General features: G+C 49.6%; 7 protein-coding genes across 8 annotated transcripts; 3 read left to right on the top strand and 4 right to left on the bottom strand.

Annotated features, from left to right (window-relative positions):
• Positions 1–278: 278 nt before the first annotated feature.
• Positions 279–2,240, bottom strand: MICOS13 (mitochondrial contact site and cristae organizing system subunit 13). The gene is made up of 4 exons (XM_036240703.1): positions 2,039–2,240; positions 1,146–1,323; positions 916–967; positions 279–509 (listed from the first exon to the last, which is right to left on the bottom strand). Exons 1-4 carry the CDS (start codon positions 2,065–2,067, stop codon positions 412–414), a joined length of 357 nt encoding a protein of 118 aa, XP_036096596.1. The 5' UTR covers positions 2,068–2,240; the 3' UTR covers positions 279–411.
• Positions 2,241–2,757: 517 nt separating this feature from the next.
• On the top strand, positions 2,758–7,236 carry HSD11B1L (hydroxysteroid 11-beta dehydrogenase 1 like). The gene is given in 11 exon segments (XM_036282299.1): positions 2,758–2,836; positions 4,594–4,680; positions 4,764–4,893; positions 5,180–5,196; positions 5,435–5,437; positions 5,500–5,592; positions 5,943–6,034; positions 6,420–6,444; positions 6,447–6,512; positions 6,641–6,806; positions 6,891–7,236. Coding segments are annotated over 10 exon segments (861 nt in total). The 5' UTR covers positions 2,758–2,836; positions 4,594–4,607; the 3' UTR covers positions 7,087–7,236.
• A 1,154-nt stretch (positions 7,237–8,390) lies between these two features.
• Positions 8,391–10,386, top strand: RPL36 (ribosomal protein L36). Its single transcript, XM_036282300.1, has 4 exons — positions 8,391–8,471; positions 8,619–8,713; positions 9,975–10,109; positions 10,260–10,386. The coding sequence occupies exons 2-4, from the start codon at positions 8,621–8,623 to the stop codon at positions 10,347–10,349; spliced, it is 318 nt and encodes a 105-aa protein (XP_036138193.1). The 5' UTR covers positions 8,391–8,471; positions 8,619–8,620; the 3' UTR covers positions 10,350–10,386.
• A 104-nt stretch (positions 10,387–10,490) lies between these two features.
• Positions 10,491–32,405, bottom strand: LONP1 (lon peptidase 1, mitochondrial). Its single transcript, XM_036282298.1, has 18 exons — positions 31,963–32,405; positions 28,802–28,890; positions 27,751–27,870; positions 25,479–25,710; positions 23,025–23,086; positions 22,369–22,498; positions 21,803–21,886; positions 20,081–20,301; positions 18,762–18,900; positions 17,863–18,041; positions 15,887–15,974; positions 15,360–15,482; positions 15,151–15,267; positions 13,553–13,693; positions 12,766–12,931; positions 11,885–12,096; positions 11,643–11,807; positions 10,491–10,855 (listed from the first exon to the last, which is right to left on the bottom strand). Exons 1-18 carry the CDS (start codon positions 32,395–32,397, stop codon positions 10,679–10,681), a joined length of 2,880 nt encoding a protein of 959 aa, XP_036138191.1. The 5' UTR covers positions 32,398–32,405; the 3' UTR covers positions 10,491–10,678.
• Positions 32,406–33,089: 684 nt separating this feature from the next.
• Positions 33,090–91,836, top strand: CATSPERD (cation channel sperm associated auxiliary subunit delta). The gene is made up of 22 exons (XM_036282237.1): positions 33,090–33,157; positions 37,236–37,290; positions 39,924–40,000; positions 48,326–48,398; positions 49,703–49,817; positions 54,738–54,805; positions 55,927–56,040; positions 58,573–58,656; positions 61,463–61,613; positions 62,508–62,600; positions 64,775–64,857; positions 66,049–66,225; positions 73,185–73,298; positions 73,997–74,086; positions 74,854–74,912; positions 76,337–76,415; positions 81,046–81,098; positions 84,270–84,344; positions 85,298–85,426; positions 86,922–87,105; positions 90,441–90,598; positions 91,599–91,836. Exons 1-22 carry the CDS (start codon positions 33,090–33,092, stop codon positions 91,834–91,836), a joined length of 2,337 nt encoding a protein of 778 aa, XP_036138130.1.
• A 3,177-nt stretch (positions 91,837–95,013) lies between these two features.
• PRR22 (proline rich 22) lies at positions 95,014–96,779 on the bottom strand. Its single transcript, XM_036241780.1, is given in 4 exon segments — positions 95,014–95,049; positions 95,051–96,120; positions 96,441–96,503; positions 96,590–96,779. Coding segments are annotated over 4 exon segments (1,296 nt in total). The 5' UTR covers positions 96,717–96,779.
• Positions 96,780–97,299: 520 nt separating this feature from the next.
• On the bottom strand, positions 97,300–104,422 carry DUS3L (dihydrouridine synthase 3 like). 2 transcript variants are annotated; one of them, XM_036241777.1, is made up of 13 exons: positions 104,284–104,422; positions 101,142–101,439; positions 100,409–100,897; positions 100,010–100,051; positions 99,690–99,842; positions 99,305–99,421; positions 99,030–99,095; positions 98,850–98,960; positions 98,516–98,612; positions 98,257–98,332; positions 97,743–97,931; positions 97,537–97,665; positions 97,302–97,438 (listed from the first exon to the last, which is right to left on the bottom strand). In XM_036241777.1, the coding sequence occupies exons 1-13, from the start codon at positions 104,379–104,381 to the stop codon at positions 97,366–97,368; spliced, it is 1,938 nt and encodes a 645-aa protein (XP_036097670.1). In that variant the 5' UTR covers positions 104,382–104,422; the 3' UTR covers positions 97,302–97,365. The 2 variants fall into 2 exon arrangements, with proteins under 2 accessions (XP_036097671.1, XP_036097670.1); XM_036241778.1 differs by lacking the exon at positions 100,409–100,897 and having other exon boundaries at positions 97,300–97,438.
• Between the last annotated feature and the right edge of the window lie 7,659 nt (positions 104,423–112,081).

Below are 112,081 nucleotides of genomic sequence, written 5' to 3'. Positions count from 1 at the left end.
ATCCTGAGCTCAGCCCTCTAAGAACCTAGACTCTCCCCCTAGCCCAGACTGGCCTTCAGCACTTTCCCAACCCTTTCCAGGGATCCTGAGCACTGGGGCCAACTGTCTGCTCCCATTTTCCATACAGGGTGAGAGACCCAGTGGTCAGGGACCAGACGGAAAAGGTGTGTACTAAGATCAGGCCCTGAGGAGTTCCCAGGAGCCAAAAGCCCAGTGCCATACACTCTGAGAGCCAGCTGGGCCACCCATGCCCCTGGGGCAAGCACATGGATCGGGGAACACTTCCGAAGTCCTTTATTGGGCCAGCAAGGCCAGGAGCTGCCCTTGGATTGGGGTCCCACTCTGGAGGCTTGAGGTCCAGGGCACTCATGCCCCTGTTCCCGACCAGGGAAGGCAGCCTCCTCTGACAGGCTACTTGATTCGCTCCTTCAGGTATTCCCAGCCCTCCTTGGTGTATTCACAGGCCTTGGAAGGGGCCACCGACAAGGCTGACATCACCGTAATGATGCCTGTGGGGAGGGAAGAAGGGCCCAGTGTCTGGTGAGGCTCCCCACCTACAGCCAAGGGGTTTATTTAGTCCAACCCCCTGGGACACCCAGCTTGGCCATGCTTTTAGAGGTGCCACTTCCAGCTCAGTCAATTCCACACAGGGAAACTGAGGCAGAGGAGGAGCAGGGCCTCACCTTCTCTGAGGCAACCTGACTCTGATGTGCTCTGATGTGGCTCAAGCTCCCAAAAAGAGGCTCCATCTTGCTCCCACTTCCCTGGAACCTCCATCCCTTCTCTCTTAGATGTGGGAGAGGCACACACAGCAGTAAGAGGAGTGATGGAAAGGCATGACCAGGAAGCAGAATTGGTGGTGCTGGACTGGGGCAGCTCCTCCCCTCTCCCTGAAGCAGAGGGGCCAGGGCCTACCTGAATTCCAGGACTCACGGATGTGAAAGTTAAACTTTGGAGGCGCTGGGAGCTGGGAAGAGACAGGGGAGAAGGGGCTGGTGAAAGGGGAAGGGCCTAGCAACCCCAATCCCCTCCAGAGGCAGAGAGAGCAGCCCACACCCCAGTGTGAAGGACACCATGCAGGGCTGGAGGGACCAGCGACTAAGGCCATCCCATCAAGCCTCAGCCTCACTCCCAGCACGAGGTACCTGGGGCATCTTCAGGCCCATCTGCTCACACACGTACTGGCTGAACTGGTACATGGCAGGGGGGACCACCTCCTCCGCCTTCCGAAGGACCGCCTGGCTCTTGTCGCTGGGCCCCAGCAGCTCCTGGTCGTACACCAAGTAGACCACTCCCCCAGCCACACTCCCCTTGATGAGAAACCTGCATGCAGGGAAGGGTACACAGCAGCTCAGGGAACACTACTGGCCACCCTGGGGTAGGAGGGGGCAGGTAGGTCCATGGGAGAAGGAGTTAGACCCCTTAGGGAGCCCCACAATCCAAAGAGAGACTTGAAGCCAGGTAGCTAAGAAGGAAATGACAAGGCACCTTGCTAGCCCAGAGGCATGCCTGACCCCAACTAGGCACAACACTCCATTTACAGTACGTAAAGCTGGAGTACTCTGCCTCATTCATTCAACTGGTAAACTGAGGCCCGCAGAGGGACAGTGGGTCACTAATGATTCCGCAGAAAGCAGGGAATAGTGAAGAAAGTCCCCTGACTTTCTGCCTTCTGGCCCGAGGAGGGACCATCCGCGAGCAAACCGCGAGGGTTTTCCAAGTGTCTGGTCGCTTCCTGTATGTCCTTCGCCGCTCTGGACGCGCATTCACCTACCAGTAAAAGGCGTGCGGCATTCCCACTTTACAGAGAAGGCAACTGAGGCTCGGAGAGCTCTCGTATTCCAGGAATCGGAAGGCAAGGGCTCGCGCGACCTCGGGAATCACCTCTCCGCTTGAAACTCAGTTTCCCCATGTGGGCCATGGGGCACCTGACACTACAGGAAACGAAGAGCAGGTCGCGAGCAAACCAGAAGGGGGTGTCCGCAGGAGGGAGGGGACTCTCTCGGGGACTCGGGACCCGCCCGGCAGCCACACGCACCTCATCATCGACCACACTCGGGACACCATAGTCGCTCGACTCCCGAGAGCAAGGACACTCGGCTCGCCCGCCGCTTCCCGTCGCGGCGCCGCAGAGGCTTCTGGGAGGAGGAGTTTCCCTTGTTAGCCGAAAAGGCCTCCGGGAGTCGGAGTCTCGTTACCGCTCAGAAATACCGGAGGTTGCGGTCCCACCGCGAAAGGGACGCGTAATTAATCCTATGGGCTGGGTCGCCGCAAAGCGGTGTGGGAATTGTAGTCGGCACTGTCCCGTGAAGCGCCGGACAGCTCGCCTTGTCGCCAAGGCTCTTGGGTAATGTAGTCCGGTCTCAGCGGAGTGACTGGAAAGAGGGATAGGGTGTCTGGAGTGAGGCCTGACGGTGACCCAAGAAGATGTCGAAGCCAGGGAGATCCACCCACGCCCGCGCGGGGGACTCAGGGAACGGGCCTAAGAAGAGTGTGCATAGAAGCCAGTCGTCACGGCAACGCGAGGCGGAATTGTTCGAGAGAGGTTGGTCTAGGTCACGTGAGCGGTTTCGAAGGCTGGAGGGTGTTTTCCTTCAGAAGTCGCAGCCAGGGGTTCGGCGGGGAGCGGAAGAGCCAGCAGGGAGGCCGTTGCCCGGCAACGCTCGGACGCAGAGTCCTCGCGGCCCGGCCCCTCCTCGTCCAGAGGCCGGCTCTTGGTCACGTGACTCGTGCCCTAAGGGAGGGGGCGCCGTCCGGGGCCGGACTGGCGTGCGCGTGGTCCCGGGCGGGGACCCCCCGCCCCAGTGGATGGTGGATGACACTGAGGCTTGAGTGGGTAAGTGAGCGGTTGGTTGCGCGGAGCGGGTCGCACGCCCTTTTTGTCCAGCGGGAAAACCGAGGCCCGGCGGTGTCAGAGGGCAGGTGTATTGTGCGAGGATCGCCGATTCCTTCCCCATCTCAGCCCGGCCCCTTCAGCCATCCACCCATCTATCCACCCATCTACCCATCCTTCCATCCTCTGCATCCTTCCATCCTTCCTCCCACCCACTCACCCATCTATCCATCCATCCAACTCCGCCACTCCTTGTGGAGCTGCTGTGATCAAGGACGGGGGTGGGAAGAGGGTTGAGCTGAGGGGCTTCATGCGCTTTCCCTGAAAGTGAAGGAGGTGGGAGCGCGTTCCCTGCTGAGAGAATTGCTGGTGTGACTGGGGAAGGGCAAAAAGCTTTTTCTGAGAACTGACTCATGGACAGGAGTTGGGGAAGATGGGAAGGGACAGGTGGGCAGAGGCCTTGTGGGCTGTGAGGAGCCTGGTCTCCATCTTGGGCAGTGGAGAGCCCTTGGGAGGGTTTGCAGCAGGAAGAGGGACGCCAGATTTCTTTTGACAAAGATCCCTTTGTCTGCATGGATAGAACAGGGTGAGGGGAAGAGAGTGTGAAGATGGAGTAGTCCGGAAGGAGGCAGCTGGAACTTTGTTGTGGCGGCAAAGGACCAAGGGCTGGATCTAGAGATTGTGGTATTGGAACGCTCCAGTCACACCACCTCAGCCTCCTGGGTCCTAGAAGTCCCCCTTTCCTATTTGTCCCACTGAGTCCAGGGGATAGAAACCCCATGATGTGATGGGCCTGTGCCCATTTCAGGGGAGACCTTTGAATCCCCAAACTTTAAGCACCCGACCTGTTTCTCTCTTTAGCCTTCTCCCTGGAACAAGTAAATTGCTCCCACAGCTGAAGTCATATCTTAATTCTCATGATATGGACACCTTCCAATTTCTCCTAGGTATCTCCAGAGTGGTCTTTCTAGGCTCCCCCATCTCTTGCCTCCCACATACCTGTGTCAATCTAGTATCTATTGAGCACCTGCTGCGTCCCTGATACCGTTTGGGGCACTAAAGACCTAACAGTGAAAAAAAACAGAAGTAGGTTTCTGGTTCTTTTCTCCCCTCATGGGGCTGACAGTCTAGGGGAAGTGAGGGACAGTGAACATGAAACACACCATCAAAGTAATTTTAGGTGATGTTAAGTGGTGAGAAGGAGGTAAAAGTTCTAGAGGTATGGGAGAGGAAGGGACCAGGAAGGGAGATGCTTTAGAAAAAGAGGCCAAGGAAGTGCTCCAGAAGGGAGAAATTTTTGTGCTGATACTTGAAAGAAGTAAGAGCAAGCCATTGGATTATATGTGCAAAGATCGTTTTGGGCAGAGGGAACAGGCAGTGCAAAGGCCCTGAGGTAGATAGTGACTGGTTGGTTCTCAGGAACAGTAAAGAGGCTGGCATGGCAAAAAGCAGAGTGAGCAAGAGAGGCTGCTCCATGGAGGGCTTTTTTGGCCATCAGGGAGTGTGGCTTTCGTCCTAAATGAATCAGGGAGAATTTTCAACATTAGGAGGCAAGATCTGATTGTGCTGTTGCATGGAGGAAGAAAGCCCAGAAGATTGGTATAGTGGTTCAGGTGACCTGGACCAGATGGTAGCTGTTGCGACAGAGAAGAGGAGCAGGTCTAGGGGCCAGGAGGATCTTCTTTGAACAAAGGTGCAGTAGGGGAAACAGGTGTAGCTGTGGGCCAGGACTGTGCTGGCCATCGTCTCTCTCACAGCAGACCCAGGGAGGGCCATGAAGGTGCTGCTCTTCACTGGGCTGGGAGCCCTATTCTTCACCTATTATTGGGCTGACAACTTCGACCCAGGTGAGTGCCTGGGGTGGGACAGGGAGGAATCTGGCCAGCTGTTCTATGCAGTCCCTAGGCTGACCACCCCTGCTCACTGCCAGCTAGCCTCCATGGAGCCTGTGTGCGGCTGACAAGGGCCAGTGCAGGCGTTGGGAAAGAGCTGGCATATCACTATGCCCGTCTGGGCTCTCACTTGGTGCTCACTGCCTACACTGAGGCTCTCCTGCAGAAGTTGAGACACTCATTTCAAGTTTAATGGTGGGGACAAGAGTGGGGTGGAAAAATGGGACCTGGGTTTGAATCCCTGCAAAGAAGATCCCAGGCTTCCCATGGACCTCACTAAACCTTAATTTCCTCATTTACAAAATGGAAACAATAAAAGTACCTTCTTGTGGGCTATGGTATTGGGTGGATGCAGTAAGACAGTGAGTGTAAAGTAGTAAGTGTTCCTCAATAAATGGCAGTATTGGTAGTGTCCAAAGCCTGTGACGACGGCCAGGGTTCTCAAACTGAAAAGGGTGGTGGGTGGATTTAGCAACAGAATGTTCCAAGGAAATGCACAGCTCTTGGAGACAAACCTTCCAGAATTTCAAGAGGGGCCAGAAACCTTGAGATTTATTTGGTATCTCCTAAGTTTTAAAATTTGATGATTGAGCAAAGGAAATAACTGCCAGTTTACAACCCCAGTGGTAAAGCTTTGGGGACTGAACAGGAGGCCCAGAGTAGGGGAGGGGGCTTCAGGCTGGGGCCCCAGTGCGCCTGGCAGGTGGAGGGAGTCATCTGGGGTGGAGGGGCCCACGGGCAGCTCTGGCCCCCCAGGTGTTAGGGAACTGCCAGAGCTGGGTGCTCCCAAGGTCTTCTACATCGCTGCGGACATGGCCTCCCATGAAGTGCCTGAGCACAGGGTGCAGTTTGCGCTGGACAAGCTGGGTGAGGGGTGGGGCCTGAAGTCTGGGACCTTGGTCTAAACTTTAGGGGCAGGACTGGAATTGGCGTGGGGGGTATGGTAGTAATAGTGTCTGTGGGAGGAAATTTATAAGGTTCTGGGGCGTAACGAGGGGTGGAGCCTTGTTGCATCCAGGGGGCCCCATTGGATTAGAGACGAAGCCTAGCAGGATCTAGGGAGTAGGGCAGGGTCTCCTTAATCTGGGGGGAGAAGGGCACTACCTTGGGTCAGTGCTCTAGGCGGAGTCTGCAAGTTTCAGAGGTGAGGCTCAGGAGGGGCACAGCGGGTGGAGCCTTAAGGACTAGCTCCTAGCTGATGGTTCTATCCTGGACAGGCGGGCTGGACTACCTCGTGCTGAACCACCTTGGTGCTGCCCCAGCAGGCACATGGACCCGCAGTGTCCACAGGACTAGCTGGCTCATGCAGGTGCTCCGCCACTCCTCGGCCCTGCCTCCCAGCCTCCAGGGTGGGTGCTCCATCCCTATCCCCACGTTTTGCCCCCTTTCGATTTTGGCTCCTCACACTGCTAGCACCCCAGCTCTCCCTTCCCAGACTCTCCCCTCTCCCCTCTCCCCCATTCCTCTTTGGGTCCCTGCCCCTGTCTACCCCCCCACCCCAGTCTCTACCCTTTCTAAACCTTGGCTCCGCCCCTGGGCTTGAACCCCAACTCCTCCATCCAGGACTCCTCCCTGATCCTAGTTCCTGCCCATCCCTAACTAGCCCCGCCCCCAGCTTTGTAAGTCCCGCCCCTACCCCTACCTTCTGGGCTTGGGTTCTTCCTCTGTTGCTTGACTCCAGTCACCACCTCCAGGTGAACTTCCTGAGTTACATGCAACTGATTCCTTGGCTCTGCCCAGTCTGATGGACAGCAAGGGCTCTCTGGTGGTGGTATCCTCACTGCCCAGTGTGTGTACGCAGGGTGGGGAGTGGGGAGGCCCCAGGTCTGATGCAGGAGAGCCTGGATGGGGCAGGAAGATTACCTCGAGGAGGGGGAGCGCGTGGCAGCTCAGCCACCACCTTCTGCACCCGCAGGCCGCGTGCCCACGTCCTTCTCCAACCCTTACTCGGCAGCCAAATTCACACTGGATAGTTTCTTTGGCTCCCTGCAGCGGGAGCTGGATGTGCAGAATGTGAATGTGGCCATCACCATGTGCATCCTGGGCCTCAGAGATCACGCCTCAGCTGCTGAGGGAGTCAGGTAAGGCCAGGGGCGCGAGCCGGAGCTTGTAGGGGGCCACCTAGCCCCAGCCACAGTCCCCACCATGCTACCCCCTGTCCCTAGGGATGTCACAAGGGTCAAGGCAACCCTGGGGCCCAAGGCAGCCCTGGTTGTGATTTGTGGCGGTGCCACGCGTGTCTTCCATGTCTTCTGCCCGTGGCGCTTCCACATGCTCTGCCTTCTTCAGACCTGGTTGCCTCACTCAAAGGCCTGGTTCATTCACCAGGAGCTCAGTGTCACTGCCACTGCTGCTGCCTGAGCTCCTGGGGTGGAGCCCCTTCATCTTCTGGAGGGGAACCCTTCTTCTTGCCTTCCCGAAGGCAGGACACAAACAGAGGCATCTCTAAGAGGGTGGCCACAACCCAAGATAGTGTCATCAACACAGGAAAAGAAAACTGAGACAAACTACTAGCACCTGGAAACAATGAAATCTCTGGGTGTGAGAGCAGCTTCTGTGTGCCAGTCAGTACCTTGTCAGGGATGCAGAAGGCATTACCTCGGTTTTCTCCGTCATCATTGTTGTGATTGCTGCTTCCATTTTACAGACAGGAAAACTAAGGCCCAGAGAGGTGATGTGGCAAGTCAGCCCTAGGGCCCTGGCCACGTCAAACAGGTCACACTGACCGCTGACGCACCCTAGGAACCTTCTCTGTCTCCCACCTGGAACAACCTGATTTTTTCTTTCCACTCAGTCTCAGAGCATCGCTCAACCCTTGCCCTAAGCAAGGGAGAGCCACAAAGTTATCCCACCTATCCCAGTGATAGGATCCCAGGAGGGGGAGGAGGGAAAGAACATGTTCTGCACTGTACCCAGCCTTCCTTTTCTTAATAAAAATCCTTTGCACATCTGTTCAAATTTCTTGGTCCTTGCAATTTGCTGGCAAGAGGCAGGGAAGAGGGGATGTGTGTACCAGAGCTCTCAACAGGCTGGCGGAGAGGTGGAGTCACCCAGGAAGTCTGGGGCAGAAGGAAGAGTGCTGATTGTAGACCAAAGGCATTATTTGCCACACAAAGTACGTGGTTTGTGCACCAGTAGTGATAACGTGTATCAGGCACTACACACTTAACATTAGGATTGAAAGATAAAAAACAGAAAAAATTATTTTGTATTGTTTTCATCGTGCCTCTCCCATCTCTGTACCACCTAAAATTAAATCAAACTACATCAAATGCCACCAGCAGGCACTATACCACATCGCTTTACTCAGCTCTAACTCAGAGCTTGGCCTCATATGAAATAACCTCTGTTTATGGAAGTTTTATTTTGTGTCAGGTACCATAATACCGTGTTCAAACAGTTTGGAATATGTCCTATTCTTGCCATCATTCTACAAAAATGGAGAAAGTCAGGTATTGGGAAGTGAAGTCCCTGGCGCCAGCTAGCGGCTGAGGTGGGATTCGAACTTCTTACCCCCGGGAATAGGGAGGCACCACAGCCACAGGCAGCTCACCAATTCCGACCGTTTGCTAGGGCCCGTTGGGGTAAACACGCATGCTCAGGGAGACCGCAGGGAACCCTCCAGCCACCAGGGGGAGCTTGCAGCGTCCTTGCCTCTCTGGCCCGCGCAACCCGCGAGGAATAGATATCCCAGAGTTCCGCGCCGTGCCAGCCCTTCCGCAGCCGCAGCCATTGAGGAACAACAGGTTAGTTGGTTCCTACAGTGGGGGTATCCGCTGCCATCCGTACCCCTGGGCCTCCGGTGCACTTAGGGGAATGGCTGGGTGCAGTGAGTAACTACTGGGGGTCCGGGACGCGAGGCAGGACTCACCTCTCCCCAACCCTGTCCACAGCCATGGCTCTGCGCTACCCGATGGCCGTGGGCCTCAACAAGGGCCACAAGGTGACGAAGAACGTGAGCAAGCCAAGGCACAGCCGCCGCCGCGGGGTGAGTTCCGGAGGCGCGCGCTCGGGTTGCTTCTGGTAGGGAGATGGGAAGGGTCTTCCGGGTGGAGGGCACGGCCAGGGCACAGGCTCCAGGCTACCGAGGGCAGTGGGAAGCCCTGAGGTGGGCTGAGCGGAAGAAAGGGGGCGTCGGGTTGGCCAGACCGGTAAGTGAAATGTCCTGATACGGCTGCGCGGCTAACGCTCGCCTGGGCCGTACACCAGGACCCTCCGCCGGTGGGATGGAATCGGGCAGGTGGAGCGAGTTTGGGAGCTTGTTGTGACAACAAGCAGGAGTTTGCTCAGTAGAACCGGAGTTAGGTGGAGGTGGGAATGTAGAAGGGAACGCTGATTCTTTTGAGTTGAGGAATTTCAGGCTGATCAGTATTTATGGGTTCCTTCTGCCAGGTTTCGTCCAAACCTGTGGAGAATTTTCATGAGCTTATTTGAGCTAAACTGACAATTGCCCGGAAGCAAGATCTAACATTTTCCCGTAGACTAACAGTTTTGCAGTTTCTTTTATGCATTTGAAGTTAAGGAGGGAATTTAAGGAAGAAAGCAAGGTGGGGACTGGATTACAGGATAGTTAAGATAACGTCACACCTTCAAGGGGTATTAGGCATTTGAAAGATGTGTTAACCTAGATACACAAGCACAGTGGACAGGGTTTGCTTAAAAACCTTTCACCAAAGAAGTTACAGGCCTAGAGTGTGACTACCCATAATGAGTTGCCCAATAAGTAAGTTGATTTGTTACGTTGTCCCTTTTTTGTCCACACTTTATTAAGGTAGCCTCGACTCTGAAGTGGCAGCCTTTGTCCAATGGGAAAGGATTCCTGGCCCAGGAACAGCCTGTACAAAGGGCCAGGCATGACATGCCATTTTGATGACATTGGGGGAATGGGGAGGACTCCCCCTTCCATTGTACCAGTCAGAATGCTTCAGCTGGCCTTGGCTGGTGTGGTTCAGTGGTTAGAGCGTTGGCCTGCACACCAAAAGGGGTCGAGGGTTTGATTCTCAGTCAAGGGTACATTGTACTTTGGCTGCAGGTTCGATCCCACCCTGGTCAGAGTGTGCATGGGAGGCAACTAAATGATGTCATGTCCCCCTCCACCACCCCCCACTCACTAAAAATCAATGGGAAAAATATCCTCAGGTGAGGATTAACAAAATAATACTCCAGCCGAAGGCCCAGGTGTGACCCTACATGCTCTGGCCTTGAGGTGCTGTATTCTGATGGCATCTCTCCCCCCCACCCCCCACCAGCGCCTCACGAAGCACACCAAGTTCGTGCGGGACATGATCCGAGAGGTGTGTGGCTTTGCCCCCTATGAGCGGCGTGCCATGGAGCTGCTCAAGGTCTCTAAGGACAAGCGGGCCCTGAAATTCATCAAGAAAAGGGTAGGTGGGCAGTTGGTAGTGGGTGGGATTGGGCAGAAGCATTTGGCCTTTTGCCAGGCAGGTAAAAACCTTTGTTCCAAGGACGACAGGATGGTGGTAGGGGCAAGGGTGGAATTGGGGCCCAGGCTGATGGCCCCCATTGCTTGGCAGGTGGGGACACACATCCGTGCCAAGAGGAAGAGAGAGGAGCTGAGCAATGTCCTTGCAGCCATGAGGAAGGCAGCAGCCAAGAAGGACTAAACCCCATCACATGTAATAAAATCTGTTCAGAAACCTGGGGCTCCTGTGGTGGCATTGCATGTGGTCTGTTATCTGCTTGAAATCTCCTGTGACGTAAAGCATGGTGGTAGGCATAGAAAGAAGCAACAGATGTGTGTTACTGGAAATGGTCTTTAATCATAATTAAATAGTTCATATGCGTCTGATTCCATGATTAAGCCATAATTGAGGTCCTTGGGTTCCAGGCCACTTGCTGAGTCTCCTGGTGGCTCAACTGCCCCGAGCCCCTCCCCTCAGTGCAGTTTCAGCTCATGGTGGGTCTATCAGCACCAGCACTGCCTAGGCCACCATCACCGCTCCACAGCTAGGGCCTCTGCCTGCTCCTTGGGGAAGGCGATATCAAAGATCTCACAGTAGTGCTCCACAAAATGGACCTCCAGGCCTTCTGTGATGAAAGCAGCTAGGTCATAGAAGTCCTTCTTGTTTTCTGCTGGCAGGATGATGCATGTCACTCCAGCACGCTTGGCCTGGGATGCAGGGGACCATAGGTTAGTAAAGGAAGGCTGCAGGAGCCCAGTGTGCTCTAGGAGGGAGAGGGCCTGTTCCCAGTGGTCCTGAGCCAGGCACTGAGGCCCAAGGCCAAAGCACTGGATTCTACTAAAGCCTGGAGCTCTTGGAGTATAGCCCCCTCAGAGCCCACCCCATGCTTGGCTCTGCCCCACCCTGTGTCTAAATCAATCACAGCACTACTGCATTACCTTTAGAGTTGGGCCTCTGAAAATGTAGCTAACACTTTAAAATTCTAGAGTCTTACTGATCATCCTACCCAATCTGTCCTATATTCAGAGGCAGTGGAAGCTCAGGAGACAGTGCAGCTCTGGCAGGAGCTAGATGTGGGGGATGAAGGGCAGGTATCCTATACATTTGCCATAGCCCTCTAACCTACACAGCAGCCTGTGAGGCCAGAGAGGCTTTTCTGTACCCATGGTTCTCAGTGCCAGGCCAAGGGGGCAATGAAGCTGAAGGCCCCACTCCTACTGTCTAGGAGCCCACAAAGCCCCACTGAGGCGCTCAGATGGGCGCTCTTTCTATAGAGAAGCCTAGAACATTACCCCAACCACTGTGGAGGGAGGCATCTGGGACAGTCAGTTTGACACAGGCTCAGACCACCTAGCTCTGGGTCCAAATCCCATGCCCACTCTAAAATGGGCCATTGCTGTGGTCTGATGTGAAGGGTGACATCTGTCAGATGACTGTGGCAGTCTGGGGCTCTATACAGCAGGGAGCCCTGGTGGGGAGGTGCATAGTACTCACCGCAATGGTCTTCTCTTTGATGCCGCCCACTGGCAGGATCTTGCCTGTGAGGGAGACCTCACCTGTCATGGCCAGATTCTGCCGCACTGGCCTGTCCATAGCCAGTGACAGCAGGGCTGTGACGATGGTGCAGCCAGCACTCGGACCATCCTTGGGGGTGGCGCCCTGGTGGAGAGAGGCAGGTGGTGGGCAGGCCCCATGCAAGGCTGAGGACTGGGGGAGGTGGGGGTGCTGCAGCTCACCTCTGGCACATGCAGGTGGATGTGTGAAGTCACCAGGTACTCATTGGTGGGGTCATGCCTCATGAGGAAGGCCCTGGCAAAGGTGTAGGCGATGCGGGCACTCTCCTTCATCACCTCCCCCAGCTGGCCTGTCACCTCCAGGCTCCCATCCTTCTCTGCCTTGCTGTTCGGTGGGCGCCTTGGGGATGTCTCAACAAACAGTGTGGAGCCTCCTGGAAGACACCAGTATGTAGGGCCTATGAGCTCTGGGGGGCAGTTCAGATTCCTGGGATAGTCACGCCCCTCAATGCAGGGCCACCTCAGAGTCCCCCTGTGACCCCTATCTGCAACACTTCCTTGCCCAACTCTCCTCAGCTTAGTACCTTCTCATCCTTCATATGACAGCACCCATGCCACCTAAGGGAACCAAAGATGGCCACAGTGCATTGGCCATACATCATGTACCTCCGCACAGCCTGCCAGCACTAGACACAAAAGCTTTGAATATAGCCCAAATAAGCAAATTTATAGTCATCCAGAGCCTGCTTCCTTTACAAACCCTATAAAACTGCACCCAACCCCTGCCAGCCACTGACAGAACAATCCCTAGCCTATAAAACTGAACCCCAGGCTGAGCAATGTCTCCTCTCACCCCTTCCTCTGTGGGTGGTGTCCCAGGGTCTCATGCTGTGAAGGACTGTCCCACATGCAAACTGTCAAAGCATCACATAAATAGAACTCATGGAGTACACCTACCTTGTGGCACCACCTCTTCAACAGCCCCAATTCCCTTGGCCTCACTGTACCCCACCAGGTCAGCCAGAGGGCATTCAGAACAACCAGCTAAAGGCTCAGTAAAAACCTTGTCCCAGAGGACAAAGGAAGGGATGTATAGCACTCACCCATGGCGGTCCAGGCCAACCCCATGACCACGCCAGGCGGTGTCACTTCGTACATGCGCTCCACAGTGAACACCGGCTTCCCCACAAAGTCCTGCAGATTCTCAGGTGTTACCTCCACCGACTCGGTCTCACCACTGACAATCTTGTAGGCGGACTTCCTTAAGACCTGCGGTGGGTGCAGCAGGGTGATGGGTAGCCTGGTAGCCCAGCCACAGGCCCCCACTCACCACCTCTGTCTGCTCTTTTTGCTTTAATTTCTCAATTGTGTAAAGGGCACGTCACATGAAAAAATGTACTGCTGTAACCATTTCTAAGAGTGCAGCTCAGGGGCTAAGTACATTCACACTGTTGTGCAGCCATTTCCAGAACTTTCTCATCTTCCCAAACTGAAACTGTCCTCGTTAAAACTCTTAACGCCCTGGGTGGGATGGGTGAAAAAGGTGAAGTGATTTAGAAGTACAGTCACAGGGATGTAAGTACAGCACAGGAAATGGAGTCAGTACTACTGGATTAACTGTATGGTGTCAGATAGGCACTACATTTATCAAGGTGATCACTTTGTAAGTTATATAAATGTCTAATCATGGGATTGTGCACCTGAAACTAATATAGTATTGGACACCAACTGTAATTTAAAAATTAAAGATAAATAAAAACACTAACTCCCTAGCCCCTGGCACCCACCATTCTACATTTATGTCGGAGTCTCACTCCTGGGGACCGCACATGCGTGGGGTCACACAGCACCTGTCCTATGTCTGGCTCACATCATGCCCTCTAGGCTTACCTTCTCCACCTGCTTCTGCAGGTTGCGCACACCGCTCTCCCGGCAGTACTGTTTGATGAGGAGGGTCAACACATCCGAGGACAGCTTGGCCTTGCTTTCATCCAGGCCGCACAGGGCACGGGCTTGAGGCACCAGGTACCGCTGGCAGGGAGGAGAGCTCTGTCAGGACCCTCCAGGGACCCCCTCACTAATCATGGGATTGGGTCTCAGAGTCCAGGGCTCACCACCCATCCACAGATCCCTGGCAGGTAAAGACAGGAGGTGAGCACCAAGGGCCTGCCTTCATGGAGCTCTGGTCCCTGGGGGAGCTGGGGACATCCAACGTATACAGGGTGTCAGGGCAGGCTAAAGGGTGTCACCTGATGGGTGAGAAGAGCTAGCAAGGTGTGGAGGGATGATAGCAGAGTACCTGGGCAGAGCTCAATGGGTGCCAAGACCCTGAACAGTGAATAGGCCTACCACCCAGACCCTCCAGCTGGCCGGCCTGCTCCTGCTACGTCCTCTGCCCAGATCCAATTTCTGTACTCCCTCCAGATGTCATCTTAGATACCACTTCCTCCGGGAAGGCCTCTCTGATCCCTGAGCTCACCCCACATACAGACCAAAGGCCTGTGTGTCAGGTTATGTAGCTGCTGCCCTGAGTAGACAGGGAGCAGTCAGTATCCATGGTCACCCACAGCCCAGCACAACTGCTATATAGCAATTACTGGACAGATAGTCCTGAGCACTAAGGACTGATACTGCAGTAGGCCTTGGGGCCCCCAGGAGTCCTTGTGTTCCTTCTGTCACCCCTCCTGAGTTTGAAGAAAGCCTCACCCAGACCCGATCAAGCCCATCCTACACCTGATCAAGTCCTGTGGACAAGGACATCACCTCCACTCCAAGCTCCTCGTCCCCTTCCTCGCCCTAAGTCCTGAAGTCTGGGACTCAGTGCCCGTCTCAGGGCTGCAAAGACATCGAGGAGGAGAAACCCCTTTCCAGAAAGAAAACATTGTGACAAATACAAGACTCGCCTCTGTGCCTTGTCCTGTGTTTCTCTTTTTGGGCTGTTCTCAAGGTGTATCCTATATAATAAGCCAGCAAACTAACTGAACTGTTTTCCTGAGTTCTGTAAGCTGTTCTAGTAAACTATCAAACCCGAGAAGGAGGTTTTAAACCTCAGTTTATAGCTGGTCGGTCAGAGGAGAGGCTGGGACTTGTGAGTGGCCTCTGAAGCTGGGGCAGTTCTGTGAGATGAGCCCTGAACCTGTAACGGTCTGCCGCCAACCCTGGGGAATGTTACTGAACTGCTGGACACCCAATCGGAAAACTGGCTGGTGTGGGGAAACACACCACACTTGGTGGCAGAGGTGTGACATTATACAGTTTACAAGAGGCCTTGTGTTTCTTTTTGTCACACCTCAAACTACATACACTACACGGGGGATCATGTGTTTATCCTGTCTCCTGGAATGGGAGCTCCAAGAGCAGGATCACTGTGGACTGTACCCCCAACTCTAAGTGCCCAGTACTTAGTGTGCACTGAGATGTTCCTTGAGCCTGAGCCGCAGTGGGGCACCCCTTCCCAGGGTGTGGCCAGATGGGATGCCTGGCCTCACCTCGGCAATGGCAAGCTTCTCCTGGGCCACATAGCCCGACACGTTGATCATCTCCATCCGGTCCCTCAGTGGCTCCGGGATGGTCTCAGTGATGTTGGCCGTGCAAATGAACAGCACCTGGGGAGGCAGTGGTGAGGTGCTGAAGGGCTGGCTGCCCTGCCTCTCCCTGCCTCTCCCTGCCAGGGCCAGCCCCTAGGCAGAACATGTACCTTGGATAAGTCCACAGGCACATCCAGGTAATGGTCCAGGAAGTTGGCATTCTGCTCAGGATCCAGCAACTCGAGCAGTGCTGATGAGGGGTCCCCCTGGTAACCCCGACCGATCTTATCCACCTGGGAAGGGCATCAGAAGGCAGATGTTGGCACCTTGTCCTGCCCCTTGCACCTGCTCTCTAGACAGAGGGGCCAGGTGAGTCCAGACCCTGCCTGTACTGGGAGCCAGGACTGGGGAAGCCCTGAGCAAGGACAGGAGGGATGGCCTCACAGCATGGCTGTGGGCAGACATGGGGTGCTCTGGGGTAGGAGAGGGGCCAGTGTCATTTGATGGCCTTGCTGTAGTGAGGCCACCCACAGTGACTCAGGGACCATCAAAACCACAGGGGCCATGGGTTTTGTTTTGAAACACAGACTCTGCCTGGTCAGGGCTGCCAGGAGCTCTGGGCTAGGAGAGCCCAGGGGACAGGGTCTGACCTCAGGAAAGCTTAGCCACAATTCAGCCCTCCCAGGCACACACACACCTCATCTATCAGGATCAGGGGATTCTCCGTCTTGGTCTTCTTCAAGCACTGGATGATCTTTCCCGGCATGGCGCCCACGTATGTCCGCCTGGGGAAAAGGGCTCAGCTGGGGGGTCAGTGCCTCACCTACCAGGGGCCACATGAGCACTCCCAGGTCCAGCTCCCTTGGAGATCCAGGACCTCAGTGTGCCATGTGCCCTCTGGGGAAAAAGGCTGGCTGCTTCTGGCCATGCCAATCTGCAGAGCACTGTCAACCCAACCTCCTCCCCTAGCTCAGATTCAGGGCAAGGGACACAGATTCACAGCCAGGTCTCACTCAGATCCATCCCCCCAGTTGGCACCTCACATCCAGTGAAACCCAATAGAATAAGAGGGGCTGGGAGCAGCCAGGCACTGGCAATAGGCACCAGGAACATCCCCGACGCCTGGGCCCATCAGGCCCAGCTGGCACTTTCTTTCAGGAAGGTTTCCTGATACCCCATTTGCTCTGCTCCAGCTCAGCCACAGATACCTGGCACTTGCACAGAGCAAACCACACACAAGTCCTGTGTTTCTGAGCTAAGGCCCAACAGGGCAGATAGACCATAAACCAGATAGAGGCGGAAATCAAGAGGTTAGAAAAAAGCAGGAATGAGGAATCTGGAAAGCTATTTGGGGCATTATATTAAGTGAGGATAAGGAATGTCTTAGGGAGAGGACCTGAGCAAAGTAGGTAAGGAGGCAAGCTGTGTGCATATTTGGAAAAAGATGATTTTCCGAGTTGGGGGAACAGCCCATGGAAAGGTCCTGGGGCAGCTGAATGAACACTGAGGAGGCCTGTGTGAGTGAGGGCTGAGAGAGAAAGAAAGTGAGGGCAGCAAGGGACAGGTAGGTCGTGCAGGGCCATGTGGGCCACATTGGGCTTGGCAGTTTTCAATATGATAATAGTGATCAGTTAGTCCCCGTCCTTGTCCAGAATCCCAGACCAGCATCAGCACAGAGCGCCTGCCTGCCTGTCCTTCCGGGGACCTCTCCCCAACAATTGCCTCAATGTCACAGACCATCTGCACTTGTTCAGAAACTCAGCCAATGCCTCTTTTCACCCTGGGGGGTGGTCCTTCCCTGAGTTCCTGGGCAGTCCCCAAATTTTAGAGACAAAAAGAAACATAACTTTTAACATGGACTCAAATCTTCCTTGAACACTAGTTTGCCAGGGTTTTGGGGGCAGGTGGAAGGTCATGTGGCCAGGTATGAGGGATGCCAGGAAAACCTGTGGGTGGTCCATGGATATCACATGTCTATCAGTCATTAGGCAGAAGCACCAATAACAGCATATGACAGCATCACCTTCTCCCCATCCCACCTCCCCACCCCACCTTTAGACACTGTGGCAAACTGAGAACACATAACTTATTACACTTGTGTCTCAAGGAGTTTACACTTTACAAAAAAAACACCCTCTGTGGAGGCCAGCGTGCCAGGAAGCCCCAGGAAAACATATTATCCTGACTGCCCCATGGAAGGGTGCCAGGCACAGGGCCAGGTAGCTTTAAGATCCTGGACACAGAAGATACCAGCCTCTGCTCTGGGTCTGATGAGGGAGAAAAGAAACAAGATAGGTGCTCAGGCCTCACAGGTGTAGGCTGACCTGTTCTCACTGGGGAGACCACCTTGCCCCTCACTCTAGTTCAGTCACTAGTCCGATAACCCAGGTAGAACAGCAATCGCCAGCCCTGGAACTCTGGAAGGAGTGTGAGGAGTGGATAATGGGACATAAGCTGGAACTGCTGACAGGCATTCCCTAAAAGGTCAAGATTTTGAGCCAACGTTGTTTGCACACCTGGATTCAGCCAGACCTGAAGTTAGAACAATACCTGAACTTTTCAGTTATTCACTCCAGTGTGAGTGAAGTTTACTTGCCACCAAAGTCACTCTAACAAAGGCAGGAGCAGACCTAGGAGGCTGGGGCGAGCCAGGTGGGGAGAGGCCGGCCCTACCTGTGCCCCTTTATCTCAGCCACATCCGTCATGCCTCCAACACTGAAGCGGAAGTACTCGCGATTCAGGGCGCGAGCGATTGAGCGGGCAATGCTGGTCTTGCCCACACCAGGGGGTCCGTAGAAGCAGAGGATCTTGCCCTGGGTCGAGCCTCGGAGCTGGCTGACGGCGATGAACTCCTACAGGCAAAAGTGAGCACCCATGAGACAATTCAATCACTTGCTGCCTTTGGGCAGAACAAAACTGTGCCTGACATGAGCCTGGCCAACTTCTTGTACCTTCTAGGTTTCTGGGGGCTGGGAGAAGGAATGCCTGTCCTGGAGGGGCCAAGCTGACTACAGGTGTCATTTGCCACAGGAAGGGATAGCCTGTGGCACCAATGGGACAAATAGGGACCTGGAGAACATAGGTGACTGACAATCAACTATATGTGACCATGATACCGGCCCATCCGGCAGCTCCCCCACTTAATAGGTCCTTTACTTTCATGTCATGGATCACAATGGCCTCCTCTTTCTCTGTCAGTCTGGACATGCCCCAGTGCCCTCAGCCAGGCCCATTTTCTCCCCTTTGTAAATCTTTGAGCTACTGGAGCAGGGCAGGCCAGCTCAGGCGTCCCCTGACAATCCAACACCTCTGGCCAGGGCCTTCCGCACCTTCTTCCCTCAGCCAGCTCTGGACCTCCAGACCCCACATTCACCAGGGGGCTCCTCTGAGTCTCTCCCACAGTACTGGGGGTGGGGGGATTCCACATGCAAATCCAGGCCATTCCTCTCAGCACCCACCCTAGGTGCAAAGACCAAATGCCTGGGATGTGGGGGAGTGGGGCCCAGCAGAGGGTTAGGCCAGCCTGTGCCCGGGACCCCGGGACCCATGGGACAGGGTACAGGCAGCCTCACCAGGATGCGTTTCTTGACGTCCTCCATCCCATAGTGATCCTCCTCCAGGACTGCCTGGGCCCGGGTCAGATCCAAGTTCTCATCACTGTACTTGCCCCATGGGATGGACGTCAGCCAGTCCAGGTAGTTGCGAGTGACACTGCCACAAGACAGACCAGAGTGGTGAGTGGGGCTTAGCCAGGCACCTGACCCCTGCCGTTGCAAATCCATGTGGCTGGTGCCCACTGGGCCCAAAGCATGAACTACACCAAGTGCACCTTGGCTGGTAGGCTGTCACCACTATGGAAAGCCATCTCAGCGTGGGTCACACCTTGGGAAGTGGCCTGGTTCCTGGCACAAGTGCCAGGCGCATCTCCCAGGCCAGAGACAAGGCAAACATGCGGACTGCTCAGGGTCCAATACCATGGGAGGGGCGGTGGTTAGAAAGGGGGAGATAGCCCAATCCAGGGCACGCAGGGAGACCGAAGCCTGGATGGCAGCAGATCAGTACTTCCAAGGGAAACCCTGGGCTGGGGGCTGTACATCAGGGACAGCAGGAAGGACCATAAGATTAGTTCATGTTGTTTTAAGGCTCTAGTTTATGAACACCTGTGACAGCAGCATGGAAAGCTCACTAGCTGCCTAAGGAAGAAAAGCCAGGGTGTCTCTGGCATCTCCCAGGGTCCTTGTGGAAAGAGCCCAGCCCAGCAGGAACTCAGGGCCTGGCGCTCAGGTTGTCCTTTCAGAGGAGCTGTTTCAGGACCTGGCCAGCCCACAAACTGCCCAGGAGCAACGCTCAGTCCCTGGGATCTGATACAAAAGGCACAGTCAGAAGAATCCCACAAGTCTCCCACGTCTCCTGGCCCAAACTCCAGGCAGCCATCCTGACTCACAGCCAGCATGCGAGGGACAAGGACAGCCAGGCAAGGCCAAGTCCCCAATAAGACATGCTCACTTCCTGGCTGACTCTCAAAGCAACAAGAGAGAGGCCAGGGGACAGAAGCCAGGGGACGAGGGTGGCCTTGAAATGATGGCTCAGGGACTCCTGATTCCAGCTGAAGCACTGGCTTAGAGCCATTTGTCCTGGGTTCAAATCCCTGTCCCCATCTACCAGCTCAAAGGCCCCAAGCCCTGATTTCATCTGTGAAATGGTGGTGACAAAGGCAGGTCCCGCACAAGGTGGTATGACAGGACTGACACTTGTCAAGTGCTATTTAATACAGTAAGTGCCCATGCCCTCTTGGCTTTCAGGGTCAATGTCCCAGACCCTGTCAGGTCACAAGCTTTTCTGAGGACTGGATATGACAAAGACACCAGCACCCTCACCCCTAGGCACTCACTTGAACTCTGAGGAGTGGTTGTCTAGCAGGCCCAGCTTGCTCAGCTCCTCATCCACAACTTCCATGACGTGCTTGGGGACCACGAGCTCCTTCAGCCGCTCACGGAACTTCTCCTCAATGGCATCCTTGTCCTCCTTCTCCAGGCCTAGCTCCTTCTTAATGATCTTCAGCTGCTCTTGCAGGAGGTACTTTCGATGTGTCTGCTTGATTTTCTCCTCCACCTGCAAGGCCGAGAAGCTGCCATGAGACCAGAGGGTACACAGGATGTCCACAGGCTAATGAGGGCGGGTGGGACTCCTGCTTCCCCAGGACTCAGAAAAAGAAACCCAGTGACTGCAGCCTCCAATTCCTTTCATCCTTAACCAAAGTCTCCCCAAGTATGGGTCTTACAATAAACAACGATAATAAAAGAATTTGCTTTTCCATCCTGAATGAGGGGAGCTCGGTGTGACGCCCATGTCTCCCACACTTCTGACAGGGCAGCACGACACAGCCTGAGCCCTACTTCAGCACCAGCACCTACCTAGTGTCCCCTGTATTTACTTTGCAAGCTGCCATCTATTAATAACCAAGTATTACAGGCTTTCCGAGTAAAGATGTGATGTGTGCTGGCGGGTGACTCAGTTGACAGAAGTATCGTCCCTTACACCAAAATGGTTGCAGGTTTGATTCTCGGTCAGGGAACATACCTAGGCTGCAGGTTCAATCCCCAGTCGAGGTGTGTACGAGGCAACCAAATGATGTTTCTCTCCTCTCTCATACTGAAGTGTCTGTCTCTATCTCTACCCCTTCCGCTCTCTCTAAAATCAATAAACATATCCTCAGGTGATGATTAAAATAAAAAGTGCAATGTGAAATATTTTTCTAACATAAAACCTAACTGAAAAATTGAGTCATATCTAGAAAACAACAGAACTTTTTTTGTTTTTGTTAATCCTCACCCGAGGATATTATCAATAAACATATCCTCAGGTGATGATTAAAATAAAAGATGCAATGTGAAATATTTTTCTAACATAAAACCTAACTGAAAAATTGAATCATATCTAGAAAACGACAGAAATTTTTTTGTTTTTGTTAATCGTCACCCGAGGATATTATTCCCATTGGTTTTTAGAGAGAGTGGAAGGGGGGGAAGGAGAAAGAGGGGGGAGAGAAAGAGAAGGTGGAAGAGACAGAGAGGAAGAGAGAGAGGGAGAGGGAGAGAAGGGAGGGAGGGGGGAGAAGAGAGGGGGAAAGAGAGAGAGAGAGACACATTGGTTGCCTCCCGCATGCACCCCAATCGGGGCCTGGGATCAAACCTGCAACCCAGGTGTGTGCCCTTGACCAAGAATTGAACCCTTGACCCTTCAGTCCAAGGGTTGACACTAACCACTGAGAAAAATTGTCCAGGGCAAAACTGACATGACTTTTAAGTAACTGACAATCCAGGAGGTCCGTGGATTTGCCCCAAATTGGGAAATTGAACTTTAGTCGAGTCTTGGAAAACAGCTTCGCAAACTTTCCCAGTCTGGTTCCCAATTTCAAGCATTTTCCCCAGTACTCTGAAGAAATAGAACTCCTCCCCCTTGAAGGAGGATGGTCAGATGGAGACCTCTCTCTCTGGGTTCAGCTGCTGGGATCAGTTGCAAGTTTGAAACTAATGAATTTCACAGCCTAAGTGCATGCAACCTTTGGAGCACAGGTGCCTCATCAGCACAGGGTTGTCCCCACCTCACTCACCTCGCGCCCAAGGCGCTGCTGCAGCTTGCTCAGCTCAAACTCCTTCTTGAGGAGGGATAAGGCCTTATACAACCGCTTGGGAATCTGCCAAAAAAAGAAAAGATGTGAGAGGACAATCAGAAGTCGGTGTCCATCTGTGTGGGGATGTGGGGATGTGGGGAACGGGCACTCTGCAAGCTGTTGGTGAAGGGAGCCCAAACTGGGATAGATTGCTAGTCACTCCTTAACAAAAAGAGGCATGCAACCCTGTTCCAACAAGCCCAGTTCTAGAAACACCTTCTACAGATAAACTCCAGCAGGTCTATAAGCTGTATGGACCAGGATGTTTGTACAGGCGTTATCTGTAATAACAAAAGACTGGCAACAACCCAAGTATGCCACCCACTAAATGATGAACACAACCCGATGGACTATTATACAGCCATTAAAAAGAACGAGGAAGCTGGATGTGGACTAAGGACGTGTTGATGTGAAACCATCTCAAAAATGGAGCTGAGGATGCCGGCCAGACTGGGAAGCAGCCCAGCGTGGACCAGCACAGTGCATGTGTGGATGGCTGCACTCACATTGGTCTCCTCTAGGACATCCTGCAGCTCGTGGGACTCCGCTCCAGTCAGCGCGGCACCCATGTCACTCAGGTAGATGGGGTTGTCCACCACCCTCTGGCCCGCCTGCATCATCTGCAGCACAGATTCTCTGAAAGGGACAGAGGGACACTGTCATGGGGCACAAGGACCATGGCAGCAGCTGGGACTTCACTCCTGCTGGACCTCAGTCTCCTTGTCTGAGAGCCAGCTCTGTGTCTGGGCCTCACCAGCTTCAGGACTGGTGGGGGTGGGACCTCATGTCCTAGAGTCATGAGACTACTGCCCAGAGCCCAGATGGAAGTCTCCTCCAACAGCCATGTGTAACCACTCATGAGATTCCCCCTTCACCCCAACTGACAACAAAGGCTTCCAGCCAAATCCAGACCCTTGTTAGCAGGAAGAAGGCAAAGAACCTGGGCCAGGTAAGCTGTCCCCACCCCAGTGTGTCCCTGTGAGAAGGGAAGAGGCTCCATTGCACAGGACTGAGCCCTGGGTCTCAAAATATTGCCTTCAAGAGGTTCTCTACCAGGACACTTTTGAGAAAAATTTCTGTCAACCCAGGTGCCACAGAGCCGATACTGACCCCAGGAAGGGCTAGCCACACCCTCAGGTTAGGGAGGGCACAGGATACTAACCTGTAGAGTGGGTTCAAGGCGATGATGTCCCGGATGGTCTTCACGATCTCAGCTGTTAGGGCCTGGCAAGCGAGAAGGCTGCCATGGGTCACTGTGACCCTGGGGAGCCCCTCCGTCCTGGTCCTAGCCAAGGACAACATCAGTGGCCCAGGAGCAGAGCCCAAATTCACCAGTCACAGGGACAGAGAACCAAGTAAGCAAATAGTAAAACCCAATCCTGTCTCCTTGAAGTGCTCTGATATTAATGAGGTGTTTTGGGGCAAAAGAAGTGGTTTCATTTTATTTTTCTTTCTTTTTTTTTTTTTAATCCTCACCTGAGGACACCTTTCCATTTTTTGTTCAGATAGAGTGGGAGAGAGAGGAAGAGAGAGGGGAAACATCGACGTGAAAGGGACACATCGAGTGGCTGCCTCCCGCACGACCCAACCAGGGCCGGGGACAAACTGCAACCGAGGTACGTGCCCTTAGCAGGAACCGAACCCAGGTCTCTCTGGACCACAGGTCGACAACTCTAACCGCTGAGCCAAACCGGCCAGGGTTTTCTTTTTATTCTCGACACTATTACAGATGGGGGGAGGTTCTACATTCTTTAGGCGTTACCCTCACAACCGACACTCTTTCTCAACCTCAGCCGCCAAACACCCAGCCTGTGACTTCTCCTTTGTCTGGGACCTGCCTGTGAGTCACTAGGGCTCTCAGCCTGTTCCCTCCTGGAACCACAGGTCCCTTTAGAGATGGGGGCCCTATGCTATGGAGGCCATGGGTACTGCTTTCCTTCTTGCCTTCGTTCCCTGCCACAGTGAAGCTGGTTTTGCTCCTGGCAGGACTACCAGGTAGTTTATGACACACAAATCCACACCTTATTTGTTTCCAAAAGGCTACGGTTCTTAGCATATTGTATTCCAGTGAGGGCACTAGTGGGCACAAAACAAGTGGCCACAATAGCTGGGGTTTCCCAGTGTAATCTCCTGGTTTCTAGTTATTGGGCTTGTCCCTGAATTGCCTGAGCTGAACTTTGTGGAAGGAACCAGAATAGCTAGCTGGAGGTTCACCGAACTTGTGTGAACAAGAATGAGTGTGCTGGCTCTCTGAGGCCCTCAATTCTTTTCATCTTTCCCCACAAGATCCTCACAGGAAACTAAAGCTGTGCTGTTTATGACATGCAAATCCACACCTCAGTTTGACAGCTACTAGCCACTAGTTGCTGTTCACATTAAAAAAATTTTTTTCTTTATTGATTTTATAGAGAGAGGAAGGGAGAGCTAGAAACATCATGAGAGAGAACATCAATTGGCCACCTCCTGCATGCCCCTCACTAGGGATTGGGCCTACAACCTGGGCATGTGCCCTGACCAGGAAGCAAACCAGCAGCCTCTTGGTGCATAGATCAATGCTCAACCACTGGACCACACCGGCCGGGTAGCTATGCACATTTAAATAAAATAGATTTTCTGTTCCTTAGTCACACCAGCCATAGGTAAAGTGCTTAATAGCCACAGGTGGCTAATGGTGCAGAATTACAGAGTATTTCACCACTGTGGAAGATTCTCCCAAACAGCGCTGCTCTCAAGTGCCCCATGTGGCCCTGTGGACTGCTGGTACAGGCTAGTGGCAAATGCATCCAAGCCCCTTCCAGCACCCAAGGCAGACATCACCAATCAATCATAAGTGTAATAACAAATCAATCTTACTCTCTCTCCCCTCTCTCTAAAAATCAATGTTAAAAAAAGAAAAACCAAAGTGCCTCAGGATCAGACCAAATCTATTAGCTATACTCCTACCCATCAGAAGCAGGTCACCTGTCTAGAACCTGCACTAGAAGAACTAGTGAAAGGACACTCCCACTACCACCTTGACAGCTGGCTTACTGGAAGAAAGGCAGGTAAGCCTAGGTCTGGGGGACAACATGGTCAAGAAGGCTGTTTCTGCCCAGCTGGTGTGGCTCAGTGGTTGAGTGTCGACCCATGCACCAAGAGGTTGTCAGTTCAATTCCCAGTCAGGGCACATGCCCAGGTTGTGGGCCAAATCTCCAGTGGGGGGCATGCAGGAGGTGATCAATTGATGTTCTCTCTCATCAATGTTTCTCTCTCTCTCTCTCCCTCTCTCCCTTCCTCTCTAAAAATCAGTAAAGGGGGAAAAAATTTTAAAACAAAGAAGGCTGTTTCCTTCCTGTCTCAGAGCCCGGGTTCCCAGTGAATGTGCCCTGCTATCCCTCCCCCATGCTCCAGGTTTGGGGGGGAGGGCTGGAGGCACCTGTCCAGAGATCCCAGGCTGGGGCTGGACCTGAGTTCAAACCCTGCCTCCTCCAAGAGTAGATAAGGACCCCAGTGGATTTCCTTTACCTTTCTCGTCCCAGTTTCTCCCAAGGACTTTTGGAAGGAAAAGTATGCTTTGTATGCTAAAGCAATTGGAGTGTGCAACAGGCTAGACCCTTCCTTAGGAATATTGACTTACTTTCACTTCTTCCGTGACCTGGAAGTCCTCATGGACGACATTCTCGACTTCCACCATGAGCACCTCACTGGGGGTGCCTGAGTTGGGCTCCACCACCATCTCCATGTGGCGCCTGGCACCCAGATCCTCCTCCGCCTCCTTTTTGCTCCGCTTGGGCTTCCGGCGGGGCTTCTGCTTGTTCTCAGCCTCGGCCTCCTCCGGCTCCACCTCCAGCTGTCTGCTGATGTGAATCCTGAAGCCAGGAGCAAGGCAAAGGTGAAGGCACTGAGGCTGGGAGAGGCCCTGCCCTGACAAGGCCCCCAAGTGCTGACAAGTAAGGGTCCTGCTGGGCCCAGGTCCCCGGGCCAGGGCAACTACAAGCTCTGGAGCTGGAGACTGAGCTACTTCCTCAGAACCCAAGACCAATGTACCCCTCTGCCCTTGGACTCCAGCAGACCTATACATTGCATTTCCCACACTAATGCCCGGCTGTCCTCCACAAACTGACGGATAGGCCAATGGTAACAGTTCTGGGACCCTAAGTGCCTCTCCCTCACCCTGGAGCTCACTCCTTCATGTTGTTCAGGTCTCAATTCAAGGGCACCTCCTCAAAAAGGCCAGATCCTGACCACACACATAACCCATCACCCTGTCCACTTTTCTCCCAAAGTACCCACCACCATCTGATATCAGCTTGTGACCTGTTTTCATGCCCGTGGTGTCCTGCCCACTAGGGTGTGCTCCCTAAGGCAGCCCCTCACCTGTCTCTCTACTCACACCCGAGGGCCTGGTGGACATCAGCCTCCAGGTGTTAAAAATGATGTGTTCCTCCTCCCCTTTGTCACATAGGTAACTAACAATGGTGGCTTCCTCAGAAAGAGGGCCTGAAAGCCACCACAGATGTGGACTCAGTGCCCAGCTGTCATCAGCAAGGTGCACAGAGATAAGGAGGTTAGGCTTTGGGAAGTCCTGGGTAGGCCTGGCCTCAGGAGTTAGCAGGGCTTTCTATAAGGTACCTCAGGACTTTCTATAAGGTACCTCGTAGGCCTGCAGGGCAGTTAGTAGCCAACCACAGTTTTTATTAATTCTGATTACATCTTATTCTGTGCCCTCTGGCCCATAAGTCCTTCCAGGACACAGAGGAGCAGCCTCTTTCCTAAAACAGACTCTAGCAGGAACAGGTGAAGGGGTGTGATGGCTCAATGCAAGGTACTGACACCAGGACTTCCACAGAATCAGGGCCCAGCATACACCCCTTCCCCAGAGTGTGTTCTGGGGGGGGGGGGGTGCTACGCAGCAGACACAAGAAAAAGGTTCTGTAAAAAAAAAAAGATGGAAGACTCTAGGTTCAATAAATGCTATTGAGCATCTCCAATGAGGGGCTTTTCAAACATTCACTACATCTTCACTACACATTAACAGCTTGTACTCTGACATGCTTCTCCTGTGTATTTGGTCATAGGACTCTTGTGAAACATCTCAGAAGATCAATGTTCCTTGGAACACATTTGAAAAGCTGATTAGATTCTCTATTAAGAGCTTCAACCCTAAGCTGATCTGGTAGATTTTTCTTTATTAATCATGACAGTAAGCCCTGGCCAGTCTGGCTTAGCGGTTAGAGCATTGGCCTATGGACCAGAGAGGGCCAGGTTTGGTTCCTACTAAGGGCACGTACCTCGGTTGCAGTTTGTCCTCTACCCCGGTAGGGGTTGTGTGGGTGGGAACCACTCGATGTGTCTCTCTCAAATTGATGTTTTTCTCTCTCTCTCTTACCCCCTTCTCTCCCCCGACTCTATCTCAAGATAAATGCAAAAATGTCCTTGGGTGAGGATAAACAAAAAATCATGACAGTAAAAGGGCTTAAACTGGGCTTACAAACTTACGCAACCCTTTGACAGATTTTTATCAGAGATAAAAATTCCATGGACTGACCCAGAAATGTGTCTGAGTTAAAAACTACAAAGTACTAAGAGTGACAATACAGCATTATCTGCAGGAAGACACAGACACAAGCACTTGGAAGAAAGGCAAGCCCAATTATGAACAGCAGACACATGGACATGAGATATGAGGCAACTTGCTACTTCCTGTTTTTGTCATGCTTTTTTGAATAATGTCCATTAAAGAAACAACTTTTCACTGACCACCTATACTGCCACTTTAACAAGGGCACTCTGAGAAGAAAGATTCTAGAGATGGTATGTCTTAGCCCCCATTTCCAGCTTTGGCCGGGTCACTCTGGGGGACTCAGAACCACCCCCCACTAGTGACCCACATGCTCAGGCCCACAAACCTTCTATGTCCCATGACGATCATGCGCAGCTTGTCCCCAAGGTCCTGCATCTCATGGATTTGGACAAATGTCCCTGTGTGGTACACCTCGTCCAAGCTCTCGACCACATCGGACTCGTTACTGAGGAAGAAAGACACAAAGGAACATCGGCACAGGCGCTGTGATTCCCATGGAGTGTCTCAGGCTAGGAGGAAGGAGGGAGAGATGAAAAACTCAACTGACCTGAACTGAAAACCAAAAGCAACCTCCTTGCTCCCAAAGGGGCTCTGGAGTCCAGTAAAGTACCTGCCAGCTAAGGAACACCAGTGGTAACTGTGCAGAGGTGAGTAGTTCCTGACTGAGTTGGCCATGAGGCATCCCAGATGGAATTTTGATTCCATTCCCATGACGGCCTGCTCAGGACGCCCTAGACTTCTAACTCCAAAGTGGAACTAATTTCTACCTAGAGTTAAGGTAGACATATCCAAAACTGTGATATCTGCCCACTTACTCTGTGCTGAAGTGGCAATGCAGGTATGCATTTTAAACCCAAGGGTCTTTACCCAGCCGGTTTGGCTCAGTGGACTGAGTGTTGTTCCACTCAGTGGACTGAGAGGTCCCTGTTTGATACCCGGTTGGGGCACATGACCGGGTGTGAGCTTGATCCCTAGTGAGGGGTGTGCAAGAGGCAGCCCTCTTGCACAGCCCTCAATGTTTCTCTCTCACATTGGTGTTTTTAGCTCTCCCTTCCTCTCACTCTAAAAAATCAATAGAAACATATTAAAAACTGTATACATTAAAAAAAAATTAAGAACGAAAAATAAATCCAAGGGTCCTCGAGGTTAATAGCCCCACCCCCATCTTAACAATGTATGAAACCCAGTGCTGCAAGCTGAACCTTCAGTCCAGTCTATAAAAAGTTGCTCAGCTCTTGGCTGAGTCCCCTGCAGGTTTTCCATGGTTTCTTTCAGGTCAAGGGGCAGAGGTCCAGGCTACTCTAAGGAACAGGATTGGTGGTGAGCTACAGTCCAGGGCAACTTCTATAAAAGAGCGAAGGAAAAATTATACTTACGTGTCATCTCTCTTTAGAAAGACACCGGCATATGGCTGGGCAAGACGGACTTTCCTTCTTAGCAGCTCAACCAACTTCTTATTTTTAACCTAGCATGACAATGACCCCAAAGTTAAATGCAGGGTAGGTTTTCTAGCTGACATTTTGACAGCAACTCTAACATTTTCTGTATTATTCTCTGGAGACATACTAAGCTGATCCAGAACACTAACCAACCTGGTCCAGGAACCCCTGAACCAAAAACAAACAAAAGACAGATATATGCTGTAAAAAAAGAAGAATCTATTACCTTTTGAGCCAGCACGTAGGGACCTGGAGAGTATTATGCTAAGCAAAATAAGCTAGTTAGAGAAAGACAAATATCACATGATCTTACTTATATATGGAAACTAGTGAACAAAATAAACTGATGAATAAAACAGAAACTAAGGCATCGGACAAACTGATGAATCTCAGAGGGAAGGGGGAGCAGATTAACCAAAAAACTTATACATATATGTATTATCCATGGGCACAGACTATAGGGTGGTGAAGGTCTGGGGTGGGATGGGAACTGGGAGAAGGGGGACAATGGGGGAAATAAACGGGGGAAATCTGTAACACTCTCAACAAGAAAGTAAAAAAAACAAAGATACATGAAAGGAGTGGCACAGGGTTGACCTCAGTGGTTTCCCCCCTTTCCTAAAGAAAACTCAAAGTAGACAAATAGCCAGAACCAAGAAAATGATTTAAGGTTCAATGTCAAGAACTGTTTCAGTGGCAAAATGTATAGCCTTGGAAATCTAAACTCTTCTGATTTCATCAATGTCAGAAGAACTACACTAAATGTGCGTAATTCAAATGTGCCCTACTGGACAGGCCGGTAACTTCCTCTCATTTTCACTGGAAGTATTTCCCAATCACATCTTTACCCCATTTACTGATTATTGAAACTCCCAAGAATAGCATATTCTCTTGATGTCATTTCAGTGGCAGGTAGACAGCTAATAATGTCTCCTAGAAAACAGTGGTGGGGGGCTGTACACAGATGTCTTTTAGGGCTCAAATGATTTCTTTCAAGCCTGTGTTAAGTCCCAGACCAGACTGACTAAATTTAACAGCTCTTAACTTTGGTATGCATCAGAATTACCTGGAAGGAATTGTTGAAACAGATGGCAGGGCTCCATCCCAGTAGTTTCTGATACAGGAAATCTAAAGAGGGCCTGAGAATCTGCATTCCAAACTAGCTCCCAGGTGATGTTGCTAGTCCAAGCACCAAAATTTGAGAACCACTTTTCATTATTTATAAGGTAACAACAATAAAAATATGAGTACCATGTGCCAGTCTCATGCTATCCACAGCAATTCATTTAACCCTCCCGGCTAGCTCAAAGTGAGCAGACAGAATCTCTTAGAAAAATCATTATCCCTGCTTAGGCACTGGGGACAAGGAGCATTTGCCTCCTTGCTGGGCTGAGGAGACCACACCTGGTGAACAGTTCTAGCTCCAGAGACCTGTTAGGGTGGAGAGGACTGCTGAGGGTGGGTCAAAGATGGGAAAGAGGTCTCCAAGGCAGGCTTTTGAAATGTCTGAACAGCCCCACATAAGAATCAACAGATAGTTGTTTACTATTGAGGCATATTATGCACCAGGCACCATTTTAAATTCTTTACATTTATCTCCCACAACAGCTCTAAGACAGGAGGTACTATTAGTAGGTTCATTTCACAGATGAGAAGATGAAGGCCCAGAGGAATAGCTTGCTCAAGGTTAGAGCTAAGATAGTGGAGCCAGCCACAGAGTATTATCCTGGGGCCTCCAAATAACCACTACTCAACCTCAAGGGAGGCCCTTGGAAGGCTAACTCAGATAACCATAATCAGCAGTCCAAAACAGGAGGTAGAGGGGGCCTCTTCTGTCCCCTCCCCACTGGCTGGCTGCTGCCCCTCTGTATTGTTCCTTTCCAAGGCATCCCTGAGATAGAAAGATATTTATTTATGTATGTATGTATGTACATGTATGTATGTATGTACATGCCCCTAGTGGGAACTGAACCCGGGACTCTCTGGTCCACAGGCCGATGCTCCAACCACTGAGCCAAACCAGCCAGGGCTATCCCTGAGATTTATTTAGTAAGAAACTGGAGTGAGGGATTGAGGCTGGAAGGTGAATGCAGAGGTTGACTCATTGTATGACCTTGCTTAGCCAGTTAAAAGATAACCTTGCTCCTCCATGGACTCCTTTCCACATCATCAAAAGGGGGGGGGGGGGGGGGGGAATGGGTGTGCACTTGGGTTTTTCCTATTCTAAAAACTCAAGTTCCTTGCACTCAGGATGTTTTCTCTCTATTACATCAGCATAGTTCCCCACCCACATCTCCCTTTAGGGCTCTTAGTCTGAAACGATCTTGTTTCCTGCTTCTTTCCATTAGAACATAAGTTCCTTAGGCACAGGGACTATGTTTAACTTTGTTGTTGCATCCTTAGTGCTTGTCACATGGTAGGAGGTAGAACACTGCTAAATGGGGAGGGGAAAAACCCCCATAGCTGCACCTCTGAGAACATTCTTCTCCCACCTTCCTCCTCAGTCTCTGGTACATCCCTTGCTCTATTATTCCCTGTAGTACTTACTGCCTACCAGAACATACTTTACTTACTAATCTTGTTTATTACTTCTCACATCCCACTAAAATGTGACCTCCAAAGGCAGGAATTTTTGTCTGTCTTGTTCACTGCAGTATCCCTAACAGCTAGAACAGAACTTGGCACAGGGAAAGTGGTCAAGAAATATTTAAGGAATGAATCCTGATCCCAAAGGGTCTCGAAAGCAGAAAGGTGCCCATCCTGTGGAGACAGAGTTACAAAACATTTACCAACACCTGCAGAAAAGTAACTGAGCCACAAGACTGTTCTGGTTGGTCTCAGAGCCGGACTTCTATGATTAGGACTCTAAGTGGACATTCCTAAGCACTGGGTTCAACTCCCTTTAGGAGATTCTAAAGGAGAAGTAATTGGGCTCCAGTTCACCAAGCTAGTGAGGAGCACACAAGAATGCCAACTCCTGCCATTGAGAAACTTCGTGTCTGAAAAACTTTCGAGGACTGAGGATGTTAAACGATCGCTCGGTCCAACCCACCGCTTGCTGAGATGGGGAAACAGGCCAACGCGAGAGATGTCATTACCTCGATAATCTTGATAAAGCGCGGGAACACCGGGTTGCGGGTGACAGCGATGAGTGGCAGTTGCGGGAACACGTCTGGGATGGTCATCGGTGTCAACGCCGTTACGACCGGGCCTTCCCCGCCGCCCGCGCCGCCCCCCGCGCCCGCGGCGCCATCCTCCACGCCGCCCTCAGGGGCATCCTCGCCGCCCGAGAATGAGCCGCCGCCAGCGTCGCGGCTGTTCGCCTCCCAAAGCCCCCGCCATTGGCCGGTTGCCGCGGGTCCACGGCCCCACAGCGCCCAAGGAGGAGAAGTGTCGCAGGCCCGCAGGCCTCTGGGCAACCACTCTCCAGCCGCAGTTCGGACCCGCCCCCCGGCGACAGCCAGCAGCGGCCGCCGCAGCGCCCAACTCCGCGCAGCGCCCCACAGCCGCACGTAGCCTGTGCCCGTCGCCATGGCCCGGCCATCCTGGCGGCGCGCAGGGATCGCGTCATTTCCGCTCACAGGACTGGAGTGCACGTGACGTGGAGAGCGAACCGGGGTGCCTGCGGGGGCGTGGCGCGGAAAGAATTGCGGGGGGTAGGGCTTGGAAGAAAATGGAGGCGGGATCTACAGAGAGCACAGGAGGCTGGGTTTGAGTACCCTGGTCGCCAACCAGCTAGCGCGTCCAAGGCCCCTTCGGGTCACGTGGAGATCTGTGCGCCCGCGCCAACACCCCTAGTGTTGTTGAAAGTGAAACTTCGAGAACGTGTAGATAGCCTCCCGCACACACAGGCGCTTAGGGCATGAGAGTAACATGCGCATGCTCAAGCTCTGGGGCACGTCCTGGTTGGTGAATTCGAACTTCCCCGGGAGACGCTGTGCACATGCTTAAACTGTAAACAGCGCATGGCAACCATTTATTTGCTCAGGCCCAAGTTCTAAGGGCCGGTTCGGGAGACGAGGAGCGCATGCTCAGACTCCAGCGAGAGCGCGCGCGTGTCTGTATGCGCATGTCCAGGCGCTGTAAGGGGGAGTGTTTAGGTGGGTGGAATCGGGCTTCCGGAGGGACGAGGTGACGCGGCTCAGGCTCTTGTCTGCGCATGCCCAGACTGTGAAGCGCCTCCCGCGGCAGTTGAGGCAGTTGTGGCGGCGGCACTTCTAACCAGATGTTGGTGTTGATGCTAGTAGCGACCTTGCAACTCTGCTCGATGGCCAGAGCTCAGCCGCTGTGCCGGTGGGGCCGCCCTCCCGGGCTTGGGGTGCTGCTAGGGGTCGGGGACCGGCTCTTTTGAGTGGAGGCCTGGGTGGAATCCCGTTAGTACGCTTCGCTCCCCAATCTCATTGAGGTTTCCCAGTTTACAATTCTAGGAATCAAACTTGATACCTCCCTTTCTCTCATCCTATCCCAACCTCTCCGGTCCATCACCAAGTCCTTCGGTGGCCACTTCAAAACTTCGGCCCAGTTCCGAACCCTTCAAGCTCTTTCCACTGCCACCACCCTAGGTTGTGCTTTCCTGTCCACCCATCACCCTGGCAGCCAGAGGAATTATTGATGAATTTGATCTCGTCATTTCCTATCTGTGATTCTCTGCGGCATCCAGAATGAAACCCTAGTTCCTTGAGCAGCCTGCATTTCCTCGCAGAATCTGGCCCAGGGTTTCTCAACAGCAGTGGTGCCGACATTTAGGGCTTGATCATTCTCTGGGGTGGGGCCGTCCTGTGCACAGTTGAATGTTGAACAGCATCCCTGGCCTCCATCTACTAGATGCCAGTAGTACCTACTTTCCCAGGCTTAACTATCAAAAATGTCTCTGGAGCCCTGGCCAGTGTTACTCAGTGGTTAGAACCTCTGCCTGAGGGGTCCTGGGTTGGATTGCCGGTCACCGGTCAAGGGCACATGTCTGGGTTGCAGGTTCTGTCTCTGGCCCCAGTCGTCCCTTGAATACCCCATACTCGGTCCAGCTTTGGGAATGGAAGAGACTTGGCACATGCTATTTCCTCTGATGGCACGCCTTGCTTTCAGATTTTTCCAAGGTATTTTCCTCATCAGTCAGATCTGATCCCGACCTCAATAGCACATATCCTATTTAAGCCCCCCTCCCCCTTCCCCGTCCAGTATCTACTTTTTACTATCAATCACTAACTTGTTATTCTTTTCTTTTGACAATTTTTTATCTGTTGATGTCACTAGAAATAATAGCCTCATGAGTGTGTGGAGCTCATTTTATTCACTCAATACCTAGAACATTATTAGATTTCAGTAAATATTATACTGTATTAGTGTAAACTATGCGAGGTGCTATAGGAGCTAGACAGAGGCTATAAAGCCCAGTTCCTCAGGGAACTCTTGCCTGAAGTGAGCTGTCACATTTAGCAGGGCCCTGTTTGCTGATGAGATAGTGAATGTGTTCTTTGGTGCATGGCCTCATTTCATCTTTACAACAAGGTTCGTGAAGTGGTGATTCCTTAACTTTGTTTTATGGTTGTGAAAACAGACCCCGCACAATTAAAGACACACTTGCCTACAGACACATAGCTTGTCAGTGGGGAGTAGTTTTCCAGTTAAGATTTACTAGGAGGATTTGTCTCAAAGTCTGAAAAAATTTATATCTATCTCTCCCATATCCCCACACGGATTCCCAAAATGTGGTTCTGGATCAGCAGGTAAAGCATAACCCGGGAATTTGTTACAATTGCAATTCCCTGATGCTAAGGGTGGGGCCCAGACATCTACAGTTTATCAAATCCTTCAGGTGCCTCTGGCACATGTCCAAGATTGAGAACCTCTGCTGTTAACTATACCAACATTCTCCCACCCACCAACAACTCCCCTCCCCCGCCAACAAGAAAAAGAAAACCTTGAGGTATGAATTATTTATTTATTTATTTATTTGATATTCAATTTTGTCTGACCAGGCTCCTTTATTCTTTTTTTTCTTTTTCTTTTTTTAAATCTTTATCGTTGAATGTATTACAGATGTTCCTCATTTTTCCTCCTCCCCACTCCCGCCCCCCTCCCGCCTTTCCCCCCACTATTGTCTGTGTCCATTGGTTATGCATATAAGTTCTTTGGTTTATTTCTTCCCACCCCCAACCCCTTTCCCTTTGAGGTTTGTCAGTCTAGCAACCAATTTGTACTTCTTAATCCCTTCTCCTTTTTCACCCATTCCCCCAACCCCCCTCCCATCTGGCAACCAACAAAATGTTCTCTGTATCTATGAGAATGTTTCTGTTCTGCTTGTTCATTTTGTTTGTAGATTCAATTGTCAATAGATATGTATTCATTGCTATTTTGTTTGTTCATATTTTTTATCTTTTTCTTCAAGAAGACCCTTCAACATTTCATATAATAATGGTTTGGTGGTGATGAACTCTTTTAGCTTTTCCTTGTCTGGGAAACTCTTTACATGGCCATCGATTCTAAATGACAGCTTTGCAGGATAGAGTAATCTTGTTGTAGGTTCTTGCTTTTCATCACTCTGAATATTTCTTGCCACTCCCTTCTGGCCTGCATAGTTTCTTTTGAGAAATCAGCTGACAGCCTTATGGGAACTCCCTTGTAGGTAACTAGCTGCTTTTTCTCTTGCTGCTTTTAAGATTCTCTCTTTGTCTTGAACCTTTTGCATTTTGATGATGATGTGTCTTGGTGTGGGCCTCTTGGGGTTCATCTTGTTTGGGACTGTCTGTGCTTCCTGGACTTGTATGTCTGTTTCCTTCACCAAGTTAGGAAAGTTTTCTGCCATTATTGTTTCAAACAGGTTTTCAATTTCTTGTTCTCTCTCTTTTCCTTCTGGCACCCCCAAGATGCGAATGTTGGCACGCTTGAAGTTGTCCCAGAGGCTCCTTACACTATCCTCATTTTTTTGTATTCTTTTTTCTTTTTGCTGTTCTGATTGGGCGTTTTTTGCTTCCTTATATTCCAAATCCATGGTTTGCTTCTTGGATTTATGTACTCTACAATTGAATCTGTGTAAATTATTCTTTATTTCAGTTAATGCCTTCTTAATTTCTGACAGTGCATCCATCATTTCTGACTGGTCCTTTTTTATGCTCTTGAGGCCCTCACTAAGTTCATTGAGCATCCTTATAAGCAGTATTTTGAACTCAGCATCTGTTAGGTTGCTTATCTCCATTTCGCTTAGTTCTTTTCTTGGGGTTTTGTTCTGTTCTTTCCTTTGGGACCTGTATCTTTGTCTCCTCATTTTGGCTGCCTCCCTGTGTTTGTTTCTGTGTATTACTTAACGAGAGGTATGGGGCTAGCTGAGACCAGATGCTGCTTGTTTGAAAGAATTTAGGAAAACCTGAAGCAGGATCCAAGACAGGCCAATCCTATGGTCAAGCAACTGGCAACATCTTGGGTGGGCCTGAAAGTTGGGTGGGGCGGGGCCTCAGGGAATCACCAGGGCGGGGCTACCAGTGTGAGCCAGGTTGCTGGAGTCCCAGATATGGCTTCTGTCTGCTGACCCAGGGAAGGGCTCACCAAAGGAACAAAGGCCTCTGACAGGACGTCTGTACTGGAGAAAGCCCCCTCTCCAGCCCTCGCTTCAGTGCCAAACAGCTCAGTTCTTCCCTGTATGTATCTGGCGCCTCTCGAGCTGCCTCCCATCTAAGTTTAGAGGGAGTGAGTCGGATAAGTCTGTGCGCCCTTTAAGAGGAGCTGCCTGGGGCTCCAGCCGCATCAGCTTCCCTGAGCCTCAGTTCCCGCTGGTTTTTCCAGCCAGAAGTTATGGGGACTTGTCTTCCTGGCACTGGAATCCTGAGCAGGGCATCTGGTGTAGGACGGGGACCCCTCAGTCCTCAAGGAGCGCCTTTTCAGCCAAGGTGTCCTCCTGATTTTTATCCGCCACACGTGGGTGTGGGACCAGCCCGTCAGCCTCCGCCCCTCCTACCAGTCTCAATGTAGCTGCTGCTTTAACTTCATAGTTGTAGGACTTCCATTCAGCTCGATTTTAGGCGGTTTTGAATGATGGTTGTTCTGTAGTTTAGTTGTAACTTTGATGTGGTTGTGGGAGTTCACGATACCGCATTTACCTACACTGCCATCTTGACCCGAGGTAGGAATTCTTAATCTTCCTAATCTGGGGTATGCAAATAAGCCTTTATGGGCTCTTGAAAATATCTTCATTTTTGCATACCCATGTGTCTGTGGGAGAGGAGGACCCCCTGTTTCATTAGATTCTTCAGGGGGGCTCCCATAACCTGAAAAGCATCAAGAACAGGTACTTCAGAGTTAACCCAAAGACAGCTTGGTAGGAGTCATGGTAATAGTCAATAAACATTGACAGATGGTCTCTCTTGTCACTTACCTCTAGTATTCACACAGTGAGGACAGGAAAGACGTTTGGTGTTGGACAGCAAGCTCAAGGGGTATGTGGCTCCATATTTAACATTTATTCTTCATTTTTATCTAAGCACTGGATCAGAATATTCCCCAGTATTTTTATGGTGCCATTGTTGTGTTAGGCATACAATGTTATCTAATCTTTACCATTGCCCTTTAAAATAAGGGATTTATCTTTCCCATTTCACTAAAAAAGTAGAGAGAGATCAAGTAACCTAGACAAGGCCTGGAGATAGAAGTGAGTTTAGAACTCAGATTACTAGTGTTTTTGGATAGGATATTTTTAAATCTGCAATAACATGGGAAGCAAACTGTTATTTGTTTACATGACATAGTATGACAAGAAACTTCCTTTCCCCCCACGTGTACCTAAAGTGCATGAAGAAATTGGGGTGGTGAACCCATAATACAATATACAGATGATGCAGTATAGAATTATACATCCAAAACCTATATAATTTTATTAACCAATGTCACCCCAATAAATTCAATTTAAAAAAGAAAATGGCCCTGGCCAGTTTGGCTCAGCACTTAGAGTGTCGGCCTGTGGTCCAGAGAGACCCGGGTTCGGTTCCCACTAAGGGCACCGTACCTCGGTTACAGTTCGTCCCCGGCCCTGGTTGGTTGTGTGGGTGGCAACTATTCGATGTGTTCCTTTCATGTTGATGTTTCTCTCTCTCTCTCTCTGAACAAAAAATGGAAAAATGTCCTCAGATGAGGATAAAAAATACATATTTCACCTGTTAAAATAAGTTGCCTAGCCTGGCTGGTGTGGCTTAATGGATTGAGTGTTATCCCATGGACTGAGAGGTCTGGCTTTGATTCCCGGTCAGGGCACATGCCTGGGTTTCGGGCTCCATCACTGGTATTAATGTTTCTCACATTGATGTTCCTATATCTCTCTCTCTCAAAAATCAATTAAAAAATAAATAAATCGCTCTACCCAGTTTGGCTCAGCGGTTAGAGTGTCGGCCTGCGGTCCAGAGAGACCCGGGTTGAGTTCCCACTAAGGGCATGTACCTCGGTTGCAGTTTGTCCCCAGCCCTGGTTGGTTGTGCGGGTGGCAGCCACTCAGTGTGTCCCTTTTACGTTGATGTCTCTCTCTCTCTCTCCCCTTCCCACTCTATCTGAACAAAAAATGGAAGAATGTCCTCGGGTGAGGATTAAAAAATAATAATAAATAAATAAATAAATAAATAAATAAATAAATAAATAAATAGCCCTGGCTGGTTTGGCTCAGCAGTTAGAGCATCAGCCTGCATACCAAAGAATTGCAGGTTCAATTCCAGTCAAGGGCACGTACCTTGGTTGTGGCTTGGTCCCAGCCGTGGTCAGGGTCGTATGGGAGGCAACCAGTCGATAAGTCTTTCTCATATCATGTTTCTTTCTCTCTCTCTCCTTCCCACTCTATCTGAAGATAAATGGAAAAATATCCTCAGGTGAGGATTTAAAAATGAATAAATAAATAAAATAAGTTGCCTTGACATGGCATCATTTCAGGAGAGGTGTCAGCATTTCTAAATAATCTCAAAGTGGTTGCTTTCTAACCTGTTAGCTTTACAATTGTTTGTCCTCTCACCTCTTTCTAATAACTAATAATCTGGAAATAAACAATAACATGTGGAATGAGATGTGATATGAATTAGCCTGTGAATTCTTTTCTATTCTTTATTTTGAATTGATAGATTCATAGCAAGTTGAAGAAATAGTTTGGAGACGTCCCAGGCACCTTTTGCCCAGTGGTAACATCTGACATAACCAGAGTATAGTATCAAAATAGGAAAATGATATTGATAGCACGCACCTGCTTAATTCAGATTTCACCTTTACATTTTCTTTCTTTCTTTTTTTTTAATCTTCACCCAAGGACATTTTTTGATATTTTGTTCAGATAGAGTGGGAGGGAGAGAGAGAGAGAGAAACATCGACATGAAAGGGACACATCGAGTGGTAACCACCCGCACAACCCAACCAGGGCCGGGGACAAACTGCAACCGAGGTGCGTGCCCTTAGCGGGAACCAAACCTGGGTCTCTCGGGACCGCAGGCCGATGACCTAACCACTGAGCCAAACTGGCCAGGGCTCTTTCTTTTTTAAAAAAACAATTTTCTTTATTGATATTAGAGAGAGAGAGGAAGGGAGGGGGAGAGGGAGATTGAAACATCAATGAGAGAGAACATCGATTGGCCACCTCTTACATGCCCCCCACTGGGGATTGGGCCCACAACCTGGGCATGTGCTATGACCTGGAATTGAACCAGCAACCTCTTGGTGCGTGGGTTGACACTCAAGCACTGAGCCACACTGGCCAGGCCACTTTTACATTTTCTTTTTTTTTTTTTCTCACCGGGGACATTTTTCCATTTTTTGTTCAGATAGAGTGGGAGGGGGGAGAGAGAGAGAGAGAAACATTGACGTGAAAGGGACACATTGAGTGGCTGCCACCCGCACGACCCAACCAGAGCCAGGGACAAACCGCAACCGAGGTATGTGCCTTTAGTGGGAACTGAACCCAGGTCTCCCCGTACCGCAGGCTGACACTCTAACTGCTGAGCCAAACCAGCCAGGGACCATCTTTACATTTTCAATGTTGCATATTAGGACAATGTTTTAAGTGTTTATTATTATTGATATTAAGATTTTGTGATTATCTGTCTAGGACCTCCTGTATTTTTCATTTATGACAACACGCTTGATTAAACATCCTTGTAAGAAAAACATAGCCTTGTATCTAGGGTAAGTAAATTTTTTATGAATTGTTACCTTCTTTTTTATTAAAATGTTAGATTTTCCCTCATTGATTCATTCAGCAAACATTTAAGAAGATGGCTCTGCCCTGGTCAGTTTTTCTCAGTGGTTAGAGCGTTGGCCCACGAACCAAGGAGGCTTGTGTTTGATTCTGGCCAGGGACACATGCCTCGGTTATGGTTCGTCCCAGCCCTTGTCAGAGTCATGTGGAAGGTGACCAGTCTATGTGTCTCTCTCACATCGATGTTTCTCTCTCTCTCTTTCTCTCTCCCTCCCTCCCTCCCTCCCCTCCACTCTATCTAAAGATAAATGGAAAGAAATGTCCTCTGAGGAGGATTAAAAAAGACAGAAGATGGTCTGTCCTGTGTTCCTAGTTACTAGCCAGCAGGGAGTCCACATTTGGGGATGGGAGATGGAAGAGGGATGAAGAGACTAGAAAGTACTTAATTCCAGTATACTGTGGTACTACCTATCACAGATGCTAGAGATAAGCACTCTTGGGGGGCCCAAGGAGAAAATGCCTAGGTAGTTTCAACTGGGGAATTGATGCCCCTACTGGGTTTTGAAGGTTGAATAGGAGTTCACTGTGCGGGGAGGAAGACTGAAATATGAATGGGCTTGGAGCAGAGCATTAAAAGGAATGGACTATACCCAGCATGCACTTGGAGTTATCAGAATGCAAGGTTAGAAAACCAGATATGTACACCATACCATGATGTTCACCCATCATTCTAAAGGCAGTGGAGCATTTGGAGCCACATAATTTGTGTTTAGGAGGATTCCCAAAAAGCCCAAAGAAAATAAAACAACACAACATGAAAAGACCTAAGTAGAAAGAAAGGTCACATATAGAAGAAGGAGGCAGAGTCAGCAGGACTTGTCCACTGTGGAACAAAGGCAAGCAGGTGGTTGAAGATGGTCCCCAAGTTTCTAGTGGAAAGATCAGGGAGAGGGGTGGTAGTTTAGGATGTCATGCTGCTTGTGGGACATTGAGGACACATAAGGCCAGAGGTGGAAACAGCAGGTCAAGTACATGTGAGTGGTGGTTCTGGCTGCAGACACGGGTGCAATCACCCAGGTGTCACGTGTTCAATGGTCGGAACAGGTGGGAGAAAAGAAAGAAACAATGGAGAACAGGAGACCTAGAAGGGTGCAGAGGTCAAGGAGGAGGGCTGTCATAGAGAAGCCAGGGCATAGGGGCAGATAAGCGCCCCTGGAGGCAGTGGGGCAGAGAGAAAGACAGGACGTGGAGGTCCAAAGTTTATGTTACTGTCTCCAACAAACAGACAACAGAAGAGAGAAGAGAGGTTACTATAGAGAACTCAGCAGAAAGAGATGCAGGATCTGGAAGAGGTTCCTGATGATAGGAAGGGCCTGGAGTGAGGGGATTACCACACAGACAGGTCTCCCAGGGAGGGGTTGGGGAGCAGGGGCTGGCACTGGGCAGGGTGAGGACTCAGCTGCTCCTCCCATAGCAGAAGCATCTCAAGTGCTAAGATGTAAATTCTGTCATTCCTTTAGAGCTAAGCTGCCATGGAGTAACCACTAGCCACATGTGGCTATTTGTATTTACATTTTCTATCAACTGATGTGTAGATAAATCAAATGTGGTCCATCTATACCATGGCATATTATTCAGCCTTAAAAAGAAAGGACATTCTGACACACACTACAACAAGGGTGAACCGTGAGGCCTTTATTCTCAGTGAAGTAAGCCAGGCACAGAAGGACAAACATTGATCCCACTCATAGGAGGTCGCTAGAGGAGATAGATCCAAACAGACAGAAAGTAGATGGTGGGTGTCCGGGGCTGGGAGGGGGGTGGGAGTTAGTGTTTAATGAGGACAGAGTTTAAGCTTGGGAAGATGAGAAAGTTTGGAGACAGATGGTGGTGATGGTTATACAACCATGTGAATATACTTACTGCCACTGAGCTGTACACTTAGAAATGGTTAAAATGGTAAATTTATCTCATGTATATGCTATCACAATTAAAATAAATTGTGAAATGTAAATCTTATGTTGTGTATTTTATCACAATTTAAAAAATTAAACAAAAACTTTAATTAACTAAAATTAAATATAGTGAAAAGTACACACAAACTAACCACATTTCAAGCATTCGATGTGACTAGCGCTACCCTGTTGGACAGCTCAGAAATAGAACATTCCTATCAGATCCAGTCCACCATCTCATTTTGTATGGGCTGGTGAGCTAATAATGGTCTTTACATCTTTATATGCTTGAAAAAAATTAAAACAATAATATTTCACTCAGCAATAAAAAAAATGAAATCTTTCCCTAGCTGGTTGGGCTCAGTGTTTGGAGCATCAGCCCGTGGACCAATGAGTCACGGGTTTGATTCCAGTCAAGGGTACGTATCTCAGTTGCGGTTCATCCTCAAACCTGGTCAGGGTCGTGTGGGAGGCAATCAGTCGATGTGTCTCTTTCACATCATGTTTCTCTCTCTCTCTCTCTCTCTCTCTCTCTCTCTCTCTCTCTCTCTCCCTCTCTCCCTCTCTCCCTCTCTCTCCCTCTCTCTCCTCCCTCCCACTCTATCTGAAGATAAATAGAAAAATATCCTCGGGTGAGGATTAAAAAAAAAAACAGAAATCTTGCCATTTGCAACAACATGGATGGACCTAGAGAGTATTTATTATGCTAAGCAAAATAAGTCATACAGAGAAAGACAAGTATCATATGATTTCACTTAAGTGTGGAGTCTAAAAAAAACTACACAAGTGAACAAATAAAACAGAAGTAGACTCATAGAAACAGAGACCAAAGGGATGGTTGCCAGAAGGAATAGGGAGGGGGGAGGGGGAAGATGGTGAAGGGGGGAATAAGAGGTACAGACTTCCAGTTATAAAATCAGTAAGCAGGAAATACAGTCAATAATATCGCAATAACTTTGCACAATGATAGATTTTAATAGACATATGGTGATCATGTCATAAGGTATATAAAAGTCAAATCACTACGTTGTACACCTGAAACTAATATAATATTGTATTCCAACTCTAATAAAAATTTTTAAATAGTAAAAAAATAATATTTGTGACACATGAAAATGATGGGAAATTCAAATGTCAGTGTCCGTAAATAAAGTTTTATTGGCACACAGCCACATCCATTTATTTACATATTGTTTTGTTTTGTTTTTTAATCCTCACCTGAGGACATTTTTCTATTTTTTGTTCAGGTAGAGTGGGAGGGGGAGAGAGGAAGAGAGAGAGAAACATCGACGTGAAAGGGACACATCGAGTGGCTGCCACCCGCACGACCAACCAGGGCCGGGGACAAACTGCAACCGAGGTACATGCCCTTAGCGGGAACCGAACCCGGGTCTCTCGGGACCGCAGGCTGACGCTCTAACCGCTGAGCCAAACCAGCCAGGGCCATATTGTTGTTTTTTTAATTTTATTTTTGTTACACATGTTTCCCCTTTTTTACCCTATTGACACCCTCCTCCCCATCCCCCTCGCCCCATCCCTGGCTTTGTTGTCCATGTCTATTGGTTATGCATACATGCATATAAGTTCTGTGGTTTATCTCTTCCCACCCCCCCACTACCCCCTCTTCTGAGGGTTGCCAGTCTGTACCCTACTTCTGTGTTTCTGGGTCTACCCTATTCCTCAGACTGTTAATATTCATTATATTCCATATATAAGTGAGATCATGTGGTATTTGTCTTTTTCTGTTTGGCTTGTTTCATTTAGGATAATACTTTCCAGTTCCCTCCATGTTGTCTCAAAGGATAAGAGATCTTTCTTTCTTACAGCTGCATAGTATTCTATGGGATCTTTGCCCCTTCTTTTAGGTTAATTTTTATGGGTTACATGTTAACTGCCCTACCTGAGGTTCTGTTGGCCCAAATGACTCAGTCGACCTGCTCGTAAATCTTGGGTGGAAAGAGTTCACCTTCAGGTCCTTCCAGGCAAGTCGGGAGCACCTGGAGCTGGAGAGCATGTTCCAGAGGACTTCTAAACATAATTGCTGCTTCTCAGGGGGAAAAGTTATTTGTGCATGCAATTTACAGAGTAAATCTTGGCCCAACAATGGAATGAGGCAGTCTGGCATATAGAGAAAACTATGTGTTTGTTTCTTATCCCTAAGTTCGCATTTTAGAGGTTGAAGGAATGCCTGTTTTTATAATTGTCTGGTCACTCAAGTAATCGACACCGCAGATGAACTTTTCTTGGTTAATTTTGTATTCAACACTCAGTATGTGGCTCCCATACCTATGAGGACATCAATTAGCTGTTCCCCACTGTTAGTGGTACCCAGAGATCCTGTGGGGAAGTAGTAATAGGTCAGGAGGTGTCTGGGGGAGCCCCTGGGCCTCTTCATTCATCATCAGATTCGTCATTTTTTTTTTTTTTCCAATCCTCACCTAAGGATATTTTTCTGTTTATCTTCAGATAGAGTGGGAGGGAGGGAGAGGGAAAGAAAGGGGGAGAGAGAAAAACATTGCCATGAGAGGGAAACGTCGACTGGTTGCCTCCCGCACAACCCTGACCAGGGCTAGAGAGGAACTGAGGTATTTACCCTTGGCCAGAATTTAACCCGCGACTCATTGGTCTGTGGGCCGACGCTCTACCGCTGAGCCAAACCGTCCCGGGCAGATTCATCATTCCTTTCTAACATTTATCGGCTTTCTATCCTATTTATTTTTCTTTTTGAGTTCCAGGCAGTCCTTTCGCCATTGGCCTTCCTTTTTGCAATGTGTGCATTGATTGGTACCTAGTGGGTCTTTCCCTTTCCTTTCGGGTCTTGCCTCTCCTTCTGGTTTCCCCACACTATTTCTAAGAAAACAGTGGCCTGCGTTAGTTTCCTTGTTCTCTGGGCATGGTAAACTTTAAAGGCTAAGTCCACCAGCTGAAAGGTATTTATTCCCAATGGCCCATATAAACGTAGGAGGTTTCTTCTGATATCTGGGGCACTTTGCCGAATAAAAATCATGTTTACTACCCAGGTATTTTCTGGTGCCTGTGGGTCAGCATTAGTGTGCTTTTTTTTTATCCTCACCCGAGGACATTTTTCCATTTTTTGTTCAGATAGAGCGGGAGGGAAAGAGAGGAAGAGAGAGAGAGAGAAACATCGATGTGAAGGGACACATCAAGTGGCTGCCACACATCGAGTGGCTGCCACACGCACGACCAACCAGGGCCGGGGACAAACTGCAACCGAGGTACGTGCCCTTAGCGGGAACTGAACCCGGGTCTCTCTGTACCGCAGGCCGACGCTCCAACCACTGAGCCAAACCGGCCAGGGCAGCATTAGTGTGCTTTTGATCAGCCTGATAGCCTGATAGATCCTTTCTAAAAATTCAGAAGGATCTTTGTTTGGTTTCTGTTGAACAGCCTGTATCATATTCAGGCTCTTTTGTTTAGGCACCCCTTTCTTAAGCCCTTCCAGTATGCACTTTTTGTAATGTTCTAGGAAGGCTAGGTCCCTGCCATTTGGGTCCCAGTTGGGCTCTGTTAAGGGAATCACCCTGGCTGGGTTGGTGGGTCCTATTGGGTTTCTCCTGTTGGAGTCCTTGAGCCTCCTCATTAGCATCATCTATAACTAGTTGCTTTTCATCTGCTGCTGGCAGGATGTGGAGAGCCTGTGTGTCTGTCCAGTTTGGATGGGGAGTGGAAAAAATGGAGGTGATATGATCTGCCATTTTCTCAGGACCCTCCATATATGAGGGGTTGGAATTCTTCAAATTCAGTAAATCTGAAGTGAAAAATGGAGTATGAGCCCAGTAGTGGCCAGTGGGTTGGCTTTCCCAGTTTACTTCACTTATAGGATATTGCCTCAAAGGGAATAGTCCTGTTCTGCATAGGGATGCTCCCTGGCCAAATAGGGTGCCCTGCCGGATCTTCATGGGAGAGACCACTCCTTCATCATACAGGGGTGGGGCTACTGCCCCTCTGGACCATATTTCAGGGTTATCTAGCAGTGGGGGTGAGGGTGGGGAAAATCTTCCTGCTGGTACTGCTAGGTCCCCCAGGTTCAGGGCATTAAAAAGACTCATCTTTTTTTTTTTTTTTTATTCAAACAGAGTGGGAGGGAGAGAGAGGAAGAGAGAGAGAGAGAAACATCGACGTGAAAGGGACACATCGAGTGGTTGCCACCCGCACGACCAACCAGGGCCGGGGACAAACTGCAACTGAGGTACGTGCCCTTAGTGGGAACCAAACCCGAGTCTCTCTGGATCGCAGGCTGACGCTCCAACCGCTGAGCCAAACCAGCCAGGGCAAAAAGACTCATCTTTTTATTTTATTTTATTTTAAAATCCAGCTAGCTAGTTAGTTATTATTAATTAATTAATTTATTTATTTATTTATTTTTATCCTCACCCAAGGATATTTTTCTACTTCTCTTCAAGCAGAGAGAGAGGAGAGAAAGGGAGAGAGAAAGAAACATCGATGTGAAAGGGACACATCAACTGGTTGCCTCCTGCATGACCCCGACCAGGGCCAGGGACAAACCGCAAATGAGGTACATGCCCTTAGCTGAAATTGAACCCGGGATTCATTGGTCCAGGGCCAACGCTCTACCGCTGAGCCAAACTGGCTAGGGCAGACTCATCTCTTTATTTTCCTTTTCTTTCTGTGTCTTACTGTCAGGGAAGGGTTTTGAAGCCAGTTCCCTTCTCTGCATCATTACTTTGTTCCCTTTCTTTGCTGAATCCTCATTGCATAACGACACAAATTTCTGGACATAAGGGATTTCATCTCATTTCCCTGTTGGCAAAATAATTCCAGCTGTATGATGGTGTAGTAATTCATAGAACCATTTAAGGGCCATTTTCTCCTGTAGTCTAAAGTACACATAGGCCAAGCAGTGTTACAATAGAAAACCAGTTCCTTCTTATTCATTGATCATAGCTGTACATGGACCAATATGCTAAAAGTTGGTCCAGTGGATTCCCGTCAGGAGTCAAAATAGAATAAACCCTGATGGCATGAAAATACATACCCACAACCATAACCAGAGAAAGACCCCAGACAAAGCGGGAACATATGAATAAAACTTCAATCCATAATTCCATTAGTCCAAACGAGTGCTCACAATCAAGTCCTAGCATCTTATCTCCTGCCAACCAATACCACAAGAGTTCCTGACTGGACCCAAGTGGCACAAAGCCCAAATGGCACAAAGTCCAAGTGGCAGGGATAGAGGCTTCCCCAGTGTGGAGTCTGTCTGTTCCCAGAAAGCTATTTCCTTTCACTAGCCAAGCATTTCAGGTGGCTGAGAAGGAGGGCAGGGAAATTCCCAGAGAAAAGCTCTTAGCAACTTCTGGGAAGTTTCCACAGTCCTGCTCCCAGGGTTGCCCTTCCATGGGCAGCAGGGACCCTAGCCTGGGCCCTCTAGGACTTACCAAGGTTCATGCTGTCCCATCTGGGTTGCTAAAAACTGTAACCAAAAAGCATGTTCAGCTGCCTGCCACAGTGAAAGCCAAACTCATAAGACAGGTGCTGGTGCAAAAGGAAAGAGGTTTATTCAGGCACTGCAAACTGGGAGAATGGTAGACTGCCACCTCAAAAACAATCCCTCCTTTTTGATCAAGCCTGTGGTTTTTGTAGGGATAGGGGATACATTTTTTTCTATCTAATTATCTTTCTAGATTTTGGCACACTTAGGCCTTATTCATTCATCTTTATAGATTTGGCTGCACTAAGTATAAGAACCTCCCCTTGCGCCATCTTGACCAATGGGGGAGACTCCCCGGTACTCCTTGACTGTCTATGGTATCAGGGTCAGTGGAGAGTGGGGGAGATGAGGCTGCAAGACCTGCTGTCAGGCCCACCTCCTGACACTGGACACAGCATCCACACATCAGGGATATCTGGTTGGAGTTTGTGGGACACCTCTGGATGCTGGCATGCCAGCGTTCTCTGCGCAGCCCTCACACAGCCCACCCCTCCAAATTGGCCAGGCAGCCCATACTCACCCTGCCACCAGCTGCCCACACTTTGACTGACTGTCTATGATAACAAGGTGGTCACATATTTAAAATAATGTTATTTCAAGAAGTCAATTTTTCAGGCTATAGAAATTTACTCATGCAAAAAAAAAAAATCTCTCTCTATATATATACACATATATACATATACATATATGTATGTATATGATAGGTGATAGATGATAGATAGATAGATAGATAGATAGATAGATAGATAGATAGATAGATAGATACAGAACCTAAATGGTTCCTTATTTTAAAGGAAATTTTGTTTGGGTGGAGCATTTTTAGAGTGCCTGCCATTTTCTTATATGAAATTCTTCTAATTTAACTCTTGTGTTGTTTATTTCAGACGACAACTTTTTTTCACAACAAATAACTTTGAGAGTAGTCTCCTTCCATTTGCCATCCCTACGTCAATGCAGGTAGCTATTGTATAGAACAGTCTGAAGGATGCTTGAAATATGTACTACTCGGGGTAAAGGTATAATTTGGAAATTTTACATTAGTCTACTTTTATTAGTTTGGGGTTTATTTTTACAATAATAAAAATTATTATTTTTAATAAGCCAAAAAGATGGTTGATTCTATTCTGCCCTTACTACCAAAATGGCACTTTTATTCCCCCTGAAAAAGGAAGCAGAATTATTGCCAGTGCTCCCTACAGTTGGTTGTGTGTTGGAAATAGATTACATGCACTAATTTCAAGACCTCCTTAAATTGTCCTAAATCAAAACAGAAAAACCTTTACCCTCTCAATAACTATCTTGAGAAATTCTACCATTAGCACCAATGCTAAAGAAGTTTAGCCATTTATTAAGATACCAAAGTTTCTCTTAGAAGCAACAGTTATGCTCCTCATTCATCATTTCTCTTTAGGCTTTATCAGAAAAGGATTTTTTTTATTGATTTTTTTTTATCCTCACCCGAGGACATTTTTTATTTTTTGTTCAGATAGAGTGGGAGGGAGAGAGGAAGAGAGAGAGAGAGAGAAACCTCGACGTGACAGGCTGCCACCCGCACGACCAACCAGGGCTGGGGACAAACTGCAACCGAGGTACATGCCCTTAGCGGGAACCGAACCTGGGTCTCTCTGGACCGCAGGCTGACGCTCTAACTGCTGAGCCAAACTGGCCAGGGCTATCAGAAAAGGTTTTTTGTTTTTGTTTTCTGAGAGAGAATGATTTGTTGTTACACTTATTTATACATCCATTGGTCAATTCTTGTATGTGCCCTGACCATGGATTGAACCCATAACCTTGGCATATTAGGACAATGCTCTAAACAACTGAGCTATCTGGCCAGGGCCTTCTCAGAGAAGGTTTTGATGAGGGAGTAGATGGAGTGAATTTAGGTGTCTGAGGGCACCAAACACCAATTTTAACTTCTCAGTTTTGGTTCCAGCTGACCCTAGGATACATAGTCCCCAGTACAGTTGTCCCTTACCACTTCGTGCTTCAACTTTTGTGATAGAGTGAAGCTGCGAAAGTCAAAGTGCAAAGTGGCAAAGGACGACTGTATAAATAAAGAATCCTACTTCACAGAAATTCGTTTAGCGCGGTAGAGTCTGGAACTGATTAACTGCGATAAACGAGGGTCAACTGTATCTAGGAACCGAACAACTCCTGCTGGCAGAAATGTTTCTTGGATGCATGTCTAGAAATATTGCTGTCCAAATTGAGATCTGAAAGCTTGTGCTTATTGATGTCATATATGTCATTATTTGTAGGTTGGCATACCAGAAGTAACATCGGCACATTTTGCTGGTTCGGTATTGCTCTTAGTAGTGAATCAAAAAGTCTATATTTATGATTATGAAGCCAGTTCCTGGAGTGCATCTACAGGTATGTGTGTGTGTGTTTTATTAATTTGAGAGAGGGAGGAGAGGAGAGAAGGAGAGAGAGAGGGAAACATCAATGTAAGAGAGAAACATTGATTTGTTGCCTCTGCATGCACCCCGACCAAGAATCAAACCTGCAACCTGGGTATGTGCCCTGACCAGGAATCGAACCTACCACCTCTTAGTGTATGGGATAATGCTCCAACCGAGCCACACTGGCCTGGGCTTTGTCTTTTTAATTTTGTTTGAATTCAGCCAACGTCAGAGAAGTGGTTATTAATTTCAGAAGAACAAACCATACTGCTACTTGAATGTCTGCCCCTGGATGTTACCTTGTCCTTTAAAATTCAAATGGAAGTTGTTCTGAACCCCCATCCCATAGGGTGGGAACCTAGTATTTCCCCTTTGGATTGTAGTTACAAGCCATAAAATCCTTCTCTGTGCAAGAATGACTCCTAGATGCTTGATACAAGGCTGGATAAAGGGATATTAAGTCCCATGTACTTCATATTAGGGACAGAGAACAGTAGAGAAGGCTAGTTCAATGAAGAGAGAGAAAGAAGACAACTCTGAGGTAGGAGGCACAGAGATTGGGTCAAGAATAAAGATAGGAGCCCTGGCTAGGGTCCCTCAGTTGGATGAGCATCAACCTGTACACCAAAAGGTCACTGGTTCTATTCCCAGTCAGGGATGGTGTCCAGGTTGTGGGTTAGGTTCCCGGTTAGGGGTTGGGGTGTGTGCGGGAAGCAACTGATATCTCTCTCTCTCTCTCTCTCTCTCTCTCTCTCTCTCTCTCTCTCCCCCTTCCTCTTTCTAAAATAAATAAAAACATAAATATTTTTAAAAGAATAAAGATGGGAGAAGTTATTCTTTAGAAAAGAAGAGGGATATCCTGGCTAGTTTGCCTCAGCGGCCCGTGGACCAGAGAGTCTCAGGTTTGTTTCCCGCTAAGGGCACGTACCTCGGTTGTAGTTTGGCCTCGGCCCCAGTTAGGGTCATGTGGGTGGCAACCAGTTGATGTGTCTCTCTTACATTGATGTCTCTCTCTCTCTCTCTTTCTCTTCCCTCCTCTCTCCCTCCTGCTCTATCTGAAGATAAATGTAAAAATGTCCTCAGGTGAGGATAAAAAAATGAAAAAGAAGAGGGATGACCTCTTTTTTCAGAAAAAGAGAAGGCAAATAGAGAGCACAGGTACTCATGATGGTGAGGAAAGTCAGTACAAGGTCTCTCTGCTTTGGCACTCCTGACATCTAGGGGTGGATCATTCTCTGTGGGGAGCTGTCCTGGGCACTGCGGGGTGCTGAGCAGCATCCCTGGCTTCCATCCACTCCACGCCATGAGCACTCCTCAAGTCCTCACAACAGAAACACCTCCAGACAACACTCAGTGTCCCTGGAAGGTCAAACCCCTCAGTGGAGAACCCATGAGTAGGTTGATCACCGCCTGACAATTTGTTATTCTTTTGTTTCACTTCTATTAGTTTGGGAGAAAGATTGTGGACCCCCAAAGATAGAGCCCTGCCCCAGTCCATGAGGCATCCACCAGGTGCTCCCTAAACACTGGCTGGCAAACTGATCTCAGCCCTCTGAGAGAGACGAGGAAGCACAGCAGAAGGGTCACACCTTGACTCAGCCTCTGTCTTACTGTTGTTGTATTGTTAATCCTCACTCGAGGATAAATTTTTAATTGATTTTTAGAAAGAGTGGAAGGGAGTGAGGGAGAGAGAGAGAGAAACATCAGTATGAGAGAGACACATCAATTGGTTGCCTCCCACATGCACCCTGACCAGGACCAGGGTCAAACTGCAATCCAGGTAGGTGCCCGACCAGGAATTGAACCTGCAACCCTTCAGTGTGCAGGTTGACGCTCCAACCACTGAGCCATACTGGCCAGGGCCTGTCTTACTTTTTTCATTAGTGTTCCAGTTTGACTATCAGCAAGGTGATTGGGTGAATTTTAGTAAATCAACACCTGAAATGTTCCAAGCTGCTTGATGGAGGTGTGGACACTGTAAATAAATGAGCCCCTAGAGAATGTACATAACCCAAGTAAAGCTGAGCTGCATGGGGGCCAGTTTGGGGACCATCTCATCAATCTGTCACATCTGAATGCAACACACATCTTTCTTCAAAACATCAGTTGACCGCCTTGGCCGGTTTGGCTCAGCGGTTAGAGCGTCGGCCTGCGGTCCTGAGAGACCCGAGTTCGGTCCCCGCTAAGGGCACGTACCTCGGTTGCAGTTTGTCCCCGGCCCTGGTCGTGCGGGTGGCAGCCATTCGATGTGTTCCTTTCACATCGATGTTTCTCTCTCTTTCTCTGTTCCTCTCTCTCCCTCCCACTCTACCTGAACAAAAAATGAAAAACTGTCCTCGGGTGAGGATAAAAAAAAAATCAGTTGACCAAAAGGTTACAGAACTTCCCATTCACAGCCAAACTTCCTCACAGTCCTCTGCTCTTCCGTCTCTCCTTATCCTCTCAAACACTACTCCTGACCTTCCAGTTCTTTTCTTTTTTATTCATTGAGAGAGATAGAGAGAGAGAGAGAGACATCTATTTGTTCTTTCACTTATTTATGCATTTTTGGTTGATTCTTGTGTGTGCCCTGACCAGAGATCGAACCCGCAACCTTGGCGTATCAGGATGACACTCTAGCCAACTGAGCTACCCAGCAGGGCCCCAGTTCAGTTATTTTGTCTCTCACAATTCATGGCTCTTTCTCTCTTTTTTTGGTGGAAGAGCATAAAATTCATACAAAACTAATCATTTTAAAGTGTACAATTCAGTGTCATTTGGTACATTGACAATGTTGTGCATCCATCACCACTATCAAGTTCCAGAACATTCTCATCATCCCAGAAAGAAACCCAGTACCCATTAAGCAGTCACATGTCATCTCCCTCCCCGAGCCCCTGACAACAATTAATAGAGTTTTTCTCTCTATGGATTTGCCTGTTCTGACATTTCACATGAAAGAATTGTACAGCGTGTGGCCTTTCATGCCTGGCTTCTTTCACTCCGTGTAATGTTTTCGAAACTCGTCCATGTTGTAGTGGGTGTCAATGCTTCACTCCTTTTATGGCTGAATAACATTTCAGTGTGTGGATGGACCACGTTTGTCTGTTCACTCATCAGCTGGTAGACGTTGGGACTGTTTCCTCCTTTTGGCCATTGTGAATAGTGCTGCTATGAACATTGGCGTGTGAGTGGATGTGTGTTTTCATTTCTCTTGTGTAGAAACCAGGAGTGGAATTGCTGGGTCAGATGGAACTCCTTATTGAACTTACTGAGGAACCAGTACGATCTCTTGTAATGTAAATCAATCTAGTCTCCGTCCTTCCTCTTCTCTCCAACAGTTTCCTTAATGGCATCCAAAAAGTTAGCTGCCCCCCCCCCCATTCCCCCAGACCCTGGTAACCGCCATTCTGCTTCCTGACTGTGGATTTGACTTCTCCAGGAACCTCCTGTAAATAGAATCATACACTACTTGTCTTTTTGTGTCTGGTTTATTTCACTGAACATAATGCCCTCAAGGTTCATCCAGATTGTAGCAGGTATCGGAGTTTCCTTCCTTTTTAAGGCTCAATGACATTCCATGGTATGGATGGACCACATTTTGTTTGTACAGTCATCTGCTGATGGACACTTGGGTTGCCTCTGTGTTTTAGCTATTGTGAATAATACTGTTTGAACATGGGTGTACAAACATCTTCCTGAGTCCCTGCTTTTAATTTTTAATTTCTTTTTGGTATATACCCAGAAGTGGAACTGAGTGGGCTCTGACTCCTGGCAACCCTCTGAATGAGCGACATCCACAGTGTCCTGTCCTCAGCTGCCCTGCTCAGCTCCTGTGGACTCATGTCTGTGGCTTCTTTTACGAATCAGTCCATCTCATATTTTGTCTTCCTCTTTTCCTGCTGTCTTTTCTTTTTCCCAGCATTATATTCTTTCCAAAGAGCCCTGTCTTCTTGTGTTGTGCCCAAAGTAGGACAACTTCAGTTTTGTCATTTTTGCCTCTGATGTTTCAGGTTAGTTTGCACTAGGACCCACCTGTTTGTCTTCCTGGCAGTTCAGGGTGTCTGCAGGGCTCTCCTCCAGCACCATATTTCTAATGAATCGATATTTGCCCATCAGCCTTCTTCACTGTCCAGCTTTCACATCCGTACGCAGTCGTTGGGAATATGAGGGTGTGGTTGGTCTTAGAGACCTTGGTCTCTAATGACACAGTTTGCTCTTGGTGACCTTTTCTAATTTTCCAATGCTGCCCTTCCACAGCCTTCTCCTGATTTCTCAGCTGCAATCTCCATTTGACTTGGTGACTTAACCTAAGTCAGCAAAATCTTTAACAATACCCATGTCTTTCTTCACTGTCTCTGTTAAAGTTGAGTATTTCTTCTGTAGTCACGATATGGTCATTCTGTTTGCTGTTCTTTGAGGACCCTCCATGCTATTTGCCACACCTGCACCATTTCCATTCCCAGCAGGGCACACAGGTTCCACTTTCTTCACATTCTCACCGACACTGCTTGATTTCTGTTTTCTTTCAAGCCAACGTTGCTGCATTTAAAATAGAATCAAAGAACACCTCAGTAAGAGAGGGAGTTGTTCCTACAATTTTGGTGTAGTCCTAAAAGAGTGTCTAAAAAACCAGTGCTTCTCAACTGGGGCCTCGTCTCTGGGGAGAGTTCTGCCCCCGGAAGACACTTGGCAATGTGGGGAGGTATTTTTGGTTGTCAAGACTGGAGGAGGGTGCTATTGGCAAGTCATTAGAGTCAGGGTTTTACAAAACATCCCAGTGCACAGGACGACCCCACAACCAGGAACCATCTGGCCCCAAATGTCAATAGCAGGTTGACAAACCCTGCCCTAACCTTTTCTCTGAAATTCAGGGAACTCATATAATTTTCAAATGATCTTTTTCTTTCAGGTATAAAACACCCTGTCTCACATATTTCTGGTGACAATTGTTGCTATAGTGAACATCCCTTTTGCTTGGTGAGTACAGTGTGTCATTTTTTACTCTGCTTTGAGCACAGATGGAAATAAGGACAGGCTAAGCCTTGAGGGCTGGGCCCATGGACTTCAGCAGTGTTATTTTTCCAGGGCTCAAAAATCAACCTGAGACACGAGAGGAACTCTGGAACTACTTTCAGAACAACTGGCTAGCACACTACGAATATACCCATCTACCTTCCTTTTTTTTTAAACTTGTTATTTTGAAGTATTATAGACCCTACAAAAAGTTGGAAAAATCATACAGAATCCCATGTACCCTTTCCCCAGCTTCTCCCAGTGGTTATATCTTACATAACTATAGTATCATCCTAAAACCAGTACTGACATGGATACAATATCACATTGTCACATCATAGAAACACTACTGCCATTGAAATACCAGACTGTCTATTCCATCACCCAAAGCTCCATACCTTCTTGCCCCCATCCCACTACAACCAACTAACCCCCAACAACCACTAATCTGTTCTCCATATCTATAATTTTATCACTTCAAGGTTATATAAACAGAATTGTACAATATGGAACCTTTGAGGATTAGCTTTTCTCATCTAACTTCTCTGGAGACTCATCCAATTTGTTGTAGTCTGTTCCTTTTCATTGCCAAGTAGTATTCCATGGTCTGAATATAACAGGATTTGGTTGCCTCCACTTTTGGCTATTGTTTTAAAAAAAAAGCTGCTATGACCACTTATGTATAGATTTTTGTGTGGACTTAAGTTTCATTTTTCTGGGATAAATGCCCAGGAGTTTAACCCTTGGCATAGATCTACCTTTCTTATTGAAATACAATTGACATAACATTGTGTAAACTGAAGGTGTACAATGTGATGATTTGATACGTGTATATATTGCAATATGATGACTGCTGTAGGGTTACCTCCATCATGGCACATCATTACCATTTCTTTTTTTGTGCTGAGAACATTTAAGATCTAGTCTCTTAGCAACTTTGAAGTTTACAATACAGTATTGTTGTCTGTAATCACTCTGTAGGAGTTATTTATCTACTTGTTGCAACTTTGTGACCTTCAACAGCATGTCACCAAACCCACACCCCAAATCTCCTTTTAAAGAGACTGTTCTGTGTGTTCTTCCAGGAAATAAGTAATTCCATTTTTGCTTATGTGCATGGAGATCAGATATCTCAGGCCAACATATATTTCTCAAAGTCCTGGGGATACAGATTTCAGAAGTATGCCCATGAAGGACAGGTATGTTCATTTGGGTAAGAACGTGAACAAAAAAAGATATATGTCTCACGTGTGGTTGGAGTAATTAGCACTCATTGGGTAAACCAGGGCTTTTCTCTCTTGGGAGGGTAGGGAAAATCCCAGGTCAAAGGAGCTGGCTGGGGAGATTAGGAAGTTAGGAAAGGGGACAAATGGTTTTGGATGATAGCACATTTAGGGGGTTCTTATGGAAACTGACATCATAGTAAAGGCTGCACATTAAGTATGATACTTAACCCCATGCCCACCTGAAGATCTGTACCATCATGACCCCCGTTTTACAGAAAAACGGTACTGGGTTGAATATGTGCCCCCCACCACCACCATGAATGTCCACCCAGAACCTCAGAATGTAATCTTACTTGGAATAGGGTCTTTGGAGATGTAATTTGTGAATCAAGATGGCATCCTACTGGATTAGGTTGGGTCCTAAATCCAATGACTGGTGTCCTTATAAGAAGAGGAGAGGACAGAGAGAGAGGCTCACAGGAAAGGAGGCTGTGTTGAGGACGGAGGCTGACCCTGAGACAGAGGCAACTGCAGACCAGGGAGCACTGAGGGCTGCTGGCAGCCACCACAGGCAGAAGCAAGGTCTGGCATGGGCCTTCCTCAGAGCCTCGGAAGGAACCAACCCTACCAACACTCGGATTTCAGACTCTGGCTTCCAGAACTGGGACATTAAATTTCTGTTATTTTAAGTCCCCCAGTATGTGGTATTTTTTCAATGTAGGAAACTAATACAGGAATGAAGGCTCAGAGAAGCTCAGGGCCTTTGCCAAGACCACACAGCCTGGCAGAGCTGGGACTCCAACAGCTGAAGTGGATGGGATGTTTGGGTAGCCAAGAGAATGAGGACATTTTATTCCGGCTCAGAGAATGGCTTTACCTCTAAACATTTAGGAAGTATGTCCAAAGGAAGGCCACATTCAAGTTCTGATCAAGTCTCAGATCTGGTTTCTCAGCCCTGCCCAGGATGCCCAACAAAGCCTAGAACCTAACCCACCACATGTTTTCATTCAAAATTAGACCTAGAAGAACCCAGGGGCTGCTGGTGTAAGTCTCAGAATCCAAAGGCTGGAAAACCAGGCTCTCTCATGTCCGAGAGCAGGAGAAGATGGACATCTCAGATCAAAAAGAGAGTGGATTCATCCTTCCTCCACCTTTTTTTTCTATTTGGGCTACCAGTGGATTGGATGATGACCACCCACACTGATGAGAGTATACTCTCCTTTACTCACCTACTGAATCAAATGCTGATCTCTTCCAGAAACACCTTCGTGGACATACCCAGAAATAATGTTTTACCAGCTCTCTTGGCATCTCTTAGTCCCACCAAGTGGACACACAGAATTAACCATCACAAGACCACACTTGTCAATTTGATAGCCATACACATCTCCTTCAACCTGAATCTCTGCCCAACCATATTATGTACAACAAAAAATGCACTAACTCCTCTCCAGGAGAGGAGGTAAAGTCCCAGAACAATGTTTAACCTCCTTGACATCCAGTCACTTCAATACCAATTATTGATTGATTGATTGATTGATTGATTGATTTTAGAGAGAGAGGAGGGGTGAGGGAAAGAGATAGAAACATCAATGAGAAAAAACATCAATTGGCTGCCTCCTGCATGCCCCCCACTGGGGATTTGACCCATAACCTGGGCATGTGCCCTGACTGGGAATCAAACCGGAGACCTCTTGGTACGTGGGTCAATGCTCAACTACTGAGCCACACCAGCCGGGCTCAATACCAATTATTAATACAAAAGTCTTTTTGCTCTGTGTGTGTGTGGTTATTGGTGGTGGTGGGACCTTTGGGAGGTGCTTAGGTCATAAGGGTAGAACCTTTATGAATGAAATTTGTCCCCTTACAAAAGAGGCCCCAGAGAGCTTGCTAGCTCCCTTCCGCTTTGTGAGGACACAGCGAGAGATCTGTGACCCAGAAGAAGGCCCTCACTTGACCATGCTGGCATCTTGATCTCAGACTTCCAGCCTCCAGAACTGTGAGAAATAAATTTATATTGTTTAAAAGCCACCCAGTCATAGCAGCCTGAATGGACTAAAACAGCGGGTTAGGGCTTTGACCTATGAATTGGGGGGGAGCACAATTCAGAACCCCCCCAAAACAAAACAAAACAGAGGCTTATTTAAGATAGTAGTCTCTCTCTCTTACCTGAAAGATGTCAGCTTGGCTTCGTGTCCCACCTCGGTTGCAGGACACTCTGCTGACCAGCCGAAAATCAGGAATGAGAAGCTTGGCAGCAGTGAAGGATCTGGGCATGCTTCTAGCAGTCTGGGTCACACCGCCTTCTCCAACACCCCTAAACAAAGCCGTCTTCATTCAAGGTTTTGCCCTAGATGCTACATTTTCATAGAGGATAATTAAATCATAATAAGAAGAGGGTTTTCCTTCATTTCAGCTTATTGGGTAATCTAAAGTTTAGATTACATTTAGAATTAAACATGTTCACAATGTATTCATATGCAACTTCTTTTGTTTGTTTCACAGGCAGAACTAGTCGGGTCTTTGGGTGGGATCTTCTACTTTCACTCCTTGTCCCAGGTTGGCCTGCTTCTCATCGACCAGGGGAGGGTGAGTCACTTAGATAAATGACTTGAAAGACCTCTGCAAAAGCCAGGGTTTTATTAGAACTCACACACTTGGATTTTTATAGCTGAAATCCATCTAGCTTGTCATTCACCCATCCATCCACATATCGATCCACCTAACCATCCATCCATCCACTCACTCATTCAGCCACTCATCCATCCACATATCCATCATCCATCATCCATCCATCCATCCACCTACCTACCTTTCATCCAGATACCTATTCACCCCCACCCCCATTTATTTGCTCATTCCGCAGTGCACGTGGCAGTGTTTGAGTAGTGTCTAGGAGGAACTAAGCACCACGCTGAGCACCAGGGGCAATCTAAAAGATGTGGTGCCTGTGTCACTGAGGGTGCACAAGATCATTTCTTTAAAGTTTTGATTTATTGACAAAATCATTGAAAATACCTCATGTGGCCCTGGCCCGTTTGCTCAGTGGTTAGAGTGTCGGCCTGCGGTCCTGAGAGACCCGGGTTCGGTCCCCGCTAAGGGCGCGTACCTCGGTTGCAGTTTGTCCCCGGCCCTGGTCGGTTGTGAGGGTGGCAGCCACTCTATGTGTCCCTTTCACATCAATGTTTCTCTCTCTCTCTCTGTTCCTCTCTCCCCCCCCCCCCCCCCCGCCCCTCCACTCTACCTGAACAAAAGATGGAAGGATGTCCTCGGGTGAGGATTAAAAAAAAGAAAATACCTCATGTGAAACTTTTTTTTTTTTTTTTTTGGTTAATCCTCACCAGAGAATATTCTTCCATTGATTTTTTAGATAGAGTGGAAGGAAGGGAGGGAGGGAGAGGGAGAAAAACATCCATGTGAGAGAGTTGGTTGCCTCCCTCACGACCCCAGCGGGGGCCTGGGTTTGAACCTGCAACCCAGGTACATGCCCCTGACTAGGAATCAAACTGTGACCCTTCGGTCCACAGGCCATTGCTCCAACCACTAAGCCAAACTGGCCAGGGCACATCAAACTTTTTTAAACAATTATTTGCATGTCTATTCAGAAAATCAGCACATAAAACCTGTGCCCTCGCAGATAAGACTAGGATAAGACTATATTAAGAAAAGGAGTCAGTCCACTTAAACTGCATTAGAAGATAAAATATTAAATTGGAAAGAGATTAAGTACAGTCAGGACCTGGTGTTCAAACATTATGAGCAGGGTGTGCAGCTCTTAAGTTCAGGGGAGACCCACTATCAGAAAGCCTCCCAGAGCTTGGGCTGTTATCCAGTGGCTTAAAGCCCCACCCTCTACTAATACACGATCGGTCCAGCTCTGTCGCCCTGAATTACAGAGACATCCCTGGAAATCCCAAGAATTTAGTGGCTGAGAAGTCCAGCTCCTGGTTGCCGTCTACGTGTGGTTTCTCAGCCTGACCACAGGCAATCAGGAAGGCTTCACCTGGCAGGCGTCCAGGGGATGCTGCCCTCCCCAGCCGAGTTTGAGAAGGACAAGTCAAGGTGCTCTGCAGGCTCTAAAGGACTTGCAGTTGTCCCAGGCCACATGGGCGGCCTTCATCCGTAGGTCTTTCAGGAGGGAGGAGGAGAAAACCTGGCTGACACTTTCCCCACCCGACTCAGGACCTTTCCAGCTCCCAGCTCTAGGCCCTCCCTCTACCCCTGCCTCTGCCCCCCCTCCCCTGCACCCGCAGAAGACTGCAAGAGCCTTTTGTGTGGCTCCCTTCACTGTGAGAGGAGCCCCTCCCCCTCACAGGGACGTGCCCTTGGGGAACAGGACGGAGGGCACGCTGTGTCCTCTGGCCTGCTCTCTGGTTGACCCCACCGCAGTAAGCAGCTGAAGGCTAAACTGTCCCATTTGCCTTGTTGCCTTAATTGGCTGTGGCTACACCGGCATCTCGGCTGAGCAATTCTGAGATCTGGGGACAAGGCCAGCCAGTTCACAACACAATGGGATGAATAGGGGGATGGGAACCCACTCACTGTCCCTTAGGTGCCTAGTGCCGGTGTCCACAGCGGGGGGCAGGCCGGTCAAGTCCAGCAGCCTGGCACAGTCCATATTCACCTGAGTGCTTAGTTCTCTCCCGGGGTCGGGGGGGGGGGGGCACTTGGAAAGCAGCCGGTGGTCTCTCCCTCCTTTCCATCGTGCATCTTCTGGGAAGGGGACGAAGCTGTCAATTTGACACATAAGTGGGACTCACTTAGGAACCAGTGACAGTGTTTTTTAAATTCGATCTTTGCACAGTGCTGTCAGGAATCTTTCATAAAGAGCAAAGAAGAGAACTTTGACAACCATGCCAAACAATTTAGACTTGACCCTGGAGCAGGCCCTTAAAGGTCACGAGGTGTGAGTGGCTTGATGGAAGAGGTCGTTAGGAAAAGAAGCTGTAGTGTGCACACAGGTGGGTTGGAGGAGAGAGATCAACCTGAATAACTCAGGAGCAAGTGTACCAACACTGGCCTGGCAGAAAACAAAGGGGAGCAGGGCACCTCTGTCTTGGCACTGTGGACATTTCCGGTGCATAGTTCTTTATCATGAGAACCAGTCCTGGGCACTGTGGGCTGTTGAGCAGTATTGCTGGCTCCCACTCACTAAGCCAGGAGCACCCCCAGGTTGACATCCACAGATATCCCCAGACTGCCTGGTGTCCCCTGGAGGCAGAATCATCTCAAGCTGAGAGAGCTGCTGGAACAGATAATAAGAAAGTTTGAAGAACAAAGCACGTGGGCCTGTACCTGTCTGCCTCTCTCTAATCACTGACTTGGTGATTCAGGTGATTTATCCCTTGAGATTCAGTGGTCTCTCTCTCTCTCTCTCTCTCTCTCTCTCTGTCAGGCCAAGTTCTGGTACTTGGACCACCCCCTGAACTACAGTTTTGGGCTGCCCTTTGACTACAATGGTACTCTTGACATCCTCATCACCCCGGGCCAGAAAGGCATTCTGATCTTCTGGTTCGAGAAAAGCCTGTTAATTTCCAAAAATGCAGGTGAGTGAGGCCAGGCTCCGGGCTGCCACTCAGTGTGCTTCCCCCTTCAGGGAGGCAAGCACACACTATTATGTTTTCTCTCCCTGACTTGAGTGGACAACAGGAACCCATTCTCACTTTGCAGTCCTAACTGCATCTCTACACCACACCTTACCCCCACCCCACCCCATCATTCCCTGCCTTGTGGAACCTTCAAGAACACCACAGGCAGGTTCTGAAAGTCATCAGATGCCGAGGATAAAGGGTCCAGGTCTTTGGTCCAGGAACTGCAGACCTTGTTTTGGGGCTGAGGTTAGGGATTCTGGGAGATGGTCAGCGCCACTCACATGAGCTTCCCCTAGGCAAAAGAAAAATCCGAAAGTAGCACAGCACCGACAAGTGGCCTAGCTGGGGAATCCTGGAGGTGCCCAGGCTACATGAGCTCACCAGCTGGCATGAGCAGAGGAGCAAAAGGCAGCCCTCCCTGGAAGAGGTGCTGTCAGGAACCTCTGGACACAGGTGTGGTTGCAAGAGCACCCACAATCACAGCCAGCTACCCAGCACCAGTCAGGTTACCTGAACACTGTGTTCCCTGCAGTGCAAGAAAAGGGCTCAGAGCTGACCTGCCTATTTTGAGAGCCCATTTCAGAAAGAAAGCTCTGTCTTATTCCTTATACATGTTACCTGTATGGTAAAAGGCATTGGTGGTGTTTAAGCCTCTGGGTAGTGAAAAGCTTCTTTAACCTAAATGTATTCCAAAGGATGTTTTGCAACATTGCATCTCAGTGTTATATTTTTCTTGAATCTTTAACACTTGAGTCACAAACCAAGGGGTGGGTTGGGCAGCATTTCACTAGTGGACACCCCCTCCCAACACGTGTCCAGGTCTCATGATTCTGCCCTGTTGTCTCATAGGTCAGCTCGTCAACCCTGTCCGTGTGCGAGAGGGACGGCGCACCTTGCATTCCATTTTTGAAGCCAACATCACCATCTACAACGTGGCTGCCAGTGCGTGCCCAACCTGAGGGTAGCTTCCTAGCTGAACTGTCTCTTTAGGTCCTTGGCCCATTGTTTAATTGGGCTGTTTGTCTTTTTATTGTTGAGTTGTAAGTGTTCTTTATACATTCTAGATGCAAATCCCTTATCAGATACAGGCTCTACAGATATTTTCTCCCGGTCAATGGCTTATCTTCCCACTCTTTTTTTTTTTTTAACCATTGAATACACATTTCCCATGTCTGGAATCTTTAATGTTTTCTTACTTTCTAAAGAATAATGTTCAGCCCTGGCCGGTGTGGTTCAATTAGTTGAGCGTTGTCCCAAGCACCAAGAGGTGACTGATTCAATTTCTAGTCAGGGCACATGCCCAGGTTGTGGGCTCGATCCCAAATAGGGGACATGCTCGCTCTCTCTCTCTCTCTCTCTCTTCCCCCCCCCCACATTCTCTCTCTCTAATCAATAAAAACATTTATTTTTTATCCTCACTCGAGAACAATTTTCTGGTTCAGATGGAGTGGGAGGGAGAGAGAGGAAGAGAGAGAAACACCGACGTGAATGGGACATATCGAGTGGCTGCCACCTGCACGACCAACCAGGGCTGGGGACAAACTGCAACTAAGGCACGCGCCCCTAGTGGGAACCAAACCCGGGTCTCTCCAGACCACAGGCCGACGCTCTAACCGCTGAGCCAAACTGGCCAGGGCAATAAAAACATTTTTAAAAAGAATAATGTTCACATTTGCAAGAATGACCTTCAGGTCCATGTATCTTGTCTCTCATCTGACTGCCCACCACTGCCCTGAGTGATCTCTTTTGTCCACTTAACCCCATGGCTCTCAACCTGGGAACACTGGACAATGTATGGAGACATTTGTGGTTGTCACCACTGTGGGGTGCTGCCCAACATCATACCAGGCATAGGACAGTGCCAAGCCCACCACGAAAGCCATCTAGCCCCTAATGTTAAGTGGAACCCAGATTGAGAAACCCTCAGCAACATGAGTCTGGTCCTTGCCCTCAAACACACCTCACTTTTCTACATCAGAAGGTTTTTTCAAGGCTCAGCTGAAGCCTCATCTCTTCTGAAAACTTAGGTTGCTGTTTTAAAAAAAGAATAAAAATATGCATTGGATCTTGTTTCCCCCTTTCATAAAATTTTTGAATGGTGTTCTGTGTTTCCTTGGAAGTTTGTATGTGCAGAACATCAGAAGCAACCTCAGTGTCCATCAGTGAAAGACTGGTTAAACCAGTTACAGTTCATTTGAACACCAGAACATTGACTAGCCAACTACATCCGTGTAGCTGGAAAGGAAAGGAAGGAATGAAGTTACAAAGCAGCTTGAAGGGTTTCAGAATATGATCCTGCATATGTAAAACTATCAGAAAAGATGTTTACTAAAATGTTAACAGTGGTTACCTATGTCAGGGTTCAGTAACCCCTGGCCCATGGGCCAAATCTGGACTACAGCTTGTTTTTGTAAATAAAGTTTTATTGGAACAGTCATGCCCATTCATTTACAAGTTATCCAGAGTTGCTTTCATGGAGTTGAATACTTTTTTTTAACCCAAGGATATATTTATTGATTTTTTAAAAATATGTTTTTATCGATTATTTTTTAGGGAGAAAGAGATAGAAACATTGATGTGAGACACATCCAACAGCTGCCTCCTGCACGTTCCCTACTGGGGATCGAGCCCACAACCCGGGTATGTGCCCTGATGGGGAATTGAACTGGGACCTCTCCGTCCATGGACAATGCTCAATCCACTGAGCCGCACCAGCAGGGCTGTTTATTGATTTTTTGAGAGAGAAAGGAAAGGGGAAAGAGAGGAAGGGGGAGAAAGAGAGAGAGAGAGACATCATTGTGAAAGAGGAAAATCATTGATTGGTTGTCTCCCATATGCACCCAATGGGAGATCGAACCCACAATCTTTCAGTGTACGGGACAATGCTCCAACCAACTGAGCCACCCAGCTAAGGCAGAGTTTAATACTTTTAACAGACATCACATGGCCAGCAAACTAGAACATATTTGCCACCTGGTCCTTTACAGAAGAAGTTTGCTGATCCCGAATCTAGATGATGGGTGATTTTTGTAAAAAAATGTTTATATTTTTAATATTTTTGTCCATTGAAACAAGCCTCATTTCAATTTTTGTTGTCTTGTTTGCTTGTTTTCTAGATGAAAATGAACTGGCAGTTTTAACTCAGGAGAGTAATTTGTATTATGGCAGCCTGGGAATCCTGACAAGTTTTCTAATCAAAGTAGGTAAAAATCAAAGTTAGGGTTATTGTCAGGTTTGTAAGAAATACCGTCTTTTTGTTTGTTTGTTTATTTATTTATTTATTTATTTTTAAAATAATTACTGTTAATTTTTTTTCTTTTTTTTCTTTTCATTATTGATTTTAGAGAGAGAGGAAGAAGAGGGAGAGAGAGATAGAAACATCGATGAGAGAGAACATCGACTGGCTGCCTCCCACATGTCTCCAACTGGGGATTAGGCCCACAACCTGGGCATGTGCCCTGACCAGGAATCAAACCAGTGACCTCTTGGTGCATGGATGGACGCTCAACCACTGAGCCACACCGGCTGGGCCCGTCTTTTTTTTTAACTCTTTATTGAAAGTTTGCAGATATCCCCCCTTAGGAATAGTCTTGTTCTCAAACTGCCAATACTGTTTCTGAAGGCTAAAATAGCTTTAATTATTATCAAAGTAACAATATTTTAATAGCAGTAGTAATAACAATAATTTTAATTAATATTAAATGATTAATATTAATAATTTTAATAGTAATAGTAATTTTAATAGTTATTAAAATAACAGCAATGACAGCTAAAACTACTTAGAATATGGCAGGTGCTGGTCTAACCACATTCTTACTGTTACCTCATTTAACCCTGACCATTGCCTTAAGAAGTAGATCCTTGTATTGTCCCCATTGGACAGAGGGACAAACTGAGGCACAGAGAGTTAAGTCATTTGTCCAAAATTACAAAGGTATGGAGTGGTGATGGTGGCCAACTGCTACCTCTGTGTTTTTCCTGTTAGATCTACATCCACCAAGTTTCCTGAAAGTTTCCCGACAATGGAACTGGGACAGTATCACTGGTGTGGGGCATTAGCATGAGAAGCATCTCTTTGAAGCCTTAACCCTGACATTTTGATGTTTGGTGTTTTCTGGGGAGAGATTCTGTAGCTTTTCCAACTCTTCAAAGAGGTCCATGACCTATAAAGAAATTTCCTGGGTATCTTCTATGATAGGAAACACAGTTTCCATTATTAATTTAAATACCAAGAGAGGAAGAAACTCAAGAATAGGTGTCTCAACAAAGTGTACCTATGACTTTGCTGTTTGTTTGGTCTACCTTCTTTAAACCTGAATCCTAAGATAAAATTTAAATCCTCAAAAAAGAATTGGAATGACCTGATTTCAGAAATCACTTTTCTTTTCAGTTTGCACACCAAAACATCTGGTCCCAAGAGGCAGCCCTGATGTTCACTAACCCGGGGATGCTTGAAATCCTGACCCCACTTCCTGATTCAGTTTTTCCAGCTTTTGATTTCCAGAAGTGCCCCGTGAACATTCAGGCAATTCTCATGGACCCCCAACTCCAAGTTGACGTCTGCAAAGTATGTGATTGTAACTGTTCAGCTCCATGTTCAAGACACTTTTTTAAAAAAGGACAAATCCACCCTAGCCGGTTTGGCTCAGCGGTTAGAGCTTTGGCCTGCGGACCAAAGAGTCTCTGGTTTGATTCTGGCCAAGGGCACATATCTTGGTTGTGGTTTGTCTCCGGCCCTGGTCAGGTCATGCGAGAGAGAACCAGTCGACGTGTCTCTCCATCAATGTTTCTCTCTCTCCCTCTCCCTCCCTCCCTCCCTCCCACTCTGTCTTATGATAAATATAAAAATATCCCCAGGTGAGGATTAAAAACAAAAAGTTAAAAAAAGACAAATCCCAGAGACACAGCTGAGCATCTGTGGCCAGCAGCCACATGTAGAGCTCCAGTAGGGTTGGGTGCCTGATAAAATACAGGATGCCCAGTTTAATTTGAACTTCACATAAACAACTAAATCTCACAACTAGCCACCACTGCCCTAAAGGCTGGCACCCACATCTTGTACAATTTCCTGTCCATTCTGTCAAATAGAAACATATTTCACTTTTAGTATATGCTGTTTGCAACAAGGGACATCAACCAACGCTCAAATTGTTCAGAAGAGAAAAAAGTAAGTGATATGGTTATCAGGACACAAGCAGTCAAATGAACAGTCATGGCTCCACAAAAACTTGCCTGGACATGAACAATGGACATGGACAACAAAGCTGGGGACAAGGCGGGGAGGGAGGGAGAGGGGGAATCAGTGGGAGGGAAAAGGAGAAACATCTGTAACAAAAATAAATTAATTAATTAAAAAAAACTTACCTGGAGAGTCCTCAGAGAGGAAGATTAATTTGGACTCAAGCTATCCACCGAGCCATGGGGATCAGCCTTGACCCTGTAGACTTGGCCAAGTTGACTGATTAAAGTGGGGGGGAATCACAGAAATATAGAAATATGCATGTATCAATTTGGATTCATTATTCTGCAAGTGACGGAAAATCCAAATCAAATGGGCTCAAACCAGAAAGGTAATTGCTGACTCTAAGACCAAAAAGTCCAAAGAGGGAAGACTTCAGGTGAGGCTTGATCTAGTATCTGAAATCATGCCACCAAGAGCCGGCTTCTTCCCATCTCTCTACTCTGCCTGCCAGGGTGTTTCATGCTTCATCCTGAAGCTCCATCTGGATGCCTCTGGGAAGCCTCAGGCTCTCATATCATGGCAGCAAACTGGCAGCTGACCCTGAAGACCTGGTATCCTTACCCTGTATACCAGGCAAGAGAGGTCTCATCAGAGCCCAGCAGAAGCCAAATGTCTCCTACATCTCATTGGCTCATAGAGGATGACACGCCCATTCCTGAACCAATCACATGGCTGAGGTGAGCCAATCAGAACCCACTGCTGGAGACAGTGTTACAATCAGTTCACCCATCAGGCCACATGTCCAAGGATGTGTAAAAGGGTGATTTGCCAAAGGAAACTTGGGATATTCCCAAAGAAACTGGGGATATCCTTAAGAATGGGATGAAGCGCTGGACAGAAATAGTAAACTGTCTTCTCTAAGTTCCTCCAGAATCCATCTCCCCCAGTCCCTGGCAATCACATGTTCGGAAGTACAGGAAAGTTTTTCCTAACTTTATTTTTATTTTTAAAAGTTTTCCCTCCAGTTTTAAATACACACACACACACACGCACATATGTATATATATTTATATTTATATTTATATATATATTTATATTTATATTTATTCCTCACCAGAGGATATTTTTGTATTTATTATCAGATAGAGTGGGAGGAAGGGAGAGAGAGAGACAGAAACATCAATGTGACAGAGCTACATTGACTGGTTGCCTTCCCCACAACCGGATCAGGGCCGGGGATGAACTGCAACCAAAGTACGTGCCCTTGACTGGAATCGAACCCACGACCCTAACCCTAACCACTGAGCAAACTGGCCTGGGCAATAATATATTATTTTCTACATTTTTATTTATTTATTTTTTATCCTCACCCGAGGACACTTTTCCATTTGTTATTCAGATAGAGTGAGAGGAAGGGGGAGAGAGAGAAACATTGATGTGAAAGGGACACATCGAGTGGTTGCCACCTGCACGACCCAACCAGGACTGCAGACAAACTGCAACCGAGGCACATGCCCTTAGCGGGAACTGAACCCAGGTCTCTCCGGACCGCAGGCCAACACTACAACCGCTGAGCCAAACTGGCCAGGGCCATTTTTATTTATTGATTTGAGAGCGAGGAAGGGAGAGGAGAGGCAGAGGGGGAGAGAGAGAGAGAGAGAGAGAGAGAGAGAGAGAGACATCAATTTGTTGTTTCACTTAGTTATTCATTCACTGGTTGCTCCTTGTATGTGCCCTGACCAGGTATCGACCTGCAATCTTGAGGTATCAGGACAATGCTCTAACCTACTGAGCTACCCGGTCAGGGCCAATGAGATATTGACATATAACACTGTATTAGTTTCAAGTCCACAAAATAATAATTTGATATATGTTTATACTGTAAAATGCTCACCACAATAAGTTTAGTGAACATCCATCACCATACATAGTTAAAATTTTTTTTCTTGTGATGAGAATTTTTTTTTTTTTTTTAATCCTCACCTGAGGACATTTTTCCATTTTTTGTACAGATAGAGTGGGAGGGAGAAAGAGAGAGAGAGAAACATCGATGTGAAAGGGACACATCGAGTGGCTGCCACCCGCACGACCAACCAGGGCCGGGGACAAACTGCAACCGAAGTAAGTGCCCCTAGCGGGAACCGAACCCGGGTCTCTCCGGACCGCAGGCCGACGCTCTAACTGCTGAGCCAAACCGGCCAGGGCTGATGAGAATTTTTAAGATCTACTCTTAGCCCTCTGGCTCGTTTGGCTCAGTGATTAGAGAGTCAGCCCATGGACCAATGAGTCACAGATTTGGTTCCGGTCAAGGGCATGTACCTCGGTTGCGGTTGGGTTCCTGGCCCTTGTCAGGATTGTGAGGGAGGTGACCAGTCAACGTGTCTCTCTCACTTCAGTGTTTTTCTCTCTCCCTCCCTCCCTCCCTTCCTCCCTCCCACTCTGTCGGAAAATAAATAGAAAAATGTCCTCAGGTGAAGATTTTTAAAAAATCTCTTAGCAACTTTTAAATATGCAATAACTGGTCACCATGCTGTACATTACATCCCTAGCATTTTATAGTATCTTATAACTGTAAGTTTGTACCTTTTAACCCCATTCACCTATTTCGTCCATCCCCCAGCCCCTGCCTCTGGCAAACACCAATCTGTTCTCTGGTTCTATGAGTTCAGCTTTTTTATTTTTACTTTTGAATATGTTTATTATTATTATTATTATTTTAGAGAAAGAGGAAGAGAGAGAGAAAGAAACATTGATGTGAGAGAGAAACATCAGTCGGCTGCCTCCCGCACCTGGGCATGTACCCTGACCAGGAATCAGACTTACAGCCTCTTGGTGCACAGGATGACGCTCAACCAACTGAGCCACACCTGCCAGGGCAAGTTGGCTTTTTTAGATTCTACATGTAAGTAAGGTCATACAGTGTTTGTCTTTCTCTGATTTATTTCACTCAGCATAATACCCTTAAGGTCTATCCATGTTGTCAAAAATGGCTGCATTTCCTTCTTTTTAAGGCTGAATAATATTTCATTTTGGACATAGATATAGATGATATTTCACTGTGGACATAAATATAGATACATACCACATCTTCTTTATCCCTTTATTCACTGATGGACACAGATTGCTTCCATGTCTTGGCTATTGGGAATAGTGCTGTAATGAATATGGGGGTGCATATATCCCTTCAAGATAGTGATTTCATTTCCTTCGAATAAATACCCAGAAGTGGAATTTCCAAGCCATATGGTAGTTAGATGTTTAATTTTTTTTCAGGGCCCTCCATGCTGTTTTTCACAGTGGCTGCACCAATTTACATTCCCAAGGAAATGCCATCTGTGAGCCTGTCTCGTCCAGCAGCCTCTTCCCCATCTTTCAATGCTCTAAAATCCAGAGTCTGTTTAGGACGGTGCTCGGCAGAGACCAGGCTGCCTCGGTGTCACCGATCTGTGGGGCCACTCCCCCTCTGAGAGGCTAAAGATTGTAGAGTGTCTGCTTCTAAATGGCCTTGAAATACATGGCATTGAATTACGTGAGAAAAACATGAAAGCAACTGTGCCGTATATCGAGTTTATAGATTTATTAAAATATCCTTTCATGAGACCATGGTGCTAATGGATGGTAGTAGTTTTTTCTGTACTTGCCACAGTAAAATATCACTCCCTAGCCATTGTGATTTTCTTGTGGGTCCTTGAAATCACATATCTGAAATTTTCTGGCCTTATGCACAAGTGGAAGGTGGAGAGAGAGAGAGAGAGAAATAGTAAGGCTTTCATGCAAATGTTTGGCCCCTTCAACTGTTCTGAGGCAGATGGCTGTAGCATTAGCAAATACTTTTCCAAAATCCCACCAAAAAGATATAGCACCACAAAAACCCATGGATGAAAGCTGGAACAACTTGAGCAGCAAAAATAAACAACACAATATTGGATAATAAGGCAAAGGATAAAATATATACACACAAGTCCGCATGGATGTAAATAAATGGAAGAATGAATAAAGGGAGAGGAGACACATTCCCTTCCAGAAGAATTCCAAATAATCTAGCTATTTCCTCCCCTCTCTGTGAGGTGGGGCTTAACACCCCCCCCACCCCCACCCCAGTGTGGTCTGGCCTTAGTGACTTGCCAATGAAAAACAGTCTGGAAAGGGAAATTGCAGCTTGAGAGTGCAGAAAGCTGGTACACATGGTTTTAACTAGGTCAGGATTGACATCGACAGTGACCAGTCATGTGGCTATGACGAGATGTTGCAGCGTCTCTTGTCCGTTGCTCCGCCCCAGACCTGGAATCTGCCACTTCTCCAGGAAGCCACTTACTGGTCACCTTCTCGACATGGTCGCAACCAATCCACTGTCTTGAAAACCGGGGAACTAAAAGCCAGACGCCTTTTCTTCATGCCGTTCGACTGGGCCAGGAAATAGAGAAGGGAAACAGTCTCCTGATAAAATTATTCTGGTGAATGTATGAAAACAAAATGCTAGGAGAGTGTCACGTAGCAACCCCAGCAAATATTTTTTTCTTGTACAAAATTGTTTATTCACCATTTCTTTGTTTGTAACTTATCTGTAAAAGGTTTCCCCTACTGTAAAATAAAATAAAATAAAATAAAAAATGCACGTATAGTCCAGCCAGTGGATTGAGCATCGCCCCATGGACTGAGAGGTACCGGTTCTATTCCAGGTCAGGGCACATGCCTAGGTTTCAGCTCGATCCCCAGTGGGGGATGTGCAGGAAGCAGCTGATCAATGTTTGTCTCTCACATCAATGTTTCTATCTCTCCCTTCCTCTCTCTCTAAAAAGTCAATAAAAACATATATTTTTAAAATGCATGTATAGTAATTAGAACCTTATTGTTCCATGTTTTTTTCCTTTCTCTTACCATCACTGCCCTAAAGTCTTATTTTAGAAAATTGATCAAGTAAAGTGTTGCATGTGACTCCCCCTGGATACATCTAAGCCCTTTGGCACATCTAAACTCAGATGGAACTGGTCAAATGAAGGAGCATCGGGGTTATGTCTTTTTTTAAAGTAGTTTCTTCAGGAACTGTCAGCATGTTGTTGAAGTGTGGAGCTGTGACTTTGTGTGGACTATGGACTGTCAACAATAGGTACTGAAAAGTTGCACTATTGCAAAACAGGTGTATTATCCAGGTATTTGTACACTGTTGTTTTGTACTGCTAGTCCTGTACACAAACCCAGCAAATTAGTGGATGTGGGCTTGGAGCATCAGTGGCCACCAACGTCCAAAAGAAGACAGCCATGAAGTGCCATCGATGTGAGATCAGTCACCTGGCGAGTCTTGCCAACACATCCCAACCCAAACTTGATGGGTCCAGCTGCCAGTCTGCCGAAAATGCAGAGCGAGAGGAATGTGCCCAACGGTGCCAGGAAAATCCAGGCTGTGGGAAGCCTATAAATCCAACGGCTGGGGCTGGAGGGGGAAGCTGTGGACAGAAAGACTTAAAAGACATAACATTAGCCCTGGCCGGTTTGGCTCAGCGGTTAGAGCATTAGCCTGCAGTCCAGAGAGACCCGGGTTCGGTTCCCGCTAAGGGCATGTACCTCGGTTGCAGTTTATCCCCAGCCCTGGTTGGTCGTGCGGGTGGCAGCCACTCTATGTGTCCCTTTCACGTCGATGTTTCTCTCTCTCTCTCTCTCTCTCTCTCTCTCTCTCTCTCTCTCTCTCTCTTCCTCTCCCTCCCTCCCACTCTATCTGAACAAAAAATGGAAAAATGTCCTCAGGTGAGGATAAAAAAAAAAAAAGACATAACATTGGCCTGGCCGGTTTGGCTCAGCGGTTAGAGTGTCGGCCTGCGACCCAGAGAGACCTGGGTTTGGTTCCCGCTAAGGGCACGTACCTCGGTTGCAGTTTGTCCCCGGCCCTGGTTGGGTTGTGCGGGTGGCAGCCACTCGATGTGTCCCTTTCACGTCGATGTTTCTCTCTCTCTCTCCCTCTCTCTCCCTCTCGCTCAATCTGAACAAAAAGTGAAAAAATGTCCTTGGGTGAGGATAAAAAAAAAGACATAACACTGTTTGAAAACGGGGAAGACCAAGATATATCATCCAGGGGTGCACAGTTGGTGATAACTCTAGAAAGAACAAGGAAAAAGGCAGTTACCACAAAGGTCAGGCCGGAGGTACTTGTGAAGAGAGGAGGGGAACTCGAAGGCCTCCTGAGGGTGCCTTCCCCAGTGGGGAAGAGGTGGGAGTGCAAGCCCAGGCTGGGGTACCCAAACCTGGAAGGTTCCATCCCTGGGCGGGGGCCACTGACCACCTGTTTGCCCTTTTCTCTTTTGGGAATAGAGACTTGATTTAATTAAAACATTTTTTGCCTTTCTAACTAGGTAGAAATTCTGCAAGGAGATTTTGATAACAAAATGTACATCATTGATATGAACAGCGAATTGGAGTTGACCGCCCTGATGATACCCAGGCCAGGCACGTCACCCGTCCCACTCGTAAGGACATCTTATCTGTTGGACGCGTGTTCTGATACTGATGTTCCCAGCGTCCTTGGTGTCACGCCCTGTGCCCATTGCTCCCAGACTCTGGAAACTCCCTGGTGTTCTCCCGTGGAGAGCACTCACTCATGATACCCACAGAAACGGTCTTCTCCTCAACCGGCTTCTCCGTGTCTGGGCAGATGCCGGCCTCCTCCATGCGTTCTCTGCGCTTCATTCCCTACCCTTCTGAGCTGCGCCCTGAGCTTTCCACAAGTGCCTTTTCTTCTTAGCAGAGCCTTGACTCACAGCCTTCCCTCATGCAGCGGGGGTCCTGGGCCTGGAACCCAAATGTCCAAGCCTGGAAATGGGGGGGGCAGATTAGTGTAAGAATATGGGGAGAGTCCAGCCAGCCAGGGCCAGGATCAGGGCCAGTGAGGACATGCCAGGCTGGCTCTGGCTCTCATTCAGAGCTCCCTCATCTCAGCCTCCCTCTGCAGAGCAGGCCTCTGGGCCCCACGGGTCTGGGCCCTGCGGCTCCACAGCTCCAGGCTGTCTGCAGAACCAGGCATAGAGGCAGCCGCTGGGGGGACATTGGGGAGGGCCTGGCAGCTGCATCTGCAGAGCAAGGGTGGTTCCTGCTCTGAAGGTGCCTGGCAGTCACCTGAAGGCATCACCCCAGTGGCAGCCTGATGCCCCTCCTGTACCCACCCCAGGCAACGGTGAGCAATCCCCACTCTTTGGGGCTTCAGGCCATCATCTACGAAGACGGCTACACCTACGAAGGGAACACCAAGTACAGGCTGGTGAGCCACCCCCATGCCCTAAACCAGGTGAAGGGCACAGCCTTGACTATTCTGGCCAAGTCCAGCACTCATGGTCATTCCCGGGGCATAACCCTCCTTCCTCCTCCTCTCTCCCTGCATGTACCTGCATTCAGGGCTGCAGGATTTGGAGGAAACACATCCCCAGCTTTTCCCCAACCCAGGCAGGCAGCAATCACCTAAATAAGTGATGCCATTAAGGTGACACATGGGGAGGCACAGAGGACATGACAGGAAACCTCGCCCAGCCCCAGGGCAGGCAGGAGATCTGTATTAGCTGGTAAACTGAGGTGTTAGAATGGGGGAGCCAGGAGGGCCGGGAGGGACTTGAATATATGGGTGTGGGGAATCCGCAGGTCTGAGCCGGACCTCGTGGTCACAGCACAGAATTTGGACTTGAGCCCAGAAGCCCAGGACTGGGTTGTGTGGCTCCTGCAGGACAAGGCATGAGTGGGCTGCAGCACCCTTTGGATCAGTCCTTCTCACTTCCTGGAGAAGTAGAAGGGAACACAGTTGCACTTCACACTGGGTTCAGGACAAAGGCAGCAAGGATATGAAGGCCCTTGGGGTGACCATTTCTATGAACTTCCAGAAGCCTTTCGTAGGTGGTGGAATTAGAACCAGGAGAGTCCTGGAGAGTTTCCGGGCTCCTCCTCCCAGAGCCCCCATCCTCCCCCATCTCTCCCTGACCCCATTCTGGGGCTGCCCTGGGCTGCCCGCTGTGCAGCTGGTTTCTCTCTCATCCCCAGAACATTTCCCTGAGGCAGCAGCACCTCTGGGGCAGGACTGACCCCAACTTCACCTCCAGGTATGTCATTATTCAGACTGTGGCGAGTGGCCCCAGGATGTCCATTGGGTTCCCTTAGCAGAAGCCGAGAAAACAAGTTCAAGGACCCCTCCCTACCCCCGGCCGCTTCCATGGAGAATTGTAAGGCAAGAATGATTAAAAATAGGAGGGATGCCCTGGCTGGTTTGGTTCAGTGGTTAGAGCGTCGGCCCATGGATTAAAGGGTCACGAGTTCGATTTCTGATCAAGGGCACATACCTGGGTTGCAGGTCCGATCCCTGGTCCTGGTCAGGGTTGTATGGAAGGCAACCAATTGATGTGTCTCTCACACATCAATGTTTCTCTCTTTCTCTCTCTCTCTCTCTCTCTCTCTCTCTCTCTCTCTCTCTCTCTCTCTCTCCCCCCCTCTCCCTTCCTTCCTTCCTCCCTCCCTTTCACTCTAAAAATCAATGGAAAAATATTTTAGGATGAGGATTAACAAAATCAAAACAAACATTTTACAAATGGCAGCTCCACAAAAATTTAATATAGATGCCTGGCTGGTATGACTCAGTGGATTGAACACTGTCCCATGGACTGAGAGGTCCCAGTTTGATTCCCTGTCAGGGCACATGCCTGAGTTGCGGGTTCGATACCCAGTAGGGGGCATGCAGGAGACAGCCAATTGATGTGTCTGTCTCTCTCACATTGATGTTTCTCTCTCTCTCCCACACCCCCCTCCCTTCCACTCTCTCTAAAAAAAAAATCAATAGAAAAAAATATTCTTGCCCTGGCCGGTTTGGCTCAGTGTTTAGAGTATCAGCCTGCAGAACAAGGAGTTGCAGGTTTGATATCGGCCAAGGGCATGTACCTCGGTTGCGGTTCAGAAGTCCCTGGCCCTGGTCAGGTTGGGCAGGAGGCAACCAGTTAATGTGTCTCTCACATGGATGTTCCTCTCTCCCTTTCTCTCCCTCCTTCCCACTCTATCTGAAGATAAATGGAAAAAAATGTATGTCCTCGGGTGAGGATTAAAATATATATACATATCTCCCCTTGGGTGAGGATTAACAAAAAGAAATAAAAAGAAAACAATGAAAAAAGTATGAATGAGGAAGCTACTCAAAAAATAGTGAGAAAATTATATGCAGCTAGATGATGATAAAATTGAATGTCAGATGTTTTTTCCAATAAGTTATTATATATAAATGAACAAAACTGATTCAAGAAGGGCCACCATATGTGAGTAGAGGTTTTCGGTCAATATTCTGGTGTTCCAGAATGGCTGGACAAATGGACAGAGGACGGACGGACGGACGGACGGACGGACGGACGAACGGATGGATGATAGATAGATAGATAGATAGATAGATAGATAGATAGATAGATAGACAAAAGGATGGATGAGTTGGCAGTGATTTCAACTGCAATGCCCATGTGCAATAACCAACACTCCCTTTGCCTTATAGCATAAAGAGACCCACAATCTCCACCATCACTGTGGACATTGCCAACAAGGAAATTTCGTGCGTGGACCTCAAGCCCCTGGTACGTCCCAAACTTTTGCTGCCCCATATTCTCTGTCATTGGTGTTAAGAATAATGGCAGCAGGCCTCAGTTGACTGAGGGACTGGCCAAGCCCACATTTAGGATACAGAAATGCAACCTCAGTCTTGAGTTCTGGCTAAGAGAAGAGCCCAATTATAAGAGAAAGTTTATTTATAAAGTCACAGAGGTAGAAGTGAGCCATGGAAGAAATGGGTTCAGGAAACAAGTTACAGCAAAAGAAGAGCCCTTGGAGTTTGGGGGGGTGGGGGAGATACCCATCTTGAGAGCTCCAGCATGCTGGTGGGGAGGGGCACGCCCCAGGGAAAGAATAGGGTGGGGAGAGGCATGGGCCTGCTCCACAGTGAGAGCCACACAGGTCCTCCATCCTGAGGGCTTTTATCTGAGGCTCAGGGGAGGATCCCAATAGACTACTCATCAGCTTTCCGGGTGTGTTTCCTCAGGGTCTCAGTCTCCAGCGATTGGTCTGCACCAGGGGAGGGATCACTAGTCATTACAGCTGGTTCTAGTGTTAGCCACGGTGTTGCTCTGCCTGGTTTTGCTGCTTCTCTGGACCTGGAGCTGAAACACAGCTGAGGCCTGGATGTCATCCCCAGGGGTTAACGCTTAAGGGAGTGGTTGGCAAGCACTTGTACTTTTGTCCTTTGCTAGGCACCTGGGGCTCTCCGCCCCGTGACCCTCTAGTTGCCCATAGTTCCTGCTCTGCTCCTGCTTATTTAACTGCCTGCTACAGAGGGAGGAAGCATCCTTGGTTTTGGTCTGAATCCTGTAAGTCAGCAATTCCCAGCTGCTCCAGGAAGGTATCCCTGAGGGCAGAGGAAGTGAGGGACCATCCTGAGAGGGTTTGGAGGGTGGGAGGAGTCAGCAAGCAGGACTTTTCTTTGAAGATTCCTGGCTGCTTTGAAAAATTGATATGGACACATGTTACTTTGTGCATGAACCCTGAGGACTTTATGCTCAGTTTAATAGACAAGACACAGAAGGACAAGTACTGTGCAATTTTATTCATAGGAGGGCCCTACAGGAGTCAGATCCATAGAGACAGGAGGTGGATGGTGGGGCCAGGGGCTGGGGGAGGGGAATGAAAATTTTAATGGGGACAGAGTTTCAGTTTGGGAAGATGAGAAAGTTCTGTGAATGGATGGTGGGGATGGTTGCACAGCATGGAGAATGTACTTAATGCCATTGAGCTGCATATATACTTTAAAATGGTTAAGATGCAGACTTCTGGTCCAGATGGCAGTGTAGGTAAACACATTATCGCGTCCTCCCACAACCACATCAAAGTTACAACTAAACTACAGAACAACCATCATTCAAGGCTGCTTGAAATCAAGCTGAATGGAAGTCCTACAACTACGAAATTAAAGAAGCCGCATCGAGAATGGTAGGAGGGGCGGAGGCACGATGGGCTGGTCCCACACCCACGTGTGGCGGATAAAAATCAGGAGGACACCTTGGCTGGGAAGGTCCTTCCTGAGGACCGAGGGGTTCCCGTCCCACACCAGGCACCCCGCTCAGGATTCCAGTGCCAGGAAGAGAAGTCCCCATAACTTCTGGCTGGAAAAACCAGAAGGAACTGAGGCTCAGGGAAGCTGACGTGGCTGGAGCCTCAGGCAGCTCCTCTTAAAGGGCCCGCACACAAGTTACTGGGACTTTCTCCCTCTAAGCTCAGAGGGGAAGCAGCATGAGGGGTGCCAGAGACACACAGGGAAGAACTGAGCTATTTGGCACTGGAGCGAGGGCTGGAGAGGGGGCTTTCTCCGGACTAACGTGCTGTCAGAGGCCTTTGTTCCTTTGGTGAGCCCTTCCCTGGGGCGGCAGACAGAAGCCATATCTGGGACTCCAGCAACCTGGCTCACACTGTTTGCCCCACCCTGGTGACTCTCTGAGGCCCCGCCCAACCCAACTTTCAGGCCCACCCAAGATGTTGCCAGTTGCTTGACCACAGGATTGGCCTGTCTTGGATCCTGCTTCAGGTTTTCCTAAATTCTTTCAAACAAGCAGCATCTGGTCTCAGCTAGCCCCATACCTCTCGTTAAGTAATAATATAAACAAACACAGGGAGGCAGCCAAAATGAGGAGACAAAGAAACAGGTCCCAAATGAAAGAACAGAACAAAACTGTGAGAAAAGAACTAAGCAAAATGGAGATAAGCAACCTAACAGATGCAGAATTCAAAACACTGCTTATAAGGATGCTCAATGAACTTAGTGAGAACCTCAGCAAACTTAGTGAGGGCCTCAAGAGCATAAAAAGGGCCAGCCAGAAATGAAGGATGCACAGTCAGAAATGAAGGAGGCACTAACTAAAATAAAGAATAATTCAATAGTACAGTAGGTAAAGCCAAGAAGCAAACCATCGATTTGGAATATAAGGAAGCAATCAGAACAGCAAAAAGAAAAAAGAATAAAAAAAAAATGAGGATAGTGTAAGGAGCCTTTGGGACTATTTCAAACGTGCCAACATTCACATCTTGGGGTGCCAGAAGGAGAAGAGAGAGAACAAGAAATCGATAATCTATTTGAAACAATAATGGCAGAAAACTTCCCTAACTTGGTGAAGAAAACAGACATACAAACCCAGGAAGCACAGAGTCCCAAACAAGATGAACCCCAAGAGGCCCACACCAAAACATATCATCATTAAAATGCAAAAGATTCAAAACAAAGAGAGAATCTTAAAAGCAGCAAGAGAAAAGCAGTTACCTACAAGGGAGTTCCCATAAGGCTGTCAGTTGATTTCTCAAAAGAAACTTTGCAGGCCAGAAGGGAGAGGCAAGAAATATTCAGAGTGATGAAAAGCAAGAACCTACAACAAGATTACTCTATCCTGCAAAGCTGTCATTTAGAATCGATGGCCATATAAAGAGTTTCCCAGACAAGGAAAAGCTAAAGGAGTTCATCACCACCAAACCATTACTATATGAAATGTTGAAGGATCTTCTTGAAGAAAAAGATAAAAAATATGAACAAACAAAATGGCAATGAATACATATCTATCGACAATTGAATCTACAAACAAAATGAACAAGCAGAACAGAAACATTCTCATAGATACAGAGAACATTTTGTTGGTTGCCAGATGGGAGGGGGGTTGGGGGAATGGGTGAAAAAGGTGAAGGAATTAAGAAGTACAAATTGGTTGCTAGACTGACAAACCTCAAAGGGAAGGGGGTTGGGGGATGGGAAGAAGTAAACCAAAGAACTTATATGTATATATGCATAACCAATGGACACAGACAACACTGTGGGTAAAGGCAGGAGAGGGATGGGTGTGGGGAGGAGGGGGTCAATGGGGGAAAAATGAGGAACATCTGTAATACATTCAACAATAAAGATAAGTTTTAAAAAATAAAAAAAATAAAATGGTTAAGATGCTAACGTTTATGTTGTGTCTATTTACCACAATTTTATTTATTTTTGTATAATATTTTTATTTATTATTTTATTTTATTTACTTAGTTTTGGTACATGCCCCTAGCGGGAACCGAACCCAGGACTCTCTGGTCTGCAGGCCAACGCTCCAACCGCTGAGCCAAACCAGTGAGGGCTGTATAATTTTTTAAAAAATCCTCACCCGAGGTTATTTTTCCTTTTATCTTCAGATAGAGTGTGAGGGAGAGAGAAAGAGAGAGAGAGAGAGAGAGACATTGATTGGTTGTCTCCTGCATGACCCCAACCAGGGCTGGGGAACCAAACCTAAACTGAGGTACATGCCCTTGACCGGAATCAAACCCACAATTCTTTGGTCTGTGGGCCAACGCTCTAACCACTGAGATAAACTGGCCAGGGCTATAATTTTTCTTTATTGATTTTAAAGAGTAAGGAAGGGAGAAGGGGAGAGAGATAGAAACATCGATGAGAGAGAACATCGATTGGCTGCCTCCTGCATGCCCCCCACTGGGAATTGGGCCCACAACCTGGGCATGTGGCCTGACTGGGAATTGAACTGGAGATCTCTTTTTGCATGGATCAATGCTCAGCCACTGAGCCACACCAGCAGGACTATCTACCACAATTTTTAAAAAATTGATACAAATCTTGCATTCTGTTCTATGGTAAATCCATGTTTGTCATAATATAAAGCTGCTTTTTCAAACAACAAAGTCCTGTGGGTTTAGACTCCCTTATAGATCTCTGAGGGTGCCACCACAGCCCAGTTTGTCAGGCTCTCAGGCTAACCCCAACTGCTCTCTTTCTCTTTTCTCCTTTCCATTTGTTCATTATAGCCCCTCCCTCCCTCCCTCCCTCCCTCCCTCCCTCCCTCCCTCCCTCCCTCCCTCCCTCCCTCCCTTCCTTCCTTCCTTCCTTCCTTCCTTCCTTCCTTCCCTTGTGCTCTGTATGCCAAGCATTGTGCTGGGTTTATAAATTGGGTTCTGGTCTCTGTGAAACCGCTAAGAGGTATGTGGGCAGTGGGTGGACCTCAGCTGTGCCCCAGGGCTCGGACAGGCTCTTAGGGCCTGAGCTCTGTGGGGCCAGTCACAGTCACAGTGAGTCTGGATGCCTGAGTCACCGTGTGCAGTCCCTCCCGGGTGCGAGTGTGCCCCTGACTGAGTCTGCAGTGTGGCTGGGCTGTTGGTGGCCCTCACTTTCCATGTCTCTCTCTCCAGACGGCGCTCATTTCAGTTGGTTGTGACCTGACGAAAAAGATCATCATTCAGAAGTAAGTGTGTTGTCGATATTGTGGTGGGGTGGGGACAAATGAGGCGTAGGAATGGGGTGAGATTGGTCACCACTGCCTCACAGTTGCAGAAGTTGGGTGATGCTATCTATCCTGTGTTCTTTTCTTTTTAAAATAAAACAAAACAAAACTATTTTTAATTTGTTTTCTTTGTATTGGTTTTTAGACAGAGAGGAAGGGAGAGAGAGATAGAAACATTGATGAGAGAGAACATCGATTGGCTGCCTCCTGCCTGCCCCCACTGGGGATTGAGCCCACAACCTGGGCATGTGCCCTGACCAGGAATCGAACTGGCAACCTCTGGGTGCATGGGTCCACGCTCAACCACTGAGTCACACTGGCTGAGCCTATCCTGTGTACTTTGGTTTCTGTTTACCATTTCCATAATAAACAGGTCAACAGTTTATGCTATTAGGTCAAGTTTGAGTTTCTGCACTGTGGCCCGCCCTCCTTCACTGAGTCAGTGATACTCACATTTTCTCCCTCCTCCCCAATCATTTTGCTCATCCTATTTTTTTCCTTTTAATTCCTTAGTTTCTCGTTTTGATTAAAATCATGCAGGGGTTTTTTGTTTTAATTGCTTGCTGAAAAACATGTAAACTTTGGCTCCAGTATCCATCATTACCCCAGGGAACGAGGCCTTGAGAATCCAAGAAAAGAACAAAGTCTGAAGTTTGACCAAATGACCACCCTTTTGCCCTTCAGGCGGGGTCTGGGTAGAGAAGGGCCCGAACCGCAGCACTGCCACACCCCACGGTGTGAACACCCCCACGGGCCGGTGTTAGGCTGCCACGGGCCGGCCAGGGGCTGCGGGTCCTGCGGCTGTGGCCGGCTCCAGGGCCCAGCAGGACACCGGCAATCACACACCCAGGGACGACTGCTCTGCTCTGGCTTTCCCCCTAGTGGAAACACTTTATTGATTCAATAAATTACATATTTAGAACATACGTGCAGGAAAGATTGTTAATGCAATTTTTAAAAATTTCTGCTGTAGAGAGTGGGTAGATATTTGCCATATATGTAACCAACAAAGGACTTGTTTTCAGAATTCCTACAAATCAATTTTTAAAAAAGAGAAAAGAAAGCCCTGGCTGGGTAGCTCAGCTGTTTAGAGCGTTGTCCCATACGCCAAGGTTGTGGGGTCGATCCCTGGTCAGGACACATCCAAGAATCAACCAACGAATGCTTGCATATGTGAAACCCAGATCAATATTTCTCGGTCTCTTTGTCGGTCTCTCTATCTCTCTGTCTCTCTCCCTTCCTCTATCTAAACATAAATTAAATTTTAAAAAGAGAGAGAAATGAACAGACCAAATGGGCAAAGGGCTTGACCGGGCACTTCCAAAAAAGGAAAAAGAAAAAGCTGATAAACGTGACAAGATGCTGAAAAGGGGGTCAACCTCACTTAATAGGGAAATAAAAATGAAAACCTTTATGACAGACCTGATCCATGCACATGGTGGGGCTAACAAGGCCTGGCCAGTGGCAAGTCCTGGGAAGCACGGGCCCTCTGGCAGCTGCCAGAACTCCCAGGAACTGCGGGTGGCGCACGGTTCAGCCGCTTTGGAAAGCGCATCTGTCAGTCTGGCACTGCCACTCGCGCACATGTGCTCTGTCATAGGTTCCAGAATGTTCTCTGCGGCATTATTCTTTTTTTTTTTTTTTTTAAATTTTCACCCAAGGATATGCTTGTTGATTTTAGAGAGAGGGGAAGGGAGAGAAAGAGAGAACATCGATTGGTTGCCTTTTGTATGTGCCTGGACCAGGGATCAAACCTGAAACCTTTCTGTAGACAGGACAACGCTCCCACCAACTGAGCTGCACATGCCAGGGGCTGCAGCGGTCTTCTTCTTATTTATTTATTTATTTTTTGTTAATCCTTATCCAAGGATATTTTTTACATTAATTTTTGGAGAGAGTTGGAAGGAGGGAGAGAGACCCATTGATTGGGTGCCTCCCACACACACTCCACATGGGCCAGGGATCGAACCTGTAACCCAGGTATATGCCCTTAACCGGCAATCAAACCTGAGACCCTTCAGTGAGTGAGCTGACACTCTAACCACTGAGGCACACTGGCCAGGGCGGCAGCATTCTTCTTTAAAAAAAAATTTTTTATTCTCACCTGAGGACATATTTTCATTTATCTTCAGGTAGAGTGGGAAGGAGGGAGAGAGAGAGAGAAACATCAATATGAGAGAGACACATCGACTGGCTGCCTCCCGCATGACCCCGACCAGGGCTGGAGATGAACCACAACCAAGGTACGTGCCCTTGACCAGAATCGAACCCAAGACTCATTGGTCCGTGGGCCGACACTCTAACCACTGAGAAAACCAGCCAGGGTTCTTAATAGCGCCAAGCTTGCCCTGGCTGGTTTGCGCAGCGGTTAGAGTGTCCGCCCAGACCAACGAGTCTTGGGTTTGATTCTAGTCAAGGGCACATATCTTGGGTGCGCTTTGTCCCCGGCCCTGGTCAGGTTGTGCTGGAGGCAACCAGTCGATGTGGCTCTATCACATCGATGTTTCTCTCTCTCTCTCTCTCTCTCTCTCTCCCTCCCTCCCTCCCTTCCTCTCACTCTATCTGATGATAAATAGAAACATGTCCTAGGGTGAGGAATAACAAAAAAAAATAGCGCCAAGCTGGAAGCACACCAACTCAGGTGTCCATCGACTGGAGGATGGGTAGATCAGGTACGATGTTTTGATGCAATGAACTAAGGCAGCAATGAAAATGAACGAGTCAGAATTAGCTGGATGGAGCGTACAATCATGGAGGTTGAATGAAGGACACAGGAGAAGACATGGGGCATGAGTCTAGTCATAAGAAGCCAAAATCAGGCAAAAATCAACTCCGTAGCTTAAGAATGCACGCCAGGTGGGTACACAGAAAAAGGAAACGGAGGTTTCACAAGTCAGGACATCCAGCCCTGCGGTCGTGGCCTCCAGTGCGAGGCGTCAGGGCTCTTTGGAGAAAGGCTAATTCTAGGCTGGGCAGGGAAGATACAAGATGAGCCCGGAGCATCTCGGAGAACCAGAACATAGGAAAGAGCTCGGATATCAAACCCATGGGACCTACATGTAAAGGGAAGAGTTCAGGGGCTTCTGTCCTGTGTGTGGTCAGCAGCTTCTCACCACCTTTTGTTGCTTGCAGTGAAATCTCAGCCTGTTACAAAGGCTTCCTCGACCCCGTGGCCCTTCAGGACAATTACAGCTACGTCATTGAGAAGTGAGCCAGAGATTTTCCTTCACCCCTCTCTTCCATAACCTCTCTCCGTCTTACAGACCCTCCCAGCCTGCTACTGGCTCTTGGGCCCGCCACCTGCTCCTCTGAGCTAGTGGAGTTGGCCGGGCACTATCAGCCAAGGCAGGAAGGGGTGGCGAGACAAAATGAACCCCTGTTCAATGTGCTGGGACCTTGTGCTACCAAGTGGGCATGGGATGGGGCTCGGCCCTTCTTGGCACCAGCACAGGGTGCTCCTCCCATGCTGGTATGTGTCCTCCCCTCACCCCTTGTGGGAAGACATGGCCTTGGATACAAGCCAAAGTCGGTCAGTGGTCCATGGCCACAGCCCAGGTGGGCGCTGTTGGGCTCGCTGAGGGATGTGCTGCAGAGTGAGGCCTCCTGGGGGCGCAAAGGGGTGTGAGTCAGGGTGTCAGAGGAAAGAGAAGTGATGGGATGTGTGCGTGTGTGAGAGAGACAGAGACAGAGGGACAGACAGCGAGGAATGAAAGAGAAACAGAGAAAGGGAGAGAAAAAGAAACAGAGGGTCAGAAAGAGAGAGAGCGACAGAGACACAAAGACAGAGACAGAGAGACAGAAACAGAGTGAGGGACGAGAGAGAGAGAGAGAGAGAGAGAGAGAGAGAGAGAGAGGTCACACAATATTTCTATTAAGGCCTTCAACTGCACCTGCATTGGGGGGGAGGGCACTCTACTCAAAATCCACTGATTTAAATGCACCCTCACAGAAACGTTAGAATAACATCTCACCACACATCCAGGTACTGTGGACCCATAAAGTTAACCATCACAAGGGGTCCCAGAGTCATTTTAACCATAGCTCTGAACCCCCACATCAGACACCCCTCCACTGGAAGCAGCTGAGCCTGGGAGGTGCGGGGTGAGGTGGACGTCAGGGCTGCCTGGTGGGACCTCACCCCCTGCCCTTTCTCTGCTTAGGGAAGCCTATGACCCCAACTTCCGAGGGCAGCCGGCCACCAAGGACCTGGTGGTGCATTACCCTTACGAGAAGCTGGGCTGTCCCCTCCTTGTCTACTACAACACCCCATGGAAGCCCGTGATGGAACTGTAAGCTCCCCATGAGGTGGGTAGGGTGGCAGCCAGACCCTGTGCCCTGCTCCCCAGCTCCCATCCCAGCCTTTCAAGTCGCCCCATTGCTCACTCTTCCCCACACCCCATCTCTCCACCCCCAGGCCTTGGCCCATGCTGTGCCTCTCCCGGCGACACTGTTCTTGACCTTCCCTTGTTGACTCTCAGCTCCGACAGCCCCTCCCTTGCCGCTGCCTCAGTTCTTATGGCCATTACAACATCCCAGGGACCCGGGCGCTTAGACAGCAGGCACGATTGTGTCCTCGTCCTGGAGATCCCAAGTCCAAGATCAAGGAGTCGGTAGAGCTGGTTTCCCACAAGGCTCCCTCTGTGGCCCGCGGACAGCCTCCTCCTTGCAGAGAGCCAGTGAGCTCCAGATTCGCCCACCTCCAAATGCAGTTACAGTGGGGCTTCGGGCTCCAACAGCAGAATTGGGGGGACACATTTCAGTGTGAGTTCTACACTTTTGTGGGTTATTGATGATCACTTCAGCACAGGCCCTTAGGGGCTTGAACTACGGCCCCTTGACCTCATTATAGCCCCAGATCAGCACTGCCCACAACTTTCTGGGGTGGTGGAAATGTTCCATAATTCTGGGCCACCCAGTGGACAGCCAGGTGCTACATGTGGCCACTGAGCAGTGGAAATTTGGCCTGAGGAACTGGCTTTGCATTTCACTTAATGGGAATTAATTTAAATAAACACATGTGGACCAGTGGCTCAGCTCAATGCCTGGCATATCTTCTGACTATATGGTTGTTGACTGACTGAACATGCGGGTCATTAGAACATCACGTCTTAGTGCCACGGGCCTCAGTCCCATGCCCAGGGAAAATCACGGGCCACACACACAGGACTGAGCCCCTGGTCTAATGACCAGACCCCTAATTCAGAGCTGCCACGTAGGATTGTGTGTCCAGCGGGGGTGGGGACAGGAAAGGGTCCTGACAGAGGAGGGGTGTAAGCTCCAAGTTTGCAGGAGACAATAGAACACACATCAAAACAACAGTGCTTTAGAACAACCCTAACTACCAGTCCTAAATGTATACCCTTTGCACGTTTGCAGATGCTTAGCAGAAAAATATCACAAGACTGGTGTGAAGGGTGCTCTTTATTGGTTTACATGCTTATTAATTCATTTAGCAATTTTCTCATGAGTGACATCATTCAGTTATAGGCCATCACATCAGTTTCTTTCAGTCTCTGCTCATTTGTCCCCTTCTCAGAGTTGCCTTTTGTGTCCACCCCATGGAAAATTCTCAATGCCTGCTGCCCCTTCTACTCTCCTCCCTTCCCTGTCCCCACCTGCCAGTGCTGCGTGGCCACGTTGACCTCCATGAAGTGTCAGCCAGGGTGTGGGGGGCTCCGTTTTGTTCTGCTCCTTGCACCACCCCCAGAATGGTCTCCTAGTGGATCAGGGCCGCCACACCTCCCTGGGCCAGCCTTCCACAGCACTTCTTGTGTGCGTGTCCAGGTGGCGGGAAGGAAAGTTCCAGGAGATTGTCGAGGCAGAGTTCGTCCTGCTGGAGGTGAACGGGCTGTTTACCTACACGTACTCCCTGACGGCGGGCACCGCGCTCTGCATTTCCCAGCCGCAGAACTGGACCACCATCCTGGAGAACGCTGGTGACAAGGGGCCCTTCGCCTGGGACCGAGAGGTAGTAGTTACTCTTAGATTATTTCTAAAACAGGTCACCAGTCAGATGGTGACCGCGGATTGTACCCTGTCGGGGGTTATCTCCGTCTGTTTGGCCTGCTGTCACAGATACCAGAGACTGGGGGGGCCTTACGAACAACAGACATTTACTTCTCAGCATCCTGGAGGCTGGAAGTCCGAGATCGAGGTGCTGGCAGATCTGGTGGCTGGTCATAGTCCACCTCCTGGTCCGTAGATGACTATCTTCTCGCTGTGTCTTCACATGGCCGAAGGAGTGAGGGAGCTCTCTGGAGTCTCTTTTATAAGGACACATCTTTCTGATCTGATCACCTCGCAAAGTCCCCGCCTCACCCTGGTGGGTGTGGCTCAGTAGTTAGAGCATTGGCCTGCACACCAAAGAGTTGAGGGTTCAAGTTCTAATTGAGGGCAAGTACCTGAGTTGTAGGTTCGATCCTCTGGCCCCAGGTGGGACACGTGTGGGAGGCAACCAATCGATGTGTCCCTCTCACATCGATGTTTCTCTCTCTCTTTCCCCACTCCCTCCCTCCCTTCCACTCTCTTTTTATTTATTTATTTATTTATTTATTTATTTATTTATTTATTTATTTATTTAATGTTTTGAGAGAGAGGAAGGGAGAGGGAGAGAGAAATAGAAACATCGATGAGAGAGAACATCAATTGGCTGCCTCCTGCATGCCCCCCACTGGGGACTGGGCATGTGGCCTGACCAGGAATCAGACCAGTGACCTCCTGGTGCATGGGTTGACCGACGCTCAACCACTGAGCCACACCAGCTGAACCCTTCCACTCTCTTTAAAAATTAATGACAAAAAATATCCTCTGGTGAGGATTGGCAACAACAACAAAAGTCTCCACCTCCTAGTATCATCCCCTTGGGGGTTAGGTTCTAACATAAATTTGAGGGGACACCAAATTCAGTCCATAGCAGGGGTGTCAGGGGGTGGGGACATATTCACACTGAGAGCTGTGGGGCCACCTCTGGGAATGTAAGACGTGTGGACCCTTTGGAATTCTCTCCCAAGAGAATTGGCCAAGTGTTTAGAACTGTGGACATTGCTGATAATGTGCTAGAACCATCCAAATGCCCATTACTAAGGGGCTAGTTAAATTCACCATCTGATACCCAGCTGGTGTGGCTCACTGGATGAGCATCAACCCATACACCAAGAGGTTGCCAGTTCGATTCCCAGTTGGGCCACATTCCCAGGTTGTGGGCCAAACCTGCAGTGGGGGCATGCAGGAGGCGGCCAACCGATGTTCTCTGTCATCGATGTTTCTGTCTCTCTCTCCCTCTCCCTTCCTTTTTCTCTAAAAATCAATGAAGAAAAAAATAATTTTTTTTTTTTAATTCACCATCTAGCCCTGGCAGGGTAACTCGGCTAGTTAGAGCATCGCCCCATAAAGCCAAGGTTGTAGGTTTGATCCTAGTCAGGGCACATACAGCATCAACCAGTGAATGTGGAACAACACATTGGTATCCCTCCCCCTCCCCCTCCCCCCTCCCTCTCTAAAATCATGTCCAGGCTGGTTTGGCGCAATGGTTAGAGAGTTGGCCTGTGGACCAGAGTCCCGGGTTCGGTTCCTGCTAAGGGCATATACCTCAGTTGCCGTTTGTCCCCGGCCCCGGTTGGGGTAGTGTGGGTGGCAGCCACTCCATGTGTCTCTCTCACATAGATGTTTCTCTCTCTCTTCCTCCTCTCTCCCTCCCACTCTATCTGAAGATAAATGTAAAAATGGCCCTGGCCGGTTTGGCTCAGCTGTTGGAGCGTCGGCCTGCGGTACAGAGAGACCCGGGTTCAGTTCCCGCTAAGGGCATGTACCTCGGTTGCAGTTTGTCCCCAGTCCTGGTTGGTCATGCGGGTGGCAACCACTCGATGTGTCCCTTCACGTCGATGTTTCTCTCTCTCTCTCTCCCTCTCTCTCCCTCCCACTCTATCTGTACAAAAATTGGAAAAATGTTCTCGGGTGAGGATAAAAAAAAAAAAAAAAGTAAAAATGAACCTCGGGCAAGGATAAAAAATAAAAAATAAAGTAAAATCAATAAAGAAAATTAAAATTTTTAAAAATTCACCATCTGTTCTCTCAGCATGCATTTCTATCATGCACACTGGTTTGTACACAACTGAATGGCAGGGTGTCAGTAAAAGGAAGGAATCGCAGTGGTTCCCTTGGGAGCCTCTGAGGCACGTTAACAATTTTCATCAACTGAGTTTCTCAACCCCAAAGGCAGGAACACGGCACAATGCACCTGAGCCCATTTCTGCCTGAGGATTTTTGGCTTTTTTTTTTCTTTTCTATTTTTAATCCTCACCCCAGGATATGGTCTTTTTTCATTGATTTTTTTTTTTTTTTTAGAGAGAGAAACATCAATGTGAGAGAGGAACATCTATCAGTTGCCTCCCCTATGTGCCCCAACTGGGGATCAAATCTACAGCCTAAGTATGCTGCCCTGACCGGAATCCACCTGCCACCTTTTGGTGTATGAGACAACCCACTGAACCTCCCAGCCAGGGCTTGGACCCTTTTTCCTACACCCCCTGCTGTTATGTGAATGTGATCATCTGTTTCGTTGGTGACATTGGTTTTGTTTTGTTTCTCCAACCGATGTAACATTCACAGAACACAATTAATCATTTTTTTTTAGAGAGAGAGAGAAAAGGAGAGAGAGAGAAACATCAATTGGCTGCATCCTGCACACCCCCTTCTGGGGATCAAGCCCACAACACGGCATGTGCCCTGACTGGGAATTAAACTGGGACTTCTCAGCCCATGGGATGATGCTCGAGCCACTGAGCCTCACCAGCTGGGCACCATTAACCATTTGAATTTTTTTTATTTTCCTTTATTGATTTTAGAGAGAGAGAGAGGGAGAGGGAGAGAGAGATAGAAACATTGATAATGAGAGAACATCGATTGGCCCCCTACTGGGGACTGGGCCACAACCTGGGCATGTGTCCTGACTGGGAATCGAACCGGTGACCTCTTGGTGCATGGGTCGACACTCAACCACTGAGCCCCACCAGTCGGACCGCAATAAACAGTTTGAAAGCATACAATTCATTTCTACATCTCATACATTCACAATGTTGCACAAACACCAGGAAGGCCTGGAGGGAGGGGTGAAAGCTAAGCAGCATCCACAACCTCCTCCACAGGGATCAGGAACTGGCCTGCCCAACAAGCACCGGGCTCTGGCCCAAACCACGGGTGTTTGGTGAGCGGGGGGCCGTGCTCATGGTGGGGGGTGTCTATGGTGCTGGCACGGCTTTCCCCAGTTCCCAGGGCCAGTGGGCATACCTCTGTCCTCCTCCTCAGAACTACGTGAGCTGCCACGATCCCAACAGCGATGCTCCCTTGAAATGGCCAAAAGCTCGATATCAGATCTTGGGAGGCCCAACAGCAAACAAGGTCGTTTTTGACCAAAGGAACGGAATCTATGTCTTTTTTATTTCTGTCGTGGACCCATACTACAGGTAAGTAGGGTGGAGGAACTACTCTGTGCCCAGGGCCTCTGGGAATGGCTGGGCATGTCACACACATGTGGGGGACCCGCTTTTCCCCCCACGGACACCAGTCACCTTCTCATGCCATGTCTGGTGGTGTGAAGGAGCCAACTCATATATTCAGGGATTCTGCAGACCAGTTGACTTGTAATCGGCCATGGTGGGACTATTTTCACCAGTGGAATTGGCACACACTACAAAACAGACCTCCCCCGCACCCACCTCAGAGCTGGTTATTAAATACTTACACCCATCAGGGCTGAGAAGCTCCTAAGTCACATCTGATGTGCTTGTCTAGATATCAGTGTCTCCGACTAGGAGAATTATGGGGGGACATTTTTTCCCCCATCATCTATCCCCTCAAGACAGATACAAACTCTACCCCCAAAAGCACGTGAAGACCCTGCTTCCCTAGAGGTCCCAGACCTTGGACCAGAGGGACTAGCTCTGAGATGGCCCTGGGTGAAAGGCATAGGGGTGGGGACATCCAGAGGAGAGAGGGGACTACCTGTGAAACTTGTCACTTCCTCTTCCTTCAGCCTGCTTCCAGCAGAGCACTGTGAGTTCTGTCCGGGGCCCCCTCTCCTGGGATGCACTTCCTGCCCATCCTGCTATACTCCTGCTGGCCGCCAGCCTCATGGATGCCTATGGCTATTGTCCTGCCCTCTCTTCACTTCCACACTGTGAAAGAACCTGGGCATGGCCCTGGCCAGTTTGGCTCAGCGGTTAGAGCGTCAACCTGCATTTCAGAGAACCTGGGCATGGAGTGGGGGACCCTCTGTCCCCAGAGGATGTGACCCCAAGGGTCCTGGGGGAAAAGATGCACAAGAGGAAAGTAGATGCAGAATAGATAAAAGCTGGCATGGTTATAAAAGGAACTTGGTGTCCTGGGCCACTGGCCCGGGACCCTGATCTGTTTTAACATGTTTTCTGACTAAAGGTAGGGCCTCTCCCCACCCACCCCTTGCAGCTACTGTTGGCTGGAGACCACCTTCAGTGTTTATGTGTATGGGGCACTCCCACGGATCTCCATCCCACTGGAGATCACCATCATCGTGCTCATGCTGGCGATCCTGCTGTCCGTGTGGCTGGCCTACATGATTCCCACACTGCTACGCACGGAGAAGGGCCACGGGTTCAAAGGGTTCTGGGTCAGTCTGTGCAAAAGGTGTAGAAAGTCATGTGCGTGTTTCCAAAGCAGGCGCTGAGCCTGCACTGGAGAAGTTCAGAATGGTCATAAAATAAAGTATATGTAAAACAAGCAAGTGGCATGAGCATCAATCATGGGTGGTGTTTTCCTGACACCTACTTTCACTGCTTTGCCTCTCTTGATATGCTGGTGTCAGAGTTCCTCTGAATGATAACACCTCCATCGGCTGTAAGTCAGAAGGGGGGCAGCCAAAGCACTAATCAATAGGAGGGGGTGAAGCAGACCAGCAGAGGCACACAGCGGAGTGACACATGGGCCTCAGAAAAGGGTAAGACAGTGACGTGTCCTGTTAGAGAAGGCTAGGACCCGGGGAAAAGTGGTGGAGTCTGTAGAAGACAATTGATGAAATTCCATATCTGTGTTTATAAATCCTAACATGTACAAACATACATATGTGCTTAGTGTGTACATGAATAAAAACTTGGAAGTATATATTATGCACGTTATTTATAGATGTGCATATAGATTATGTGCATACATCTTATATGCATGTGTGCAACATATACTTGTTTATATAATATGTAGATGTGTGTACATACATATGCATAGATAATAGGTACACATGCATATAATGTATGCATGTGCATATGTGTAATATGTATACACATTTATACACATATATGGTATGCACACACAAATATAAGCATGTGTGTAGATAGGTAAACATACTTTTGCATATATATACTGTATTGTGGATGTGTATATACATATATACGTGTATATACCTACAGGTGGTGTAAATACACATATACATGTGTATACGCATATACACACAAATAACATGCATGTGTAAGTGCATGCATATGTATAGACAATATTGTGCTGTCATATATGTATATATGCATGCATGTGTAAGATGTATACATGCATACACATGAGCTAGTGTATAAATGATGTGTGCACATATTGTACACATATGCATTGTATAGATCACGTACATACATGTGTATGTGTATATATGCATGTGCACATACAGATAACGTATATGTACATGTATAGATGTGTGCTTATATGTGTATGCACATATGCACATGTATAATGTATACACAAGGTGTGTAGATAAATGTGTGTACATGTATGCAAACATGCTGACAATATGCACACATGTATGTGTGCATGTGTATAGATAATATGTATACATATACAGGGTGGGGCAAAAGTAGGTTTACAGTTGTGTATAATACAGTAATTAATAAATAATAAAAGAATAAACTGTTTTGCATATTCAACTATAAGCAAAATACCTGTATTTATACCTGTATGTATATACAGTGTGCAGGTATATTCTATCCATTGATCCATTGATCTATTCATCAGTGGGAGGTCACCACTTGATCATAAATCCAGGTGGCATGGAGCAGCCACCTCATCCTAAATGGAAACTTGAGTGGTCCCATGACTTTCCTGATTATACTTAGGTTAAAAAATATATCTTGTGGTCATCTAAAATTGCCTAGTGCAGGCTCAATCCAGTCATTGAAACCTCCACTCCCAAATACAGCACAGTGACCAGTTACCTGCCCTCCCAGGCTGAGCTGGATGCCCACCCCCTAACCCCCCCCCCCAGCCTCTCTGGAGGGGATGTGTTAGGTTGACAAGTGACACTGGCTTCCTGTCCCTTGGTCTACATTCATCTTCAAGAAAAACACTCATCCTCTTACACCCACCGCCTCCTTTGCCAGGGCCTTCCCTTCATTCGGCATTTGATTTTCATCTCAAGATACACCAAATGTTACTTCAGGGATCAGAAGGAAGCCAAGGGAAGTGGGCTCCGGACTTCTCTAGGCCCATGTCCAGTTCAGAACAGAGATGGGACACAGAGACAGGTGGGGACAAATGTAAATGCTGGCAGTACAGCCTGTGAAACAGTCCCTGGCATGAAGGGACCAGTGCCCAGATGGCACAGCTGTCTCCACTTCACTGAGCTTTGGAATAAGGGTTCAGGGAGATGAGCCATGTAGCCATGGCACCATAAACTGTGGCATGGTGCTGGGCACTTGAGAGGTATCAGGTCTCAGCTCCCCACTCCACCCTCCCTGCCCTCAGCCACCTCCTAATTCTAGTCAAGCACTGGACCTCCACCACCCAGCCCAGGACCTCTGTAGGAGTAAGAAGAGAGCAGGTTGGGGAGCAGGCCTCCATCTCCCTTTGCTTCCTGATTCCTTATGTTACCTGGGAAACCAAGTGGGCCCCTCCAGACTCACCCTGAGTATTTCAGAGTAGGTTGTGGCTGGCAGCTGCCCCAGGCCCTCTGGAAAGGTTGAGGAAAGCCTGGACTAGACAAGGGGAAGAGGAGGAGCTCCATGGACCCAAGGAGGAGACAGGATGGGGAGGAGCAGGTATGAGAAACGGACACCCAATCTCTGCGCTCTCCTGCCTGCCACTTGGGATACAGAACCCACACATGGGGCCCAGTGGGGGGCCCAGCGTATGAGGCATGGCTGCATGCCCTTCCTGGGATAGACTCACCCTGATCTCTGGCTGTCACCTGGGTTTCAGATACACTCTGCTGGTCCCCATCATGGATGGAGCCATCTCGGGTCACCTATGTGCCAAGTGGGCACTACCTCCCACTTCCCTGCCCAGCCGCCACCTCAGACCACCAGGTGCCTTCACCTTCATCCAGCACCTGCTCCCACATGTCTGCTTGAACCAGCATGGGGTCCTTCCCATGCACCATTCCCCTACCTATGCCTCTCACCCACCCCTGGCAGGTGGGCTGAGGTGGAGCCAGGCTGCAAACTCCTCAAATATCCCCCCTCCCTCCACCAAGTATAGCTTCAAGGGGACAGAAGAGGAGCTGGGGCCACTCCCAGGACCCACCCTGCTTGCTGTGTGTCTCCCTCTAGGCAAGTTCTCGCCTGTCTCTGGACAGCCTTGACTTTCCCTGCCATACATGGAGGGGAAGAATCCTTACATTGCAGGAGTCTGGGTGGCGTCTCCCCACCTCCCTAAAGCCCCCCACTTCCGTAACAGCTGAATGATTTTCTGGGGCCAGGACATGAAGGATTTAGAATTTCAAGTCGAGGGCTCCTGGGCTGTCTGGAAGCCTGGCACCCAGAAGGCGCTGGGGTCCTGCAGGGCCTCCCCACATGGTTCAGGGCCTGCTGGACGATGGAGTCTACTGCTCCCCATTGCCACTGAGCAGACACTGGGCTGAGAGGTCAAATCCGCTTTAATGGGGGGTGGCTCCCAGGTCCTGCCTGGGTCCCAGGGGACGGGGCGCTGGCCAGGCCCATGACCTGCTTACTCTTGCCTCCTTGTCTCCCCTTTTTGGTGGCTGAGGCACCGGACTTTCTCTTGCTGGGGGGCTCGGCCCGAAGTGCAGGGGCCACAGTGGTGGTGGCAGGGGTCCCCGGGCAGGGTGGCGGCTCCTCGTCGAGCGCCTTGAAGTTGAAAAAGCAGTCCACATTGGACACAGTGTCCAGGATCTCAGGCACACTGTAGTCGAAGGACAGCAACTCGTCCGGCAGGTGCAGTGAGCGGATGTCCCTGGAGGAGTCGTCCCCACCACCTCCACTGTCCGGCAGGACTGGCCCAGGGGCCTTGCGCAGGGACGCCTCAGGCTCAGCACCGCCCGGCAGGCAGTCGAACAGCTTCATGGCATCTTCCAACAGCACCTTCTCAGGCAGCACAAAGGCCCTGGCTGCCTCAGGGGACCTGGTCTCAGCCGCTTCCAACGGGGCTGCCTCTGCCTGGGCCGCCTTGGGTTCCCCAGGGCCCGGGGGGTACAGCAGAACCGGCCCGGTGCCAGTGCCCTGCAGTTCCTTGGCAGGAAAGGCTAGGGGCTCCCCAGCTGTGTGGAACTGGCTCAGGCGGCCCTTGAGGGGGCCGTAGGCCCCAGGGGGCAGTGTGGCCTCAGCAGGTAGTGTGATGACCACAGGGGGCAGCTTGTTCTCCTTGGAGGGCAGCGGTGGTGGCAGGGGCACCAGGCCTTCCTTGAGCAGGGGTGGGGGCAGCTCCATGAAGGCAGGGGCCCCCCCATCTCCCATGAAGCCCAGGGCCTCAGGCCCGGGTCCCTCAGGGGGGAAGTAGGACATGACATACTGGGGGCCCCCAGGCACTGGCTGGAATTGGGGGTATGGCGGAGGCGGCACCGGGGCTTTGAGATAGTGCTGGGGCTCTAGGAGGTAGGTGCTCGGCGAGGCAGGGCCCCCAGCTGGCACCCCGCCACCCGCTGCTGCCAGCTTGTACAGGGACGACTGGCCGAAGTCAGTGGCGGCCCACTCGATTCGGTATATGCGGGGGTCAAAGAAGCAGCCGCAGGGCGCCATCTGGAAACCTGCGGGCCCAGGAGGGGCGGCCCTGAGAGGGCAGGGCTACAACCCGCCTGCCGGGGGCAGTGTGAGGCAGTGGAGGGAGGCATGGCCCAAAACCTGGGGACCTTTGGGCAAGAGCCTGGGTTTGGGGGATCTGTCGGGGGGAAGAGTGACAGGCCTTGTCTTCAGGGTCTTGTCTAGATGGGGCTCCCAGCCCCTGTGGGAAACAGGGGCACAAAACTTGACTTCGGGGAGCCACGGAGGGACAGGGTGGAGGCAAAATGGCCCTGCCCATTTCAACCCGCTCCTGGGGGGTAATCAAGGGTTGGGAGGAGGCCAGTACCTGCTGGAGGGGCTGGAAACACCTCTTTCTCCAGGTTTGGAGGGTGATGCAGGTTGGAGGAACCTGTGAACAAAGATAGGCTGGTGGGTGGGGTCCTGAAGCTGGTGGGCCCAGGTCCCCCACCCCATCAGCCACTCCCTGACTCATACCCACAGTGGGAAGAGGCTCTGTGCAGGCAGAAGTGGGCTGACTGCCTGGCCCCTCGGTGCCATCCAGGGCCTGGGAGCTGAAACTTTCTTGGGGAGCTGGAGTGTAAAAGGGTTTGGGGTGCTGCATGGGGAGGTGGGGGGCCCAGCCTGGGCAGGCCAGGAGGGTGGCAGGTGGGAGCACAGGCAGCCCACCCAGAGAACAGGCTCAGAAGTCATGCGGAGTTCTGTTTGCCTGGTTACTCTGGGCAGCAGGTTCCAGCCTGTGGCCCGCCCACTGGTCAGGATTCCGGGTATTGGAGGTGGGGGAGGGTGGGAAGGAACAGAAGGGGAAATCAAGGTAGCCAGAGCTATGTGTCACAAAGTGTGGGTCAAATCCTGGACCTAATACGCTGCCTTATGCTTTTATCAGCAATGCCCATCTCATAGTCCTGAGGCCCCTTCCTCCAAGCAGCCCATCCTGATCCACACCCCCACAGGCCAAGGGTCTCCTCTTCCCCCTCCTGTGAGCCCTGGTGGCTTGTGGTCAAGGCCTCTCCGGGCACCAGTAGCAGCCAGCACAGGGCTGGGCCTGTGGGGGCAGCTAGGAGACCGGTGAATGAGGGAGGGAGAAAGAAGGGAGCTGCCAGGGACAGGGACAGGCAGATGTCCAGGGAGAGCTCCCAGGAGTGAGAAGGGGCAGCCTCAGGGTCACAGAAAGGCCTGAGTTTTAAAAGAATAAAGTTTATTGTCTTCTCACACACTGTGGGGACCCTCCGACGCCCCCCCCACTCCTGCAGCTACTTGTACGCATTGGCCTTGTGTTTTGGCACGAAGACGAAATTGGGTGGCACGGGTCCCAGCAGCATCTCACTATGAGGAGAGCAGGCAGAGGACAAGGTCAGGCCTAAGGCCTGGGCCACCCCCACCGCAGGATGCCCCCCACTCCCGACTCCTCGGTTCCCAGAAACCTAATGTGGATCCAGTCGGCTGCCTTCTGGCTGGCCATGAGCGTCTCCAGGTAGTCTCGGCCCAGGTAGTAGGGGGGCCGCTCATTGATCCTCTGTGGGAGCCGCTCCAGCAGACCCACGGGCACATACCTGCAGGCATGTGGGGACAGGGTTGGGTCAGGCTGGCCTCACCACCAACACCCCCACCCTAGCTGTTCCACGCCCACCTGCACAGGAAGGAGAGCCATTCAAGGAGGAAGCGGCGGGTCTTCTCCACACCCTGCGTGTCCGAGCCCCAGTGCTCCAGGCCATAGTTCGTGAAGTCTCGCAGGATGTCCAGGCGCTCAGATGATGAAATGTCCCAGTGTCGCTGCTCCTTGATCTCCGTAAACAGCCATGGCTTGAGCAGGGCACCACTGCAGGGCAGGGAGTGATCAGATGCCCCCAAACCCACAGTCGTTGTCCCTCCAGCTGTTCAGACAGACCCTCCAGTTGTTCTCCAAGCCTTGGAAGCCCACAAGTTCCGACCTGCAACCCCAAGCCCACAGCTGCAGAAATTTCCAGTCCTTCCTACCCCTGCCAGATGCAGCCCCGCCATCTCTGTGCAGACAGAGCCACCCGCTGGACACAAATGGACCAGGAGGTGAAGCAGTTGGGCTGGGACACTGTGACAAAAGTGACAAAGCTCAGACACACCTCCAGACAGCTCTCTATAGCCCCTCAGGCACCAGGCACACTTACCGAGCAATCATGATTCCAGCGACACCAGTCTGCATGGCACAGTTTGCGTCCTCATATGATAAGATGTCCCCGTTGCCTATGGAAGAGAGACGGGCATCAGAGAGCTGTGTACAGGCAGGAAAGTCAGCTCTTGGGGAGTTCTTGCCAGCCCAGTGGCCTCCATTGGGGCAGGGAGGGGTCTCAGGTGGGGGGTGGACCCAGGTGTATATGGCCTTTGATGACAGGGTGTGCAGGTCTGACTGAGTGGCAGGGGACCCACCAAACAGGGGCATGGGGCTGGCCGCCGTCACACACTGCTTGATGTACTGCCAGTCGGCCAGCTTGGTGTAGCGCTGCTCCCTAGAGCGGCCATGGAGCTAGAGGAGAAGCGGCCACACAGGGAGGGAGAGAAGGTCCGGGGAGGTGGAGCATCAGACAAAGAGAGAGAAAGAGAGAGACCCAGAGAGACCAAGGCTGAGACAGAGAGAGAAAGAGAGACAGACAGACAGAGATGGAGGGAGAGCCAAGACGAAGAGGGAGATGGGAAAAAGACCATTAGAAAGGGTCGCTGAAGTGCCCCCGAGGCCTGATACCCACTGCACCCCAAGACACACCGTGACCAGGGCTGCCCCCCAGTCCCGCAGCTTGGGCAGCAGCCGGTGTGCCAGGTTCACGCGGTCCTGGACACCCGTGCGGATCTTCACCGTCAGCGGCACGTCCAGCACCTGCAGGGATGGGTGTGGTCAGCAGGGCCCAGAGTCGGTGGGAAAAGGTGGGGACATCTCAAGGCATACCTGGTTCATGCCACAAACGATCTGCTGGAACTTGGCCGAGCGATTCATGAGCGCGCAGCCCCCACCCTAGGAGAGACAGGCAGCTGGAGCAAGGGAGGGCAAGACCCAAGCTGAGCCCAGCATCCTTCACTGACCTTGCTGTGCAAATGGGGAAACTGAGGCACAGGAGCCCCCATAGGTTCCCAGTGACTCAGGCAGGAGCAAAGCCGGGTCCCAAGCCTCTGCCCTATCCATACTCTGCCCACGCTGGGTATCCAGGGCTGGATGGTCACTACCTTCTTGTACACAAGGTCAATGGGGCAGCCAACGTTGATGTCCACGAAATCCACCTCGATGGTGCGGTTCAGCAGCTCAGCACACTTGGTCATAGTGTCAGGGAAGGCACCTTCCAGCTGTGGCAGATGGCCAAGCAGAGGGGGTGAGAGGCCAGGGCCAGTTTAGACCATCCCTGCCTGGCACCACCGTAGCCCCATCCCAAGGCCATCAGCCCTTGTAGGTGCATTAGGCTGGTGCCCCCAGCCCATGGCTGAGGCAAGAGAGATTTTGGAGGTGACTAAGCCAGGCCTGGGATCCAGGAAAGCTGACCTGAACCTTGTTCCAAATCTTGGCAGCTAAAAGTCCCTCCTCCCTCCCCCCTCCCCCCCTCAGGACCACACCAACCTGCACACCAAAGATGTCCTCACACTGGTGGCGTTTGAGCAGGGCCCACTCAGATGTCTGGCCCTGAAGCAGGTTGGTGCAAACGGCCATCTCCCCACATGTCACGTCAGCCCCGAAGCGCTTACAGATTCGCCGGAAGGGCAGGTTCCCACACTGGAGGCAGGGGGCACACAAACAAGTGAGAATGTAACAGGCACGAACTCCAGACACCTGCCCTCAACACTGCCAGTGTCCTCAACAGGAGTACCCAAAACTGGCAGGCACTGGGCACTGTCGGGGTGACCACTGCCACCACCTAGTCCACCCCACATGGGTCCTACCGTGGTGAGGGGGGCCAGGTACAATTTGCCAGTGATGTCAAGCTGGAAGGAAAGAAAAGACACAGTGAGCTCTACCTTCCAACCTGGATTTTGAGGCATCCCCACTCCCCACAATCTAGAACATGTTTTGCTTTGCCCTACCAGCCTAGCACCTTTTTACCTCTTGATCTTTGCATGTGTCAACCAATCCGTCCATGAGAAATGCTCTTTTCTCCATGCTCTCTCCTGGATGATTTCTAGTCAACCACCAAAACCCCAATCCCAATGGCCCCTCTTCCAGGAAGCCTTTCCCACTTCCTCCCTCTGCTTTAGGCCTGACTCTCTGGGGCTGGGAGTGTGTCCAGCTTTTTCTGCTCCCCACACTGCTATCGTCCTCAACAGGAGGCCTGTGACACCTACCCGCCTCTTCTCACAAGACCGCAGCCTGACTATATCCTCATCCGTCAGGGGCCCGCAGGTCTGCATGGGGCTGCTGGGAGGGGTACCAGTGCAGGGCCCCAGGGGGGCCTGCTGGGCACTCTCAACCCCTGGGACCATAGGGACAGTGGCAGAAGGGGTGGGGCCTGGCAGGTGGCCCTTGCCTAGCTGGTGCAGGGCCTGTTCAGCACGCTCGAAGTGGATCTTGCGCTTTCTCAGCTGCTGCTGCAGAACCTTGTCCAAGCTGTTGCGGACAGGAGGGGCCTGGACCACCTCCTCCTGTACCAGGTTCTGGCCCTTGGGCCCCAGATGGGCCCCAGCAAAGCGGCAGGTCACACCATAAGGGCACCTGCCATAGGTCTCGAATAGAACACAGCGAGGGCCCAGGTCAGCTGGCTTGGTCTCCAGGTAGCAGCTCACGTCGTGTAGATAGCGACAATGGTCACCAAAAAGACATTTAGCAGCTGATTCCTACAGGGAAACAGGGAGGCAGTGAGGGAACACAGGGAGAGGCTGGGGCAGCCAGGCCTTGAACCTCAGATCCCTCCCCTCCTGGTTGTGTGTCCTTGGGCAAGTCAATAACCTCACTGTGCCTCAGTTTCTTTATCTAGAAAATGAGAATAATGATATTTACATTACAATGCAGTGAGAACTGAATGGGGAACAGAGAGGCTCAGACTGAAAACTGGGCCTTTCTGGTGACAATGACACCAACCTGCACCAGGGAGGGGCAGAGCCTGTTCTTGTCATAGTGGGTAGGTTTTATATGAGGCCGGCCCTTGTTCTGGCCCCGGGCCCTCTTCTGAGCTTGAGGCTGCTCAAGGTGCTCAGCTGCCTCCTCCGTGGGACCCTCTCCCAGCTGTCCAGGCTGTCCATCCTCCAGTCGGATCCTCTTGGTCTCGGGCTCAGCCAGGTCATGGACATAATGGTTTCCTTCCCCAGTGTCCTGGCTGGGCTTCTCCTGCTCTCTGGTTTCCAGGAATTCATGAAACTTCTCCTTGGTAGTGAGGTATCTGCCAGCAAAGAAAGAAAAAAGAAGGGCTTGTTGAAGGAGTTCCTCCCCTAAGTTCGACTCAACACTGGGGAAAGGGACGGAAAATACTTGCCTCTGATTCCATGCTTCTATTGATGGGGAGCTCACTACTTAGAACTGGACACTTGCCAGCCTGGGAGTACCTCAAGGTCACAGGAATGGCCTATTTTGTCTCTGAGTCCCCACTGCCTCAAGTGTTTAGCCAAATTACAGGCATCAAGCATGAACATCCCTGACCACATTAGGCTTAAAAGAAATTACAAGTCGGATCCTCCTGCAAGATGGTGGCGTCCTCCCACAACCACATCAAAGTTACAACTAAATTATAGAACAACCATCATTCAAACTGCCTAAAATCAAGCTCAATGGAAGTCCTACAACTACAAAATTAAAGAAGTAGCCAAATCAAGACTGGTAGGAGTGGCGGAGGTGCGATGGGCTGGTCCCACACCCACGTGTGGCGGATAAAAATTAGGAGGATACTTCAGCTGGGAAGGTCCTCCCAGAGGACTCAAGGGTCACTGTCCTACACCAGGTACCCAACTCAGAGTTCCAGTGCCAGGAAGAGAGGTCCCCATAACTTCTGGCTGGAAAAACCAGTGGGAACTGAGGCTGAGGGAGGCTGAGGTGGCTGGAGCCCCAGGCAGGTCCTCTTAAAGGGCTGCGCATGGATTTACACGGACTCACACTCTCCAAGTTCCAGTGTGGGGGAGGCAGCTTGAAAGGCACCAGAGACATAAGGGGAAGAACTGAGTTGTTTGGCATTGGAGTGAGGGCTAGAGAGGCAGCTTTCTCCTGGACAGACGTGCTGTCAGAGGCCTTTGTTCCTTTGGTGAGCCCTTCCCTGGGGCAGCAGACAGCCACCATATCTGGGACTCCAGCAACCTGATTCACACTGTTTGCCCCATCCTAGTGATCCCGAGGCCCTGCCCCACCCAACTTTCAGCCCACCCCAAGCTGTTGCCAAGTTGCTTTACCATAGGATTGGCCTGTCTTGGATCCTGCTTCAGGTTTTCCTAAATTCTTTCAGACAAGCAGCATCTGGTCTCAGCTAGCCCATACCTCTCGTTAAGTAATACACATAAACAAACACAGGGAGGAAGCCAAAATGAGCAGTCAAAGAAACAGGTCCAAATGAAAGAACAGAACAAAACTTCGGGAAAAGAACTAGGCGAAATGGAGATAAGCAACCTAACAGATGCAGAATTCAAAACACTGCTTATAAGGATGCTCAATGAACGTCGTGAGAACCTCAATGAACTTAGTGAGGACCTCAAGAGCATAAAAAAGAACCAGTCAGAAATGAAGGATGCACAGTCAGAAATGAAGGAGGCACTAACTAAAGTAAAGAATAATTTACACAGATTCAATAGTAGAGTAGGTAAAGCCAAGAAGCAAACCATCAATTTGGAATATAAGGAAACAAAAAAAAGAATCCAAAAAAATGAGGATAGTGTAAGAAGACTCTGGGACAACTTCAAGCGTGCAACATTTGCATCTTGGGGGTGCCAGAAGGAGAAGAGAGAGAACAAGAAATCAAAAACCTATGTGAAACAATAATGGCAGAGAACTTTCCTAACTTGGTGAAGGAAACAGATATACAAGTCCAGGAAGCAAAGAGTCCCAAACAAGATGAACCCCAAGAGGCCCACACCAAGACATATCATCATTAAAATGCAAAAGATTCAAAACAAAGAGAGAATCTTAAAAGCAGCAAGAGAAAAGCAGTTAGTTACCTACAAGGGAGTTCCCATAAGGCTGTCAGCTGATTTCTCAAAAGAAACTTTGCAGGCCAGAAGGGAGTGGCAAGAAATATTCAGAGTGATGAAAAGCAAGAACCTACAACGAAGATTACTCTATCTTGCAAAGCTGTCATTTAGAATCGATGGCCATATAAAGACTTTCCCAGACAAGAAAAAGCTAAGGGAGTTCATCACCACCAAACCATTATTATATGAAATGTTGAAGGGTCTTCTTGAAGAAAAAGATAAAAAAATATGAACAAACAAAATGGCAAAGAATACATATCTATCGACAATTGAATCTACAAACAAAATGAACAGGCGGAACAGAAACATTCTCATAGATACAGAGAACATTTTGTTGGCTGCCAGATGGGAGGGGGGTTGGGGGAATGGGTGATAAAGGTGGAGTGATTAAGAAGTACAAATTGGTTGTCAGACTGACAAACCTCAAAGGGAAGAGGGGTTGGAGGGTGGGAAGAAATAAACCAAAGAACTTATATGTATATATGCATAACCAATGGACACAGACAACAGTGTGGGGAAAGGTAGGAGGGAGACGGGAGTGGGGAGGAGGGGGTCAATAGGGAAAAAATGAGGAACATCTGTAATACATTCAATAATAAAAATAAGTTAAAAAAAAAAAAGAAAAGAAAAGAAACTACATGTCCCAGCATGTCTTACAAAGAGGACGCCACAGCCGCCACACTTCCCAGCACACCTTTTAGCCCTACAAGCCCCAGGCTGCCCCGCGGTAATCGCTTCAGACCGAATACCCAGCGTTTGTAACTGAGGCGCACATGCGCTATTCGCCGCATACGCTGGAACTACAGTCCCCAGCTTACATTGCGACCCTCACCTCAAGCCCCGCCCATACTAGCATGCCCCGCGGCGTCCTTAGTGTGTGTGACAGTTCCCAACGTGCACTATCTCAGGTACCGCCGCTCAGGAACAGCCAAGACTAAAGAAGCTTGCGAGTTTCCCACCCTGGGCGGCCCATCTTCCGGCATGCACCGCTCGAGCCTCCCCTACGGGTGCCTAGAAAGCCCTGTGAGGTTTTCCTCTCTGCCTCGACAACTCACCGAGGTTTAATGGGTGCCACTCCCGGTACCAGCGCGCCGGCCCCTAAATCTTCACCGCCACCACTCTTTGCTAGGGCCTCCGCTGCACTCTCCGCCATCGGACCCCTTCACGCTCGTTTTGCAGTGTAGCGAGAAGGTCTTCCGGGTCGTGCGTGTGTCCTGTCCGCTCGTGCTGGGGAAGTGCGCATGCCTGGGAGTGACGCCATTGTACGCACGTGGACGTATCGGGGGCGGAGCCTGCGTGGGGTGGGGCTTTGCGTTCCATTTACTGCCGAGCACTGTGTGGCGGGACGTTGGAAAATGTTCAGTGATCTCTAGGAGCTCACAAACTATTCTCCTGGGGACAGCAGTCGGCCCGCAGAAGTGTTTTGTTTTCCTGCTGGGAATTTTAAAAAGTGTTTCAGATGGAGGGAACAGCTTGTGCAAAGGCCCTGAGGTCGGACCGCGCCTTGGGTGTTGGAGAAAGTGAGCCCTATGTGGCTGGAACAAGAGTGAGCGGGTGTGTTGCCCTGGCCGGTTTGGCTCAGCGGTTGGAGCGTTGGCCTGGGGACCAGAGAGTCCCGGGTTCAGTTCCCGAACCCGGTAGGGGCACGTACCAAAAAAAGGAGTGAGCATGAGTGTGTGTGTGAAGGCAGGGAGGGCCTTGTGGACTGCTAGGAGGACTTGAGCTTTTACCCCAAGGGAAGTTGGGAGGGCTATCAGCCAAAGAAGGCAGAATCCAGTCACTATTGACAGTCCCCATTGTGCCTTCTTGTGCCCCACCTAAAGGTCCCTGTTTCTGGAAGAAGCTTGATGCAGTACAGAGATGTCAGGGCTCTGGACTCAGCCTGCAAGGCTCCAGTCGTAGCCTTTCCACTTACCAGCTGGGAACTTCGTTGTTTAATTTCTCTGTGCCTCCATCTTATCAGAAAAATGGGGGCCCTGCCAGAGTGGCTCATTGAGCATCGACCCATGCACCAAGAGGTCACCGGTTGGATTCCTGGTCAGGGCACATGCCTAGGTTGTGGGCCCTATCTCCAGTGGAGGGCATGCAGGAGGCAGCTGATTGATGTTCTCTCTCATTGATGTTTTCTATCTCCCTCTCCCTTCCTTTCTCTCTAAATTCAATAAAGGAAAAAACAAAAAGAAATAAAAATGGGCCTGATACAAGTATCTCTTTAGAAGGTAAGAATTTAATAAATAACAATAAATGTTAACGACTGCTGTTCTTATTACTTTATTACTGTTACTTGCCCTGAATTACCTGAACCCAGTGCCAGGTGAGAACGACCAATCCCTTCGATTCCCTTGCATTTCACTTCTTAACACGAGGAAACTTTCCCTGGGAAGGAACGTGATGCAGGGACTGTGCTCCTTGTGTAACAGATGGGGAAACTGAGGACCTAGGAGGGAAAGGGTTTTCCTGAGGCCACAGGCTCTGACGTAGCTTCTCTGAGAGTCAGGAGAAATGGAAGTGGGCGGGAGAGCCGTTTGTCTTCCATCACTGGCCTCGGCTGCCCTCTATAGGACAGTCTAGGAATGAAACATCGGAACCCCGGAACCTAAAACTGGAAGGAACCGCAGCAGTCCTTGGAAGACTTCTTGCTTAGCCCCTCTTCCCCTCCTACAGGGACGGGAGCTCACTACCACGTCCCATTGCCGACTTTGGTTCTATCAGTAGTCTCCCCCAGTCGTCCCACAGGCACCCACCACCACTGGGGAGACAGTTGGACAGGTGTGGGGAAACAGGCCCACAGCAGGCGACCTCAGGAATAGGGCCTCATTCTCTGGGTCTCAGTCTCCAAGGAGAGCTTTCCCAGGGCTCCAGGGCTCTGCCCTAAGATGGCCTGTCCACTCTGTAGAACCAGGAAGGCTTCCTGTAGTAGGGAGGGGCTATGGACTGGCCATTGATAACCATGATATTAATATGAATGACATAATATTAATTGTCTACTATATTATTTAACAGTACAGTAATATTTTTACCAGTAGTTAAAACATTATTGAGTACTTACTGTGTGCTCTTTTTATGCGTTAACTCACTTATTCTCTCTCTGACCATGAGTGGAAGGAACAGGAATTCATCCCACCTCCACCTGAATCCACAGGCTGCATTGGTCCCTTGCCTAGGGACTGTCACGTGGTACTGAGCCAGAGACCAGGGCATTGGCCTCCCCTCCTGCCTCTCCCAGAGTTTCCTGCCCACTTTCCCTCTAGAGTCTCTCTCCAGTTAGTGTCCTCTTTCATAACCCGGCCTTTCTGGCCTCAATGTCTTCTCATCCTGCTCCCAACAGCCCATCCTCCCACAGTTTGCTCACTCTTTCTTTCTTTTATTTATTGATTTTAGATTTTAGATTTATTGATTTTAGGTAGAGGAAGAGAGAGAGAGATTGATTTGTTGTTCCATTTATTTATGCACTCATTGGTTACTTCTTATATGTGCCCTGACCAGAGATCAAACCCTCAACCTTGGCATATTGGGAAGATGCTCTAGCCAACTGAGCTACTCAGCCAGAGCCTGCAGCTCTTTCTAAAACACATCTGACCATGGCCCTGCCCTACTCCTAAGCCTTCCATGACTCCCTACTGTCCCAGCCCTGGACCACAGCCCCCAAGTTCCTGGCTGACCCAGCCTCCCCCAGCTTCATCTCTTATTACCTCCTCACTCCCTAAACTCATGCATCAACTCATTTCAGACTTCCTGCGAACAAGTCTTACCTCCTTAGTCTTTGTATGTGCTCTTCTAGCTTGCGAGAAGTCTATTCCCTGCTCCCAGTCACCTTGCTCATTTCACTCACATTTTAGTTCTCACCTCCTTTTCCTCTGGAAACCTCTCTGGCGGCCCCCTGCTGGGGTAGATCATGCGCCCCTGCAGGCTCTGCGGTTGCCTGAGTGTCCCCCATCACTGTTCTGATTATCCTAGAAGCTACTTTATCACATATCTATCTTCCCCATTGGACTGTGAGCACAGAGACGGTGGGAGTTGGATCTACCTCTGTCACTCTGTGTCCCTGGCACTCAGCACAGGGCCTGGCACACAGTAGGTACTCAATGGACACTTCCTGAGTGAATACATCGTATCATGACGGGAAACACAGAGGCACAGAGGGGGTAGGACTTGCTCTTGGGTCCCAACTTCACTGAGGTTGTGGCAGGGGGCTGAGCCCCTCCCAGGTGTCACCCTGGTGAGTGTGGGGACATTGAGGAGGATGCCCCTCCCACCCGCCAAACCAGGGGTGGGTTGTTCTCCAAAGCAAGAAGGAGGCAGGTGGGGAGACTGAGGCACCCAGGTAGGGTTCGGGCAGGGCCTGGGGAAGGCAGCTGGTGCTCCTCTCAATCATTAGCTTTCTGCCTCTCCTCTTTTATTCTTCCTGTTTCTGCCCCAATTGTTTTTGTTCTTATTTTGTATTTCGTTCTGTGTGTCCCTCTGTCTCTTTCCTATATTTCTCTGTATTTTCTTTTCCTCCGTGTTTGTCTCATCTCTCTTCACATTTCTCTTTTTCTCTGTGTGTCTCTCTCTGCATCTCTGTGTCTCTCCGCATTCTCCCCATTCCTCCCCTTTGTCTCCCTGTTGCCCTTTCTCAGTCCCTTTCAGCCAGGCCGGATGGGGTTGCCAGCAGGGAGGGAGACAGGTGCAGCTGGGCTTGGTGCCCACCTCTACTGGGCCGCCCCGGATTTGTGGCTGCGCCTTCTTTATCTGGGGCTGCAGCTGCCCCTTATCTTCTTGCTTCAGGACACGAGACCAGGATTAGGGCAGCCCTGGGCCAAGGACATGAGACAGCAGGGCAGGCGGGTGACCAAGAGCCGGATGCCAGGGTAGACACACTGCAGGGCTGCTGAACGTCAGCAGCTGGGGCTGTTGCGTGTGTGTATGAGTGTGTTGGGGGAGGATGATGGTGTATACACATTTACAGCTGTGACTGCTGAATATGAATGACTATGGAGTTGTCTGCGTGTGTGTTTATGAGTATGTTTATGTGTCTTTGAGTGTGTGTCTTTTGTATGTGTGTCTATTGTATGTTTGTGTGACAGTGTACACATTTGTGGCTTTTGTGTATGTCTATGAGTGTGTGTACTATGTGATGGTGTATGCGCATTTATGGCTTTTGCATTTGTGTATTTGTGTGTGTGATATGGTGTATACATATTTGCAGCTGTCACTGCTGAGTATATATCACTGTGGGGTGTGTCTGTGTGTCTACTGTATGTCTGTGTGGTGTGTGACAGTGTGTGCACACTTGTGGCTTTTGGGGGGAATGTCTGTGCCTGTGTGAGCCTAGGAAGCTCCTCACTCCAGTCTTGCCCTGCAGGTGCCTGCACAACCTGGGTCTGGCCCCCACCCAGCTCCCTCTGCCCCCTGATGGCTTTTCCACCTTGCTTACCCAGAGCCTCCAGGGACAGGACCCTTGACCTGTGACCTGTGGATGGAAATGGCCCTGTGGGGACAGCCACCATCCTTGCTTTTCTCATCCTCACCAGGAACCAGCCAGCTCCTTCCTGCCGCTCACAAGCCCCAAAGGCCTCATCCTGGCTGAGCCCGGCTGGCTTTTCCTCTGGCCCTGGGACCCTTGCTCTGACCCCAGCTGGGTGTGCATATCCAGCTCTATCCCCTGTCAGTGTGCTGAGGCCTTTCTCCCCACTCTCAGCATGATCTAGCTCAGGATGAGGATCATTTTGTCACAGAGCCCTGAAGCCTAGTTTTGGGGAGCCTCTTGGAGAGTGACACTACCCACTGCCAAGGGCCCGTGCTGAACACAAAACAAACATGGTTTCCAGCACATTGGGGGATGAGGCAATGCTTAGTGTATGGAGATGGCCAGTGCTCTGACTGGGAACCACTGAAGGGATAGAGGACAAAGAGGGTACCAGGCCACCCCCTCCCTGTAGGGCTGGTCCCTGGGGGTCCTGAGGTGCAGTCCTGGGTTTGAGGAGTCTGGACCAGTTCCTGACACTAAGATGGAAACTTCTCCACCAGCCAAGTCCGAGTCTTGGCCAGCGGCTGCCAGACTCCCACAACCTCTGCCTGGGCCTCTACCCTTGAACAGAATACTCCCCTTGGGAGCAGTGACTGCCCAGGAAGGGCAGGGGGCCAGCCCTGCGGGACAGAGGTGGAGGAGTGGCTGGGGTATTGACTGCATTCCAGAGTCATCCAACTCTAGGTTTGAGCCTCTTCCTTACTGTGTGACCTTGGGCCAACGTCTTGACCTCTCTGATCCTTGTTTCAAAACTGCCAAGTGGGCACAGAGCAGGCTGGGGAAAAAGAAGTGTTGCTTGGAGTACCTGGGGGAGACATCCCGGGAGCCTGTGAAGGAGCAGAACTAATTCCTGGGCAAATACCACAGGCAGGTGAAGGAGCCTCAGTTCCAGTGCCCCAGCACTGTCCCACCCCTGCCTCAGCCTCGACCCTGGGGCCGGCAGGCTCAAACCAGCCATAGGGGTCAGGTACCCATGAGTGACCCCCTACTCCTTGCCAAGCCTCAGTTTCCGCACATCTGTGCCCTGGGGAGACCACAGTCCTGACCCATGGGCTGCACTTTTAGTGTAGGAGGTTCAGTGCTCATTTCCACCCACTCCGCCTCAAAGGGGCCCCAGTGTGGGACAAGGGAGGTTTAAAAATAAGCATTGTAAATACCCATGCTTCCTGCACATACAACCAGTCTCTGAGTCCCCTTGGCCTCCCAGGCAGCCAGGCCCAGACAGCTCCTTGGAAAGGGGTGAGGCTGGAGGGCAGGGGTGCCCTCATCCACCCCCTGTCCGAGCTGCAGTGTGAGTCAGCCAGTGTGATAAGGAGTCTGTGTTACCACATGTCCAGGGGGTGAAAAACTGTGTGGGTTGGTGACAGAGAGTGGCTAGGGTGCTGGGTTGTGTGAGGTGACACAGTGGTGTGTGAGGATGTCACGCCAGTCTCATGTGACCATGTGGGGCTGGCCCTGAGCAGAGCTGGATCTCTGGGACTGTGAGTGTAACAGAGTGTCCTCCACATGTGTTTGTATCAGTGTGTGTATCCTTGAGTGTGACACACACCCTTGGTGGAAGGTGGGTGTGGATCCTGGTGTCCCCACCTTCTATCTTCTGTCCCACCCACTCCAGAGGAAGAACCAAGTCTTTCAAGTTGCTGTTGCCAGGGCAACCGTTTTATGAGCGTCCACATGGTAGGCACATGTGCGTGTCCTGCTCCCCATGTGCCTGCATGACCCCTCCCCTAAGGCCCCAACTGCAGTGGGGAGGGGGACACAGGCGGTGTGGGGTGAACAAGAGGTGGTCAGGGGGCAACTGGTGACAGCTTAATGTGGCTGGTGGGGTGGGGGTAAGTTCCTGGCAGGGCTTGGTGTGTGCAGGGGAGCTATGCCTCCTAGACTGGCTCAGTGCACGTGTGCACACTCGACAACGTCTCCATGCTTCCTCTGCGTGTGTGGCTGTGGGGTAGACAACCTGTGTTCAGGATGGCATGTGAGCATCTCTGGCTTTTGTGTGAGCTCCGTGTGTGCCAGCACCAGGCAGCATGGGAGTGTGCAACCATGTGCCAAGTGTGCGTGCAACCCTACTCTGCCCCCTGCAGCTACTCTGAAGGACAGTGGGCTGATAAGTGCATAAATGTCATGTGTCTGTGTCACTATGGGAAACTGTGTGTGTGCATGTGTTGGGGCAGTGTGAGCTTTGTGTCTGTGTGTGTGAGTGTGTCCAAATGCGCGCACAGTAAGAATACCTGTATGAGTGTGAGCATCAGTGCATGTCCGCGTAGGAGGATGTAGATGGTTGTGACTGCTGTGTGTTAAGGATAGCGCTTATGTGTGAGAACAGGCATGGTTGTGGGTGTGACCCTGCCTGGAACAAAAGTTTGGGGAATCTCTGTGTGAATGGCCAACAGTGCAATGCCCTTCCCTCCTGAGGGTGTGGGTGTCTCTGGGAGTGAGCACTTGGCAACACCAATGATGAAGGACACCTGGACATTGCTCACCACGAGACTGGCACAGGTCCTTTCTACAATCCGATGAGGATCTAATAATACAGATGGGGAAACTGAGGCACAGAGAGGCGAAGTACTGGCTCAAACCACACAAAGAACAGACCCCTCTACTTTCCATCCTGGAGTGGGACCGGGTAGCCGCTGCAGCGCCACTACTCTGACCCACGCTCACAATCGCGCCTTCTCAAGTCACATTCCCACCTACATGCCGCTTGCACTTGCACCGCACCGTGCGCATGCGCTATGCGCACACCCATCCATCCCAAACTCGCTTGAGCTCATACATAACGGGGTGAGGCTGCCTGAGTGCCCCCCCCCCCACGTCACCATGTACACTGCTCAGTAGCACAAGTTGTATGGGCCCCAGGGGTATGAGTGTATTGGGAATGGGGAGTGGGGTCCTACAAGAGCCTAATGCTCATAACCCCGGGCTGCTGGTATCAGAAGAATGGAAGAGGCCAGGGCCAGAATGAGGAGGACCCAAGAAACCAGGCGGCGGGAGTAAAAAACCTGAGCACCAGGCCCCAAGAACACAGGCGCCAGCCGGGACGGCGAGGGCAGGAGCCTGAGCGCTGGGGCTGGGCGCGGAGCTCGGTAACTAGGCCAGGGTGGGGCGGGGACACCACGGTTCCAGCCCCGCCCCCGCCCCTTCAACCACGCCCTCTAGCCCGCTGGGGCCGCCAGGGGGCGCTGTGGGAACGCGGAGCCGTCGGGGAGGGGACCCGGTGGGTTTGAGCTCCCTGGCTGTTGGTCTTGGTGCCCACGAGGGCTCCATCGGGAGCCACGGGTGGGAAAGGGATTCCCCGCAGGGCTCTGAGGCCAAATTGGAGGGAAATAACACTTGATGGAGGC

This window comes from Molossus molossus, unplaced genomic scaffold (genome assembly GCF_014108415.1).
Source record: "Molossus molossus isolate mMolMol1 unplaced genomic scaffold, mMolMol1.p scaffold_m16_p_4, whole genome shotgun sequence".
Taxonomy (NCBI): domain Eukaryota; kingdom Metazoa; phylum Chordata; class Mammalia; order Chiroptera; family Molossidae; genus Molossus; species Molossus molossus.
The sequence above is the reverse complement of the archived record's forward strand: the minus strand, read 5'-3'. Positions and strand labels throughout refer to the sequence as shown.

What these genes read in the sequence shown, in the direction of transcription:
- DUS3L (XM_036241777.1), bottom strand. Translation starts at nt 104,381, where the DNA reads ATGGCGGAGAGTGCAGCGGAGGCCCTAGCAAAGAGTGGTGGCGGTGAA. An exon ending in AGGACATCTTTGGTGTGCAG is followed by an intron (nt 99,422 to 99,689) that starts GTTGGTGTGGTC and finishes CATCTGCCACAG; the next exon opens with CTGGAAGGTGCCTTCCCTGA. An exon ending in GCCGACTGGATCCACATTAG is followed by an intron (nt 97,439 to 97,536) that starts GTTTCTGGGAAC and finishes CTCTCCTCATAG; the next exon opens with TGAGATGCTGCTGGGACCCG.
- CATSPERD (XM_036282237.1), top strand. Translation starts at nt 33,090, where the DNA reads ATGTTGGTGTTGATGCTAGTAGCGACCTTGCAACTCTGCTCGATGGCC. An exon ending in TCCAAGTTGACGTCTGCAAA is followed by an intron (nt 66,226 to 73,184) that starts GTATGTGATTGT and finishes CTTTCTAACTAG; the next exon opens with GTAGAAATTCTGCAAGGAGA. An exon ending in TACAGCTACGTCATTGAGAA is followed by an intron (nt 84,345 to 85,297) that starts GTGAGCCAGAGA and finishes TTCTCTGCTTAG; the next exon opens with GGAAGCCTATGACCCCAACT.
- LONP1 (XM_036282298.1), bottom strand. Translation starts at nt 32,397, where the DNA reads ATGGCGACGGGCACAGGCTACGTGCGGCTGTGGGGCGCTGCGCGGAGT. An exon ending in ATCGTCATGGGACATAGAAG is followed by an intron (nt 25,711 to 27,750) that starts GTTTGTGGGCCT and finishes TCCTGGCTTCAG; the next exon opens with GATTCACATCAGCAGACAGC. An exon ending in GTTGGCCTGGACCGCCATGG is followed by an intron (nt 12,097 to 12,765) that starts GTGAGTGCTATA and finishes GGTGTCTTCCAG; the next exon opens with GAGGCTCCACACTGTTTGTT.
- RPL36 (XM_036282300.1), top strand. Translation starts at nt 8,621, where the DNA reads ATGGCTCTGCGCTACCCGATGGCCGTGGGCCTCAACAAGGGCCACAAG. An exon ending in GGCACAGCCGCCGCCGCGGG is followed by an intron (nt 8,714 to 9,974) that starts GTGAGTTCCGGA and finishes ACCCCCCACCAG; the next exon opens with CGCCTCACGAAGCACACCAA. An exon ending in TGAAATTCATCAAGAAAAGG is followed by an intron (nt 10,110 to 10,259) that starts GTAGGTGGGCAG and finishes ATTGCTTGGCAG; the next exon opens with GTGGGGACACACATCCGTGC.
- MICOS13 (XM_036240703.1), bottom strand. Translation starts at nt 2,067, where the DNA reads ATGGTGTCCCGAGTGTGGTCGATGATGAG. An exon ending in CGAGTGTGGTCGATGATGAG is followed by an intron (nt 1,324 to 2,038) that starts GTGCGTGTGGCT and finishes CCCTGCATGCAG; the next exon opens with GTTTCTCATCAAGGGGAGTG. An exon ending in CCGTGAGTCCTGGAATTCAG is followed by an intron (nt 510 to 915) that starts GTAGGCCCTGGC and finishes CCCTCCCCACAG; the next exon opens with GCATCATTACGGTGATGTCA.